Source organism: Gymnodraco acuticeps, unplaced genomic scaffold (genome assembly GCF_902827175.1).
Source record: "Gymnodraco acuticeps unplaced genomic scaffold, fGymAcu1.1, whole genome shotgun sequence".
In the NCBI taxonomy this organism is placed as follows: domain Eukaryota; kingdom Metazoa; phylum Chordata; class Actinopteri; order Perciformes; family Bathydraconidae; genus Gymnodraco; species Gymnodraco acuticeps.
The window spans coordinates 93,925-233,934 of NW_022990094.1; the positions used below are offsets into that span (position 1 = coordinate 93,925).

General features: G+C 41.1%; 11 protein-coding genes across 30 annotated transcripts in view; 5 read left to right on the forward strand and 6 right to left on the reverse strand.

Annotated features, from left to right (window-relative positions):
* Positions 1–8,433, reverse strand: part of tbx5b (T-box transcription factor 5b) — a 15,283-nt gene extending 6,850 nt beyond the window's left edge. The window contains exons 1-5 of one of the 2 annotated variants that reach the window (XM_034216375.1): positions 8,393–8,433; positions 3,479–3,652; positions 3,098–3,192; positions 2,690–2,809; positions 1,089–1,236 (exon numbers count right to left, since the gene is read on the reverse strand). In XM_034216375.1, coding sequence (XP_034072266.1) covers positions 1,089–1,236; positions 2,690–2,809; positions 3,098–3,192; positions 3,479–3,652; positions 8,393–8,422 — 567 coding nt within the window. In that variant the 5' untranslated portion in view covers positions 8,423–8,433. Of the gene's footprint in view, positions 1–1,088; positions 1,237–2,689; positions 2,810–3,097; positions 3,193–3,478; positions 3,653–4,479; positions 4,824–8,392 lie in introns of those variants that run through there. The other variant, XM_034216376.1, reaches the window with a different exon arrangement.
* Positions 8,434–12,384: 3,951 nt separating this feature from the next.
* si:ch211-204d2.4 (uncharacterized protein LOC100003662 homolog) lies at positions 12,385–22,716 on the reverse strand. 3 transcript variants are annotated; one of them, XM_034216387.1, is made up of 12 exons: positions 22,466–22,716; positions 19,188–19,335; positions 19,003–19,059; positions 18,453–18,501; positions 18,224–18,321; positions 17,151–17,282; positions 16,053–16,142; positions 15,887–15,955; positions 15,727–15,797; positions 15,447–15,510; positions 14,547–14,624; positions 12,385–13,861 (listed from the first exon to the last, which is right to left on the reverse strand). In XM_034216387.1, exons 2-12 carry the CDS (start codon positions 19,326–19,328, stop codon positions 13,418–13,420), a joined length of 1,293 nt encoding a protein of 430 aa, XP_034072278.1. In that variant the 5' UTR covers positions 19,329–19,335; positions 22,466–22,716; the 3' UTR covers positions 12,385–13,417. The 3 variants fall into 3 exon arrangements, with proteins under 3 accessions (XP_034072278.1, XP_034072279.1, XP_034072280.1); XM_034216388.1 differs by having other exon boundaries at positions 19,188–19,332; positions 22,466–22,709; XM_034216389.1 differs by lacking the exon at positions 19,003–19,059.
* A 4,453-nt stretch (positions 22,717–27,169) lies between these two features.
* On the reverse strand, positions 27,170–52,933 carry LOC117546221 (transforming acidic coiled-coil-containing protein 1-like). 5 transcript variants are annotated; one of them, XM_034216380.1, is made up of 13 exons: positions 52,896–52,933; positions 42,806–42,897; positions 36,207–36,603; positions 34,605–34,659; positions 34,422–34,506; positions 33,630–33,676; positions 32,604–32,738; positions 32,424–32,500; positions 32,263–32,306; positions 31,790–31,950; positions 29,213–29,319; positions 28,991–29,111; positions 27,170–28,684 (listed from the first exon to the last, which is right to left on the reverse strand). In XM_034216380.1, exons 1-13 carry the CDS (start codon positions 52,916–52,918, stop codon positions 28,616–28,618), a joined length of 1,413 nt encoding a protein of 470 aa, XP_034072271.1. In that variant the 5' UTR covers positions 52,919–52,933; the 3' UTR covers positions 27,170–28,615. The 5 variants fall into 5 exon arrangements, with proteins under 5 accessions (XP_034072271.1, XP_034072272.1, XP_034072270.1 ...); XM_034216381.1 differs by lacking the exon at positions 52,896–52,933 and adding an exon at positions 51,805–52,088 and having other exon boundaries at positions 32,604–32,735; XM_034216379.1 differs by lacking the exon at positions 52,896–52,933 and adding an exon at positions 51,805–52,087.
* Positions 52,934–54,289: 1,356 nt separating this feature from the next.
* ddhd2 (DDHD domain containing 2) lies at positions 54,290–73,954 on the reverse strand. 4 transcript variants are annotated; one of them, XM_034216370.1, is made up of 20 exons: positions 73,850–73,954; positions 72,644–72,829; positions 70,373–70,565; positions 64,995–65,191; positions 64,502–64,591; positions 64,288–64,408; positions 63,733–63,822; positions 63,501–63,642; positions 62,824–63,032; positions 62,675–62,736; positions 62,453–62,572; positions 62,028–62,123; positions 61,386–61,562; positions 61,249–61,275; positions 60,653–60,808; positions 60,009–60,111; positions 59,756–59,917; positions 59,464–59,568; positions 57,159–57,327; positions 54,290–57,073 (listed from the first exon to the last, which is right to left on the reverse strand). In XM_034216370.1, the coding sequence occupies exons 2-20, from the start codon at positions 72,755–72,757 to the stop codon at positions 56,992–56,994; spliced, it is 2,415 nt and encodes an 804-aa protein (XP_034072261.1). In that variant the 5' UTR covers positions 72,758–72,829; positions 73,850–73,954; the 3' UTR covers positions 54,290–56,991. The 4 variants fall into 4 exon arrangements, with proteins under 4 accessions (XP_034072261.1, XP_034072262.1, XP_034072264.1 ...); XM_034216371.1 differs by lacking the exon at positions 61,249–61,275; XM_034216373.1 differs by lacking the exon at positions 59,464–59,568.
* A 256-nt stretch (positions 73,955–74,210) lies between these two features.
* On the forward strand, positions 74,211–89,081 carry si:ch211-166a6.5 (clustered mitochondria protein homolog). 3 transcript variants are annotated; one of them, XM_034216384.1, is made up of 29 exons: positions 74,211–74,323; positions 75,362–75,505; positions 76,865–76,974; positions 77,105–77,276; positions 78,338–78,475; positions 78,919–79,067; positions 79,521–79,675; positions 79,901–80,023; positions 80,156–80,288; positions 80,389–80,481; positions 80,919–81,085; positions 81,545–81,724; positions 82,220–82,657; positions 82,750–82,823; positions 82,918–83,022; positions 83,109–83,209; positions 83,300–83,452; positions 83,551–83,613; positions 83,721–83,959; positions 84,787–84,871; positions 84,977–85,130; positions 85,256–85,395; positions 85,679–85,759; positions 85,903–86,028; positions 86,113–86,222; positions 86,328–86,421; positions 86,706–86,831; positions 86,937–87,010; positions 88,203–88,854. In XM_034216384.1, exons 2-29 carry the CDS (start codon positions 75,460–75,462, stop codon positions 88,852–88,854), a joined length of 4,281 nt encoding a protein of 1,426 aa, XP_034072275.1. In that variant the 5' UTR covers positions 74,211–74,323; positions 75,362–75,459. The 3 variants fall into 3 exon arrangements, with proteins under 3 accessions (XP_034072275.1, XP_034072277.1, XP_034072276.1); XM_034216386.1 differs by lacking the exon at positions 74,211–74,323 and having other exon boundaries at positions 75,200–75,505; positions 83,112–83,209; positions 88,203–89,081; XM_034216385.1 differs by lacking the exon at positions 74,211–74,323 and having other exon boundaries at positions 75,201–75,505; positions 88,203–89,081.
* A 583-nt stretch (positions 89,082–89,664) lies between these two features.
* Positions 89,665–91,362, reverse strand: srrd (SRR1 domain containing). The gene is made up of 6 exons (XM_034216354.1): positions 91,024–91,362; positions 90,894–90,934; positions 90,597–90,790; positions 90,406–90,504; positions 90,098–90,249; positions 89,665–90,011 (listed from the first exon to the last, which is right to left on the reverse strand). The coding sequence occupies exons 1-6, from the start codon at positions 91,170–91,172 to the stop codon at positions 89,747–89,749; spliced, it is 900 nt and encodes a 299-aa protein (XP_034072245.1). The 5' UTR covers positions 91,173–91,362; the 3' UTR covers positions 89,665–89,746.
* A 150-nt stretch (positions 91,363–91,512) lies between these two features.
* Positions 91,513–96,850, forward strand: tfip11 (tuftelin interacting protein 11). Of its 2 annotated transcripts, XM_034216352.1 has the most exons (15): positions 91,513–91,644; positions 92,390–92,595; positions 92,802–92,970; positions 93,067–93,223; positions 93,333–93,460; positions 93,547–93,708; positions 93,927–94,118; positions 94,220–94,402; positions 94,667–94,801; positions 94,896–94,999; positions 95,118–95,286; positions 95,397–95,640; positions 95,759–95,901; positions 96,038–96,203; positions 96,344–96,690. In XM_034216352.1, exons 2-15 carry the CDS (start codon positions 92,390–92,392, stop codon positions 96,688–96,690), a joined length of 2,505 nt encoding a protein of 834 aa, XP_034072243.1. In that variant the 5' UTR covers positions 91,513–91,644. The 2 variants fall into 2 exon arrangements, with proteins under 2 accessions (XP_034072243.1, XP_034072244.1); XM_034216353.1 differs by lacking the exon at positions 91,513–91,644 and having other exon boundaries at positions 96,344–96,850.
* A 447-nt stretch (positions 96,851–97,297) lies between these two features.
* On the forward strand, positions 97,298–107,500 carry thoc5 (THO complex 5). 2 transcript variants are annotated; one of them, XM_034216368.1, is made up of 20 exons: positions 97,298–97,427; positions 97,689–97,790; positions 98,757–98,900; positions 99,567–99,680; positions 100,033–100,130; positions 100,522–100,668; positions 100,767–100,881; positions 101,668–101,800; positions 101,897–101,974; positions 102,087–102,130; positions 103,812–103,911; positions 104,626–104,734; positions 105,861–105,962; positions 106,055–106,151; positions 106,236–106,347; positions 106,437–106,540; positions 106,624–106,711; positions 106,807–106,922; positions 107,023–107,213; positions 107,300–107,500. In XM_034216368.1, exons 1-20 carry the CDS (start codon positions 97,377–97,379, stop codon positions 107,361–107,363), a joined length of 2,109 nt encoding a protein of 702 aa, XP_034072259.1. In that variant the 5' UTR covers positions 97,298–97,376; the 3' UTR covers positions 107,364–107,500. The 2 variants fall into 2 exon arrangements, with proteins under 2 accessions (XP_034072259.1, XP_034072260.1); XM_034216369.1 differs by having other exon boundaries at positions 97,308–97,427; positions 97,693–97,790.
* A 1,355-nt stretch (positions 107,501–108,855) lies between these two features.
* LOC117546217 (neurofilament heavy polypeptide-like) lies at positions 108,856–113,315 on the reverse strand. Its single transcript, XM_034216367.1, has 4 exons — positions 112,463–113,315; positions 111,104–111,303; positions 110,868–110,992; positions 108,856–110,778 (listed from the first exon to the last, which is right to left on the reverse strand). Exons 1-4 carry the CDS (start codon positions 113,211–113,213, stop codon positions 109,485–109,487), a joined length of 2,370 nt encoding a protein of 789 aa, XP_034072258.1. The 5' UTR covers positions 113,214–113,315; the 3' UTR covers positions 108,856–109,484.
* Positions 113,316–117,980: 4,665 nt separating this feature from the next.
* On the forward strand, positions 117,981–128,559 carry fancg (FA complementation group G). 6 transcript variants are annotated; one of them, XM_034216358.1, is made up of 15 exons: positions 117,989–118,229; positions 118,942–119,041; positions 119,234–119,359; positions 119,502–119,686; positions 120,814–120,952; positions 121,167–121,297; positions 121,415–121,561; positions 121,781–121,941; positions 122,048–122,114; positions 124,344–124,660; positions 125,189–125,229; positions 125,330–125,503; positions 126,594–126,708; positions 127,676–127,692; positions 128,046–128,559. In XM_034216358.1, the coding sequence occupies exons 1-14, from the start codon at positions 118,149–118,151 to the stop codon at positions 127,686–127,688; spliced, it is 1,797 nt and encodes a 598-aa protein (XP_034072249.1). In that variant the 5' UTR covers positions 117,989–118,148; the 3' UTR covers positions 127,689–127,692; positions 128,046–128,559. The 6 variants fall into 6 exon arrangements, 4 of the variants coding, with proteins under 4 accessions (XP_034072248.1, XP_034072247.1, XP_034072249.1 ...); XR_004568964.1 differs by lacking the exon at positions 127,676–127,692 and having other exon boundaries at positions 117,981–118,229; positions 124,344–124,715; XR_004568965.1 differs by lacking the exons at positions 127,676–127,692; positions 128,046–128,559 and adding an exon at positions 127,595–127,613 and having other exon boundaries at positions 117,981–118,229; positions 124,344–124,715.
* Positions 128,560–128,832: 273 nt separating this feature from the next.
* Positions 128,833–137,782, forward strand: vcp (valosin containing protein). The gene is made up of 17 exons (XM_034216383.1): positions 128,833–129,007; positions 130,635–130,746; positions 130,902–131,074; positions 131,164–131,306; positions 131,409–131,539; positions 131,624–131,755; positions 132,089–132,191; positions 133,071–133,204; positions 133,376–133,511; positions 134,128–134,240; positions 134,525–134,689; positions 134,772–134,894; positions 134,986–135,198; positions 135,306–135,614; positions 136,340–136,495; positions 136,601–136,755; positions 137,240–137,782. The coding sequence occupies exons 1-17, from the start codon at positions 128,991–128,993 to the stop codon at positions 137,343–137,345; spliced, it is 2,421 nt and encodes an 806-aa protein (XP_034072274.1). The 5' UTR covers positions 128,833–128,990; the 3' UTR covers positions 137,346–137,782.
* The last annotated feature ends 2,228 nt before the right edge of the window (positions 137,783–140,010 follow it).

Genomic DNA, 140,010 nt, shown 5'->3' on the forward strand with positions numbered 1-140,010 from the left:
ATATATATATATATATATATATATATATGTTGAGGCTTTCACTGAACACTAGCTTGATTTCAGTAAGAGTCACTCATTGGATGTTGTATGTTCTTGACAACTTACTAACATTTCCATAATAAAAATGTCTTAACATCTAACATTTGGCTTGGGGAAACCAGCAATGTAAAACCATAACAATCATTTATCTCACATTCTAAACAATTTGCCATGACACAGGAAACTCCTCAAGTGTGTTTTTTTTTAATTGGATCACGGCCCTCTGTCTGAACACACAGGCGCGAGCACGTTTGTTTATCCAGGGGGATAGCAGTGACGTGTCCGCCGGTGACATGCATTAGCTGGGCTTTAGTCATTGAAATCATTACCTCTAATTGAACAAGCCTGAGAAGATTGTTTCTGTTTGTTGCCTATTGTCTTTGCGCTAGTGCAAAAAACAATAGGCCTATGTTTTCAATTGCTCTCACACCGTGAAGCTCAACCGCCTCATGAAATTGTGTGGGTGTGTCTGTGTGTGTGTTTGTGTTTGTGTGTGTCTGTGTGTGTGTTGTGTTGTTTGTGTGTGTGTGTGTGTGTGTGTGTGTGTTGTGTGTGTGTGTGTGGTGTGTGTGTGTGTTGTGTGTGTGTGTGTGTGTGTGTGTGTGTGTGTGTGTGTGTGTGTGTGTGTGTGTGTGTGTGTGTGTGTGTGTGTGTGTGTGTGTGTGTGTGTGTGTGTAACAGTCGGCGGCAATGAGAGCTGCCATGATGGGAATGAGTCTCTCTGTGCATACTCTGAGCTGTTTTGTGTTGTGGTGGCCAGCCTGGAACGGTGACTGTTGTGTGTGTGTAATCAATCTTCTTAATTAAAAAAAATAAGAAATCACTTGATTATTTAAAAAGCATACGATGGGAATCTAATTGGGCGAAAAGACTATTTCCATTTGGGATATAGATTGTATTTTATTTAAAATACATGATATATTGAGGCTATCAAAGCAAACTCTTTCATAAGCCAAACACATGTATTGTATCGACTGCCAAGACGCACCAAGCATATTTTTCTGGTTCTGAAGAAATATAAACTACAAATATTAAGAAAAGAAACTCACGTGTCCAAAGGGGTCCAGGTGGTTGTTGGTGAGTTTGAGCTTCTGGAAAGAGACGAGCTGGCGGCTCCAGTGCGCCCCGGTGGCCGGGGAGTCCGGGTGGACGTTGAGCCTCCCGGGCATCGCGGGCTCTGCCTTTCCCGTTACCGACCTTTGGACAGAGAGGAGGCCGCAGATCAGACACGGTGCATTCAGGGGGTCACGGTGGTCTGTCTGACCGGCTGGAGGCCTTCGCTGCAGAAGGCCTATCTGGTGCTTTAACTGGATAAACTTGTTTTGCTAAAGTTTACACAGATATCTGGACGAGATCTGGACCTAAGCTTTTTCGATCCAAATGTACTCGGACTCCTCTAAAACTGCTGTAGCCTCGGTCCTTTTGTGCCAAAGATGTTAACTTGTGAGCCGCCGAGAGAAAAGCCTGAAACTGTTGACATATTTCCTCAGAAACACTTCAAATCCCCACGAAACTAAAATAGCATCAGTGGCCAACAAAGATCCACTTTTAAACATATAATCTGTGAACAATATTGGACTATTTCCCCCCTTTTACAGCAGCTGAGAAACAAACACTAAAGCTATCGCCAACCTGTTTGAGGGATGCATTATTTACTTTTTAGGGGGACTTTTTAACACAATAAACGGTTTCGTTTCTTGTGTTTGCATTTGCTTTTAACACTTTATAAACACAAATTAGAGCGAAAGAGAAGGATTATAATATTTGAAATGTGCTGCGTAAATAATTTTGTAAAAAACAATGTTTTTCTTAGTGCTGTATGTCTGCATGAAGAATGGCTCCGAGTCAACAATATGCAAATGTCAAATGACGTGAGCCGGTCAAAACGTAAATAATAAAAATAAAATAACATTTATTTTGAGATACATTTGCAGCCAGTTAGCTTATATACGACGCTATCAATCACCCACATAAAGACGTTATCTCTTGATAAATGTCTGACTAATCTCCAGAAACACCGCTGCCACCATTACGCATGCGAGCCGGACTTTATGTCACAGTGTATCCAGACTCCTGTTTACGGCACGTTTCTTTGTAAAACCATTGACGGATCTCTGCAGAGTCAGTGGTCTCTTCGGATTTCCCCCCTCAGCACAGCAAGCATTTGAATGGGAGACTTTAATCCGGTCTGTCCGCCCGGTGAACCCTTCATACTCTGATTTAACCGGCGGGCAGACACGGGGGGAAACACGGGGAACTAGGCCATGCTAGTCTGCAAGAAGGACCCGACCTTTAGAGGCAGGGTGAAGAGGAGGTAAACCCAACAGCACGGATTTATTTTTACAGAGGTTTTACGCGGAGGTTTTAATGCATAATTCAAAGTGGCACACATAACAAAATCACAGGGAAGATAATTAGGAAAATAAAGCAAAGGCTAGGATTGTGTTTTTGTTTCTCCCTGTGGTGGTTTTGTTACCGTTTTACACTCCGTAAACGACGTTTAAAATACATTAATAAACAATGGGGCCTATCATGGCTGACCTGGGCATACATACATATTTGATTATCTTCGCATGCACCATTATTTTTAGGGAAAACCTCAATTTAGATTTCATCAAATTCACACGTATACATTTTGAAATACACCAACCATTTGTTGTCTGAAAATTTGTATCGGTGGTCGTCCTTGGGCACAAGGTCCATCAGGAGTATGTACTTGGTTTTTGGGTTGAGTCCCGTGACTTTCACCTTGTAACTGGGAAACATCCTCCTACACGAGCACATTCAGAAAAAATAAATATATTATTTTACAGACACAGACAGATTATATTATAATACTTGAAGTTAAGATTTAAAAAAAATTGCTATCCTCCTCTGAGAGAAAAAATGTCCCCTGAGGCAACATTCACATACAGTTTGTCCTAGATATATTGTCAGGACAGTCGTGCTGTGACAGTCGTGCTGTTTATTCAACCATGGCTTCATAACAATTATAAATCGAATGTACCCAAATAAAAAAAAACTAACAGATAAATATGTATTCCTCCTAACTTCTTACCTTCCAGCCTTGGTGATGATCATTTCAGTTCCCACTTCATCAAACTTTGTCCAAAGTTCTCTGTCGTGGAGGAAAACTTTGATTCCTTCCATTCCCTAAAACAAAACAAAAACAGTGCTCACTACAACTGAAGAGGAAGTCTCCTGGAAGTTAAATTAAAGCCCCCAAAACGAGAAACAATTAGTTTGAAAAAAATCTAGTAGGCTATAAGAAGTTATTGGACTCTATTATTTTGTAGTTTATCTAAACCTAATACACGACAAATCTCATAGCAACTACTAGAAGGAAATTAACTTTCCCTCTCACTTTGGTCCAGGATGCAAGAAAAATCTGCATAGTCTTCAACATTTAGTAAATTATGAATTAATAATATATATTTACATTCTGCTCCGTAGTAGTAGCCGCTGGCTGCTGTCTGGATGCTGTCTGCGGAGAGGCTGGAGAGTTTAAGGTGTAGCCCGGATTTTCCGGTTTGGTCTCTTTTGGGGAATCCATGCAGTCTGAGTCCGGACTCTCCGCAAGGCCGAACTGGTCCCCTCCGTTTGCCATGTCCCACTGACACACACACGCACGCACGCACGCACGCACACACACATACATATTACAATTATGTGCATTTGGTAAACAGGGTTTATCGTGACTGCCACCCCAACTGTTTGATAGGGTGGGTTGTTCATGTTATATAATGTATATGATATCATTTCATAATAGTTCATGACCTTTAGAGTGAATATAATTTGAAGCATCCATGTTTAGGAACACGTAATGGTAATATTATTCACCTGTTATTTAAATCACAAAATCAATAACCATGACTAAAAACCATGAAAGCAACAGAAACGGTCAGTTGATATCTGTTTTTGTTAAAGATCCACAAAGGGACTGTTAACCATGGCCTCGTTTATTAAGGCTACCTTAGCACTTTGATATTGTGGTGAACACAATAAACAACTTATGGTCCCTTCTTTTCAAAATAGCATCAAAAAACTATACTTACATTAGGATTAACCTAATCCAACGCTTCTCTGTCAAATGAGATTAGACCTACATGAACTTGAACTTCAACATTGTTTTTTGAGATGTTGACAGTTTGCCTTTGTCATGCATATTTATGTAATATAAGTCACCCAGATGTCAGAGTGTATCAGTGGAAACCTAACTTGCATCAATATGCATATTTTGTCCGTTAACCTCAATGCATAATGGGAGCTTGAAGTTCCACAGTGTGTTAACATCTGAATTGTTTTAAACTACAGCCCTATATGATGTTTAAAAATGGAAGCATCTCGTAAAGTGCATATCACTTACATCAAATAAGCTAACCACAGCCTGACCAGTTGGTGTGTGTGTGTATTTTGGATGGTCACCCTGAGGGCCTTTACCTCAAACGCACTGCTCTGCTCTCCCTGCAGAAAACACGCTCATAATCCTACGCGCCCGGCAGCCGGTTTTTTGGAGTTGTTTTTTTTTTTACAGCTTGCTTTGATTTTAAATTAATATTTTCCTTTAAATCCAACCGTCCAAATGTTGCAGTGACGCTTCTTAAAAATCCACTCTGTTCCGATAAAACACCGGGTTGTTTCTCGCTCTGCTGTCCGTCTCCCTGCGCGCACAATTCGGCTCTTCCTCCTCTCCGTCTCCGCGGGCTGCAGATCCGATCAAAGCGGAAGTTATTCCCTCCTCATTTATATCGCTCCTCTGTGTTATTGCCCTCACAGACCCAGCGGCAGCCCTGATCTGAACCCCGCTCATCAGATCGTTTATTACAAATGGAGTCAAGTCCGCCTCAGCCTCTCTGCCCTCCCCCTTCTGACCACCGCGCGCTCCCATAGGTCTGCACGGTGCGTCGGTATCCCCAGACCGAATCACGGCTCTGACACTGGCCAATCAAACACACACACACACACACACACACACACACACACACACACACACACACACACACACACACGCACACACGCACGCACGCGCACACACAAACTCTCTCACACACACACACACACACACACACACACACACACACACACACACACATTTGAGGATGATTTATTTTTCAAAAGCATACTTATTCACTCTAACAGTAGTTGAATCTCAAAACAAATCCTTTATCCTCCACCCTTCTTCTCATTTGGCTTCACATTAAGCACACCCCTTCAAAATGACTCATTTTCTATCTTAAAAAAACATCTGGATTATCCATCCAGATCAACTGTTTATTGTTACAGTGGAAAGTGCACGATTTACTCTTGATAATAAATATGACCTGTGCCACATTGGCATGCAAAAAAAAAGAAGCAAAGTAAACCAATCACACATTCTCGATAACGAATGTGTGAGAGTAAATGTACCAAAGGTCCAGGTCAGGGTGCTGTGCTATACACAACAATTGTAACTATGCCAATTACAGAACGCCCTAATATGATGAGGATGTAGTTCCTGAAGTGATAGAAACACACATGTCTCTTATCTCACATGAAAGACACTCAATACTAGATTGTGGATAGGATGCACGAGGCCTACAGCAGCAGCAGGTTGACGCGAGAGCGCATCACTTTGATTGGATTAGCCATACTGTAGATGCTGATAGCCGGAGGCATTCAGAGTTGAAAGTTGAGGGGGTCACTGCGAGGCCGCCCAGCTGGGAATCTGCCTCGCCATGTCCACCGATTTCTACCAGTTTTTTCCTCGCGTTTCCCCTTCACTGACCAAAGTCTGTTGACAGATCTAACCGCCATGAAACCCTTCTCTGGTTGGACTACATGGTCTGAAACAAACATATACTCTAGCCTGCATTCAATTCAAATAATGGTATATAAAAACCGAACTAATATATAAAAAAATACTGCAAACAATAGCCATAATATTAAATGTCGAAATGACATTTAATATTATGACTGGTTTGGAATTGTCGTGCGTAAATGTGTTGCGTTTTTACGCATCGGCATGAGACGATCTTTTCTTTGAAACGAATGCACCAACAACTACCGTGTAAAGATATCAAATTCCCCGGTGACAGACCTCTGGTGACCGACAGCTCGGTGCAGCCTCTCCTGCATACACGGGTCTGCAGTGAGAGAGAGCTGCCACTGAGAGAGGGAATGTGTGTGTGTGTGTGTGTGTGTGTGTGTGTGTGTGTGTGTGTGTGTGTGTGTGTGTGTGTGTGTGTGTGTGTGTGTGTGTGTGTGTGTGTGTGTGTGTGTGTGTGTGTGTGTGTGTGTGTGTGTGTGTGTGTGTGTGTGTGTGTGTGTGTGTGTGTGTGTGTGTGTGTGTGTGTTTCTGTATCTGTGTGTGTGTGTGTGTGTTTCTGTATCTGTGTGTGTGTGTGTGTGTTTCTCTGTCTGTGTGTGTTTGCGTGTGTGCGCTATGGTATCACTGCTTTGATATCAACTAGCCTATCACATTTTACAAAGACACGCGCAGACACACGCCTTGCGTTTTTGAAATTATGACTTCAAAAACTCTTTTGGATTCAAAATAAACAATGTACTGTTGCTCTACTGAATATTAGACTAATCGCCTATCGCCTTTACTGAACAATTTCCTCAACAAACAACAAATCTAGGATTTACTGAAACGACAACGGTTATTTAATAAGAAAAATAAACAAACAATAGGTGATTCAATTAATATCGATAAGAATATGGCCTGGACATACCAGTGGTTTGCTGCCAGTTTAGAATGATTACCCTGAAAAATGTGTGTCGCATTCATTATATGTGTTGGATTTTTAGACATTTTTAAACTAAAACCTGAATAAACAGACGTGGCATGTCAAAATGCAGACATACTTTGTTTTACAAGAACAAGCGTAAGGCTTCTTCACATAAAAAAAAAAGTGATTGCAGGAAAAAGAAAAGTAAACACATTGATCATTAAATGTCATTAGTTGGTCAGAATAGACTTTTCTTGGAGTAAAATCATGACTACGAATGTTAACTCATATTAATTATTAGACTCTTAATTTGTAATAATTATTTAACATGTTGGCACAGAATTACTGTAGACTGTAAATTAAATTAAAAAAGGAAGGATATTTGATGAGCAAACGTCACGACTTTTAGTCGAAACTAATTATTTGACCAAACTCGCTCGTCTGTTTTTAGAGCATCAAACCGGTATGGTAACTAGGTCAATGCATTACGTTAATTTATTTAGAACATTTCAATAATTGTGTGTATTTCCTAAAACAGCATCAGCCAGATTTTCAAAAGTAGAATCAAAATGAATCTATATTTCCGAGACGTTCTCTAACTTCTCCCGTTGGAAGTTGCAATTACTCAATAAAAAAAATATATACATCAACTAAATGGATTATGCTCTATGGTTTCATTGGTTAATTCCGTCATTGTTTACAAACGATATTGTATTCAATAATAATCAATAACACAACAATAATTAGACTGATATAGGCACACAATAAAATGTATCGAATGTGTCCAAAATCTTTTCTGCTTAATGACAACCAAATGTATCGACAAAAAACACAAATTCAGAATAAAAAACAGTCTTAGTGACCATTCTGACATGAGCCACTGGAAAATACTAAATTAACTTAGTTTGAAAAAAGTACAACTTTAATTTGAGTTAAAATAATTCTCCATCAAACTTTAAAATGATCAATTATGTAGCCATCAGAAACCTGAACCCACAGACGTCATTACATTTGTATCTGATTATCGTAAAATTATACAATAATCCCCTTTACAAAATTTAAATATTAACTATTTGAAAATGATTTGGACTCCAGCACCCTAACACACACTATTAAGGTAACACACTCTTTAAAGCTAAATGTTCACAGGTGTTCCTTCGGGTTAGAGTCACATTAACTTAAGTAAACTGTTACATTTACTCAGCACCATTTGTTGTTATTTAAATCTTTAAAAGCCTGAGTTAATGTTTTACTTTTTGGAATAAATCTCATCATATGGTTGTAAATCCCTCACACTCTAAACCCCAAAAAGTTACCAGAGCTCGAAAAAATTAAAGCAACTAATTGACTATATTCTTTTGAATTGATATAAAAGCTTAAACATTTTCATTACATGCAGACACATGCATCCATAAACAACAGGAATACGTTTAGTTACATTTTATCTTTGAATTGGAGCTGACTTATCCGGCAAGATCAATACAGATTTGTTAAATTAACTCAAAAACTACAAATATTGAAGGTAGAACTTTTTGGGAAATGTAGGTTTATACGACTAAATCTTTTTAATTATTTAGAAAATCTGGGTTTGCAGTGGTTGGTCTATGCAGAAGTAAAGTAAGAGGCGGAGGTTTCAATAATACCTGGAATGAGGTGCTGGTTGGACGGCTCATTATTGTCCCATCCTGGCTGCAGCTGACTGGATCCTCTGTTCTCTGTCTGGAGGAAGTGGTGACGGGGTCCCAGACCTCCTGCACTCAGCGGGTCTGTCTCACACACCTCCAGCCAGAGCAAGTGTGTGCGTGTGTGTGTGGCATTAGAGGGCAAGGTCAACCCATTTCTCTGCAAACAATCACATCACACAGGGCAAAATACATTCCAACCGCCCCCCTCCCCCCCACCTCCAGTTTGTAAGGTGGTCTGATGTGGGAACGGAGGAGGATGGGGGGGTTTGGCAGCGGTCCAGACGGGGCCTCCGAGTCCAGATGAAGGAAAAGCTGTTCCACATTAATATGACTTCATATTACACATGTTAGGGAGAGTCTTACATGTGAGAGGCTTAGTCAAATGTTACGCTCTTGTTTAAAGCCAGTGCCTGTGATCTGAGCTGCTGTAAATGTGCCTTCAGATCACATCACTTAGTGGTTTGGTGGCAAGTGAAGAGGTTAAAATATCGCACATCAGCAATCAAAGTTGCTCAGAGAACTCCAACAACCTAACAAGAAACAAATCCACTTATCTTTAGTCATGAACACTCAGTTTAATCTTAACAAAGCTATAAGTGTGAGTGTTGTGACTTAAAATCATGAGCTGAGCGGCGGTGATATTCTTCTAAACATTTAACAAACTGATTCAATCTGTGTGATTGTGTCAAATAATTGGCTTGCATAAGTGAACTCGGCAAAGAGCTTTAAAAACTCATTAAAAAAGGGACTCAATCACCATTACAGCTCCAGTCCTAACACTTTTATGTTATGTGAAAAAAGCCACTTATAATTCAATTTAAATAGTTATCCCTTAATCTTCATTTTCCACCAAGTGTCATGCGGTAGTATCCACTTAGCTGGCATTATTTAACCCATTTATTTGTCCATGAAACTTGACTAAATCTATTATTTACCTATGTATTTTCTTTTAATATAGTCAACAGTGTGTTTAATTGTCTATATTATCTTAATTCTACACATCCTATCTCATTAGGCTCTCTTTTGAGCTCTCAATTGTTTTATTATTTGGACTTTGATTTTGAAGGGTCCCCACTTGTAGGAGGCTTAGTTTCAGGCACACACACAGGAAATGATTGTACTTTGTCCTTGTTTGGCAGCTTGCATGTCATCCCCCTTCATAAGTCTTGCAATCCTTTTATATTGTGTTTGATATAGAGAGGCATTATGGTTTGATTCAATTATGTTTCAGAGTGAGCAGAACTTCTTTATGAGCTTGTAGCTTCTTCAGCTGCAAACCAGCTGACACACTACCTGAAGGTGTGGTGTCTTGCAGCTCCATCTAGTGGCTTTCTTTCGCAAACAGAGAAATAACAGTGAAACAGTGGAAAGCAAATACATCATGGGTCAAAGTCCAAAAGAAACAAATAAAGTAGTTGTCTTCATCCTTTAATACACATGACCTGCACAGGCTCAAACCATTGAACCATCAACAAAGCATTAGCATAGCTACAGCTACAACATGACATTATATTGCACACATTTGTTACAGAAAAGTATATTTTAGAGCATCATCTGAAACCAGCAGTGTTATGGCATCAGAAAGAAGCAGAGAGAGAGAGAGAGAGAGAGAAATTATTGTGGGAACGTTAACCTTTAGGGGACACTGTGCCCTCAGTGCTGTCTGTCAGTCACAGGCGTCAAACTGAAGTGCAGCGTGACCTTTACGTTATGTGCAAGCTCGAAGGCTTATTGTGCGTTGCCATTTTTCAGACCTTTATCTCTTTATTGTCCAACAACCCGTTTGCACTGGAAGGCTTTGAATTTGAGAGATGAGAAGCTCCACAGAGGAGTAGGTTATAGTGGTGGTGGGGGTCTTAGATCAGAGTGTCAGTCTCACAAGTTAGAGGAGGGTTTTTATATTGTTATAGTTTTACTCCAAGTATTATAAAACAAAACATAAGCATGTTTTCCTTTCCATTTGTGTAGCCCATGATGAAGAAGATCTTATTTTCCTGCCCCTCACTCAAAAAGCGCTCACTCACTCAGAATTTTCAAAGACAGGCTTGGAATAGAGCGAAAATTTGCGAAACGAGGCATGGCTAAAAAATGATCTGTTTGGTATTTTGAAAAATAAAATGTATAAATATACCTTATGGTCATACACTATATCATTTAAATATAGCATGATAGGTCTCCTTTAAATCACAGCTGCTTACAACCAAAACGTACAGTAACATGAAACCAAAAACACAATCAAAAGTCAACACAACAATCTCCCATCAGCGAAACCTGTTACCTGACATCTTCATACTGTCTAATTATTCTGTCTTACATTTTCTTAAAGATGTTCATACAGCCCTTTGAATCATTTGGTAAAGAAGTCTACAGTTTAACGCCAACTACAGAGATACACAGGAAGTAGTCCGTGCAAACTGATGCTTCAAGTTACATTTCTTTCTATGTCGCTCATCTCTGAATTCAAAACAAATAATTTTGGTATATTTTCTGGTAGTATTCTGTTTTTTGCTCTATGCACAACTAATGAGGTCATTGAATTAGTAATTCAATTCAGTCATTAAGTTTAAACAGCCTTGACTCAACAGTGTATTTGTGTTTTCTTGAGGATGTGCATTATGTACAATTCTCACTGCTTTTTTGTTGTGTAAATAAAGGTTTTAAGTTCATATGTGTAACTAAAAGTATGAGGTGTGGAGTTTGTTATACACGAAGTCCACAAGTTCATCCTCCAATCTCTATCATTTGTGTTTCTTCACTACATCTCCTGCCACATGTTTCTGCTTGGAGTTCTCTCAGTACCTAGGGGAGCTCTATCTTTAACAGACTGAAAACTCATTTCAACACAGCTGACATTTCACGGGCACTCAGGGCCTTTTTCTTTTTTTCACCTACAACACAATTTAAACTGTTCGGTGAAGACATTTTAATCTTGCCTGTCCTGCAGCCACGCAGCTGCACTGGGAGGCAGAGGGACGTGGACCGAGGTCAGGACAGAGTTTCAGGCATTTTAGCTAATGGACCTTTGCACTGGACGTGTGAAACACTTCACTTAACACAGCCTCTGGCACTGGAGGGGCATGTGGAAGGCGTGCATGCTTGTGATTGTGTCAGCGTAACGTGAGCATGAGTTTAAGGTGCTAAAGATCAAATACGTCAGTCCTGACCCTTTGCATGCCTGGGAGATGGACATTCTAGCAGCCGGGAGAGAAAACAACAATACAACTTTCAAATACTTCCATCGAAAGCACATTTTGATGTGAATTGACCCAGAAGCAGTGTTGGGAGAAGTACTCAGATCCTTTACTTAAGTACATGTACAAATACTATGGTCTTTAATACTCCACTAGAAGTAAAAGTCCTGATTTAAAAAAGTAATTGCATTAAAATTAACTTAAAGTAAAAGTACTCATCCTGCTCAACAACCTACTTCAGAATAATATAAAGTATAAAACAATTTTCATCTAATCTAAAATTGTACTTGTTGCAGAATGGATCTTTACATAGTATTATATAATTATGGTTATTATACTATCCAGTTTGTATACATGAAGGAGCATTTTAGTATCGGTAGAGTGTCAATTTGGAGCGATTCAAATATGTGACATTGTGTAGATTAGTACTTCAGTACCACATTATACCATAACAGCGTATCATGTGTTATTACATGTACAAAGTAACTAGTCACTATGATGTTAAATAAATGTAGGGGAGCAAAAAGAATGATATTTGCCTCTGAAATGTAGAGGAGTAGAAGTATAAAGTAGCTTTAAAAGGAAATACTTAAGTAAAGTTAAAATATGTCTGTATACTGTAGTACTTAAGTACACTACTTGAGTAAATGTACTTACTTTTCACCACTGCCCAGGAGCCACTAGATGGCAGCATGAAAAGACAAACTAAAACAAACTATTATGTTTTGAGTTAATCAAAAACAACTCAAACAAGACGAATACAAATCATTATTTAATGTACAAGAAAGAAACTTAACATTACAGGCAGACGAGTGCACACATCTTAGCAAACGGAAAAGGCGTGACCACGGTACCACATCAATGACGTCCTGAGGTGAATCTGTTAGGGTTAGTCTACTGCTGTAACAACACTAAGTCTCCACCAGAAGTAGTGGCACATTTTTCCACATAATGCTGGAATAACAAAAATCACATTTACAAAGCTGTCAACCAGCTGATCAGCTGTACTCTAATGTTGGTAGTACCATCTAAAACACTGCTATATTATTACGGTAGGTTCTCTGTTAAAAGCTAAGGAGTCACAGTTTACCAACTTTATCTTTTAGCCAAATATTAAAAGCTAATATAGTGCAAACATATAAAAGCTGCTGCTCAGTTAGCTTGTACCTTTTTAATGAGACCCACACTTATTTCCCCCCATACACCTGATAAGATGTAAGTAAAAAAATGCTAGTTAATTATTAACTAAGGTAAATGGACGTGACTCAGGAAGAAAGAGGCAAACTAACACTGCTGGGCGAAAACAAAAACTATAAAGACCCAAACTATGTGTTTTATGAAAAAAAGCTTGAATATAAAAGGAATGGATACTAGTGTGTCTAAATGCCTTTAAACACTATTCTTGGTAAATACTTCTAAAAGGGGTGAAAACACATTATTGCTGACAGTTAAATCTCCGAGTGGAGGCGAGTGCAACAGATTGATAGCATTTGCCATCATTTGATAATTCGTAGTCTGCTAGAACAATTAACAACAAGATTATTCAAGTTTTCAGAGGAAGTTGAACACTCCATTGTACTTCTTCACAGTCCTGTGAACAACACACACTGCGCCTCTCGGTTTTCTTCCAGCTGTCCTTCGTCTGCAAAACAGCCACTAGACCAGCCTTGATCTCACGTCATGGCGCCAAGTCAGATGCTCACAGTGTCACTTCATTAGCAAGGAACACTATTATTACCAGTCACATTCAGTTTAAAGCAGGTACCAACACAGGAGTCTGAGCAGAGTGAACTCAGACGTCTGTGGTGCGGATGCCGTCGTCGTCCAGGCTGAAGGGGAAGCCGGTGCGAGGCTGCGGCTGCGAGCGGTGCCTCCGACGCCCGATGGCCACGTCTCCGGACGCTTTGAGCATGCCCAGTCCGCTGGAAGCTGCTGGAGGAGCAGTGGGGCAAGGGTTAGGGGCGGAGAGGGAGTTGGAGGAGGAGGATGTGGAGGAGGAAGTGGAGGAGGAGGAGAGAGAAGGCAAGGTTGGTGCAGAGCTGAAAGCACTGTCGTCATCCTCTGCGTCCAGGATGGAGGGCTCGCAGGACGGGACGGGGGTCCAGGGCTGCCAGCCGGGGGCCACGGAGCAGGACTTCATCAGGACCGGTCGGAGGTCTTGCCCCTGCTGACCTCGAGACGCTGAGGAGGCATTGGGATTACGATAGAGAGAGGACGCACGCATAAATGATAAGCCCTGCAAATAGGAAAGAAAGATATAATCATATTAGAGGATTACTTTTCTCACAGTGTAGGAATACTCTGTTACAAGTGAAAGCCCTGCATTCAAAATGTTACTCAAGTAAAAGTACAAAGGTATTGGCATCTAAATATACTAAAAGTACTGCAGATTAGCCCATTTCTCAATCATATACAGTTTATCATATGTTTTGATAGTAGCAAAATATTGAAAGTAAGCCTCAATATTGAACTTAAAGGTGGGGTAGGTAAGTTTGAGAAACCGGCTGGAGATACACTTTTAGTTATATTCCATGGAATGCTCTTAACATCCTGATAACAATGAATATCTTAAGTGCTTTGACAAAAAATCCATAAAAAAACATTATCTGTGGAAGCCGTAGTACTGTAAAAAGCACGACCAATCATTTTAGCCGGCCCGGCTAAAATAACTGGATGGCCTACCTGCCTTTCAGCCTTCCATCTGTGCACAAACTTTTCTCGTGCCCTCATTGGTCATGTGCGCGTTCGTGTGTGTTGGAGGAGGGGCTCAGTAAGGAAGTGACAGATTGTTTCCGGCTGTGTATTTTCAAATTCTAGCGCACTCAAGCTGGTTTCTCCAAAATTACCTACCCCACCTTTAAGTATAGTACTTGAGTACATCTACTTAGTTACTTTACACCACTGGGAGAGTTGACGTTTACCTTGGGGGGGCCCCTGAAGTCCTGGATCTTCATCTCAATGTCCCTGATCCAGCCATGCATCTCCTCTGGAGAGTCCGTCTGCAGGGAGACAGCAGCACATCAAGCCTTGCACTAACTTCACACGGGCTTTTATACTGGTTTGACCTTTTGTGTTTTATCGCTGGTCATATCGTTTATAGTTAATTATATTTTTCTTAAAGTCATCAAATGCCAATCACAAATAAGTGATCCTTAAAACTGCAGCCAAATAAATGTTTGAAGCTATTAGGTTGAGTTTCACCACTGCATAGTAAGTAAAGACAAAGAATAACATTCCAAACAATACTGACAACAAACTGTTCTAGATAATTAAGCAAAAACAGACGTACCACTATTATTAAAAGATGGTTTTTAACTTTGATGTCTGCATTACCAATGTGGTCACAGTGTGTGTTCAATCTATTCTTGGTTATGTGTTTGTGCTTTTGTCTGTTAGCTTAATGTTTGCCATGCTTCCTTTTTCTCTCTCGCATAAACAAAAATAAAAGCGCTCATGCTTGCAGGCTGTCTCTCTCTCTCCAGTACCTCCTATCTGATCCGACCCAACTGTCTCAGTCAGCTGTTCTCCCAGGGGGGGGCGACAGGAAGTTATTGTCCTTATGCTAACAGATGGCTTTGCCCGTTTCACAAAAACAAACTTTTAATTCCCTAAAAGAGGAGCTCCTGCCACACATCAGCAGCAGAGCATTGAGAGAAAACAGCTTCAAAACATCAGGACGGATACAGCTGAGACTATAGACCCTCTACGCTTTACCGTCAAAATAACTTGTTTATTGTCGTCAATGCTTTCATCCAGAGCCAAATAGCATCCAACATATTTTAAAACGTGCATCTCTTGTATATTGGAAGTTGGGATTGTACCTGAATGTAGAAGGTCCTGGAGCTGGTGATGATTTCAAACAGGTTGTCTCTCAGCAGCAGATCCCTGATGGACAGAAATCAGAGGCTTAAGAGAAGGCTAGATAGTAGCTGTGTGCCAAAAATCTACAATCTGTATTTTTCTGGTTTCTGAATTCATATCTGTGTAGGAAGTGGTCGGGCGTACACCATACAGTGTTATATCTGTTCTTAATCAGAGTATTCACTAGTAGAGGACCAAATTGTTAGAAAGTAACATTGAGAATTTGGCTCATTGACTCACCCTGACTTCACGAGACATTCATGGACCTTCTGAATGTCCCTCAGTGGAACGGCCCGTAGAGGCTCCTTATCCTGGGACAAACGAAAGCACAATTCAGACGAGGCTAGACAAAGAGAACACACACATTTTAGGGGAAGATACAAAATGCCTGGCTCCTCACCATCTCAGACTTGTAGTAACTAACTGCATTGTCATCCAGGGTGAAAAACCTCCTCTTCCAGCTCTTCCTCTGAAACACACACAGAACCACATTACAGTTTCCACATGCAGCTTTCTTTTTTTCATTAAAGCAGCGTTTTATCAGTTATAAGTGGCTTGGTACTTACCACATTTCCCTGTTTGACACAGTAACCGCACCTCAGCATGCCTGGCCTGTTGCCCTTCCTCTCTCTCCCTTCTGCCTCCTCACACTCATTCTGAAACATTTCACACATGCCATCTTCAATATCACTTCAACAATTGTGGCCACTGTTACCACCATCTTCAAAATATATCAGATTGCACACAACGTGGTTTTGGAGGCCAAGAGCAAGCTATACAGAACAAAAACTATGCTTAGAAACACTTCTGTCTTCTAACGCCATCCGTGTCACCTTTCATATCTTTATATCCAGGCTTGGGGAGTAACGGTTTACATGTAACGGGATTACGTAAACAGGATACAAGAAAAAAAGGTAACTGTATTCCCTTACAGCAGGGGTGTCAAACTCAAGGCCCGGGGGCCACATTTGGCCCGCGACTTCATTTTATGTGGCCCCGCAAGAGCTTGCAAAGAATGTAATACGTTTATTATACGATTAAATGCCGCTTTACAGAATCAGGTTGCCCATAAACTACATGTCCCACAATGCATCTCGTTTTGTGACATGCGCACTGAAGAGTCTTGCAATTATTTGCTTTCAGACGTAGTTAATTACTAAGTCATTATCCTATCCGATAATAATCCAATTCAGAGGCAATAATGTAATATAACACATTATTTTATATATATTATATATATGTATATTTATATAGTTACAACCGGCCCTTTGAGTGCAACCATAATGCTGATGTGGCCCGCGATGAAATTGAGTTTGACACCCCTGCCTTACAGTGACATTAAAAAATACGTAATCAGATTACTGTTATATTTCTGCTTTGTAAACTGTACTGTTCTGTAGGCCAACAGTTTAAGTGTGAAACTATACGCCTACTTTTTGATACTAAATATCTTGGTTTCTTCTTTGCTGAGGTTACATCGTTCTGGTGTTTACATAATACACTTCAGTAAAACACATCTTATTGATATTTCCTTTCTCTTTTATTTATTTGCATTGCATTTGATATCGAGGTAATCCAAAATTAACGGAGAGTAATCAGATTACATTACTTTTATTAAAATATCCCTCCTAACCCTGGTTGTCTCCTAGCTTCCTCTCCATTACCTGGATGGGGGTGTGCACCACCACGCCCCCGATGATCTCAGTCTTGTAGGCGTGTTGTCTCTTCACTCCCTGAGCGTCACTGATGACTGCGGTCACATCGGACCTCAGGGGGGCGGGGCCAGATCTGGGAACCTGTGAGCAGAGCAGCACGTAGACTTACATATACTAGTGTGGCCTTAACAAGTGGAGCTTAGTTAGTACAGCTTGCTACTCTTTAACAGGGGTCAGAGGTTAAATTCCAACTGGGACTCTCCATGCGGCAAACAATGCAACTGTAAACATCCAACACAGTCTAAAGGGTTGTTTCAATGTAAACATCCTTAACCTGGGAAAGGTTATGGTACAATCAATTAACTTTGTTTGCAAATACAATAGTTTTTAAGCAACCTTGTATATGAGGTCCATTTTGTGGAAAACTGCAGTAATTAAAGAAGGAAGAGGAAGAGGGGTCACATTATACTAAATGTAAAAAAACAGGTTATGATAAGTAACTAAAGGGGCTATTCCTGAAAACGAGACATTAAAATTGATCATGTGAAATTAATTTCTCAGTGCTTTTCTTTCTTTACTGCATTTAAAATGGTGTCCCTCAGCTTTAGGAAGTACTTTATTGGTTCCATTGAGGCCAAGGAAGCTGAACAAAGGCGTTAGAGAAGCCCTGCCATCAAAGAGGAAGTGAAAGAGAGAGTAAGCGTTGCAGCTTCCTATGTCAGTGGGCAGGTGAGAGAAAAAGAGATAGACACTCTGTCATTTGCCATTCAACAAGGACTCTCTCATCTCGCCGAAATATTATGCAAATGTTCAAACCTAATATGCATGGCACTCACACACGTAAAGACAATGGTGTTTTTGACACTTCCACCACAGTGACATGAGTTTTATCGCTTACATTTATGCACATTCACAATTTCCTCATTCAACAAGTGTCACAGGGTTTTTGTGGGCAGCCTGCTGGCATTTTCGCCCACTCAGGCCAAACTGGTTTCAGGCACATCACCACAAACTGCAGCTTCCTGTGCTCAGGTGGAAATAATTCTCTTATCAAAGGGTTAGGGAGTGTGTGTCACACTCACAGTGATCTTGCTGGCTTTATTGAGAGCCGCCACCCAGTCCCTCATGTCGGTTACATCGTTGGCTTGTAGGAAGTACCTTCGAGAAACTGCATTGATAACTGCAGAAATAGACAATAAAGAACTCCATGAATATCCATAATAACTTCATTATATCATATTATCACGTGTCAATACGTTTCATGCGTTACTGCATAAGCAACATTCAGCGTGTCTCCCTGTAAAAACTCACCAAAGCAGAACTCTGTCTTTGGCTTTTGCTTCAATGTAGCTTCGCTCACCTGAGATACAAAGAGAGATGAGGAGACAAAAGGAAAGGAGTGATATCAGAGGAGAGAAGAGGAGACAAAGGAAAAGGAGAGCAGACGAGTGGAGAGGACAAGAGAGGAAGCAGAGGAGAGGACACAAACAGAGAAGAAAAGCCCAAGAACAGACAAAAGAAAAAGCGGAGAGAAGGGAGCGTAGACAAAAAGAGAGGAGAGTTAAGAGGAGAAACACGTCATATCTTTGCAGACTTTTTGACTCAGAGTGTCCAGGGAGGAGCTGTCAGCACTACTCTAGTGCAGCCAGATGTCATTATCTCTGGTTAGCTCATGGAGCGCTCTGACATCTGGAAAACTTCACAAAGTCTACCTCGGCATGTGACCATTAACTATAGATAATGCCAATCTGTGCTCCCTATTTACATGTTTATATTTGTATGAAATTCTGTGTCCAAACGGCTGAGATCTGCTGCACAGGCAGTTCACTACTACAACCCACACTAAAGGGAAATGGTTTACCTTCGAGATGTAGGTTAGTCTCAGGCTGCCAACAGAGCTAGCTCCACTGGGCAGGTTCTGCATGCAAACACAAACACATACACTCGTCATTGGCTCAGAGTCCAAGGTTACACACTCCTATTGGTCAATTTCACTTCCTCTTGCTGTTTGTGCAAGTGTGTGTCATGCATTTTTGAGTGGAGCACCTGAGGGTTGTCCATATACCACAGCAGAGCATTTTCCTGGGTGTCGAGGATGAAGTATCGCCTCTGGAAGCGGCAGCTGTTCTCCTTCTCCTCGACGTCCAGGAAGCCACACACACGGTTCAGCCGGTCCACGTACGGCATGCTGCTGCTATCACATATCACCAGGACACACACATGGACACACACACAGACAGAAACTCAAGTCAGATGAGAAGAATATATAGAGAGGAGCAACAGAAAGAGATGGTATAGGACAGATAGGCAGAGAGGCAGATGTGGAGGATAAACTAACTTTCATTTACTGCTGAAACACACACACACACACACGCACGCACGCACGCACGCACGCACGCACACACACACAGGAAGAAAGAGACCCACTCCTACTCAGCAGTTTTTCATGTGACGTGATTGAGGCCGAGCAGCAAACCCCGAAGCCCGAGGCTGAGCTGAGGCCCTTCACCACAGCCAAAAATTACAGACTGCACTCAAGATCTGCACACACGCATATTTCCACTGGCCAGGGAAGAGAGAGGAGAGGGAGGGAGGAATGGGAAAAGGGGAGAGGGGAGAGAGCTGGTGAGATGTATTCATTAAGACGATGCCGGCATATGAATCACTGAGCTGCTGACCAATTTAAAAAAAGACTCATTCAGCTCGGACACTCAGGTACGCTGATGATAATTTATTTATCTTTGCTTTCCAGGGAAGTACTTTTTTTATTTTTGAACGGGAGTCAGAAGACTTCTGGCCTACAGAAAGCTATATTTTATCATCTCGTCCTTCTTAAGTTGCGGAAGGAATCAGTCTCTACACTGTTGCTCCTTTTTCATCTCTGCAAACGTAACATGAAGTACTCACAGATGCACTGATCAAAAGATGCAAAGCAGATTTTCTTTTTTTCCCCCACAAGTTTCAAATGTTCTGCTTCCCCCCCCACTTAAATGTAACTGGGCTACAAAGGTAATATGATAGCAAACTAGGCCACATCTGTGTCTAATTTTTTCATATATTAAGAACAAAAAATATAACATTACAGTCAAATAAAATATATGGTCCAGACTGAATGACTGAGGCCTCTGCCAATACTTTTACAAGACTGTCATACATTTCCAGGAACCATTCCAATGAGTACAAACACACATGACCCAATGAACAGACAGAGAAATAACAGCAGCCTCTTAAACTCATCTTCCCTGTCCCGGTGAAACTCCGGTAAATAATTTCATTTCTGAAACAGCTTTGAATAATTAGTGGCCTGGGTTTCGGATGTGTTTGTCATGCAGCCTTCATTACATTTGCCATTAAAATAGGTCAAAGATTCAAACCATTTTGCAGAAACTCTGAGTGGAATGGAAAAGAGAAAAGGATGCCGCATAGGTCACACAACCACACACGCTAGGGCCACACACACACACACACACACACACAATTTCATGAGGCGGACACTGGCCAATCACACACACACACACACACACACACACACACACACACACACACACACACACACACACACACACACACACACACACACACACACACACACACACACACACACACACACACACACACACACACACACACACACACACACCACACACACACACACACACACACACACACACACACACACACACACACACACACACACACACACACACACCACACACACACACACACACACACACACACACACACACACACACACACACACACACACACACACACACACACACACACACACACACACACACACACACACACACACCACACACACACCACACACACACACACACACACACACACACACACACACACACACACACACACACACACACACACACACACACACACACACACACACACACACACACACACACACACACACACACACACACACACACACACACACACACACACAGTGTGGCTGGATGCCATGTGCAGATTGCAGCAGTAATATCAGTGTCATGTCATCATGTTTAACCACATTCAGGCCAGTGAAGTGAAACCCACCTACACTCAGTTTACATCTGCTGTCTTTGTGGACAAGGTAAACCTCTTTTCTGAAGCACAAACTGATTGATGTCAGCCATACTCTAGCAGTTTTGTTAGGTTCTTCTATGAAGTTCAAAAGAAAGAAAAAAAACAGGCAAAGATATCTTGACTTTGAGCTTCACACTTGCTCAGTCCTACACCTGAATGAAACTCAGTCTAGAAACTAAACTAAACTAGATACCATATGGATCATTCTCTCAGGTTTAACAATCTCTATAGAGGTTCACAACAGTTCAACTTAAAGCTGAATGGATTGACCGGCAACAAATCCAATAATATAACTCTAGTTAGAAATGTGAGCATTGCTCATGTGTTTGAGGTAAAGCTCATTTGAACAGCTTCATACACTTTATATAAGGCCTCACATTTTAGGGATTGCTCCAAAATGATTTGTTTCTTTCAATTTAGGATGTTGTTTAAAAGTGAAAATGAGGGTCCATTGATTTTATTAATTAGAGCTGGGGAGGGCCTCATCTTATTTAAAGTGACAGCATACATTACAGAATTTAAAACTGCACTTGTAATTTGTAACTTTTAGTAACACAATGTTACTAAACTAGCTTAACTGCTATGCACTGTTGCTTATTGTCGATTTATTTGACGTTGTATTGCTGAGGCTGTGTTGCTGATGAGGGTGACCTTGAGTGCCATGAAAGGCTATTCTTATAATTAAAGTTAAGCTACAAGGTCAAGCCGTCCACAGATCAAAAATAACGCTGTACAAATTACAATATTTAACTCTGAAAAGTGGTGGGTTCAAAATAAGAAGTAGCTAAAAATAACTCAAAATTGAAGATAAATCGTAATATATTTGGGATTGGTTTTGACAAAACAGGCTACATGATGACGTTACCTTGGGCTCTTGGAAGTTGTGGCATATTTCAACACTGTCACTGTTATTTAAGAACAATTCATCTTCTTTAATGCTTTCTAGTGACAGCTGGGTGTTCACATTATTGACCACAGTGGAGGCACGAGTTTCACACCACTGAGTAAACAGCGGATCATGGGCTTGTTGCACACATAACGTGATTTTGAGTATTACAAAAAAAGTTTAAATGTGATCTGGCAGACAGACAGCTCAGATGACCTGCACTGACTCACCAGATCCAACAACGGCCTGCCACACCTACATTATTATGGCCTCATAACACACACTCACGCACACACACTGAGGCGGGAGCACACACACGCACACAGACACAGAGTCCCAAAGCACTTACCCAGTGTGGAGTCAGTGTGCGCCACAGCCAGCGCCCCGCACGGCTCCGAAGCACAGAGGAGAGACCCGAGTCCGGTGAACAACGAGCATGTTAGACAAAGTTTTACTAACTTTTAGACACCGCGTACAGGCACACAGCCGGCGTGCAGCTCTCTGTCTGTTTGTTTGAGTGATCTGCTTAGAGAATAATTGTCTTTTTTCCGGGTTGGACGTTTCGTTATTAGAATAAACCAGCCCCGGATGTGATCTATGCGTCCTCTGAGCCCCGGGTCCTCCTCCTCTGCTCTGATCTCTCAGTAGAGGAACTGCACTGCTCAACACATCTCTGCTTATTTTGTTTTTTGTTTTTACACACGTGTTTAGGGGCTATTATTTAGAAAATACATAAACCGTGCGCATTATCTTTCTTCCTGGAACTGCGGGCGATATGTTATCTCTTCAGGTAGCAACTTGAGAACTGGGTCGAACACACACACACACACACACACACACACACACACACACACACACACACACACACACACACACACACACACACACACACACACACACACACACACACACACTTGTTTCTTATAAATGAGCAGACAGGGAGTGTAAACCTGGATTAACAGGTCTAGATAGTGTAGAATAATAGTTTCATTCATTCACGAATGTATAGCTGTCACTTTGGTGAGGTTCACTTAATTAAAGTGTATTCCAAATATTTTTTAAACAAAATATTAAGAAATAATAGAAAACCCAAATATATAATCTGGTCTTCTCTTTGTGGAAATATGATGCACTTCAATGCAACTTTATGCCTATGGTAAAATATATCTTAAATAAGTTTGTAACATTCAAATAGCTTTTTCTTTAGCTTCAGTTGCTTGTTTGGTTAAAAGCCAGCAGTTTTAGTGTGAACATCATTGTGTTCTTCATATATGAGCTCTGGTCAAAGGGTTGTCAGTGTTAACATACAGAACAAGTGTCAGCCATTATAAATATAGCAAAGCGACACCTCTGAACAAAGCAAACCACTATGAATCATAGAGGCCCATGAGAAACACATATGCAGAAGTGTAGTGTTATAAATGTAGTAGTGTGGCCAAGGGTCATGACTCAAAGCTGTTGGAGGAAGGTAAGATGTGAATTATGAAGCATGTTTTTTTGGTAGTTAAATTCCTGACAGATAAATATGTCTTTGAATGTTGTAGGGGATTCACACAAATACTTGACTACCTCATAGTTTAGCAATAGCAATTGAGTCCTTATGTATATATCTGCTAAAGTAGGAGTAGCATAGTGACGAATGTTGTGGTGTACAGTACTTCAGTATTGCTTCACTGTCATTCCTCCTTAACAAAGGTGATCACAGTGTCTGTGGTGAAACTCCTGAGAGAGACATGACACTAACTGACATGACTCGCAGGTTTCAACACAGGATCTGGGTTTAAAGTTTCCACACATGATCTATCTTCGTCCTGTCCTCCTTACAACTGCTAATATCACAAACATCTGCATTTACAGGAGTAATTTTGCATTCTTTTTTTCTTTCTTCTTTTGGTGAATTTGTGTCCCCTGGAAGTGGTTGCATGTCATATGACCTGCATGAGTTGGAAGACCTCATTGACTTCATATGCTGTGGCGACTGCACATCATACAAGTTACACATTTGCAGAAGGAAGTCCTGAAGTTTCCACAGACCGTCCTATTTCTGCTTTAGATCACAGACTATTTTCTCTTTACCTGGTGCTTTAACTACTTTAGATTAACACACATTTCTATCAAATGTAACACAAAGGTGTTCTTACTCTCACACAAACACAAAAGGGTTGGATTAAATCTTTATTTAAGACAAGTTTGCATGCACACACATTTAATAATGCAAGCACTGAACAAAACTTTATAAAATTATTTACACATTTAAATAAGATTGTATTAAAACTCCCTCCTGTTCTGTTTCCCTGGTGAATAATGTGCTTCTTTGGCATCAAGCGAGCTGCAAACTAGTTACCGACTCAGCACCTACCGAAACCACGACACACACATGTGGAGGTGCACTTCACTTTGTGCACACTTACACACCACAAACACTCTGATATCAGGTTCGCATTTACAGCTTTACATCACCTGAAAGAGAACACACCACCATAGATATAAAAAGATGACAAGCTACTATTTATTTTGTTGATGATAGAAAAAGATAAACAATCAAAGGCGCTGAAGCTTGTTCTAAAATGAAAGCCATCTTCATTTCAACAACTCAGTCATCAGAAATACAATTAAAAAAAATATTGAACCATGTGCCACTGAACAAACTGAACATTGATATTAATTAAATGTATTTTATTATCAAATGTCACTTAACTGTATAAGGTTGGTTGAAAGCAATAATATTAAGTTGAACCAAATTAAAAAACCTAATTTTAAAATGATTGCTTTCAACCAACCTAGTACAGTTATGTGAAATCTGTTGACATAATAAATGTGATTACAGTTTCAGTTTTTTCAGTCCACTTTTTGGAGGATTGAACATTTCCAAGGGGAAAACTGACAACCAGCAGAGAGATGGACCAGCTAGCAAATGAGCAGATGGAAGGACTTATGAATCACTTGAGGAAAATAAGCAGGGCCGGGATCAGCAGGATGGGGCTGGAGGCCGGAGCCCATGCTCTGTTGTAGTTTTGAACCCCTTGGCTGCGCTGGGGCCCGTTACAGTCGTCCCCGAAACAGCACTCCATCTCGGCCCCTGAGCCGGAGCCCTGAGCCTTCTGGCAGAACGACTTATACGTGCACGACTTCATCACAGTATCTTTAAAAAAAGAGAGAGGGACATCAATAAGGCCTAAGGCGACGTTCACGGTTGAATTGCTCTGAAATGATTGAAGACGGCCGACTTCTCACTGCTGCTATGTGATGCTGTGAACCCGATGAACCCCCTCACACACACTCAGCTGCTCTTCACGCACACACACACGATTAGAAACACACATATAGACATACAGAGAGTTTGTGGTTATTGTAAACTGCCGGGAACAGCAACCACAAATGATGAGAGACTGGCTTTATGATCACACACACACACACACACACACACACACACACACACACACACACACACACACACACACACACACACACACACACACACACACACACACACACACAATAATCTATTGGCCATGTAACTTCATTTTGGGTTTTAATAAAGACTTTAAAACCCTTCTTTCTTAATGGATGCAGCTATGTATGGAAAACAAAAGCTGCCAAAAAATGAAATAAAATGGAACAAAAATACATATAAGATAAATAAGTAATTCAATACAATAGAAAGATAAACTGGAAACTGAATAAATAGGAGAATTATTATATCAAATATGTCAAATAGTATCATTAACTTTTAGCCGACATTTACTTTTTATATTAGTTTTGGTACATTTATTATGATATTAAGTCAATTATAAAATATTGTTGCTATTTCTCTGTTTATTATTTGTATACTTAAACTTCTCTCTCACTTCTCTCTCATCTTGCTTGTGCTACATGTTTTCCTGAGGTTGTGTGTCTGCACCTATACAGTCTATGGTCTGCACTCACTGGGTCCTGTGATGGTGGAGCAGGCATCAGCGTACTGAGGGCAGGAGGTGGAGCCCTGCCGGATGCAGGCCTCCTCATTGGACGCCACACATGTGAGACACTTGAGGGCGTGGCCTGTGCAGACAGAGCAGGAGAGAGCACCTGACTTAACACTAGGCACGCATGTTCACAGGGGAGTGTGAGCATGCACACACACACACATGGAAAATGCCCCACATTGTGCAGAAATCAAGCCAAAACTGCTTGGCTACAGCATATTTGACCAAGGTTTGCTTTAGGAAAACAAAGCTCCTGTGACTCAGAAGGAAGTCTGTCTGCTGCTTGTCATCTAATGTCTGAAAACCTCAAAAGGCAGTGTTGGTATGAGTGTTGTAGAAACTCACTGTGGCAGGCCAGAGAGACGAGCAGCAGGGCCAGAGCGGTCTTCATGGCAGCCGGCTGACGGACTCTGTTTCTTCAGTCCAGAGGAAGAGTGGATGAGTGTGATGGAGGGACAGCGTGGGTTGAGGTGCAGATTTAGGCACGGGAAGGTGTCTGAGGGCATTAAGGTCTTAAGTCTGTAATCTCCCTGCATGCTGCACAGCCAGCACTGCAGCCTGTAGTAATGGACTTAACCAAGCGAGCTTTAACAGGAGACACGGTTACAGTTCAGTGTTATAAACAGAGTTTCAAGGTCATTTTTATAACTATTTTTAAAGACTGACTGTGTGTGGGAGCATTATAAAGCCAAAGGTCATTATTATTAACTCACATAACAGCCTCAGGTGGGATGAGTGTGTGTGTGTAAACACTTTGCACCAAGACTTTAGCTGAGGCCCATACACCAAAATAATACACACAGTGAGAATTTACAATATCGGCTTTAAGTCTGTGGTAAAAGCGATCATAAAAACGGCAAAAACTAATGTTAAGTACAAGAGATTTTGGAGAGCGCAAACCTCCGCCAAAGCCGTAGGTGTAAGTACAAAATAATTGGTGTATCCACCCTGTTTCTCAGATCACCTCCAATATTTCATTGGCTGCTTCCTTGGCCTGTCCTACACCAAGTTACATGAACAAAAACGATGACCCATTTTTTCAAACCGAGTTGAAAACATTACCAGAGGTGAAAAAAAACAAGAATAGCTTGTTGTCGAACAAATTATATGTATTTTTATTCAGGCAAATGTACACACATACTGTTAGTCAATGTATCAACACAAGTGTGAGATTCTCTCTTTCCTAATTTACAATTACAAACAATAGTAATTAAAGGAAGAAACTAAAGTGACAAAACAATAATTTTGACAAAACAGCTGAGAAGTAACACAACATAATAATGGCACAAAAATATAAACGGTGGCACATCAGTGGGTTTGTGTCTGGGGTATCAGACATTACAAAGTTTTCGATGGTGACCGACCCCACAGAACTGAGTGTTTGAATCCCATTTACTACTCAGTCATTATTACATAGTTTCACCAGTGATTTGAGGAAACAATTTGCTTTCTGAGAAAAACAGAGCTCTTAAAAAAGTCATGCAAAGAAACAGACTATGCAGAGCTGTAAATACAGGCATGAGCGCTCACATCTTTATCACGCAGAAGCAACTGACTAAACTTCCTATAAAGCTGTCAAACACTTCACGGTAGGAGGTAAAGGTGATAGTGGACGCTCAAGTGCATCACTTGCTAATCGTATAATTGCTTAAAATATCTTTAATCAAAATATAGTCTCCATGTTTTAATATTTTCCAGTTGTTTAGGACTTTTAACACAGGATGGTTAACGTACAGTGGTGGAGTGGATTAAGTGTTTTCATTATAAAGTTCTCTTTACTGTTTATACAATCACGGGTCTGTTACTCTCAGGTTGTTATACTTCTTTGCGACTGAGAAACAGTCGATTTTAATTGTCCAGAATCTAGGTAAAGCTAACGCTGCGAATTATTCTCAGCTTTAGTTTCACTGACTCGTTCTGGATTCAGTATCCGTCCTGAACAAACCAAGGCCTCCGAGGACTTCTGTATTTCCTCAACTAATCGTAAATCCTTTCCTCCAGTTCTTGTGCAGCCTGACTTTGACCCTGACCTCATTTTGCCACACACACCCCTGAGCTTTTCTCTTTCAGAGTTTATAGCATAAAATACATGTCATGGATCGTTGCTTTCATAAAAAAATCAATCCTTGTCAAAGCCTAATCAAATATACTGTATGCAAAAATGTAACTCCTAAACAACCCCGCCTGCATGATGTCATTCAAGGAGTTGCTGGGAATTTAGCTGTTAATCCGTTGGGAATTAAAGTTGAATCACAAGCAGGTTGTTGCTCGCTGGCATGATGGGCAAAGCACAAGATGGCCTCGTAACAGACAAACAAAACAACGTGACCACATACATATAACACAGTTCCTACTAGAACAATTATTGGCATGTACAAAACCGTCTAGGTTCGGGTCAGAAGTAGTGCAATTGTAGTTTACAGGAAGTTACTTTAGACATCTGTACAGGAGCATTCTCTGTGTTGCAGGGCTGGCAGAGGGTATGGAGGTTGCTTCTTCATGCACAGGGCGTCGCTCTGAGGACTCGCAGTCACTCAGTCTATTGTTCCCATTTTGGCAATCAGCTCATCGCAGATCTTGGTCAGTTCCTCCATCTCTTGATTCTATGGCAACACAACAAAGGATGACTATGCAAATATATACATTTTTGTATGACTTAATATGACTTTTAGTTGTAACAGAGTACTACTAAACTCTGGTAGTTCTACTTTTACTTAAGTACAAGATCTGAGAACTTCTCCCACCTCATTTCAAGCGATTTTGAAACTAATGAACTTGCACGATTTTAGCTTTTCTGAATTTGTTACTTAATGGTTGATTGTACTTTTTGTAAGTTGTTTTGGATAAAGCATCAGCTAAATGTGATGTAATCTAGAATAAACATGCAGAAAGATGAGGAATTAAGTTACCTTCTGCTGCAGAGCTTGTTCCAGAGACTCGTTCTTCATCTGCTCCTTCCTCAAACTGGCCGCCATCGCCATGTTCTCTGAGCTCGCCTTTCCACGCACCTGAGCGATCTCCTCATTGGCCCTGAGAGAGGAGTGAAACGAGGGAAATTAACAACATCTCAAAATTGTTTGTTAAAACTGGCCTAACAGGATAATTGGACTTAATTTAAATCCCATATATACTTGTCTAGTTTCTCCTCAGCATGGATTTTGAGCGTCTGGTATCTCTGCTCCTCCTGCTTGACTCGGGCCAGATACTCCTGAGCACATTTCTTCAGCACCTCCTCATTCTGCACGAGGAAACAAAAAACAAGCACTGTGTTATTGCTGCTTTAAACCAGCTGTGATCAAGATTTGTGGCTTTATTAAAGATTTTAATGCTGCACTAGTTGTTGAAGAAGAGAACAATTTCATAGGTTTGAGGCTCAGGTTTATCTAGTGACCTTTAAAGGGGACATGTGCATATTTGTATTTTGTGCCTCTACTGTTACACAGGGGCGGCGGGTACTGTAGGCTAGGGAAGGCTAAGCCTTCCCAAATATTTGTGTCACTGCATGGTAAAAGAAAAATATAATGTATAATGTGTGTGTCTTTGACATTAGCGCTGCTATGCAGCCACCTGTGCCCTGTACTACGAAGCCAGTTCAACATACCCTGGATACGTTTGAGTTATGATATCTTAACTAACCCTAACAAACGCGCTCTCGCTAAGCGGTCCTACGACGCTGGTTATCAACTCGGTAAATCAAGCCAGGGTTTTTCTCTCCAGCTGAGAGCGTGTTCACGTGAAAGGGGCGGGGTTAGCAACATTTGACCAATCACAAACAGGGACAAGTGTAGCCTAGCGCAGCGTCATACTTCATTAATGAAAAGTAAACTAATATTAGACAAATATGAACTTTAAACATCCATGATGACTTAAACATATATTCTAGGATACAAGCCACATAGTTGCACCTGCAAGGTGAATACAACTGGTGAAAGAAAAAGTGTCTGAATGCATACATTAACAATTGGGTCAATTGAGTCATTCTACAGAAAAGGTGGAATCTGGGTGATACAAATCTGCTGAAATATATTCCTTCTAAAAACATCTAAAAACCTGTTAAATAGCAATAACTAACTCTTAACTTGATGAATCCACAACAAGTAGAGCTTACATTTTTTAATTTTTTTTTAATTTATTATTTTTTTATTATTTGTATACTTTATACAAAGCTTATTTGTATAGGAATGTCACTGGTGTTACGTGTTACCAGGAAGAAGAGTAACACCAGTGACAATTTGGAGAAAAACACTACCATTTTAACAAAATGGCTGCAATGTGTCAGACCAAATGTGGCTTCAGTCAATATCAAAATCGTTTAACTCTTCAATACAATACATTTTCCCATTCAAATGTTCACCCCTAGGGCTATGCAATGAGTAACACTAACGACAGACTTGAAAGACGCATGTAAAAGAAAATTTGAAGATAAAATGACACCTTTAACAAACAAAGTAAGAAGTATCTGACTTTCCTTATGTCTTTGTCCACTGCACTGCCTCAAATGATCTCTTACAGGTGGCACTTCAGAGACAGTACATTATTTAAAAAATAAAAGCGTTTTGTGTAGCAGTAACACCAATGACGTAATTTTGGGTGACTGACATTTATTTGATATTATTAATAATAATTTAATTTCAGTGTTATATTTAATGCTTGTAATGTTATGTAAATATTAATTAAATTTATTTATTGAAAAAAAAATCTTTTAAATTAAAACTATAGGCTCCACTTCCATGTATGATCAAAGTGACAAGGCAGTTCCTTGAACTTGACATTTTAAATAAATTGCAATTTACGTATATAACCATTTTTTATTTATTTTTTATTTAGTACCATTGCAAAGACAATCTCTATTTATTCAACATATAATGAATGTGAGTATTAGGTCAACGTCATGTATTTTGGTGTCTGCAAAAGTAAGTGACAGCACTTCCACCTTTTCTGTAGAATGACCCAATTATGATATCACTGCCCCGTCAAAAACACGAGTGGATCTGACTTTAATTACATTTGATTTGAGTGTTTCGTCAAACTTAATGTGTTGCTTAAAATAATACTTCTGCATACAGTATGTGACAATGTAAGTGTTGCACGGCTCGGCTGACTCAGGTAAGGAAATATATGATATATTATGATATTATATGATCGATGATCTGATTGATAATGTGATATGAATGATAAGTGTGACACGTTGGCGTCTCTTCATACGGCAGTTTAAACTGTACACACTGAGCTCTGATCAGGCGGTGCCCGTGCTTTCACTGAGTTGATCTCTTTTCTATAGACGCCGGAGGCAGGCAGCGTCAGGTAAAACAAGTTATTTAGCCTTCCCAAACCTGAGCCACACGCGCCGCCTATGCTGTTACATGTTTTAATGTTCAAAAATATCTTTATTTTTCTCATACTGCCTGTGCTGCAGCACCTCTTTTCCCCCTCTGTCTGAAACCAGAGCCTAGTCTGCTCTGATTGGTTAGCTGGCCGGCTCTGTTGTGATTGGTCAAACTCCCACCGTGGCAGACCATGAATGAAAACCTGTATAACAAACTACAGGAATGGGGAAAAAAACCCAAAAAGGTATAATAGGTCCTCTTGAATGTAAACCTCTGCTACTCAACAACTGCCTCATCCTTATTGTGTTGATAACCCTCTTACAGCCCCCCAATGTGTACCACTATCAGCTGAAACTGACATGGACTAGTTCTATGACTTACTTTCTTAAATCCCTCCAGGGTGCTCTTCAGATTTTCATATCGCCGAAACACGTCAGAGAGAGAGCGCTCCACAGAGTTCAGGTCTGCCATGGTGCTTTCTTTCTCCGCCGTCACAGCCTGCAAAGTCTTCTGGGAAATCTTGGTGTTGTGCTGCTCTTCCTCTGTGAAGAGCAAAGAAGAAGTTGTTATTGTTGACAGCCAAATCACCTACATTTTTGTATTTAGTCTGGTAACAGCAGGAAACATTGCATTCACATCAAAAACAAGGATACATCAAAAATAAAGAGAAAAGGCTTGAAATTAATGTATTGTAATTGCCGATTTGTTTCTTCTGCGTTAAAACAATGTGGAATAATGTGACCGTGTCTGACACTCACAGTACATGATACAAGTACACACTGTGGCACTTGGATCATTACAGTAACCAGTGAAACATACGTTTGCATACGTTTTTTCCTAACATTTCTACTCACCAATCATCTGAGCAATTGTCTTCTCGTATTCTGCAACAATCTTCCTGTAGAAACAAAACACATGAGATCTTAACCTAATATTTTGACAGATTGTAGACAGATCTTTACCGTCAATCAGAAATGGCTGAGTAAAAACATCATGCATCAAAATGTTTTCTCACCTCATCTCGCTGACTTCTTGTTTGCTGTCCTCGTACTTTTTCTTCCAGTCGTTTGCCACTGCCTCTTTAGTGATGATCTGAAACGAGATGTAAGTGTAAAGAAAATACTTAAAAGATTCATTCAGGGAATACCAACAGGCTGACGACACATTTGAAGTTGGATGAGTTAACAGTTTGTACCTCCTCTCTGATGAGGGTGAGAACGGCCTGTTTTTCTGCCTCACTGATGCAGATGGAATCCAGGACCTGACTTCCTGTTTTCTTCATTTCCCCTCCCTCCGCTTTGTTCTTCCGCTCGCATGGGTCCCCGAACTGCTGCAGGTAGAAGGAAATCAGTTTCATTATACATCCAGAAGTCTAAAATGGGCTCTAAATAAATACACAAAAGTATTCAGGACAAATACACAAGTGGCATGGATGCTATTATTCAAACCTTTGTTCTGGCTTTTTTGTTGTTAAAAAAGCTGTCCTATAATATTTATCTTTCACAAGTGGGAAACTAACTGTACAGTAAGTGCTTAGAGAAGCCAATTCAAACCCTTCAGTTGTACCCTTTCACCAATAAGTTACAATGCAACAATTTGTTGTAGTAGAAAACAAATAGCAACATTAATGTATGTAATAAAGTGCAAATTATTAAAATTGCTTTACTGTCATTTTGAAACCCTGAACCCCCTCATTTCAATCCTTTCTTCTCCTCGTCTCCAAATCCCTTCTCCTCTCTTGCTTTGTACCTTCCTGGATTATGAGAGCCATATTCTAGTCTCATAAATGACAATCTTAATCCACCTGTCACTTTAGTAAATCATAATGTTGGCAGACACTTAGTACCTCCTGCTGTCGTACAGCACAGTGCGGCCATCTTATCAAACTTCAGCTTTAGATAATAATGCAGGTGCCTCTAAACAGAAAACCTGAGAGTCTATTACATCTCTCAGTCACACTTCACTTTCACAAACAACTAAACAAAAATTGCCAATATGACTTTTACATTCTCAAATGTACAGACATGCCTGGACTTGTCTCGGTTTCTCGGTAACAGTTTAGCCTAAATAAAAAAAAGAGTGCTTTACTCCCATCTAGTTGCTTTTATTCTTTAGATAAAAAAGATCACATGCATGAGAGCACCACTATGATAATCTATAGCATTTATATGTGCCTGACAGAGGGTAAAAACATGAATTATTGATTGTGGTGTTTAGTTACCACAGAGCAGCAGTCCTCGGGCTTTGATGTCACATGGCAGTCTTGAGCTGGAAGAAAGTAATACGAATTTAGGATCTGGGATAATGCGCCACGTAATATAATATAGTTCATCGTCATGACCAGCAGGTGGGAGTACATGAGAAATATTACAACATTTCTGAATGTTGATTTGACAGGAAGATCACCACATGTTCACATAAGAGCTGCAGCAAATGATTCAAATGATTCAGATTGTTATAATGATCTGTTAGGAGTGGTCTCATTAATGAGACCACTGGCAGTTTGCTTCCACTTTAGTAATGACTCACAAGGAGCCTCGGTGTCTGCTCAAGATATTGTTTCAGAATGTTATCAAACTCGTTTTGAGAACTGCTTGTTCACTCGAAAAAAAAGAACATGATACCTTTAGAAACTATAAAACCACAGGCTACAGCACGTAATATACTGCAACATCTGCAACAGACTTAAGCTGTGTCACATGTGATGTGCATGATCATACAATCCCACAGCAAACACTGTGAACTGTTGCTCTGAACACCTGCACTGATGTTGTGTTTATTACAGGTTTCAGTGCACAAGCTATTGATTAAATGATGTGTGCGTCTGTAACAGATAAGCACAGATGACCTTCTTGCTGTCCGGTATTGATCGAGTGAAGAATGCTGTCTAAACTTTAACTTCCTGTACAGTCGAGTCCGTCACTGATAACTGAGTTTCTCTATATTGTATCAGTGTGCGCTGTAACTGGGGGGCACAACATACAAATCCATGTTCATTGATCCGGTGACTCACCGCTTTGGTCCTTGTCCGGTTTGACACTGATCGCCAGCTTCTCCTCGTCTGTGGCGTGGCCTCCATGGTGGTCATCCTTTAACAGCTGCAAACATAATCAAACCCACTGAATGCATGAAGCGTTCCTGATGGTAATATTACCACGTGAGTCAGATGAGCAGCAGACACATGATCAGTTCTTACCTGTCCACTGAAATCCTTTTGCATTGGCTGGTTCGGCTTTACTTTACAAGAGTTCCTGAGAATGAAAGTCAATAACAACATAAGTGTCAACACTAACCTGATGATACATCTGCCTGTGTGTACATGTGGGCGGGTGTGAGGATGAGAAGAGGAAGCAGGAGACTGAAAGCCTTACAGCCTCATGGCTCTGCTGGGAGTGTGCGCTGAGCTCGCATGCTCTGCTTAAAGTGCTGAATTACGCAGAATTAAAAGCAGATCAATGAAAGAGATTGTTGCCAAATTGAAATAAGAGCAAGGACCTTTGTTCAGAGAGTTAGAGGGAATTACAGGATTTCCGCTAACACTCTCTCTACTTTCTAATTCTACTCCTGCCTTTTTTTCAACTTCTTTGTGAATGAAGGAACATTTAGGTCAGGTTGTTTCCACATCAGCTCTTGGAGCAAGCCTGGCACTGGACTTATTAAGAACAGCAAGAACTGACGTTCAAACACACACACGTCTGCACACAGTACTTACAACAGAACACAGAGGAAATGGACTTGCTCAGAAGTCCTGATGCCACACAGAGCGAAGGGGAACAGAATGAAAGTTTGGAAGGAAAGGGAAGGAAAGACAAAGGAAAGGACGGGATAGGGGTTAGGTTAAACATAAGGTGAGTGCAGGGTTATTATAGTTCAGTAAATAAAAGACTAGAATATTTAAATTGAAAATGTAAATCTTCTATTACCACTTAACTAACTAAAATGTAATAAGCAAGTATTTCCCGGGCTTTCATATTTTAAAGTATCAATCAAGAGACGTGACGCGAATGGCCTCAGTAAGAAATGGGTGCAGGCAAACCCTCCAAATAAGGATGACCTGACTGTATATAATGTCAATAAATACATTATGTCCCCCTGTTCCTATAAAAGTATTGTGTCTCATTTCAAATCAGCCATTTTAACAAAGAAATATATGATACAAATATTGTGGAATCTCAAAGCAAATGTATTTGATATAAGTACTGAGGTCAAATCTGATTATCTCTCTGCACAACGCTGAACTTGAAGAAAGACATAAACAATTTAATAGAAATGTGATCAGGATTCATCATTTGCAGGAACATGAAAACACCACCAGAGGGCGTCGTGAGACACTCCTCGTTACAACTCAGAGAATATCTCAGAAAACACAAAATATGTGTTAAAAATACACTAAACATTAAAAACGGCTTTAAACCTTCTTTTGTGGAATAGTAAAAGAAAATCCTACTGAAAAAATTCAAGTGAACTGAAATCCTAAAATAAAATCATAACTAGAAGCAATAAAAAAAACTATAATAACGGTGGTGAGGGATGAAAGGATGTGCAGGAGAGACACAGATGCTGAGATAACTTTAGAAGATGCACAACAGGCAAACATAGTTGGTTAAAATGGGAACACTTCCATCCCTCCAGGTTCATCGTGAACAATAGAGAGCATTCATTACCGTTCCCTACTACGGCCATAAAAGAGAGAGCACTGTTTGTTCAGCCTGAAAATCAGTGAGTCATATCAGTTCAGTTTCAGCCACACACTCACTGAAGAGACCTTTGTGTATTTTTTAACGAGTCTTTTACTCACGTGATTACTGTGCCGTTGGTCTCACAGGTCAGTTTTGAGTTGGAGTTCTTGTTGCCGTTAAGCAAATCAGGGTCCACACAAATGTCATGACTGGGGGTGGAGTTGGAGTCCGTGCTGGAGTCAGACACCGCCGGGGCCACGTCGTCCACCTCCGAGGGGTCGGGTTTGTTCAGAGAGGAGAGGACGGACAGTGATGGGGGCCGGAGGGCTGGAGGCTGGGGCTGATGGACCCCTCCAGGGCTGGGTTTGTTGCTGAGGGTCAGGTTGAGGTTCTGGTCCAAACCGAAGCTGCGGTTGTTGGTTCTGGAGTTGCTGACGTTGTTCAGCGAATCAACATCTGGGGATGAATCTGGGCCGACCTCCTGGTTGGAGTTGTTGTCCAAAAAGTGGTTTGTACCTATAAAAAGAGAAGAAAAAGTAGGTCAGTATGTTACTAGTTAACATAAGGTTTATAGAGGTGCCTCTCAAAATGAATACAAGATAAGATTAGATAAGATGGACCTGTGTTGATCCCTGTAGGAAAATGCAGGTGTCAAAGCAGCAACAGAATGAGACAGAAACACGTGTCAATATACACAGGGATAAAAGGAATACATGTAAAATCATAAAAAATAGAATCAAATAAGAATAAACATGTATTATCATTATGAATATAAATAACAAGAAACTAAACTCTGGCATTATAATAATAACATTTATAATTGAATATGGCAACAGACATATAATAGAGACTTGAGAGGAATAAAACAAGTCAAAAACAACATACAGAATCAGTGAAAAATGTATTCAAACAGATGGGTCTTTAAGTTTTTTTTAAGTTGTTCGCAGATGTCAACGCCAAAGGTCAAAAGAGAGTTATAAAGTTGAGGTAAATGTTGGGCAACACCAAACTAAAGAGTTATAGGAGGAACCATGAAAACCAATTGCTACTGAGAGAGAAACTATTGTCAGAAAGGTAGAGGGATAAAAGCAGATTGGTATCCTTCGTCTAACCTACTTTCTCCATCCTGTGGCGACCTAATGATAGTATCTTTCATTTCGGGATTTACTTGAAATGATGGCCTTTCGTTCTCCTGTTAGAACATTTAAGATGGCTGCTGACTTCCTCTCAGAGCACTTCACATCCTGTTAACAGCTAGCTAACGACCACAGCAGCAGGCTCTGTTGAGTCACACTGCTGCTGAAACACAGGACTCTCTGTTACTGAAAAATACACCCACTGTAAAAACTCTCACAACTACCCACGATAATACAACGGAAATAACTCTAATATATTCTCCTGTGTTTCTTCTCAAGTGGCTCACAACTTGAATGAACTTATTGTGTCCACCTTTGACGGATAACAGCTTCTCACATCGTTTGTCATGACTTGAGGCGTCATGACTGTGGCCTATTACATCATACATTCAATATTGCAAGTTTATGTAAGCTTCTGCTCAAAATCTGGGTACTTTCAGACACACACACACCCTTCAGAGAGGGTAATATATGAGGGGGAACCACACCCAGTTCTGCAGAGTACACCCCACCAAGTGGCCTAGCAACAAAGACAACATCAGGCTTTAGTGCAGTTACACAACTCTGTGAAAAAGAGGAAAAGGAGGGAGAGAAGGAAGTAAGAGAGGAACAGTATAAGTAGTCAAATGGCTGTCTAGAGTTTCAGCTACACCCTGGAGCTACAGTACATACAGTTTGATTGTAGCCTGTGGTCATAGGCGGATTTTGCGGGGGGGCAGGGGGGGCATTGCCCCCCCTAGTGGCTGAAATATGTTACAGCATTACTACTTCTAAAACTGTTACAATACAAATATTTTGTATATCAATATTTTAATAGATGTAATATAATGATTGTTACAATACAAATCTGAATAATATCATATTTTGTTTGAAATAATTTCATTTTGGAGCAGTCGCATGTTGTGACGTGTGTGATGTGTGTGTGTGTGTGTGTGTGTGTGTGTGTGTGTGTGTGTGTGTGTGTGTGTGTGTGTGTGTGTGTGTGTGTGTGTGTGTGTGTGTGTGACGTATGAGGTTAAGGACACAAGTTCCCTTGCTTTTTTTTTTTTACATACAAGCAGGGTTCGTACGGTCATTGAAAACCTGGAAAAGTCATGGAAATTCAAAATGCAAATTCCAGGCCCTGAAAAAGTTATGGAAAACAATATTTTTCTCAAAGTTTTGGAAAAGTCATGGAAATGTAACTAAAGTTGCGTCAAATATAATTTACATTTTATCTAATCGCCGAAATAATCTGCGGTCTCAAACTGTGATGTGCCATCATGACGCACATGGTGTTATTTTTTAATATATGAAGCGCGAGCTGTGTGCTCGAGTCTTCCTGCCTGTCGGGCCGGCTGAACTCTGCTGCTCCGGGTCAGCTACATTATCTACGGTGAGTTCGTTAACTGTGCGGAGTCACTGTGGCACAGACTGCAAGCTGGTGAACAGCTGTTAGAACGGGCCGTTCAGGTGTTCAGAGCAGAGCGGCAGAGCGTGATGTGAACTGAAACGTTTTTCTGTCGCAACATCATTTAAGGAATCGTTGAGCTAGCTAGCTAGCATACATTGTCACTATCTGCTAACGTTAGCTTTAGCCTTCGTTTTCTAATAGTTTTGTTCATAGGCTATAAACAGAGGTGGTATAAGTATAGATATTGTGCTAGAGTAAAAGTAGAAGTACTCAGATCTTGTACTTTAGTAGAAGTACTCAGATCTTGTACTTAATTAAAGTATAGTACTCAGATCTTGTACTTTAGTAGAAGTACTCAGATATTGTACTTAATTAAAGTATAGTACTCAGATCTTGTACTTGAGTAAAAGTAGAAGTACCATAGTGTCTGTTACAGTAAAAGTCCTGCATTCAAAATGTTCCTCAAGTAAAAGTAGAAAAGTATTCTCATCAAAATATAGTGAAAGTAGCGACAGTAAAAGTAGTCATTGTGCAGATTGGTCCATTTCAGAATAATATATATGATATGTTTTATAATGATTGATCATTAAAGTGTTCTCAAAGCTGGTGAAGGTGCAGCTAGTTTGAATGACTTTGTATACTGCAGGGTAGCTGGTGGATTTACTCCAGGTGGAACTAAAGTCTGATTTAACACTTGATTAGATTTCACATCATTCATCCAGATCTGTGAAGTAACTAAAGGTATTAAATACATGTAGTGGAGTCAAAGTACACCATTTACCTCTGAACTGTAGTGGAGTACACAGTAGCAAAACATTGAAATACTTAAATAAAGTACAAGTATCTCAAAATTGTACCCACGTATAGTACTTGTTGAGTTTATGAACTTAGTTACTTTACACCAGTGGCTATATAGATAGAAAGACTAAGCCTTGCACAGAGGCATGAAAATACATTTTCAAAATGCTCAACAGTGCTGCCAAAATTATAAACTGACTGCTACACAATTAAAATAAATGCTTTTATATATTTCTATTAGATGTGACTCTTTAGCGTTTCTGTTATTATTAACACTGCTGCTTTAGTTGTTCTGACTGCTAACATCCTCTGTTATTCCTCATTTAAAGCCGATATTCCGTGGGGTCGGGGGGCTCGGATGCTTGTCACCTTTTTCATACCTGATGAGTTTGCCTCCCTGACTTGCTTCAGCGTGTAGAAGCTAGTAAGCCTACTATTTGATTTGTTTTAGATAGGCACTACATGTTTCATATGCAGACCTTATTTTCCTGTTCCATGTTCAAATAAAGCATTTTCAGTGGTAATTTTTTTTTGGTCATGGAAAATTAGGTAAAGGTCATTGAGAAGTCTTGGAAAAGTCATTGAAAATCATTGGTGAAAAAGTGTATGAACCCTGTACAAGTGATTCAGCTATTGTATTACAATAAGATATGCGGTGATTTTTAAAACGTCCAATTTCTGGGACGTTTAAGGCGTCTACTTCTGCACTAAGTAGGACACTGGTTAATAATATTGTAGCGTGTTCAAGTAACCAAGGGATATAGTAGTTATCAAATAAGTATAAGATGTGCACAGTTATGATAAGTTTTACAGATGTAATGCACTGTTGTTGGGGGGAGAGACCGCCCCTTCCATATGAGTGTGTGTGTACGGCGGGCATGAGGCCTGCATGACGAGACGAGTTGTGTTCGTATGTGGAAAAGTCATACTCAGTGCGGTGAACGCTGGTTTTATTGCTACTGTATCCGTAGCACCCCACGCAATAGTTGGGACTGTGTACTGACGTCAGTAAAAAAGGTTTGCCCCCCCAAGCGCAAATGTCAAACTCCGCCTATGCCTGTGGTCGTTCATGAATAGACGATTAAAGTGAGCTGTTAAAGTCCAATTATAGTCAACAAGAATATCACTTTCTCAAGTCAATCTTTTATTCATGAATCCAACCCCAGACTTTGTTCAGAGCATGTGACTGTTTTAGCATGAAAAGGAGACTGTTATTGTCTGCGAACTAGACTTAATAATAAACACTTTAATCTCTGTTATTATCTGGCACAGTGTCCCATATGCCGAGTCAAATCGTGTCTAATATCAACCGGTTGATCCATCCAAAACATGAAGACTAATTTAATTCTGATACATGTACACTTCATGTTAAAATCACTATAATGATAACTGATGGAGTATAAACTTTAGGGATATAGCTTTTTGCACAGAAGATGCACTCCAGATATCTATTACCATGGTGATGTGTGCTACTTGAGTGGGTGAAAGCAGGGCAGCGGGAGGGGATGGGTGAGGAGGGGGATGTTGATTAGAAAGCAGTGGGCTTCTGTTGCAGCTTCAAACAAACTGGATTCATCTACTACCCATTTATCAGACGACGTATCAGTCTGTGAAACCAGGTGAGGGCTCATTTACCTTTATTTTCATAAACCATATCTGCTGATAGCAGGTCTTTCTGATCAGCAAAAGCAGGCATAGCAACAACGTGGCCAACATAAACAAGGAACAACATAGTGACAAAAAGGAAGAGTGCACATTGCGTAAACAACATGACTTAAATCTCAAGACATGTTTGCAATTTTTGCAGTTTACACAAAATACCTTACCCGAATAACTCAAAACAAGTTACACTATCTACATCAGGGGTCGGCAACCCCTGGCACGCGGCACCGTAACCAGTGGCACACTAGGAATAAGTGGAATAAGTGTGCAAAATATTGAAATTGTATTTTCGGATCCTGAACGAGACCGCCGCCAGAGCGCGTCTCCCCGTTACCTGCAGAAGGAAGCCATGCACGCAACGCAGCCCCGCTCTCTTTATCTCCAGGCGTCTTTCTGCCGCTTTCCTCCGTGGTGCTGATTGTTTCACCACGGAGGAAAACACTTCACAAATTGCAGTACCCATAAGGAGCTGTACAAATGCCGCAGTTTTTGCGTGGCTGTGTATTTAGTTGAAAGCCCAGTGGCGATCTGCTCATCTCTCATCGAAATAATATGCTACAAAGGGGCGGACTGGCCATCTGTGTGTTGAACTTTCCTGTCGGCTCCCAGACCGTAGTCGAGGAGGGCAGAAGCAACAAGCTTCAGGTTCAATAACCCACTTTAGCTTAAATGACTGGAGAGAGGCGAGCTCTTCTTGGGAGGCCGTGCATTTATTTAGCTGTTCTTCTGTCTCACAAAATACATCACAGACCTCTGTTTTTCTGCTTCCTCGTTTCACTTCCAGAAACATACACACACTGCCTCACTGTCGCTCTACCATCCATCCATCCACACACACACACACACACAAGCCACACCCCTCTCTCTCTCAAAGGGACAGCGATCTCATCTCACTCGGCATGACCCTAATATCATAACATGTGTGTTCTGGAGAATCACAGAACTGGCGATCGTCCTTATTATTATGCCGTTTAAACCAATTATTTAAATTATTTAAATTCGGCATCATGTAGGCTAAGTTGCGCTGACAGGTCCACACACTGCTTCCACGCAGCGAGGCTCCCCCGCCCTCCTGCTGATAGTTCACGAGCGTCAAGCTACTCAACTTCATATCAAAAAGGTTGCCGACCCCTGATCTACATCATCAGGTTTGAGTGTAGGAGAACATTTGTGTTTGTCATTTGTACAAAAAGGCTTTCTTGCCATGACAGAACGACATAAAGGTTAATGCAAAAAATCACTTCAAACCTGCTGATGATTTTAGCATTTGTAAATGTGCAAAAAAGTTATTGAAGAACTAAAAACTAATGAATACGACTAGTGTTACATTTAGGAGGTATTTTCACAGTGGACATTGCACCTAATCTACCAAAGTATCAGGCTGGAGACCGTCCTTAAGGCCACATCAAAATTGGGAAAAGGGCATTTGTGTATTTTTGGGCAGAAAATATGTTACAGAAAATCTTGAAATAAAAATGAATTGATCGTGTGAAATTTAGGCTGATTAATTTCAATGTTACTGTTTTATCTGATAATGAAAAGGACTTTTAAAATGTCTCTCTATAAATCTGAGTCCCCTTTGCTGGATTTGTGGTTTCTTTTAATGCTGACATCTTCTGTGTTATCTGTCTTGTGTTTTTCCTAAAAGCTTGCTAGCGACCAGAGAATATCTAAAATAATTGTCCAGGTGTCAGAGTTTGACCTGTATGAGAGCCCTGGGTCGTCTCACCTGTGTGGTTGGAGTTGTCCAGTTGGCTAAGGTGCTTCGCAACACCAGGAGACTCTGCCTCTGGCGTCTCAAAAGTCCCCTCTGAGTCTGAACTGTAGAGAGAAAAAGAAAACTTAAAAAACATCTGTCACAATAAAAGGAAAGCTATGAGAGACAGGAATACAGCAGGAGAGAGGTCACAACTACGACTGGGTGCTGGGAAATCATCTGGAACTATATAGGAAATCTCCAGTTGAAATTGTTCTGAGACAAATATGATCCATAAAACCAAATGAACTACGTCATGAAGTTACTTAGAGCATGTGATAACAGCAGTCCACTGTCTTTGAGGACAATGAGCCATTGACGATGATGGTAGGTCTAAATAAGAAAATGCTTCAAACAGCTGTTTAATTAATTTCTCCCATTTTTCCCTTTTAAACTGGGTTTTCTCTGGAAGTTTTTCCTTGTACGATGTGAGGGTCTAAGGACAGAGGGTGTCGTATTGTCATACTGATATTCTGTACACACTGTGAAGTCCACTGAGACTAATGTAACATTTGTGATTGGGCTATATAAATAAACATTGATTGATTGATTAATTATGTAAATACAATAAGAAAAGCGCTTATTGTTTGTAGCAGTGTGAACTTATTTCTAACAAGAAAACATTGCCATCTAATGTCAATCTCCTGTTTTCCTTGAGTGATGTAAAAATAATAGATTTCAGGGTTCAAAGAAGCTCGAAATAAACAAGGCATTAATTTTAAAGGAAGTCGGAGGAAGAAGTGAAGCCCTGGAAGGCCACCTGCATCCTTTCTCCCTCAATAGGACACACTGTGTCCCAACACACACACACACACACACACTCTCTTTTGGTTTGCTATGTCAGCTGCCTAGCCAACCAGCCCAAATGTATTTCCAAACTGTGTAAAGACAAAAAGGAAAGGAGAGACAGGGATTATGTGTGTGTGTGTGTGTGTGTGTGTGTGTGTGTGTGTGTGTGTGTGTACGGTGTATACCCATTCCCAGCTACTTGAACACACATCAAAACATTGGCCCTTTAATGAAAAACAGCCCCAGAAGGAACAAAGCTCTCACTGCCAAAACCCAGACACACTCCATCTTTCTGATATCAGTTCACACATTCACACACTGTGGAGCCAGAGTTAATCCTAATATACATACACCCCCCCACACACACACACACACACTGAATTACGTCCCAGAGATGGCCCCATTGATGGCCCCATCGGCTGCAATCTTGGATGGTTACTTAGAAACTAGAAATGGAGAGAAACCGAATCAAAAGCTTTGGAAACTGGCTTTTTCTCTCCCCTTCCCCCAACTTTCAGCAACTGTTCCCAGACTGCCACACACACAAACTAACACACATACACACACAAAAACCAGCCTACATAGTCATATCCTTAGCATTTGGTGCCTCATAAAGAAACCGGATGGAGCAGACAGAGCAGAGACTCGTAAGAGTGTATTTTAGTCGTCTGTTTTTAGCCAATGACAGTGTGACCATGCCACAGCATAGGAAGGAATCAAGAGTATACCACCACAACTCTCTGTGTGTGTGTGTGTGTGTGTGTGTGTGTGTGTGTGTGTTGCTCTCTTCGTGTGTATTATCCACCACCTGTCAGTATGACTCAGGGGTATCTGCAGTCATCACACAAACAACCACTAGATCTATTGCTTTTTAATCCGAGGCAAGTACAAAGAATGACTCTTTCCTTTCAAGATACTCTCTTTGTTATTTCTTTAGCTGAAACCTAATTATACACCAACTATATCTCCCTCCTTCTCTGTTTCTCTTTCTCTCTCTCTCTCACACACACACACACACATTTTGGCCTAGCCCTCTTACTTGTACTCTCCTCCACCCTTGGATAGGGGTTGCCCCTCTTCTCCAGCTACTCCAGTCACTGCTGACCATGTCCATTTGGCCCATTGGACCGGAGACAACCAGGACATCGCTGCGGCACGTCAGGTCCAAAACCTGCTGCCACCTCCGAGACTTAACTGTAAACTTCCTCTTCCTCTGGAGAGATTGTCACTGCTGTCAACCAGTCTCAGTGATCTTCCACAGTCCTCTTTATTCCCCTCGTATTGTGAGCTGCTGTTGCTCTGTTGTTCTCTAAGGCTCGCGCACTTCCTCCTATGCTTAGCGGCTGAGCTTTCCCATCCTGCTCTTCTGTGTTGTTGACGATCGCGAGAGTCTCACGCTGCTGCTGCTGCTGTTTCTGTTTTGCTCTCCACAGCACTGACTCACACAGTGCAGATCACTGGAGCATCAGTAGTCACTCCTCTCTCTCTCCCCCCCCCCCTCCCCTCTCTGTCTGGGTGGACGATCAGCTGGTTAACAGACATCGGCTCGCCCCGCTTCTGTGTGTTTGCTATAACTCGCTCTCAGGAGTTTGCCTCCCCCTCTGCTCCTTTCTTTCAGGGTTTGCCAATTGTTGGGGGAAGAGAGGGGGGAGAGGAGAGGCAATGCTTCCTGTTTTAAGAGGCAAAGCAGCGTCTGGTTACTCTAGGACAAACACACTGCCAGACGTTTATGTCTTTAAGGAAGAGGAGATTAAACGTATAGCAATCAAGTTTTTCCTTTGACAGAAAAAGAATGAACAACTTTTGTTGGTAATATAGGTATTTTTTGTAATGCTAAAATAGTGTTTGTGTCCTCTTAAACACGGAGATGTCCTGCTTTTCATCATATTCAACTGAATACATGTTGGTGTTGGACTGACAACACAATACATGTTGAGACATTACCTTGGAAAACTAAGATTTTTCACAATTCCTTCCATCTTATCGATCAAAATAGAAGATTTAGAAAGTAATTAGCAAAATATGCGGTTAACAGTATGTTTGAAAAGATGCAAATAGATGAGTTTCGATTGAATATAAACTCATAGTGTATCAGGAACTCATAACCTTGTAATATCCAACCTCTCAAACAAAGCCCACCTCACAGAAATGACATAGTCCCTAATTCCCTTAAACAATATAAACCCAAACTAAGCTTGCTGACGTAAAAGACCACAAAGAGTTTGAAAGGTTAGTGGTTTGTTTACTCGGCAGCTCTCAGCAGAGACCATGCATCATTGTTGCAGAAAAACAGCACTAATGACTATTTTCTCTGGATGAACAAAGGGGGATAACAGCTACAGAGATGCAAAGATACTTGGACGAAGGACTGAGAATGTGCTTTGCATAAATACTTCACACATAAAGCTACAACTGTGACCGAACCTACAGAGGATCTATTGTCCACATCCAGGTCAGACAGCAAAGGAATCAATGCAGCAAACCTAGATTCAACAGCAATGCGAGTGACACACAAGTCATTTGGATTAAAGCTCTCATCTCTGCTCACACACTTTCACCCACACATGTGCTTCTGAGGCTGTTCATGGATGGCTTACATAACCAAGGCTTTCACATGTATACCTCTCTCTCTCTCTCTCTTTCACACACACACCCCCCACACACATACACACACATCTAGGCCAGATGAGAGGAGTTCTTTCGTAAAACATGGACCATGACTAATCTAATAAAGGAGGGTGATTCAGCCACTGTGAAAAAGGTGAACAGGGAAAGAAAGGAAAGCAGCAAGCAAAAACCGAAGGGAGTAAAACAGGCAGAAGCTCTGTCACAGATGACACTGAGCATAATTAATACGTGCCCACTCGAAGAAAAAAAGTCACGGACTGGTGAACACAGATAAAGATGCTCTGTTCAGTGTGTGATAGCTGCACTGACAAGAGGAGCAAATTAGAGGCAAGCCAGATGGAAAACAGCGTTCATTAAAAGTGAGGAGTGAGAGACGGAGAGAGAAAAGAGATAATAATTTGAAGGGAGCTTTTGGGCAGGGCCGCAACCTGAAACGCGCTCTTGTTTTTTCGTAAACATTCCTGGTATTGTCTCCTTTCTCTTCTTTGTCACCTTATCTGTCAGAAAGTACAGCCAAGAGGACAAACCTGTCTGTCTTGCATTGGACGGTGAAAGCTAAGTTGTCAACCTGCCTCTGGACTTGCAATGTCACACAGATAACACACGTTTGTCTTCAGTACATACAGAGAGACATCAAGCAGAATTAGACAGCGGGTAAATCTTTGACTCTTTCCCTTGCAGAGATGCGACACGGACAGAGAAGAGGGAAAAGAGAGAGGGAAGAATGGGCGCTTATGTAATACCTTGAAACCACAAATAGCACACAGTGAGAGAGTGGCAAACCCACACATACAACCATATGCAATGTAGAGCTGCCATTTTAGCCCACAGTGTTAGACATATAACACCACACGCACACACGACAAACCCCCATCAGTTAGTCCAACAAGAATGCCCATCCTTAATCATCAATTAGGTTTTGACTGATTGCAGCATGTGTGGTTATGAGCTAAGAATATATCAGCCATGATAAACATGTCTGTGAGCCACAACAGAGGTGATGTGAGATAACTGTGTGTGTGTGTGCAGTACACACTGAGGGGGAATTAGAGAAGCTTCTCAACTTTCACACACTGTTTATCTCTGCTCTCAATCCCCTCGATGTTGATGGAAGAGCATATATCTTACATTTTGTACAGCTCCACCGTCAGGTCAACATTTCCCAGACAAACAATGTGGTTCCCAGCAGGGTATCTTAAAAATACATTACATTTGCTGTGATTATTTTTGAGACATGCTAGTAAATCCCTGGTCTTTCCTCTAGCACCACCATGAGGAAAATGTGTTTATAATGAAATACTGACCTCTTTGGGTGGATTCCTGGGGATTACCAAGCATGGTTAAGCTCTCGATATAATGAGCCATTTTGATTTTTTACATCCCTACATAACGAAATGCTGACGATAAATGTTCACAATTGATTTGACCAGTACTGCTAAGGATAAGAGAGTCGTCAGTATGTTGTCTGTCCAACATTTCTTAATGCGGCGTGTAATTGTAGCTTTCATTCTTTTAATTTTAGACTTGGGCACTAACCCCATTTCAATTACAAGTTACATTAAAAGGAATGCAGAAAGCATGGCCGTTAAATATTTCTACTTTGATCAACATTTACACAGCACACATGGCAAACAGCACTTGCAGTGTAATAAACATGTCAGCGTCAGTGTTTATATAGCCTAAGTGCTCCTGGGCATGTGTCTTAACCCCAACAGCTGGTAAGTTAGCATAAATATCCCAATAACACAGGTTGTTGAAGATGTTGTCAAAACAAACAACAGTTCTCTTCTCTCTCTATATTCTATGTTTCTTCAGGTATTGTTGTTTGTGTGGAATATGTGTTTGAGCTTTTAAAGCACCAAACTATGAATTCAACCTTTACAAAACAGATTTGAAAAGCTGTGTATGAGTGAAAACATTTCTTTCCTCATGCTAACCTGCAAAAATAGTTGTTTTTTTGTCAAATTGGTAACATAGTTGGGTCTTAATTTGTATCCCTTAGATTTGAGGAATAAACACACTAGCAGTAAAGTACTTGATAGTGACTTCTGTCATTTTTCATTCAGGTACTTCAAACACACGTATTCAACGTGATGTCTTCTTTGCAGCAGAGTACAAGCTCAAAAACATCTACAGAAGATTTGAGGTTCAATCAACTGAGTCAGTATTGTTTGGTTCCAGTGGCACAAAGATTACTTATAGTAAAAATAAGTCCTGGTGGATAACTTTCATGCTCTGCTGAGACTACACAGTCCGCCATGTATAAATATGTGGCCCTCTGTACATCTGTGCCTGTAGGGGATACAAGTAAGGGCATGAATATATATCTGTGAGCACATGTGAACTGTATGTAATGCGTTCATAAGTATGTCCCTCCTGGGATAGACTAACTTGCTGACAGTCTATCTGTTTGTCTGTTAGGGCTGCTCGATTATGGCAAAAATCATAATCTCGATTATTTGGGTCAATAATTGTAATTGCGATTATTAAATGTGATTATTCATTGACTTTGAAAACATCCATTTATTGGAGAAAAAAAATGTGAACAGTATGTTTTTAGCAGTTGATTACCCTGAACTTTAAGTATAATTCAACTGAAAAAAATAAATAATAATTTAATTTAAAAAAAAAAGTAATAATAATAATAAAAGAATAATCGTTTTATTTTGATTACATTGTTTTCGTAATCGTTGCAAGCCATAATCGTAATCCCGATTAAAATACGATTAATTGAGCAGCCCTAATGTCTGTCATTCTGTCTATTAGTCTGTGTAATAATGACTCACAGCGACTCTACAATAATACTGCTGGGTCACACTTGATGGCTTGTTTAGTGATACGGCTCCATCTAGCGGTCATAAGTGGACTATCATCCAGATTGATTACATAAATACCACAAAAGAACAAAAGAACAGCAGCATTGAAATCAGCCAGGGACTCAATGTCAGGATGAAAGAGCATAGAAGACACAAGGAAATGAAGGAAGAATAGCTGTGAGTGGGAGAACAAGAGAGACAAAAAACAGGTCTGACGTCACCTATGGGAGTTGACAGGATCTCTGGTTTCATCATTGCAACGTTTGGGAAATGGTCATTAGTGTATTGCACTCGGGAAACATGCACATCACAGAGAGAGAAGGAGAGAGAGAAAGTAGCACACTGCTGATGATATTTCCTTTATATCTTTTGTTATTTTTTATAATTTAATTCAGAAATCTCAGAGGGATACAATGTAAAGAGAGATGCTTTAAAGTATCTAATACTCAGCAACCTGTTCCTGTTTTGTTTTGTTTTCTTCAGCCTATGTATCTGTATGATTATTATTACTTTTTGTTTTGTTTTGTTACTTCCCATTGTAAAGCGTCCTTGGGTTTCGTGAAAGGCGCTATATAAATTGAAATTATTATTATTATTAATGTTTTTACATTCTTGACATCTAAGCATTTCTAATAAGGAACCTCCAATTAGCTGCAATCAGAGCCGAAAACTAGCATGGGGTGAACAGAGTCAGACTGAATGAGGTCGATGCACTCACCGTGCTACATTACACAGGAATATCTAAACTGATGGAGGCATGATAAAACAAAAGGGGGGAAAGAATGAAGGAACAAGGGAAAAGAGAGAGGGGGGGTTTACCCCCAGAAGAGTCACGTACAGGCCCCAGCTGAGCTATTGTTCCTGACTACAACAGAGACACAAGAGCACACAATTACCAGACAGAAGTGCATGAACATTGTACACACATGCACGCACAGAGCCGGGAGGTAACACGCCCCTTACTGTTTTACTTTATAATGTTTCCATTCCCGACAAATCCCTTTAAACCGTATAATATTTAAGGGGGTTGTATTAGCAGAAATGGTAGCTAATAATAAGAACAATGTTTTCCTCGGTGTGTAATTACATAGTGTTGTCTGTACAGTGTTTTGTCCTTTTAAAATGCCATATATGTTTTGTTTCATTGCAGTGATATATCTACCATTTTGTTCAACTGAGGGTATTTATTTATTGACTTCGACATAGTTCTGCCTTGAGTTACACTTTCATTCTTGCACGCCAAGTCAGCAAAGGCTTATGCATAATTAAAGATTACATCTTCACATTTTGCGTATTCATGTATTCACAATGTCTTTGTCTCGCAAATGATTATCCCAGTTGTTCGGCCTACACTGGCCTGAATTCATAACATTGCAGCATTAAATGAGCTCCAAATGAAAGTCAGCTCTTCCCAAATGAGGGACTGTCTGGGTTTTGGAGAACAGGAAGTCTACTGCACATCAAAGACTGCTCCAGTTAGGCCATACAACGGATGATGAAGGCAACTAAAATTAGAAAACTGAGATCCCACGGCACTGGTTAGCTTTTTCCCACAGGGAAGACCCCAGCCCCCATCTGCCCTAACAATAACACAGATCCAGAAGACTACAGTATGCTTTTGTGATCAGGGAGATTTCAAATAAACACAAAAATAACAATGATAATTTCTTTGACATGGCCTCGTCGTCTCAGTCTTCTGATCTCTGACATCCTTGCCTTACTGGTCGTGATTTCCTGCCTCATCCAAAACAAAAACATCTGTTTCAGTCCGGCAGCACTACTGCTGATGATGTTTACAACCGCTGTTCTCACGACTTGGATCACTGAGTGAACACAGCGACATTTAGGAATAGGCTGGCTGAAATATGCCTGTGCATTTACATCTGTCGAGGGAAAGTGTTCCGCTACAAGGGCATAGAGAAGCTTAAACAATATAAAGCCTCACTGGGATCAGGGGACAAGTGAAAGGGCTCGCTCTCTGTTACAAAAGATTAAAGGAAAAGAAGAGGGAGCATGCTTTTAAGCTCTGACAAATGCCTCAGCAACAGCATCTTCATTTCCCTTCATTTTGACAAGATGGAAGGCTCCAGTCAGCCGCAGGTCATACGGCACTTTCAGGATTCCTAACACTGCGTGATCAGAACAGGACGATGTGTCCTACTATGTCTGCCCAGACCCAAAGAACCGCTTGTATGATTAAAACACCACTTTAGAATTAAGGTCACAGCTGCAAAATGAATAACCAGAGGCAGCATTATCTCTTCTACAGTTGTAACTACAAAAGCTGCTGCTAAAATATTAGAACCAATGACACTTAGACTTGAATTCTAGGAGCATGATGCTCATTACATTAGCCTCTCTCATAATGTCACCAGCTGTAACACTCTGCCTCTTCCCTCTATTTCCTTAGATTTGAATACCAAAGTAGCACGACAGGACAGGTTGTTTGCAGAGCAGTCTGATGATGGGATCCTTTGCTTTCATTCCAGCAGGGAAAGCCCTGGCTCTGAAGGAAGCATCAAGGTGTCAGCACTGCCCTTCAACCCCTTATCTCACACTTCCTCTTCCACTATCCGATACAAAAGTGCTTAGTTCATACATTATATAAACAGTCTATGGTCCATACACACAAGTAGCAAAGGGCACTATTGATCTACTGTCAAGTGCACCCACTCACCCACAAGTTTCCTGTTCTCACTAAAAGCTTGTCCACACAAACAATGAAGCATCACATCTTACATGCTGCTCTTCTTCCGAGTAGAGCTGAAGGAGCCCTTCCTGTTTTGGCTGAAGGATCCCCCCATGGCAACAGCCGCCGAGTCTGTGTTTGTTTCAGGTTTCCCAAAGATGCTGCGTACGTCCCTTTATTGCCCTCCAAAGGTTCACCTCTGCCTCTCCTCTGGACAGCCTGGCATTATTTAGCCTCTCCTCCTCTCTGTGTCCCTTCTCTGCTGATGTTGTACAGTCAAAACACTCAGGAGTACCACTGATCACACATGAATAGCTGACAGTCCCGCCTCCTCGCTCTGCTTCTCCACACCCTCCAATTTATCACTCTCTCTCTCTCACACACACACACACACACCAAAGTCAGAATGCATTCCCTTGTCAGGCAGTAGCCTATAGAAGGAGAAAGGCAGAGAGGTGGTGTGTGTGACGGGGGTTGTTTAAAGCACAAAGTCCAAGGAGTTGGAGGGGGTGTGTGTGTGTGTGTGTGTGTGTGTGTGTGTGTGTGTGTGTGTGTGTGTGTGTGTGTGTGTGTGTGTGGTGTGGTGTGTGTGTGTGTGTGTGTGTGTGTGTGTGTGTGTGTGTGTGTGTGTGTGTGTGTGTGTGTGTGTGTGTGTGTGTGTGTGTGTGTGTGTGTGTGTGTGTGGTTCAAGCGTGAAAGAGTATCTTCTATTGTTAGTCCGCTGAATACCAGATCTCAGATCCAGGGGGAGGGATGGAAGATGATGGAGGGAGAGAAGGCGGCATAAAACACAGCCCCACATTGTTGTGCCACATTCCCGCTACCTGCTGTGACCCCAAACCCACCACTGTAGCCCCCTTGAGTTTTAGCATGACAATACACACACGCACGCTCAGTACTCAAAGCTAGGCTTATTTGCATTCATTTAATAAGACAATGAATCAGTCCAATTTGACCTCTTACCCCCTTACAAAAATGTACACAATTCAAAATTAGGGTTAGAGTTAGCTAAATGCTTCCAGTGTTTCTGAAAAACTAAAGTAGCTTAATGTAAAAAATGGACAAGGCTAGTGAGACATGTCTTAACCAACATTGAGTGTCAACACAACAGAGCCTCTTAATGATTAAAATAAAATCATACCTCCTGATTCCAGATTGTCCCATCCTGATAGTCTGTTAGGAGGATCAAATATAAATGGCTAAAACCCCTCTGCTGGCTCAGGCAGTGTTGCATAGGACAGGCCCGCCTTCGAGAATAACTGAGAGGCTTTAGTGCATAACTTTCTCCCACTGAGATAAATCACATGAGGCTAACTATGGAGGTCCTACCTCTTGAATGGCTTGTATCACAAAGCATTCACAAACAACGCACACATGAGCATTAAGCACATTTAGCGTGGTATTTACAATGATTTATGGTATGAATACGTTTCTCTTGTTGTAAACCAGATACTTACAGAGACTTGAGCATTGCTCTGACAACTTGACAGCTTAAAGTTATTAGCGCTGCAAAGTACAAATAAATAATAGACTAGGCAGATAAAAGAACATGAATGAGGACACAATGTAGCCAATAGCTCTGAGGAATATAGATAAAACATACGTATACAACAACAATAAGAGTTTAACTTGCCTTTGATTGTTGTTGTCCAGGGTTGCTAGTCAATTCTACCGCTGAACGTGATGCTGTGTTTTCCTCACGACTGCGCATGCTCCAGTAGCTTGCCACAGTAACGGTTGTCAATTTAAGAAAACTTGGTTTTATGAAAGAAAAATATTTAAAGTTATGACAAAGTCCTACGAGCCACATTTCGCAGCTCAAATCGAACAAATAACGAAAATAATCAAATTGTTGTAAGATTTCAGGGAAATGTACAATTACATTACACACAAAAACTAAAACTGGCACATGTTGTTTGGTAATGGTCTGGATAAGGCTATACCCTTTACAATTCAGTGTTTCAAACAAGATCAGGTACATTCACTTTTAGACACTTTTATCCAATACTGTGGGCAATCCCCAGAGGAGCATTTCGGGGTGAAGTGTCTAGCCCAGGGACACAACGACATGCTGCTGACTGCAGTGGAGATGGAACCAGTGCTCCCCTGATCCAAAGATTAACACACTATCTCACTGAGCCACAGACACCACTTTAGAGTCTTATATAACATTTAATCGTGAACAGAATAATTTCCAAATGTATTTACAAACAAGTTGAATTCGCTTTTGAACACAACACTGGAAGCGTTTATTGTTTGAAAATGTATTTTACATGCCAGTCACAATGATCAATAAATAAAGTTCTTAATGTGGAACCATCTCCCTGTTTGCTTATGATATACTTTAACTGTATTATTATGTGCATTAATAATTTCACACTAGCTCAATATGTGGAAATGATGTAAGTGAGTTTGGGCATTCATTGATGTCCTGGGTAAATATGATACACATAGGGCCTACTAAAAAAAGGCTGAAAGTGTTGTGTTTCCAATCCAATGAAAGCATGCTTGTATGAATTCTAAAGAACAACAAGAGACTTGTAAAGTTTTATTATGGCACACACAACATGTTATCATAGGGTGTGTATTTAGAAATGAGAACATTTGTTTTTTGGTTATTTAAACATTTAAGTATCAAGTGCAAAAACAGTACTCGTGTCAAGGAAGAGGAGTTAGTGACTTTAAGTCCTGTTTTACTGAAACGGACATGACAGAGACACAGGTGATGTTCAATGATCATTCATATTCAGTGCAACTTATTGGAAGAAAATGAACAACCTTGTGAGGTTTCTTCATGTTTTGTGCGGAGCTCTAGTGCTTGGGCTGTGTTGCCCTGACAGTGCTTATCGTATGGGTTGTTTTGTAAAGTGTAAACACTAAAACACCCTGCTTCTCAACGTTGTAGTCTGGACCCCATGTTGCTTGATGGTGCAGATGTGTGATAACACTGACACATTGATATTTGTTGTGTATATCTTTAGACAAAAATAAATTGATATGCATTGCAACATAATTTCTATATAATCAATGTAACATACTCAATTTAATCAAATTAAAAGTGATAACTCTCTTTATTGCTGGGTTTTTGAAAATGATTTCTATTCCTTAGATTAAGGTCAGGATCAGAAAATGTTGAGAAACCCTTCTGTTACATTATGAAAAGTGCATGCAGTACAGAATATGACTTTACAATTCCTTGATACAAAGGAACAGTTGAGAGAAACATGTAGCATTTGGCCCTTAGATAATACAAAAGTTAGAATTATTTATCTGAGATGCCACTCTGTATTGGGATTAACCATGTTTTAGGATAAAGAATACACTCTTATTGGGAGACACAGAAAGAAACGTTTAGGGTTTAAAGTGGAAGAGAAGGAATGAATGGCACAGACCTCAGAGAGATAGAGCTGGCCTTTCTGAACATACATACACACAAGCTTGTCCTTTTAATTCCCCTGCATCCCTTGATCATTTCTGACACAAATATTCATCAGGATCCCTTATTTTAGAATATAGATTGGTTTAAACTAAAAACAAACAACAATAAACTGAAATTGTTGCAATACACGTTGCAAGTAAACATTATTATTAGAAGACAAGTTGAAGTAGAATTGTGGACCACGTCTGTGAAATGAAAAATAAGTCACATCTACATTGTTGTAATATTGCACAAATGTATGTAGGCGTAACATTGGGTTTAAATTGGGCCTTACTTTTGACAGAAAGGAAATATAGCTGCCAGTAGACACATTATCAATATTAATTTCCCTTCAAAACCTAAACAATTTTATTGTCATCAAAATAAAACCAGCAGATCTGCTTATTTATAAAGGTAAGGTCGAATGTTAGGCTAAAGGAGAGCTTCCTTGTTCAAGTTTAAACACTTAAAGTGGCAAATAGACAACTTTCCAACCCCCCCTCATTGTTTAAAAGTTGAATTATTGTTTGTGCAGCTGTTCTGAATTTGTGTTTTAAAGGTTGATTGCACTTATTCAATAAAGAGACAACTAGATTTTGATTCCCTTTATAGAGCCTACTAATAACAACAGTTATTCTGCCAACAACATACGATTGCTCACTCTCCTCTTGCACTTTGTGCAGGTGAAAACATGCAAATGATTCCACAATGATTTTACCAATATACAAATGAGTGTAGGATGTCATCTGGCAACTTTCAGTGACTTTTTAACGTTACACTCAGAAAGAGTGGGCAATACTTCACAGGACGCACTGGATTTAGTTTTGAACGTCTTGCTGTAAATCAAGCCTTCATTTGGCCAGGAGATCTAATCAGTCAGTTTTGCATAGTTAAAACGAAACCAATGTAAATGCAGATAGTGAAACTATACATTTTACATGGTGCAATCAATATACATTTTATAATAATCAGTTAAAGCAAAAAAAGTGTCTATTGCCACTTAAATTATATTCATAGTTCTACATTTCTGACTTTTCAAGGATGTACATAGGGCTGGGAAATAAATAAACATTTAAAATGTTATAATCTATTTCATTTATACATACACTGTATATATTCGGGTGATTTTTAAGGATCTTTTTTGTCGTCAAATACATTCATATTCTGTTTTTCCAACTGTGTGTATCTTCTGGTTATCATGATGATTATTTTACTTTTCAGCTGCAGCTGTACTCATGATATGCCAACAACTGTTGGAAAATAAAAGTGCAAAGGTATGTAAAAAAAAAAAATGACTTGGTGTAGACAGAAAAGTGCGATCAGGAACAAGTGTAAATGAAATGCTCATTGAAACTATGGGTATTTGTAAATGTTGATAAGTATGTAAATGTAGCTTGTAAATATGTTGTATGATGTCCTCTATTGTTTTATGTTGTTTTATGTTTCATGTGGAACCTATTTGCTGCAGGTATCCCTTGAAAAAGAGATCTATGATCTCAAAGGACCAATCTGGTTGAATAAAGGTTTGAAATGAAATGAAAATGACAGAGATGCTCAGGTGGATTTAAAACAACTATCAGACATTAGTCCTGCAGCACTGAGAAGACCCGGCTACCTCAAATGAAGGTTGACTGACACCCTGCCTGACTGCAGTTAAACAGTCTCTATTGTCAGGGAGGGCGGGGCAGTCTGGTGACACCCGGACAATAAGGCATTCTGGGAGAGGATTGTGCAGCCTCAGGCTCTGACAGCTGTCCTTCACTGTATCCCTTTCAGGTAGCTGTCATGTTAAAATCAAGTCTAAATTCCAAAAACTTTATTACTGTTGTGGCTGTTCAAAGGCCACACCTAGCTTGTCGTAGATCTCCTTTAGCAGCAGGAGAGCAGTGTCCTCCGATTCCCTAACAGACAGAGAGGGGAAATGTCATTTATTTGAGACATTTTCGAAAAATAAAATAGCACCCTCCACAAGTATGCAGGACTCACCAGTAACACAGATGAGACTGGATAGCAAACAGGTACTCGTTGAAGCTCTCAATGGGTTTTTCTTGAAGTACGTAGTCGATCCTTCTTCCTTCGTTCAACATCCCCACTTTAATCTCAGGCTGCTCCCTCTGCTCTGCTGATTCTGAGGACTCTGCCTCCTCACATGTTCCTGCAGAGACATAACATGGCTGTAAAGGCAGGAAACAGACAACAAAAAACAAAGACAAAAGCCAGTAGCAGCTTTTTGGTCAAACTACACCACATCAGGAAATGGACAGCTTGTTTGCAGGTGAATAAAACTCACAGTAATCTACAAGAGAAAGGTTTTCACAGCTTATTAAATGCGTAATTCAAGCACTTTAAAGCTACCTAAGCCAAAAATGGGAGACTCTCAAAGCCCTGCAAAACTTCACAGACCTCCTGTTAGAAAGCATTTACAATTTGGGCAAGAAACCAGAATATATGACATCTACTTGGCTGCGAGTACTCACACGTCTTTTAGCAGTTGAACGTTTTGGTATAACGATGCTTGGATTAGTACTGAATGGATGTCTATAATTAATCATAGAGGTTGCCTTTTACCTGAGGCTGTGTTCATGCATTGACTCAGCCATAGGGGCAGGTATGGTGCTAAGTCAATTTCAGTTGGGTGGGTGAGTTTTGCGAGGAGTGAATGGTGTATTTGTTGCAATGTTAAGAATGCATTGTTGTATTAAGATGTATCTCCACAAACACCCAATGCACTGACAATGATGCACTCTTAACTACTGCATGTTTACAGCATTTACTAGCTTGTTATTCGGACATTAAAAGAATGAAAATCTTACCCTCAAATGACCTTTTAGTAATAATTATTTCAGATCTTACAAACCTACACAACAGATAAAACAGGTGAAGGTTGTAGGGGTTGTCAGAAAGTGCTTAATCCTCTTAAATATAAGAGAGTTCCAAGTTTTAAAAAAGGGATTGCGTTTAATTCTCTGTTTGTCTAGTGGCAGCGGTTTTCCCCTTGACCTATGCAATGAACTAACAGGCTGAGTAATTACAAAAAAGGGCAGGACGTGTATCTGCATGTAGCGAATGTAGGTGACTCAATATTGACTATACCTACTGTTTGAATTACTTTTGCTGAAAACACAACTGTAATCACTACAATATAACTCGTCCTGATTGTTCAGCACTTTCAGGATTACGCCATGGGAAGATTACTCAAGTAGCATCTGATGCTGACAATGACGTCGATCAATGAATCAACTGAACATACATGACAACAGAAGGGGTTAGGGGGGAAAGGCCTCAGGGGGATCTCAGAATGTTGCAAGATTAGTATCAGCAGTAGTACACTCAGAAACGAAGGTTAGTGAGAGCCTGCGGGAAAAATGCAATACAGTACATTATATAACATTTGCTCTTTGTGAGGGAGATGAGGTGCCAAAGTAAAATACAGTTATGGAGTCCTTCCAAGTTTATGAAATTCTGCAGGTACTACAGCATGCAAACAGGTGCCTCTTTTGTGCATGTTATTTTTTTCCAGATTGAAGCCAGGGAAGTTAAACGGAAAATATAGAATGAATGACAAGTTTATATAGGCTTGCAGGTTGACACTTTGCAGAGAAAACAAGATTGCAAAACTAGAAGTAAGCTGGCTTTACTGGTTTTCTCTTACGGCCCGTCTACACGACAGGCATCAAAAAATCTTAAAGCTGGGCGTGTCTGAAAGCTTGGCGATTTTTTGCGAGCAACGCGACCAACAACCAATCACATGAATCTCCCGTCCCCGACATACAAAGCAATAGCAATGTTAAAACGAAGTAAACTGGATATAAAATCCCCAAACAGGCGAAAACCTACCAGTTTCACCCACTGTCTCTGCCACCTCTCTCCATGCCTGGTTCCTCCGGTTTGTATCCCGGTAAATAGTTCTGGTCGGAAAGAACCGGGTGATTTGCTACCGTAATTTCTCGTTTGGAATATGAGGAAATGAACTGCGGTCTGGCTCTCCCAGCTTGCACGCGGTTTGATTGGCTCGCTTGTACTGGCGGGAATTGCAAAAACGGGATTTGATTGGCTGATGCCAGCTTTGAGCAAGCATCGAGCCTCAAAAGTTGAACATTGTTCAACTTTTGACGCCGATAGACGCTCGCGATGCTTGCAACGCCTTGCCATGCTACCCACAATGCAGTTCGGCGAAGTTTGAAAATATCCTACGTCACCCCATTCAAATGAATGGGCGAAGCGTTGAAAGCATTTTTTTACGCCTGTGTAGACGGGCCGTTACTGTAGCCAAGTGACTAACCTGGCTTACCTTGTAAGTTATGCTTATGAAGGGCCCTGGGCCATTCCAGTACTTTAGTCCAAAAATCAGCCCTTTGCTCTTCCCTCTTAGCAGAAGCAGAGACTGCCGCTGAGGCTGAGGTTCACGGTAAAGTGGTAAAGGATGATGGATCCAGACCAACCACCAGATAGAGCAATAAAAGGTAGGGTGGAAAAGGGTGGCAACATGCAGAGAGGGGTGAGAGAGTAAAAGGAGACTGGGTCAGAGAAACTCTTGTGCACACACAGAAATCACACAGTCAAATAAAAAGTAATGTTTCTACCCTGTGACTCTTGGAGGTCATTCTCTATTGTAGTGTTTGCTTCGTCCAATGGGGGAAGTGCAGCCACTGGGATCCTGGCGAAGGACTGCCACGCCGTCCGTAATGATCCAAAAACATTGTTCTTCAAATCCATGCTCATACGGGTCAAGCTGTCCTTCAGTTCTATGAGACAAACAGAAACAGAGTTCATCATTGAACAAAAGACCACACCCCAATATTGCTCCACAAAGACAAGAGGAACAGACAGCCTCACCCAGGTGCATTCTCTTGCGGCCTTTATGATGAGGGATCAGCATGGGCTCCAGATCCACCTCTGTCACAATCATGGGCTCTATCCGATAGGCTACAGGGTCAAACTACACAGCCATAAAGGGGAACAGATTCATGTCACTTTTAATAATCGACCCACTATGAGATTATTTTAATTTTTATATTGGTTGTTTTTACTTTTTAATGCAAGTTTTTCGATCTCATGTGCATGTTTACAATGCAAAACATTTTGTTTTTCTTAATTGTCTGATTATTAAATAATGGGGAAACTAAGTAGTATTCTTCTAATTATGTTGATTTAATGATGTGGTTAAATATGTTATCATCGCTCCACAATGCAAAACATGTTTAAACCTTAAGAGATGCTTCCTTAATGCCTTTTAGATTGAAGCGGGCATGAAAAATGTCAATCTAAGGTTGTGGCATTTCAAACCAGATAAGCTGCGTTTTCCTTGTAGAGAGAGGGGCAGGAGTCAAAATCCTCACGAGACAGACGTTTACTTTCACTCTGCTGGGCTCTCTCAATCAATGTCAATCTAAGGTTGTGGCATTTCAAACCAGGTGTTTTCCCTTTGTGGGAGTGAGTGTGCTTGAAAGGGCAGATGCAGTTAATATGTGATTACTCACCGGGTGGTAGATGTTGTAAAAGCTCTTGCAGGTTGGGAAGCTGTATTTGGGATCAATGTGTTTCAGCCCACGCACAGTCAGGAACATCCCAATCGGAGAGCCAAAAGCAAAAAATGTTTGCGGATGGAAAGCCAGCTGTGGGTAGTTGATGGATACCTGTGAAGAGATGATTGGGTTGGAAAAATATGTTATTAAATGTTTTTTTTGTTTTACAACACAGCTATTGAGACAGATGAAACACTCACTTGGGTGCAGTATGGTGCTTACATTCAACATTCAAACTACCATTCATGACTAGAAGACAACAACCGGGCAGTATGATAGTAGGAAAGTGGAGACCACGGAGCTGAGCATTCATGCAGGACTGGATGAGCACAGACACAGAGTGTGGTGTTGAACGACTGGGACGAAATGGTAGCTTCAGTCAGGAAACAATGTGACTTAGCCATGGAAACCCTATTGCTCATAGAAAATCCACTATAATTCAAGTTCCTTTAATTTTTCCCTGACCAGATGCAGGTGAAAATAACCCCCAGGCACAGTGAGATCATAACAGGACAAAGCCTGAGAGCATGGGAACGCCCTGTGAGACACACCTGTCCCTTGGCTATGCCTCCATTGGTCTGTCCGGGCAAGCGGCGGAGGAGAGAAGCAGGAAGGTGATGCATCAAAGCTTTTATCTAGCGGTACTCCTAATAACATATTTATTTATGTCTGTGTCCATGTGTGGTACCTGTCCAATGCCGACGTCGAAGTATTCGTACTCTACAGCACTGGTGACGGACTGCGCCCTGTGGAAGTGAGCCCTCCTCTTAGACGCTGCTGAAGATTGGTTACCATCTTGATCGCTGCTACTTTCAGGCTGAACTTGTATTCCTGGGGGCAGACGTCCAGCACGGTTCTTACTATCCTATTGAAATAATACACCAAAAGTTAATACTTTTTTGCACAGGATGTTTTAATCATATTAAATGTAATAAATCACAGATGCACTATACCCCGCCCCATGTTTCTGCTCTTACAGAGCCCTATTATCGTTTACTGTACAGTTTAAAGATCAAACCTAATTGATTTCATAAACATTACGATGTACATAAAGAACAATTATAATATTAGATGTAGCAGAAATCGAGTGAAGTGAGGAAAAAAGTGTTAATAAAGACAGATGTAAAAAGTTATTTCAAAGAAATCTGAACTGGAGAAACTTTATATAGTTGCCAATAATTAGAAAGAGAGCCCTCAAGCAAAGGGGGAACTGGCCATAAAAGAAATTAGCCCAATAAAACAATGTTGTTTTCACAGTTTCCCCAACATAACAAGGTCGTAATGGTCATATTTTCCAAAACAAGAAAACCCTGTAGACGTTCAAGCTGACCTCTGAAAGCCATTTCTTTCTGACGTAGTTCAGGAGCTTCTTCCGAGGTCCAAGAGGAATTCCTAAATCTTTGAGATCACAGTCTTGGCAAAGAGCCTAAAAGAGAAGATCCATAAGTTTCTAACTTTGGATTACACTTACATGTGTGTGTGTGTGTGTGTGTGTGTGTGTGTGTGTGTGTGTGTGTGTGTGTGTGTGTGTGTGTGTGTGTGTGTGTGTGTGTGTGTGTGTGTGTGTGTGTGTGTGTGTGTGTGTGTGTGTGTGTGTGTGTGTGTGTGTGTGTGTAGTGTAGTGTAGTGTAGTGTAGTGTAGTGTAGTGTAGTGTAGTGTAGTGTAGTGTAGTGTAGTGTAGTGTAGTGTAGTGTAGTGTAGTGTAGTGTAGTGTAGTGTAGTGTAGTGTAGTGTAGTGTAGTGTAGTGTATTACCAACGATTCCAGGTCTAGGTTCTCTGCCTGCAGTGTGTCCAGGTACTGCTGCAGGCCCAGTCTGGTCAGAGTGTCCTGCAGCGTGTCGTGGTGCATATGAAAGGATTCACCAGAGAGAACCTAAAGCAAAGGAAGGGAGAGAAAGTGGAGAGGATTTTATTATTCACATTCCTTTTTGATCTGTTTACTGGTGGTATATCTTAGACATGAATGTTATCGTACCCCCTGTCTGGCATTTGATCCATTCCTTTGATTGGTTAGCAGGTCAAACAGGATCAGAGAACCTGAGGAGATAAAAGGAAAGAGTGGAACTTCAGCATTTGAATGACTTGTTGTGACTGTGTGTGTGTTTGACTTTGTACATGTCCTACCCAGGCTATGGCCCACCACTGAAATGGCCCCATTGAAGCCTGAGTGTCTCTGTTTAAAGAGGGTGTGGAGCTTGTTGATCTCTGAGGCCACTGTGTCCACGATGGTCTGGCAGTAGGTGGGGCTGTTATAGAAAAACAGGTCCAGCAGAGTGTCGTTGGTGAAATGTCTCAGCCTGCTGATGCTCGGCAGCGTGATCCTCTGGATGTCCCTGGGAAGTGGGGGAAGTGGGGGAACACAGAGTTTGAACGTTTTCTGCAAATATTCTTCAGTAGGAAAAATGTGGCTCTGTTGTTATTTATAGCCTCAGAGACTGGTGCCAATTGGTAGAGAGTTCACTGAAGGCAGACTACTTTCAGAGTCAAATCTACCCCACCAATGCAGAAAATATGTTGCTTCATTTTTTTTTAATGTTTATGTGTAAACTGCAAATATGGCTACTAATTGGATCATTTTTAAATGTATTTATTATTCAGCGAGTTTTATTTTGTATCTTATTTTATGCACTATATGTATTCTATGTTATCTCATCTATCTTATCATTTGGCATTTTGCAGGTTTGGACATAAAAGGAATTAGCTTTGGTGTATAATAATGCAATAATAAAATCAGTAAACAACATTGTAAAAACGATTTGAATACAAACAAAATGTAGATGTGTATTTGTCTGTATACTTACTCATCCACACCAGTGGCATCTCCGTGTAAAGCGCTGTGCCAGTTGACTGGGAGGAACTCCACCCTCCCTACCTGTCCGTCCTGCTGGGCGCGCTTATAGTGAGAGCCCAGGAGGGACAGGGAAGCACTCCTGAAGTCATTTACTGGAGAGATATTTAAAACAATAAAGTCCTACATACACATAAATATATGCATATAAACAACAATACACACACAGACCAGCTCACACTTACCGCACTGTATGATGGATCTGAAGCGCAGGTCACATGCCGGGCCGATGCCATGGACCATAAAGACTAGATGGTCAACCTTTTCTGGTTCACCTGGGAACACACACATAAATAAGTGTAAACTGTAGGTATACCTTATGATGTAATGAGCCCCTGGTAGACCCCCACACAATACAGACTGATGCAAACCTGCAATGTGCAATATAGACACTTTTATTTGCTATTGTATTGTGCAATAATCACTTTTATGTGAAGAACATACATTATTTATAAATGTCCCAATATTTGTATATAGATTTTTTATAAGGTCTGAACACCATAATATGTTACTTATGTCACTTTGGGTTTTTTGTATTACTACTACTCATTTTTTAAGCCATGGTTGTACTGTCTTTATTTTTTATTGTATTACTAATTTTCTACCTGCTATGCCACTTTTGCTGTAACACTGCACATTTCCAGGCTGCGGGACTAATAAAGGAATTCTGAATATGATTATTTTGTAGTTAATTTTGTACTGATACACATACACACACACACACACACACACACACATACCTTCAGGTATTTCTACAGTGATATTGCACACTCCCCTTTTGACTGTGCGAGGCCGGGTCTGCTCCGAGGGGGACGACTGCCACTCATCCTGCAATCCTATTGGCTGATACTGCATTATCAGCTGGAGCAGGGAAATTAAGGAGAAGAGGCTTACAAGGAGAAAACAATGTACCTAACTAAATATATTTATATAAAAGCCCTGGTGTGGCCTTACTTTGGGATTGTGTAAGATGACAGTTTCTCCAGAGGGAAACTCCAGCTTCGTCTTCCATTCATTCAAGGTGACTGCAACCATATAGGCCTCCTGAAAAATTGGAGGAAGGGAGAGGAAGGAACCAAAGACAAACAGAAATTAAAAAAGTAAATAGGAACAGGCAAAGTAGGAAGAGAATACAATCAGAAGATCTAGGAGTGAGCAGTGTTAGAGCAAGCATATTGTCACCTAATCGTGACCTCTGTAGTCAAGGAAGTATAAAAGACTACATTTCCCACGGTGCCAGCCTCTTAAAAGACACAGAGATGGGCAACCTTTGTAAGACACAGTTTTAACCATGAAGTTATATTAGCCAACACAAAGTAAAAGAAAGAAATACGATATACTTTTTTTATTTGAGTTTTGTTTCTTTTGTTTTGATTTGTTTGACTATTGTAAAGCCCTATGTTCTTTGTTGAATGTGTGTGATGAGTTTTATTTCAGTGTGAAATACCTCCAGGCGCTTGCAGAAGTCCTCGGGGTAAGGCATGAACTTGGTGTCTTTGTCTCCTTTGTAGAACCAGGAGCAGCGGCGTACTTCAGTGGGATCCTGCTCCCAGTACACAGCGTAGCGCTTCCTCTCCCTGACATGTACGTCATACCGCTCTCCATCCACAGCTATCACCACCTCATCCCCCTCCTTGTCTCCAACTGCACACACACATACACAAGCCAAAACAAGGGGTTTATAAGACACTCTCCAAATACTGTGTCTTAATCACATTTTTTAAATGTCTTCTGCAGCAGCATCACCAGGATGATACAGTGAGTAAACTCTCCTGGAATAATATGGACATATCATCTTTAGGATTGTGAGCAAAAGAACACTTATATTGTCAAAGGCAATAACTTAGTATGCCTGTTAAGCCCCAAGCCTGTTTTTCAGGTCTCAGGCTCGAAAATGACATTCCCAGAACAAATGACAATAACTTCACTTCTAAAAGGGGCAAATTAATAATATTTTTTCTCAAAGTAATGATAAACCTGTGAGTTGGATGCAGAAAAATCAGAATCAATATAGATGTTTTTTATTTTAAAGAAAATTCAGATTGAACATAGTAAAAAAATGTAAATGATAGTGTCCGCCCAAAGAAAAAACATTACTTATAGTGAAAACCACCCTTGGATGATGGGATAGTAGACTAAAAGCTTTAGGAATCCAAAGTACAACATATAATAAGTACCCTGTATCAAGATGGATGCAAAACAAGTGACATTTGACCTTTTTAGAGAGATTTAGCAAAAAAAACTCCACCTCTGGGGTCATTTGGGTGGAAATGGGTGTATTTGCCGTTTCTCTGGAACCCATTGGTCGATTTTGATGATTGACATCTCTTTTGAACCGTTAGAGCCAATATAATTGAAGGCGAATTTCCACATACACGTTACCATTGAGAAATGAGAGCTATGCGTACCTATACCTATTTTACGCTCTGAAATCTGAAAATGTAAAACTAGGTTTATTGCTGATGGATTATCAGAAATCATTTCAAAGTGACACATTGGATTAATCTATGGATTAACCTTCAGCAGCGTTTTTATCGTTGTAATGCCATTGAAGACAACTTTTTATCAGAATAACAGCTAAAGTAAGAAATGTGCCGTTTTTGCTACCTAATGCTACGTGTTGTGATGTCTGTTTTTGTTTCTCATGTCGCGAGTTTTGATCATAGAGTGACCTATCGAATCTGTGTAATCTCACGATGCTAATCGATGGGTTGGATGTGCAGTTACGATAAGTAATAAGGGTGTTTATACCGTGAGTTCTGTGCTAACGGCGTTAGCATTTGTTCGCTCAGGGCTAATTCAGAGGCTCAGCGTTAGTCTTGTGTTTTTTTTTGCTAAAAATGGTTCATATCATCAGTTAACTGAGTTTCTTCCCGTTACATGGATATTAAACATCACAACAATCCCCGCCGGTACCGGAGGCAGATTACTTTGGAATACTTTCTTTTTTCATAACAGATGGGTATGTTTTGGTGAACAGGAGACACGTATTGTACTGTTTTAATGGCTTATCAAGAACTCAAACACAACATCTTGGTGTCATTCTGGACAGCTCATCTGCACCACACATAAAACACATCACCCGGACTGCATTCTTTGTACTGTCTTAAAACCTTTCCTTAGAATATGTTATGAATTATAAGGTGTCATTGGGTGCTTTGAAAGGCGCCCCTAAATAGAATTAATCATCATTATTAGGGCCCGAGCACGGAGCGCTAGGACCCAACGGCGTCCTAGCACGAAGTGCGAGGCACCTATTGTTATTGGTGGAATTATTATTTTTCTGCTGGCGTTTCCTGTTTTTGATGCCTTTAGGACGCTGACAAAGTTGTATAATTTTGCACGGACGCGAGGACTGGTGAAAAATACAATATTCTGGAGTCAATCGGTTAAATATTCCAACGTGCTCGCTAGCGCCACCTATGAAAAACCCATTTCGGAATAAATGTACAAAGTCGCACCGTAACTCCAAATGACCTGAAATGTTGCACACATATCCGGGTGGACCTGCTCTACAAATAATCCTCTTAAAATCCTAAGCTCCGCCTACATTTTTTTTAATTTAAATTAGCATAATGTTCAAAACAGTTAAAATTTTCACTTAAATTTCAATTTTCAGTTTTTCAACACCAAACTTCGTATACAGCATCGGTGGAGGGTCAGACACATTACCCTAGGAGATGAGCATGTTCAAACGATAATTATTTCCGCCATGAATTAAAACGTACTCGCAAAAAGGCGGGGCTTATAAAGAAATGCTCATAACTCATCAACAATGTATCCATTCACCACATATTTTGGTGGAAAGGTTAAGTCTGTCTTGGGAAATAGGCACACCAAATAATTTTCATTTAGGGCTATAGGGGGCGCCAAAAACACTATCAATTTATAACTCAAGAGCGGATGGACGAATTATTATTTATGTTTTTTACACATACTCTGGGGGTGACTACGAACTCAAATTTAAAGTGTTGCAAAAAATTCAGAATGTGGGCGTGGCCTATACATTTTTTTTAAATTGCGATAGCATAAAATGAGCTTCGGACGCAAAACTTGGGACACACGTCAGAGCCCACGACCTTTTCGAGAATGTAAAAAAAAAACGTACATTTTCAAAAACAATGCTCACTAGCACACGCACACACACACGCACGCACACACACACACACACACACACACACACACACACACACACACACACACACACACACACACACACACACACACACACACACACACACACACACTGTTAGTCCAACAACGCCCTTTGCTGGCGGCATATTCCTTACAAAAGACACCTATACACACCCTAACCCTAACCCTACTGTTTATTTGTAGATATCTCCTAAAGCCTACAAATAAAGTGTGAAATGTAGGCCTGTTACATTTGTTATTGAGCGATATATATTATACACACTGTTCTGCTTTCTGCACTGACCTCAGCAGCTGTTCTCACTGTAAACATCGCGTCACAATGAAAGCAGTTGGGTTGAGAAAAAAAATAGCCTAACATCCAGGGGACATGTGATTAGTGAGTAAACAAACGGTAAAGGGCAGAAAGTCTGATGCACATTTGATCATCTCAAATAACTTATAATCACAACGGGAACAGTTTACAGAGCTGTACTTCGTTGACAGAAGTCCAGCCATGCGTCACACCTCTTTTAAACATCACTGTTGGCTGAAATCGTCTCAGGAGAACTCATCAGTGTACCCTCGGTTATAGCTCCTCCAGAGAGACTCCTCTCTCCTCTACATCTTTGTACCCTTGGTTATAGCTCCTCCAGAGACACTCCTCTCTCCACTGCATCAGTGTACCCTCGGTTATAGCTCCTCCAGAGAGACTCCTCTCTCCTTTCTCCTCTAAATCAGTGTATCCTCGGTTACGGCTCCTCCAGACAGCCTCCTCCATAATCGATCCTCGACGAGCCTTGAGAGAAATTAGTTTTCCTTCCAGACGGCGCGCCGACATCCGTTTCCGGGTCGCTGCCGGAGGACCTGGGAGTCTGGGACGCGAAAATTATAGAAATGAGAAACGGCTCATTTCCCAGGACTCGCGCGCGTCTGCTTGACGCCGGGACGACCGGCCGCCCTCCCCGACAGGCGCACGGACGCGAGGGCCCGCTCATCACTGCGCGCACAAGTGCGACCGCAGTTTTAATGTATTATTATTATCTGAAACGATGTAATAACTTTTTTTTTAAATCCAGTCACTTGCCCCATGCATTCAGCAGCAGCAGGCCATTCTCTTTGATTTTAACCCGTTATAAATGTCATCATTTAGACAATAAAGAAATGCTACATAAACGTTATCTTGCACATTTTATCCAACCATCTCCGTTTCTAACTTTCAATATATTTTAAAAGAGATCTCTCTTTCTCTCTCATTTGCGTGCGGGGGCGGGGCCTCACAGACACGCTGCATCTCTCTCTCGCTCACATACATGCTGCAGCGCCGTGCAGTGTGCACACAGTTCTGCCGGTAATGAATATTACATTTTGTGAGGAAACTTTTCCACCAATAATTCCAATAAGTATTCCAAAATGTATTCACTTCAGGTTTACGAAAGTAACTGTAATCAGATTACTCGTTTTTCAAATGTAACGCGAGCTGAATACACTTGATTTTTGTATTCTGATTACGTAACGCTGTTACATGTATTCCGTTATAACCCAACCCTGTGTGTATATCTCTCCGGACTGTCCACCAGCAGATGAAAAACACCCACCTCTCCCCCTCTTCCAAGGGACGAGGGAACCGTGCGGCAGAGTTTCAGTTAACATTTCTTTTTCTTCTGACAGCCCCAGAGAGGTGGGGAGATGGAGACGTGGGGAGAGGGAGGCGGGGCTATTTCATCGTTATCAGAAAATGATGCTAGATGAGGGCAGTGGGGGCTCTTCTTGGAGTCTGGCTTTTAAAAAAAAAACAAAGTTCATTATTGAACTTTGAGCCATCATTTATTTTGCAGGCAGCTCTCTGCCTCTCTCACGTTATTATTGCGTGCGCCGGAACCAACAATCAGTTTTTACCGTACATGAGTACGGTTCAGAGGATACAACACATACAACATTAATTAAACTCGATATTTGTTCACTTGAATTTCACTTTGAATTATTGGATATTCTCAATGGGTGAATACATTTTTTTATAATAATAATAAAATAATTGAAAAAAAATAAAAATAATTAAATGACACCGAAGCTTTCTCAGGGTGGGCCAATGAGTAAACTGGGTGGGCCTGGGCCCACCCTGGCCCTATGGTGGCTACGCCACTGCCTCAGACACTGTTGCTTGCAGATGTTGTGGTTTCGGGCCCCTTCGGCGGGTCCGTGGGGCTTAACAGGTTGAGTCCCTATAGAATATTTGGGAAATCATGTTTTCCAATTATTTGGAAATTAATCACTACTGTTTTTTGTTGTTGTAAATGTTCCCTTTAGGTAATGGCTGTGTATGATTATCACTGGACAGTAGAAGCTCAATATGTTGAAAGGAAGATCTCACACAAAGACAACAATGGTTATTGTCTGATTAATACCACAATGTGTTGTTTTTATAAAAAAGGATCCCTGAGACTTTTAATATGAATATCACAGACGTCAAATCTGAAATGATCTAAATATCAATCATAAAGAGGCTGACCTTGAAACTTCGTGAAACAGAAGCACCTTAAACGTCCTACTGGGTACCAGGCCGGTGTTAACAACAGTAATGTGTTGATATTTTATCTTTGAGCAGCAAACTCCCTATTTTCTTACTTTTCACATACCAAATTAGACATGTACGATATATTTTGTACATGTAAAGTATATACACAAGCTGCTCACCAGTGTTGAGGGCGTTCTCTAGTTTGTCGGAGTCGTCTCTGCTGAAAGGAAGCCACGTTGTGTTGTCATCGCCCCGTGGACAGAAGAACCAGTGAGGCTGCACTTCTCGATAAGGAGCTGGGGCCGAATCCATGTCCAGCAGCTCAAATGAAGATGTGGAAGAAGGAGAGGCCTCATCCACCACATGCGGCACCTGAGGAAAAATTATGCTTAATCAATATTTCTTCTTCCTATCAGCAATATTGCTCTGTTCCTAAGTAAAAAGCAAATGCCTGCTATATACACCTGTATCTACACCTGTCCACTGCTCAACTCTGCATCTTCCAGGATAAGTAAATAAAGAAATGTAAGCTTATTCTGAGCCCTTCCATTAAGTTCCTACTGAGGAACCTGAGACCATGAGAGAAAGCAAAGGAGAGTCGGACAGAAAAGGATCAGGCCTCCCCTTGGGCGCACAAAGCCCTGTTTTATTCTTTCCTCTTCTATAAGCCGCCTCTTCTTCTTTCCACAACTGATAGAGCTACAGCTTGTAAACAACCTTTTGCCACTGAATATCTAACAATCACAAACAATGCTGCAAGTAACCCATTTGGTCCTTCACTGCCGCTTCTGTTTCAGTGTGTTGAAAGAGAGCCTACCACTGCTTGACACAACAACATACACCCACATTCACACACTGCCAAATCAGCTGCCAAATCAATTGTACGATGTGCACACACAACAGGTGTACAGATTTAAAAAGATTGAGAAGTATGACACCCTCTCTCAGAAATTAAACTGGTTTATCTCCTTGCAAACATTCCTTTCTGCATGCATGACATGCAACATTCAAAGTCCATTTGGTATTTAACTTTTAGGAAAATTATACAATGCTAATAATGTATTATTTACATATATATCCACATTATCGTGTTGAGAGACAGACACAAGTTGACACCAGCCCTAGACACCATGCTGATTTTCTCGCCTGGACTAGGTTCTGTGTGCAAACATTTACAACGTGTGCATAACTACAGAGGGACAGTATGTGACTTGCATCCATAGCACCTTCATTTCTACTTTGCCCTACTATCGTTCAGTAGGTGCAAAGTGCAGCTGCTATTTTTGCCTGAGAGGACACAAGGACATGCTTTTTTTAAGACTCATTACAATATGTCATGTGACAACTGGATTTGGTTACTACTTGCATTGGTTAACAAATCTACACACTTTTTCATTTGAGAGGAATAAATAATTTTTCTATCACTACTTTTGCGACAGAGAATTTTAATACTAACATGACCTTGAAACTTTAGAGGGTTTCAAGGTCGATGTTGTTGTTTATTAAAAGGTACACTGTTTCTTCTATACAATTGTCAACAGTAGCTTAAACCTCTCAGTGCTTCTCAAAGTGTGGTCCGCGGACCACTGGTGGTCCGTGAGCGCCCCCTAGTGGTCCATGAGTATATTGGTAAAATTTCACATTTTAAATACATTTATTTATTTAAGTTTTCCGCACTCTCGCAGGAATATCTCCGCAATGGAGCGAGCTTAAGTTTCACTTTCGATTGCATGATATAGCCCAGATAAACACCTTCATCACACATGTTGCCACTTGTTTGTACCATTTTCAGGCGATTTGTAAAAAACGATGTGTTTTGGGATATTTGTGGAGTTAGGTGGTCCGCGAGTGTTTTTTTATTGGTTAAGTGGTCCTTGGTATGAAAAAGTTTGAGAAACACTGCTCTAAGGGTTTCCCTGATCACAGATCAGCCTAGTCCAGAGCTGAGATTATGACCTTATTGGAGAGAACAGGGTGTTCTTTTATCCATAACTACAGCTGATCAATGAGGAATGAGGATAGGACTAAAGAAAATCTTAGATAAACCATTTAGATTTGACTTGACTTGAGGCTCATAAAACTGAAAAGTTAGACTGGGTCTTCGTTCTCTCTAGCATTATGGATTTCAAAATTATTCTTGAGATAAAAGATGTCGATGACTAATTCTCAATTACCGCAATAGAGGCTTTTTTTCAAAATAAAGTCAAATGTTTCTGTTTCAACTTGTATTTCTGTTATGAAATTGGTCATATCACTCTATGTAAAGTATGCACAAGGTCTGTATGCCTGTGTTAAAGTGTTTTACACATTAATGGGTTTCCCTTTACCTCAATTTAATCCAGCCAGTCATATCTGAAATGCCTAATCATAATTGAACCCTAACCCAATTATAAAGCCACAGGAAACAACTGTGTTACACCCACTGGCAAAAATCACACACGCTCCCTCACCTGATCCTCAGGTGCGTTCCCTGTTTTCTGAGCAAGTTTATCTAGCAGGTCTTGGTTGTTGACTTCTGGGGCAGCCTCAGATAGACCCCCCTCTTCACCGGGAATGTGCAACATTAGCCAAGGAGCTGACCCCAACCCTCAGCTCTGACCTGAGAGGGGAAGGGGGGGGGCGCAAAAGCACAGGACCTGTAATAACAGAAAGGAGCTGTTGTTACTATTACATAAAATATGATGTAGCCTGACAAGCTTTCAAGGGATTGACTAGTGATACCTGCAGCAAACGGAGCGGTTTAACCTTAACATGTATCTAATCTCAGCAGGTCTCAGAATAAACTGACAGCTCATTAGCTGAGAAACCTTTAAGTCAATGAAGAATATAAACAGGTTACAGTTATATATATCGTTAAATCACACAAGGGATGCTTTATAAGTTAGGTTTATGTATGTACAGTTAGTCAGCACCAGAGGTGGAAGAAGCACTCAGATAGAAGTAGAAAGTAGAAGTACCAGAGAGTGTAGGAATGCTCTGTTAAAAGTAAAGTCCTGCATTCAAAAATGTTACTCAAGTAAAGGTACAACAGAAGTACCATCAAAATGTACTTAAAGTAACAAAAGTAAAAAGTACTTATTATGCAGATTGGCCCATTTCAGAATAATATCATGTTTCAAATTATAATTATTGATGCTTTAGAGTGTAATCAAATCTGGTAAAGGTAGAGGTAACTTTATTACTGTATGCTGCAGGGGAGCTTGTGAATTTACTCCAGGTGTAACTAAAGTCTTATTTAAGTGCTGTTTATATTTCACATCATTAATCATGTGTGGAGGAAAAGTATAAAAATGTACCTCTGAATTGTAGTGGAGTCGAAGTAACAACAAATGGAAATACTCAAGTGAAGTACAAGTCTCTCAGAATTGTACTTGAGTACAGTATTTGAATATTTCTACTTAGTTAATTTTAGCCTAAAAGTTAGCCTAACTTTCTTACATAATCTTAAACAGAATGACCTAATGTTTACATTTTACAGCGGTTTATTTTGTATTTAAAGGGATGCAACAACACATCACCAAGGGATGTTGCTAGCTAATTCGCGTTAGCTAAATGACGATGGCTAGAAGGGACTCTAGTTATGCTTTCCGTCTCAGGTTTTGGTGTTTTTTGGATCATATAGCATTAATCACAATCAGTCGTTAACATAAACTTACCGATAACTTCGCAGTTAATGCAGAGGGTGTGAAATGCTGGTTAGCTCGTCCATGCTAGCTCGGATAGTAAAGGACAGCCTCCTGTCAAACGATGCCGTGTTTCGGTGCGCTCGGAATTATCAGTACTACTAGACGGACGTTAACTAACAACCAAGCTAACGGAAGAAATAAAGGGTATAAACATCATGTTTGTATAAAGAATATTCTTAATATATTAATATATTTATTATTCAATAGTCCTTAATCAAGAAGTCTCCAAAAACTACCTTTAAACATGTATCACACAAGAACCCAACCATCCTGGGTAAAAGGTACATTTCCGAGGAACACGTAAAGGCAACATGAAACCACACAACATCACCAGGCCGCCGCCCCCTAACTATTAAGCTGACGTTTGCTATGAGTTTCATTACTGTTTTTCTGCAGTGATCACGAGAGGCGTACAAAGTTCAGATTTCAACAATGTAGTTGAAGGTAAACTTAACTTGTAACATTTCTACATCAATGCAGTCATTGTGAATTGAATGATTGTTGTGTGGTAGCTGCGTTACATTGTTATGAACCAAAATATAGGCTTATGCCTGTGGTTGTCTAAAGGAGAATTGTATACAATCGTTTTTTCAACTGTAATATCCATGTTATGTCGAGCACTTGCAGGAATAAGTAGGTATGTGTTTCGAACTGATGCATGCTAGACTTTCCTGTCTTTTATCTGATAGGTAACTAATACCAGGGATTAACATGCTGTAGATGTAGATGTTAGGAGGAATGTAAATCAATACAGCATGGCATTTTAGCAATACCAAAGAAGTGATTTGCTCCGCCATACCCAGTAATCTCTCTATGTTTGGTTTGCACTGAGATATGCCCAGGTATGTGTGCAATGTGAATGTAGAAGGTGTAGGCCTCTCAACAACTACAGAGCCACCAAATTATGAGACAGGCACACCCAATTGTGGCAGGTTAACTGTCTCAGGACAGCCTTCACTATCATGAGTGTAACAAACAGTATTCACCCGAATGAACCACTTTGATCTTAGATTAGAGGAATTATAGTGGTTATAGTTAGATAGCGGTCCCTCTGTTATCATAAAATCATGTGATAAATAACATTTGTAGTATGAAGTACTTCAAGTCAAGAGTTGTGTGTGTGTGTGTGTGTGTGTGTGTGTGTGTGTGTGTGTGTGTGTGTGTGTGTGTGTGTGTGTGTGTGTGTGTGTGTGTGTGTGTGTGTGTGTGTGTGTGTGTGTGTGTGTGTGTGTGTGTGTGTGTGTGTGTGTGTGTGTGGACACACCCAGTCCAACAAAGTTTGAGAGTAATGACTCTGTGTGGAGCAATACGAGGGTGTGGCTTTTTCACTCAGGGAGAACAGATAAGCTGCGTTTTCCTTGTAGAGAGAGGGGCAGGAGTCAAAATCCTCACGAGACAGACGTTTACTTTCACTCTGCTGGGCTCTCTCAACAATCCAGCGGCACTTCTCTTCTCACTCTCACTCTGTGTGCCTTCCCCCAGTAGTTTGAAGCAAGACTTTTTTTAAAGGAGAAGCATCTGCTAGCACAAAGAAGTCAAAACACAAGAGGACAGCTCAAGAAAAACTAAAACACGCAGCCATGAAGGACAAAGTGAGGAGAGGAGGAAGAAATCATGCCAAGACTGGTGAGAAATCCCTGCAATGTTTTCTCTTTTCTGCTTCTCTTTCTCTCTTTGTGTCTCTTGTTGTTGCATTTTCCTCTTCCTTCTTTTTTTCGCCTGCTGCCTCTCTCGCTGGAGAATGTGAGGAGGGTGGGAGATTTAGCACTGCACTGCTGCCCTGAACATGGCTGGTGCTGTTGTCTGCTTTCACCAACTTTTTAACCACTGGAAGATCTGGTCCAATCTGGTCTGCTTTTCTAACTTTTTATGACGAATGTATGCATAGAGACAAATGCTGAACCAACCTGAAAACCAAACTGTACATTCTAAGATTGTTAATGGAGAGAAGACAAATAAAAGCTTTTATTGAAATCTCTGTATGATATTTCTCCAAAACTAAAAATGTCAACAACCTAAACTACCTATGATTTGCTATAATTTCAAGTGAGTCTTTCACCTTGTTTGAACCTTTGTAACCCTTTACGAGACAGAATGATTGAATTTAGGAAGAGTGTGATAACCATTCTTCAGGTGAGATCAGACCTCTTACATGATGATGTTAAATTCTACCACTTTTATGGTACAAACTAACCACAGAAATCATTGACAAAATAAACTCTACAGGCCTGAAAACAATGCTACTTTCTGTAGTAGTAAGGCTTCAGTAGAAAAGAGGCTGATGGCTCCTTGCCCGCAGAGAGGAGTGAACTTATTCCAACCAATCGTGAACAGAGAAACCCTTTTTGGGTGCTTTTCCAGTTTTAAACTAGTGCCAGACTGATCAAATCTAGCATCAGGCTTATGTTCATGCATCCATGACTCTAAGCACGCTCGCTATACTGTCAAGCTCTAGGTTTGTATATGTTAGGTGTTTTGGCATCCTGCTGTCTCCACATGCCTGCGCTGGGTGTGGTTGTCCCTTCACGCTGAGATGACATAAAGACCAATAGGAAAATTCAACAGGTTTAGTCACACTGCAGGTTAAGGAACAAGCTACAACCTGCTCCCCCTCTGGTTCGGCGTGAGTGTTATGAAGCGGGCACACCCCACTTTCTCTCTTGGGAAGTTTCTTGCATACATTTGCCCTAACCCTCCGGCACTCTCACACACACAGACTCTGCAGTTAAGCTCATGATAATTTAAGAGGAGATCAGCACACTTGTCTCTGCGGCAACAGATGATCTGAACATAATTCATTCATTCTTTCATTCATTCTTTCATTCATTCTTTCATTCATTCCGATACTCATGTATTTTCTAGGGCAGGTTTTCAGGATGAATAGTGAGCTGGAAGCAATCCAAGCATGTCATGAGTTGAAGCCAGCCTCAACTATTTTCTTGCCGAGTGCAATTCCTAACTTGGTTGCTTTTCTCCTTTAAATAGATGCAGTGAGCCCGACTGGTGAAAAAGATGCTGTTGGTATTAAGCAACTTGAGGACACTTCATTCCCTGTGAAGATCCAAGGAGCAGGAGTAGAGCCATTTGACTTGCAGGTACACAACTAGACTGCAATTTCCTCCTATTCACTGCTTTGTTATAATAATTTGACACAACTATACATATACATAACAGTTTTATATTCGGTATTTTCTTCTTTCTGAGTGTAATTATGTGTCTTTGTAGGTCCATGGCTTTTGGCTTGTTCAGGATGCCGTAATGACTCTGCTTTTGAAGGACGAGGTGTGTCCCCGTTCCAACTTGTCTTTAGCGCTCGCTGGTACGACTCTGGACCCGCTTGCAGAACTGCAAAGCCTAAAGGGGCTTAAACCAGGAGCCATCATTCGCCTGGTGGAAGGTATTATACTCGGTTTTTCTGAGATAATTCTCTTTTCATTCTGCTTTATGTCCAATCTATATTTTTGTATTATTTTCCTTAATAACTGTAATGTCAGTATTTCATGTTTTTCTTTTTTTAAATTTGCCTGGCAGCATTATTGCATACTCAAGCTGTATTAAATGACTTACTAATACATTTTGAAATAGGGCTGCCCAATATATCATTTTTCATCTTACTGTCTCGATGATATGTAACTATAATTAATGCTGCTTTTTGTGTCCAGTTCAATGTTCAAAAATGAATGTTTTATTCAGTTTAACAAGCATTTTGTTGTATTTTTGCACTATAATAAAAGTAGCAGAAAGGCAGATCTAAGTACACTTTATAAATTATTTATTATAATTTACAATCTTATCACGATATTCATCAATGAGTGCCCTTATTTTAAGCAGTTTTAGCTTTTGAACACTAACAATGAATGTATTTAGTTTTTCTTTGTACTTTTACCAATACGGTGTATGCTCTCCTGCACGTCCCCATGTGTCCTAGTCTGCATAAGCTGAATGTAGGATAATGGTGTAATGATTAATTATAGAATCAGAATATACAACAAGATTACTCTAGTCCTTATATTCATCACACCCATCGTCCTCTCCCTTTCACACCCAATAACAACTCATCTCATTGTAAATAGCTGACTCGCCTTTTCTGAGTCATCTTAACGAGGTTTAACGTTGCAGAGATTTCAAATTTGTGCCAACAAATTATTCTGCTTCTCGCCAGATAGCTGTTGAAACAATAAAAACCAACTACCTTGTCATCTTTTATTAGATACAGTATATTGACTCAGACTTGTGTCTGTGAGAATACACACCATTGACTACATGGTACTTAATATTACTTCAATTTAAATAGTCTTGAACTCATGTAAGGAGATCATGACATCCAATGGTAATTCTCTTCTGAATGATCTTGAATCAAATCTCTCCTGTGCATTCTTGCTGTAGAAAAACAAAGAGGGTCCACAGTTTCATTAGGGAGAGGGTCACATTTATAACACCACCTTGTGACTTTTTCAGAGCCCTACACCGCCCGCTCAGCCAGGCACCATCTGGCCCGAGTGGTGGAGCTGCTGAGAGCGCCTGGACCTCAGGATGCACTCAGAGAGGGACGCTCCCCCAGCATACTGGAGACACTCACACACACACCAACACCAGGTACACACACACACAATGCATTGAGACAACCAAAAAGAGATACAAAATTAACAAAATGCTCTACTTTGAAAAACTGCTCTTCATATTAGTACACCTCACAACAAAATACAGCCCCTCCTTAAAATCGTTTCTCTTATACCTTTTGAACATTTGAATATCAACCCTAAATGCAACATTTTAGGGGCTTTTTACATAACTGTATTTTATTTTACATCTTAATTATCCTAATTTGGCTATAAATCATCTTCCGTTATCCCTACGTTTGAATGGAATTTATTATTTTGAGAAGGCTCTTTTTCTCTCTGTATATCTCTTTGTTGTTGTTTTCCTTTTCTTTTGTAATTGACTTACTCTCTCAAGTGTAAATAAAGTTTGAATGAATGTCTTTCTTTACTATTGTGATGATGATGAACTTTGATAATCTCCTTTCATTACTGCTGAAGACTCACCAAATGGAAAGAGCCTGAAACGCTCTCTAAGCAACTCAAAGACAGAAACCAGCAGCCAGGATGGAGCTCCGCCTGAGTTCCTCCTCCCTGGATCCTTGGACAGACCCCTCATGGGTCTGCTGCCACACAGCTCCCAACACAACGTACGTAACCACCGGAGCCTCGTTTCACACTGTGCCAGACACACACACACACACACACACACACACACACACACACACACACACACACACACACACACACACACACACACACACACACACACACACACACACACACACACACACACACACACACACACACACACACACAGGGGCGCCGCCAGGGATTTTGGGCCCCATGAAAAGATATCACATTGGTTACTTAAAAATGTTTTTCTTAATGTTTTAGAATTGTTTGGGCCCCTGTCAGTCACAGGCCCTTAGAATCGTCCTAACTTTTCACCCCCTTACGGCGCCCCTGCACACACACACACACACACACACACACACACACACACACACACACACACACACACACACACACACACACACAAACACAAACACAAACACACACACACACATTGACTCTCTTTATCTGAATTTCTTTCTCATCAGGCCCCCAGCTACCTGAAGGACTTGTCTCTCAGCTGCTGGAACCCGATTCCAGGACACAGGAAGCTGCAGGGAGACTTCCTGTACATCACCGTGGTGACAATGGAGGGACGGCGGTGTGACATCACTTCCTGTCCTAAAGGTTTCTTCATCAATAGGTAAAGAAACAATATTAGATGAAATGTTTAATTACAATCTCCCTTCTATAGGTACAGTTCATAATAATAATGATTATATATGTGACAACATTTATTAATTCTAAAAGAGTGATGTACCCTTCTGAGTAAATGAAGGAATAAATGGCAACACAATAATTAGACTTTAAGAAGATACATTTTTTATTTAATCTTTTATAATGCTCTCTTCCCCCTTCTTCATCTCAGGTCTACTGAGGAACTGTTTGACCCTCGTCCCTCACAGTCCTCCCCAGTTTGTCACTGTTTAACTGATCTGCTCTGTCAAATCAGCACTGCCTTCAAACAAGCTTTGACTACACTCAAAAACAGGTGACATTACTATATATACATATTTTCAGAATCCAGAAACAGTTAGGACTTTGGAGTGTTGTATGGTATTATATGATTCACTTGAGATTTATGATTATATGATCATATTATCTATTGCATTTCTTCCTTTAGATCTCAGTTGCCTTCGGTGGAGGTGATGCCCACTCCCTACCACACCCTGAGCTGGCTCGGGCCTCCCTGCGCCTCTCGCACCCACAAGAACGCCTTCAGCAGACTGGGAATGGATGATCAGCTGGAAACACAGGTTATTTCTAACAAGTTGTAAAGCAAAGTTGTGGCTTTGTATTGTGTATCAAGCTGCTGGCAGTGATATTAAATGTAACTATGTGTGGTATTATCTGTAGGCTCCTGACTGGAATGAGGAGTTGCAAGCTGCCAGAGATCTTCCACAAGGCAGTCTGGAGGAGAGGCTGCGGAGAGACAAAACGCTGCTCCAGGTAACCAAGAAAGAAGGAATGAATGCTAATGTGTCAAACATGCTAAGAAATAAGAACAATAGGAATCCATGAGCGGGATCTGGTTGAAAGGGAAAGTAAAGTAGCTCTTAAACTGCTGTGACAATGTACCCTTTTTAGGATAATGTTGCTACTGCCCAATTGTTTTGGTTTTTATTTTTATTTTATTTCATATAACGTATTTTTTATTATATATTTCAATTGTATTTATTTCAAATGATGTCCTGTCTTGTCTTTGCCTCTGTTTTTCACATTTTTGATAAAAGAATGAAAAATTAATAAACATATTGTTAAAAAAAAGAAGAAAGAATGCCAAACCACAGCAGGACAGTTCAGGACACGTTTTGGCCTTTCAACATCCTCTGTAAACTCCTCCACGCCCCTTCATTGGTACCTGTGTTTGTGTTGTTGTTTTCCAGGTCAACAGCGCATTTGCCAGGGCTGTGGCGCAGGGGGCAGAAACAGTTGTAGATGGCTTTGTGGAGCCAGCGAATGGAAACCCTGAAGACCCAGCTTTCCTGTGGGGAGGCCTGTTCATCAGCCAGGGGGCAGCAAGCACAATGTTCGGTGGGGAGAGGGGTCGCAGGTGAGAGTAGATCACAAGTTCAGTTACAAGATTGTACAGACATTTGCTCTTAAAGCTACGCTAGGCAATTTATTTAAGAAGCGTATTTAGTCCGATTTGTTGAAATGCCTTTTACATCGCGAAGCAGTCAATGAATCAAAGGTTCTGCAAAAAAAAGTCTGGCATCTGTGGCTGTTGCAGAAATCCCATTCAATCATTTAATGGCCTCCATGCCGTTTGGCCCTTTGCCAGACTTGTACGCATCGTGCGTCACCGCAGTCTTCAACAAGACTTGGCAGACCTAATGTTCCAACCATTTAATGTTAACTTGACAGCTGTGAGTTGTATCCATGTTGGTTGTCTTAGCCCAATATAATATTATGTCTCTGATTTTCTGATATTGAAACGTGTTTGTTTCGCTCTGTGAATGAAATTGATTTGGACCTGATTATCTAAATGTTTCCTCATTTCTACTTGCAGGGCTGCTCAGAGGCTGGAGCTTCAGGGCGTGCAGGCCTACAGTGAGCTGGAGGGTCTGCAGGGTCTTCACACTCTGCCTACAGCCATCGTCGACTACAGGGGGGTTCGTCTGTCTGCTCAGGGTCTGGCCCCCGGGCTGGAGGGCTCAGACCGGGACCAGGCAGCTGCTCCTGCCGAAAGGTATAGGACTCATTATTCAACAGTCTAATGTGGTACTTAGCGCTGTCACAAACACACTTAAAATATATTTTGGGATCTCCATAGACATTTTGAGAATAAATCAACTACACAATCCTTAAGATTCCTCTTTAAAGTTGTCTTTCTTTTTGGAAAATGATTCCAACTCTTTTTACTGAAAATTGGGAAATATTTTCATCATAGCGACATGTTAAAACAAGGCATTTCACATCATTTCAAAAATTAAAAGAGTAGAAAAATAAACAAACATGAAATATAAACATCACAAAATAGAAAAATTAAAGTAAAATTAAAATAGTGTATTTAGATGCAGAGACAGCCTGTAACCATTCATATACCAAAGCATACAAATACGTTATTTGATTGATGATTTAAGAGCTGCTGGATTATTTAAAAGATTGCATCACATGTGTTATATTAACATCATGTCTATATTTCTTTTTTTTTCTGCTTATTCGTTCTTATTTTGCTCTACAGAGGCTTGCTGTATGGGGTGAATGCAGGACCTCAAGAGTCTCCCCAGCGCATGCGACTGCTGGAGCTCTTGGCTGTGTCGGCCAAACATCTCTCTCTGCAGAGATATGTTGTTGTGACGTCCAACAATTACAAGGTACCACTGTTCACCTCTGTGGACGCACAGGGCCTGCTGGGGGCTGATGGGAGGTTCTACATACTGGACGTGTTCAGGACCTTCCCAGCTGATGCCAACTTCTGCCCAGATGTTGAGAGAGAAGGCCAGGCAGTCACTGAAGACGAGGAGAGTAACAAAAAGTCTGAAGAGGGCGAGGAGGAGAAGGGTTGTGTCAAAAAAGGGTGGCCAGAGAATTATCACTCAGACTCTGGGCTTCCCAAGAGCTTCCCTCACGGACTCTGCAGACTGAGGCCAGAGCTGGTGCAGGCCTTCAAAGAGCACAAGTGAGTTCCATATGAAAAACAAATACTTTCAATTCAGTTTTCAAAAAACGTCTTTTCTGTATGGCTGACGTTTTTTTTTATTCTTCTTTTAGACATTGCCAGTTCACTCAGCATGTCAGGGAGCTGTTGGAGGAGAATGGAGGCTTTGAAGAATGTGCAATAGCTAGTAAGAAGTGATTTAGTAGATGTAACTGATACCAAAATCACAGCTATTACGGATCTTTTGGCCATTATATTGAAATATTTCTGTATAATTGCAGGTGATTCTCGGTCCACTAATGCAGTACGAGCTGCTTGTAAAGAAGTGGGCTCAGTCAGCAACATCATCTTTGAGATGCGCTTTAATCCAAGTGTCTTCTCTCCAGGTAGAACAACTAAACACACACACTCAAACACATATACATCTTTTACCATAACACAACATAACAGGGTTCTTGTGCTTTATGTTTAGAAGTATCCTTCCCTCCTGGTGATAGTAAGTCAACAAAGCTGCAGGAGAGGTTACTGAGGGAAGCCGCCGCTTTCATCGTCACACATCAGATACCAGCCTTTGTAAATAGATCCATTGTTTACATTCTATAATGGGCACAGCTTTTGCAAGCATGAAACCTGCTCATCATACGTGTGTGTTTGTGTGTGCAGGTGGAGTATTGCCTACACAGCAATGAGGCACCAATGGATGGAGCTTCTCTAAAACAGGCACTACATCAGAGGGGCATCAGCCTCCGCTATCTGGGCCATGTGATGACCGCCATCAGCCAATCCGAACACAAGGAGCGCCTGAGGCATATAATGGTGTGTTTAATTACGAATGAGTTCAAACTAAAACTAGTGTTTCTGATGTTATCACCCTCTTAACGGTGCTTTCTAACACCCTCTTTCCATCTAAACAGAGAGCGGTCATAGGGGACATTTTCACCCGCTCAACAAGGAGAGTGTTCAACAACTTCCTCCAGGTACTTGACAGTATTCTGCACAGAGCATGTTTGCATACCTCAAGTTGCTCTGCAGGTGTGGGTCCTCACACAAAAATGAACTGTGGCCTCTGGTTATGTCTTTGCAGGGTGTGGACGTGCCTAGCCTCTCTGCAGCTGTCAGTCACTTCCTCTGCTGCCTATTGGTTCCCCACTTCACACCTACTCCTGTGGGGGAGGAGACCAAGAAGAAGTCTAGGCGGCGCGGCAGAGGGCCCGGGGCGGGGGCCGCTGAGAGCTCACCCTGGAGCACGCTCACTGGGGCAGAGCTGTGGACCCTGCTCTGCCAGGAGGCTGCTGAGACATACAACATCTCTGACAGCCTTGGGTGAGCAAACAGCCTTTGTTTGTTGTCCCCTCAGGTTTGTTTGTTTGTTACACAAAGGCTCAGTCCATTTTAGAACAAGTTTGAGATTTTTATCGTCCTTGTTTTCCTCATGTCTCAACTAGTGCTCAAGACGTGAGGACCCCACAAAGTCAATAGCAAAAACAATACATAATAGGACCAGAAATAGTCATATTTATAGTACATATTTGATAACAGTGAGACTGAGACAGAATAAAAAAGAGTCCATTTACTTCAAATTAAAGGTGGGGTCGGTCATTTTGGAGAAACCAGCTCGAGATCGCTCGAATTTGAAAATACACAACCCGGAAAAATCTGCCACTTCCTTACAGAGCCCCTCCTCCAACACACACGAACGCGCACATGACCAATGAGGGCATGAGATAAGTTTGTGCACAGATGGAAGGCTGACAGGCAGGTAGGCCATCCAGTTATTTTAGCCGGGCCGGCTCAGATGATTGGTCGTGCTTTTTACAGCGCTACGGCTTCCAGAGATGACATTTTTGTATGGATTCGTTGTCAAAGCACTTAAGATATTCATTGCTATCGGGATGTTAAGAGCATTCCATGGAATATAACAACAAGTGTATCTCGAGCCGGTTTCTCAAACTTACCTACCCCACGTTTAATATTAAAATACAAGCGAGTTCCTTCCTACTTGTTTAGAAGAGGATGGATACTGTGTTCTAAAATGTTTTGCTGTTTATAGGATGAATTGCTGTACAGGCTAGTGGCTTATTCTTGGTCAATGCTTATGACTTTTCTTGCTTTACAATTTAAGAAACACGTGTCATTTTTCTCTGTGACAGCTCTGGGCCAAACCACCTGGTGGAGCACTACGGTCTTCAGAAGCTCTCTTTGCTCAGAGAGTTCTGTTTAAAGACTGGAGTACAGGTAAGAGCAAACAAATAGAGTGAGGTTTTTATAAACATTGACTCAAAATTGAAAAGATTTATACTAAAAGGGAAAGTATGTTTCTTATTTCTCTGTCTACACTAGTTGAGACTGAGAGACTACATCCTCGACAACCAAAATAAAGCTCCCATTGGTCCAGACGACGTCCTCAACATCTTCCCCGTTGTCAAGCACAATGAAATGCCAACTGTGGATGCTTCAAAAGCACACCGTGCTGCAGAGAGCTTCATTAAGAAGGGTAGGTCAATAAAGACGAGTCCTTGAGCTCCAGATTCTTGTATCTGTAATCCTTGTGCTACATGGGCCTTTTGAACAACATGTAAATGAAATGTAAATTCACAACGGTATGTTTCTCAACTGCAGGTCTGCTGGATCAGGCCCATGAAAAGCTCAAAGAAGCCACCTACTTGTTTGGTAGAGTGTGTGATGACCTGAACCCAGAGTCCTGTTTCTGCCACACCCTGTTGGCCAAGGTGGCCTTTATGCAGGGCAAAGCAGCTGAGGTAGGCTAACTGTGCTAAGTATTAGCTGCTACATTAGGCAAGTTATTGACTTGTTTTGAAATGAACACATTTTACAAACATTTGAGACAGAAATATTGTACTTTTTACTCTACAACATATATCTGACAGTATAGTTAAAATCACTTCAGAAGATTTTACAAAGTGAAAGAGTGTACCATGACACTATGGAAAATGTTGTAAATCTGAATGAATTTCACTTATTGTCTATACATTAAGCTGGCCATTAATTATTGTCATCACCGTGGCTTCCTTTGTTCTAAAGGCTCGCAGTGTCCAGCTGAAAGCAGTGGTCATCAGTGAGAGAGTGCTTGGCTTCGACCATCCAAACACTATCCAGCAATACGTGAGTACAGTATACCTACATATTGTTCTTGATGCTACAAACCCCTGGTCACTCTGAGATAGATATGAACTGTATATTTCTAGAGACTTTTAATGCACTTTAAATGTGTTTAGAGTGTGATTATTCTCATTTGTTCTATGCAGGCCCTCTTGGCGGTGTATGTGTTTGCTGGAGGGGAAACAGCCCTAGCCCAGAAGTGTCTCCTCAGAGCTCGTCTGCTTATACTAACGGTCCACGGAGAGGACCATCCCTACATCGCAACAGTGGATGTAAGTTACAACACCTATAGCGCACAAAAAAAGATTTTAACAATATAATTTTTGACAATGATAATCCTCATTGTTTTCTTGCAGAGCTGTCTTGGGTTGGTTCTGACTGGGGATCAGAGAGGTCAGTTCTTAAAGAACGCTCTGAGACTCAACACCTCCTTCTTCGGCTCCTCACATCTGCACACTGCTCTCAGGTAAGCTTGCATTCATACTTTGCAATAAAAGTAATAAAGTTGAGCTACTTTGTCCCGTTTTCTAACATCACACAATTCCTTGACGTGTTTTTCGTGTCTGTACAGCGAGCACCTGGTGGCCCACTGGATGTGTAGCAAGGGTGACTACAGGAGTGCCATGACCCATGAGAAAGAGGCCCTCGCTGCTTTCACCTCCATAGTGAGTACATCTATTGAAATGATATGAAAAAGAATGTTGTGGTAAAGGAAAAAAATCCTCCCAAACTAATTCTCCAACTAACACAGACAAACAATACAACACAAATGATGCACACAACATACTTGTTTAAACAAATCTGTTATTTTCATGGTTCTACTGCTAAAGGTGTGAAAAAAGTGTTCCTGTTTTTCAGGGAATAGTTTTGATGGGTATCCTCTTAAATCATACAAACCTCTGTGTCGTTTGCGCATTAGAGTAATCTTATGACATATGTCTTTTCTCAGTTTGGAGAGGATCACGCTCAGACACGCATCAGCAAAGAGCTTCTGTGCACAATAACCAAGCAAGCAGTGAAGGTGGAGCGCTCCCTCCGGCAGGCAGGAGCCGACTGCACGGAGCAGGCGGTGGAGGTAAGCTCAGGAGCTCAGTCTGTCTCTGAAAGCATTGACATGTTTGAATATTACAAAGTCAAAGGGAAGTTTGTTTATTAATCTCCCTGTCCTCTCGGTCCTCAGTATCTATCCTCCAAATCTGACACTGTGCTGGAGCAAATGGTTCTGGTGACAGGGATCAGGAGCATCACACACAGGTAAATAATCATTGTGATGTATATGATATGCTTAAACTTGTTGAAGCAATGTGACCCACACTCTTGACCCACAATTCTGGCATCAATTGGTTGTTGATCGATAGTGATTTTTGTATCATTGTAAGAAATTACCCAAAAATCCCTTAAATTAATTTATTTGAAGAATTATGAACAAGATATGTTCTTATTGCAAATGTGTGTACTATCTATACTGAAGTAAGTAATGGTGATACTGTCTCAGACCTATTTTAGCATATCTTTCTTACTTATAGTCCAACGAATGCACACATATTGCTACATCTGTGATGTGACTGTATAATTTCCCCCAAGATTTATGATACTTAGAAATGGGCCATTCTGCACTAAAAAGTATTTGTAATACTCTTTTTTTGTTCTCCTGGACTTTTGTTGCAATTCTACAAATCAAAAAAAAAGTTGAATCACTATTTTAATAATACTAGTGATTACACTTTATAACTTTCAAACACTAAGTCATGCATTCACTTTTTCAAAGATACCATCTGCACGGTGTACCGATACTTGAAAGGTACCGCGATACCCTGCCGTTAAAAACGTTACGATTCCTCCGTTTCATTAGTATCGGTACTTTAAGAATGACGGGGAAAAGTACTCCGGTGAGAAAGCGCCGTTTTAATAAGAACCGTGTGTGTTCAGCGCTCTGCTTCCACTCCCTGCACTGCAGCCGTGCCTGCAGTCCCTCCCCTCTCAAGCACGCTCTAAGTCCCTCCCCTCTCTCGTGCACGCGCTAGCTGCCAGAGCATGTGAGAAAGCGAGAAGCATGGCTGCAAGTGGGAGTGCAACTGCAGCTGCGCCTCGGCTTGTTGACAAAAAAGACGCAAGAAGCGAAAAACAAAAAAGTTGTTTATAGATGATGCTTAATTGTATTTAATACACATTCTAGTCATTTATTTAATTTATTGTTCTCATTGTTTAAAAGTTTGTGTTATCGTTCTGGTGTGAAATAAAGCACAATAATTACATTTAAGACTGTTTCCCTTTTTTTAAGAAAAGTATCGAAAAATAATCGGAATCGCAATTCTTGACTTGGTATCGAAACCAAAATGTTGGTATTGTGACAACACTAAGCTACCAGCCTTTATTGCTATTACAAAAATGTAAGAAAAAGTGTTTAAATGTTTTGGAAGCCACTTATTAACTTGTGCTTTCACAGGGATGGGCTCCAGGAGTATTGGAAGAAACACAAAGAACTAAAGGCAGCAGTGGCAAAGGAACTTGGATTCATTGTAACCAACGGGGTCGTCACCCTGATTGTTAACGAAGAAGAGAAAAGCTCAGATCCAAACACAGGAAGCGGGAAGGAAGCTGAGGATGGAGGAAGCCCAGCGGTGGAGAATGCCAGCGACAGCCAACAGGAGCAGCCAGAGGAAGAAAGCTCAGAGAAAAGTGATGCCATGACTAATGGTCATGTAGTGGAGCCCGCTGTAGAGAGCCAGCAAGGGGAGAAAGCAGATGTAGAGGGAGGAGAGAGTGACAGAGCTTCAGATGCTGAGGTCAATATTGTGAATGGGGGGTCAGAGGTCAGTGATGCAGGACAGGAAACTGAGTCCAGTGCACCAAATGAAGTAAACAGCAACATAGTCAATGGGGAGGTACAATCTAATGCAACAGCTGATGAGATTAAATCCGAGTCAAATGGGGTTAATGGTGAGATCAATGCAGCCTGTGACATCACTGTAAAGCATTCAGTCGTTAAGAGCAATGGAACCTGGGCAGATGTTGTTTCCAAAGCCAATGGAGCAGCAGACACAGCAGTCAATGGAACAGCAGGCAGTGTTACTGCTAACAGAGAAGCTGAAAAGTGAAAACATGTCAAACAGGAACACAGTGTTGTAGTCAAGTTTTTCTTAGTCACTGCTGTAAGATGACACTCTCCCAGGATCCCAGATGTATTATGATCCGATAAACTAAAGCAGGCAACAGAATGAGATGATGAATATTACTTTTTGCTGAAGGTGTTTTTTCCTGATTCTGGGAGAGGGCTGTACTGTTGAGTGTTATTCTTTTTTAACAATAAACTTTTTACTGGTTACTCTGGTTATGATGTTGTTGTTTTTTTAAATACCTGGGTGTAGACCGGATGTGTTTTACAAACAATCACATTACAAAACATACCTGAAAGCATGGGACTCCAAAATGGGGTTTATGACCCCTAGGGGCTGCTTAGAGTTACTGCAGTGTGTGCCCGAGTAGATATTTTGAAAGCCCTTTACAAACATTAAAATATATCTGAAAATGCACATCAAAGTACAACTATACAAACATATAATTAGCATAAATAAATTGGCCTTTGTGTGTAAAAGAACCTTAACATTTTCCCATTGATGACAACAATGACAACTGATTTTGATCATTGTAAAACCGTTGGCAGCAACACCCTGGATATAAACTGTAGCCTGCTGCAGAGTAATGCTCTGGAAAGTTAAGTCCCCACGGTGTTGGATATCCAGTGATGTCCCACCTGCTGAACCAGTGGGAGCCACACCCAGCTTCACCCTGAACAGGTGTGGCTGGGTGTGCTCACAAACAAATGGAACGCCATACATGTGCAAAAACCGTAGTGTGTTGAGAAAATTCAGATTGCATTTATCCAATATTTTACAAAAAAAAACACCTTGAGGCAAACTATGATTTTATTGAAAGAGTCTCCAATTAGAGGACTCTCTTGCTTAAAAAAAAAATGGCAACAATATAAAGTCAGTTTATGGTTCCTCCCCTTTCTCCCACATGTGTTTCCCTCTGAATTATCTCTAAATCAGGACAGTGTTGGTACTGTGGCTCAGGCGGCTCTGCCCAGGTGGATTGTGGGAGACGGTTAAGGCTGCTGGTTGGAAAGGTGATGACTGCAGTGTCACTGAAGACGTCAATCAGACGGGATGGACAAGGCAGCAGTCTGTCCTCACACACAGACACAGCCTGAGTAAGGTAGATGTAGTCCCGCTTGAATTCTCTCTCGATAGTTCTGTTGGGATGACAGACAGGAAATGTAACCTCACCTCAGCTGCCATTTCTTTAACATCATCTCCCTCATTTATGTCTTGTACTAACCTGTCCAAAATGCCATTGAAGCTGTTTCCAATGATTATCATCCGAGGAAGACATTGAGTACTCCAATTCTTCCACAGAAGGTTGTTGTACAGAGCTTTCCCACAATGCATTAGGTAAAAGAGTGTGGGCTTAGTCGCCAGACGCTTTCCTTCCTGCAAAATATAGGGAGACGTTCATCGTATTGTTAGAGTTTCAACATCTTCAACAACACTGGCAGATTAATTATAATTGTTTGTATTTGATCGATTGTATGTGTAGGGAACTTGCCGTTTTTGTACATGTATAACAGGTAAAAAAGAAGAACTGACCTCATTTTCTGTGAGTACAGTCAAACCCAGCTGCATTAACACATCCCTCTCTCCAGATGAAAAGGCGGGGTCATAAATAAAGCAGTCCTTCAGAGGAATCTAAAACAGAAGGTGAAGTCAGACACAGAACTCAATGAACAGGGTTTCATGAAGACTGTTAGTTATCTCATTAGATCAACACATCCTCTAACCTGTCCTGCGTCCAATAGCAGCAGCAACATGGCGAGCTGGAAGCGAGCTGAGACACACGAGGAAAAGGAGCCAAGGCCATAACACACACAGTCCAGATGTTGAAACAGCTGGCCATCTTCTGTGGAGCCTTCAGGGTCCCTGTCCTCTTGAGGTTTTGAGAGCTCTACTGATCCTAGTGCCACCAGAAGCTGCTCTGAAGACAAGAGTCCCCAAAAGGGTCACTGAGCTGCATGATAAATGACTCCATAGTCAAACTAATATATTTGTTGATACTGACACCACTTCAGAATACTCACCTTTCCACTGAGGCCAAAACTCCTCGCATCTAAGCTCAGACCTGCAAAAGGAGGGGATTAGCAATGTTACTGGTTACAACATGAACAATTAATGATATCCCTAAGGTTTCTGCTTAACTGGACTTCTTACACTGTGTCTCTGATTCTTTTTACAGTTTTCCCGATGTCCAGCGGCTCCTGGCAGCATCTTGAGTTTGAGGACACCTGAAGTGGTTTTGATTTCCGCGCTGCACCTTTTCGTCGCCGGGCAACTTGCCACTGCTCCCCGGTGTCCGACATCTGTTTTAATTCACCGGTGACCCATGTAAAAACGTATAAATATTTCTTTACAATATATTTTCCATTAACAAAGTTCTTATGTGAGTGCTTCCATGGGCTGGCGAGTCTAAAGCCATACGGATTATTTTGAGTGCAACACAATCATTTTTCTCTTCCGATGTCATGCCAAATAATACATCGTGTTTGTAAAATTACTTGTTTAATAAACGAACTATAGACGTGTAGGTTAAATATATTAAAAGAAACGGTAATACGCTTTATATTATAATAATGATATAAATTAGCGATAGACAATTTATGGGTACAAAGTTCGGTGTAACACCGGCAGCTACGGTGACAACCGGAAGTACTTGTGTTTTCGTTTGGAGAAAACGAGTTGCTGCCTGGTTTTGGCTGCATTACTTTTTTATAACTGCCGCGGATTAATTCATCTGTTACTTATTTCCAGAAAGAAGGATAACTAACGTTTCAGGTGAGTTATAGAAAACTATAATTTGTTTTATATGTGCCATTACGCAAGTTTCTGGGCAAAGCGAGCAGTTATCATAAGCTAACGCTAGCTGTTGCTAGTAAATATTAGCTTTCTTCACGTTGTATGTATCAAATCTAATTTAGTTATGTTTACAAAACAGCAATTGAGTTGCATAATTTGCTAACTATTAAAGTACAAATACACCTTAATTGTTATTAACCTCACTGCATAACCACATGATCACAACTATAAAGCATTCAAAATAGTCTAAACCTGCAGGAAGAATTCTAATTTTCTTGAAAATAAGTTACATTCCTGGACATTTGACTAGATTCAGAATCTAATTTTAATGTTTTTTCCAATTTAATTGCCAAAGTCGTATCGTGTAAACATGTTAAAAATGCTCTTTTAGTGATCTACCAATGCAAACAATTTAAATTGATCATAACTCTCATAACTTTACTTGGCAAAATATTGATGTCATTTTTATTTATTTACTAATTCTCAAAATATAATATATATTTGTATTAGTATTTTTTGGTGTTGAAGCTGCTTCTCTTGTAAAATAAACTACTATATGAAAAGTGTTTTTTTATTATTTTTTTATCGATTGTTACTAATCATAATACAAGCTTTCAACCACCTCTTTTGGCTTTCATCAGCAGATAAAGATTGTGCGCCTTATTACTACAAGAGTTACACCACTTGAACTGTCTTCATCCTTTATTTTTTGTGCCATGCAAAGATGTCGATGTCCCATCTATATGGGAGGCGGGAGGAGGAGGAGGACGGTGTGGAGGTGGAGAGCTTTGAGGTGACAGACTGGGACCTCGCCAACGAGTTTAACCCAGGGCGTCAGAGACATAGGCCGACCAAGGATCAGGCCACCTACGGGATCTGGGCTGACAGAGACTCAGACGAGGATGAAAGGCCTAGCTTTGGTGGCAAGAAGTAAGACATTGCTTTCTCTTTGTTCTTCTACTCCTAACAATTGAAAATCTAACAGGAAGGAAACACTATACAAAGGGGAATAGACTTCAAAACAAGACCCCATTGTAGTCGGCCCAACATAAATACTACACATAAACACCAACTAGTGCTTAGTGACTTTTCAACTAATGTTAACAAAATGTATCAATTGTTTGTGTTTTGTCCAGCTCCAAAGACTACACTGCTCCAGTAAACTTTGTGAGTGCTGGACTGCGTAAGTCTGCAGCAGAGGAGAAACCGCAAAAAGCAGAAGGAGGCTCTGATGACTCAGAAGATGAAGGTCCTTCAGCACCGCCACCCCCCCCTCGCAGCACTGCACCCAAAAAACTCCAAATGGTAGATTTGTGTTGCGTGTTTGTTCATGCCCATTGAAGTGTTTTCTGCTACAGTGTTTTGTGAAGAAGGATTTCCTTTTTTTTTCTTTTTTGTTAGGGTAATTTCCGGGGGAACCAGCCCCAGAGGTTTGCAGGTGGCATTCAGTCTGGGAAGGGCCTTGGTACCTGGGAGAAGCATACGAGGGGAATTGGACAGAAACTTCTGCAGAAAATGGGATACCAACCAGGCAAAGGACTGGGCAAGAATGCTCAAGGTGGGTAGCCCTGAGTATGCTATGTTATTTAGATATTTGGTCATATTGTGTGCTTTGTTGGAGCAACAGAGTAGAGTTGATATAACCTGACACCCTTTTATTTCTACAGGTATCATAAACCCAATTGAGGCAAAACTTCGTAAAGGTAAGGGAGCAGTGGGTGCCTATGGCAATGAACGAACCAAGCAGAGTCTTCAGGACTTTCCTACCGTTGACTCAGAGGAAGAGGAGGAAAAGGTAGTTAGAATAACATAATAACTATGAGATTATATAGGAGTATCATTCAATATCGATTTTTAATGTTATTTTAAACATCTGTGTAGGAGTTTCAGAAGGAGCTTGGCCAGTGGCGTAAGGATCCGGCAGGCTCTGTAGGAAAAAAGAAACCAAAGTACTCCTACAGGACTGTGGACGAGCTAAAATCTAAAGGCAAGCTGGCAGGACGCACTACAGCCGTATCCGCTGGGGAGCTGGCACAGGTCAAGGTACGTTTGAAAAGACTGGCATTTACACTTGCGTCTTCTCACAGGAATTCTATTAAATCATTATTGAATTAGGCTGCAATGCTGTAAGAACAATCTGGAACTTAAGTCAATTCTACTTTTATACTGGTACAATCCCATTTGGATGACATTATATTGTGGATATAGGCTGCCATTTTATCTCTGAATCTCATTTACCCCATATCTGTTCCCATTTCTAGGTCATAGATATGACTGGAAGAGAAAAAAAGGTATATTATAGTTATAGTCAGATGACCAACAAGCACAGTGTTCCAGATGAAGGTCCACCAAGCCTCTCCACTCAGGATCAGAAGGGATCTGGCTTTGCTCTCCCTGAACTCGAACATAACCTGCAGCTTCTGATAGACCTCACAGAACAAGACATATTACAGGTAAGAGGGAACCAAAAGTATCATTACTTTCTATGTACCACTCTGCTACTTCTTATACCACATGCTGACATATGTAACACCGTATTTCCCCCCTCCTGTAGTCCGCCAGACGTCTGCAGCATGAAAAAGATGTAGTTGTGTCTCTGAGCCATGAGTCACGGGCACTGCAGAGCAGACTGGAGGCAGAGCAAGATTCCATCCAGAGAATAGAGGCTGTTCTGGAATTGGTGGGGCGTTTTCCTTCTGGAGAGATGGCACCTGGGGAGGAGGGACCCAGCCTGCAGGTACAAATCTTAATGTATACAGTGAACCCAAAAAGACCACACCCACTGTAATCAGACTGTTTCCGTTTTGTAGTCATTGCTCTGTTATCACATGCTTAACCATTGATGCATTCATTGTTTTATACTTGAAAGGTCTTGAGGAGCGATTCTCATTTAGTAAATTATATAAACAAAGAAAACAAAACAACAAGAAATAAATATACATCCATGGAAAGTGTCAGCTGCAGTTTATATATGTAACTGTTTTGCCTTCTCTTCCTTCAGGAGTGTGCCCGAATCTTTGAGACTTTACAAACAGACTATTATGAAGAATACAAGACAATGGGATTAGCCGACCTGGCTGTAGCGGTTGTACAGCCATTACTCAAGGACAAACTTCGGTCCTGGGACCCTTTGAAGGTAGGTTCTTGCAACTGTCTTTTCTGATGCAACTACAACATTTATCATTAATAATGATGCTACCACTTCTCAAACTGAATTCTTCACATTTCAGGACAGCTCCTATTGTCTGGAAGACATCGGTCAGTGGAGAGCAATCCTTGAATCTAGAGACTTCCACAGTAGTGCCCCAGATTCAAACATGGACCCTTACCACAGGTCACTGTTTTAAACATCATATAAAAGCTTTGCTCACATGTTTATGTTAATTAGGTATACTGGCTAGGCATTACAGCCTGTTTTAAACAACATGTGTGTCCTGTGTTTGTTGGTCCAGACTGTTGTGGGAGGTGTGGATCTCAGTGATGCGGCCCTGTGTGACGGCCTGGCAGCCTCGTAACGTGGGGCCAATGGTGGACTGCGTGGAGTTGTGGGCTCCTATACTCCCTCTGTGGATCCTGGATCACCTGATGGAGCAGCTGATCCTCCCCCGGCTACAGCGAGAGGCAAGATACACCTCTTTAAGACACTCTTACTTTGATGTACAGAAACATAATTCACCTGTGGATAATTACGAGTACATTTCTAAAACACATTTCTGTGTCTTGTTTGATAGGTGGATACCTGGAACCCTTTAACTGACACAGTGCCCATCCACTCCTGGATCCATCCTTGGTTGCCTCTTCTACAAGCACGTCTAGAGCCTCTTTACCCACCAATCAGGAGCAAACTATCCAATGCCTTGCAGCGATGGCATCCCAGCGACACTTCAGCCCGCCTCATCCTGCTGCCTTGGAAAGATGTTTTTACTCCAGGTGCATGGGAGGCCTTCATGGTGAAGAACATCATCCCTAAACTAGGTATGTATTTATAAGTGACACCTTTTAACTATTCCAAAGCAGGGGAAGAACATCCCTACATTGTTATCCTTCCCTGTCCCTCCCTGGTTTCTTATTTTTATGTGATGTTCCTACTTAGCTCTGTGTCTGGAGGAGCTGGTTATCAACCCTCACCAGCAGCAGATGGAGCCATTTCACTGGGTGATGGACTGGGAGGGCATGTTGTCCCCCTCCAGCCTGGTGTCGCTGCTGGACAAAAACTTCTTCACAAAGTGGTTGCAGGTCAGGAAAGATACGTGCACATATCAGAAACTATGGGAATGCACTTAACTGCAATGGGTTATTGTGTATACTTAATTTAACTGATTAAATGTTTTTGTTGACTTTGTTATGTCTGTGTGGGCTTTGTTGTTTTTAGGTCTTGTGCTCATGGTTGAGCAACAGTCCTAACTACGAGGAAATCACAAAATGGTACCTGGGTTGGAAAACCATGTTTAGTGACGCCTTGTTAACACAGCCCCTCATTAAAGACAAATTCAACGAAGCTTTGGACATCATGAACCGCGCAGTGTCTTCAGGCATGGGTTCGTATGGCAGCGTCTCAGAAAATAAACATGGAAACTATAGAACACCATCCTTGTATAAGATATATGACAATTCATCTCTTTTTTTCTCTCAGTTTCAACAAAAAATAAGACTTAACTCATGATTCTCTTATCCACAGGTGGATACATGCAACCTGGTGCAAGAGAGAACATTGCATACCTCACACAGACGGAGAGGCGAAAAGACTTCCAGTATGAAGCGATGCAGGAGCGTAGAGATGCAGAGAGTGTGGCTCACAGAGGAATCAGCTCGGGTGTGCCAACTAACTTCAAAGATCTTATCCAGGCAAAGGCAGAGGAGAACAACATTGTCTTTATGCCCTTAGTGGCTAAACGGCACGAGGGCAAACAGCTGTACACCTTTGGGCGTATTGTCATCTACATCGACAGAGGGGTTGTGTTTGTGCAAGGAGAGAAAACTTGGGTCCCCACGTCTTTGCAGAGTCTGATCGATATGGCCAAGTGAGGGACGACTGACAGATTCCTTGTTCTGCTTATTGTGAAAGAGAATAAATAAATCGAAACTTTTGCATTCTAGATAACTTCAGTATGCTGATCATTGTCAAATGTGTTTTGTACATTTTTATAGTGTCACCAGTACTGTGAATAAATAACTTTTCAATGTATTTGGTGTGTATTGTTGCTTTTTTAGATACATGTTTAATGTAAATAAGTAACTATCTTGAAACAAAGTATGCATTATAATACATACACTGTATGTATGTATATGAAATACGTCTTTTTTCAGAAGGGTTAGCCTTAAAAGCTCAGGTAAATCTTTATATTGTATATTTCTAACTAAAGTGAATTTGGTAAGTGAGAAAATACGGGTTTATGGAGTTGTCTTTTTAAATGTAAAACAATATGTACAAAAAACGATTGAAATGTATGTACAATGACTATGATGTTGCTACTTTTACTGTAGCTTATTATTGTTTTCACCATTTTGTCCTTTTCTTAACTTGGGATCAAACAATAGAGATATAAATCAGAGAGGCCTAGTGCAGTTTACCGAATTACTCACAATACTAGGTTCTTTCTCTAGGGGGCAGTGTTCCGGTCGATATCCGGATTGTGTTTTTGGCACGACAGGGCTTCCGTCAATCTTCAGCTCTTTGCTTAGCGGCTAAACAAAGTATCCTGTAACGTTACATGCCCATTTTCGCACGATTTAAGGATATCAGGGTTTTTTGCATATTGGAGGTATGTTCCTATTGATAAATATCCCGTCAAACTAGCAGTTTATTCACTTTTCTTAACCCGTTACTGGCAACATGCCTTTATGAGCCAACAAGCTAACATTGTTAGCAAATAAGCTAGTAAGAACCACTGAGCTAACATGCTAACATTTGCTAGGCTGCTAATAGAGAAGTATAGTTGGCGCTTACTATAACCAATTTAAGTTATTTTGGTTTATCTCTATTATATTGTTTTTTGTCAATATGTTTTCCCCTCTTTGACCAGTCAGTCATGTCGTCGGACGCCCTGAAGAAGCGAAAGTCAAAGGTGGTCCGCAGTGAAGGAGGAACCCCAGAGATGAAGCGAGGTCGAGAAGCGGAGCAGCAGGTAGGTCCATGGATGTATAATAGGGTAGGTCACACCGGGAGGAGGGGCCGCAGTGTGTACGGAGGGCCACAAGCAGGAAGACTGGGGTCAAAGTCCTCTGTTGTCAGAATAAATACACCTCCTGGCTGGCAGAGAACTCGCTGTCCATAGTTAAAGTTTCTCCCTCTCTATAACCATGAACAATTTGCACAACAGCTACCTTGCACATCTGTCATTTATATACTATCCTATGTGTTTCTGCTACCGTAGTATACGTCTATACTTCTGTTGCTGCAGTTTTTTGGTCCAGTTTAATGTATCAAGAATATTTTATATTTTGTTTTGATATATGTCTACAGTAGATATCTTTACATTTGCTGTTAATTGTTTTTATTTTTATAATGATTATACTTTATTCCACCTTTTTAAATATGTTATTGCCACACTGCTGCTGTAACACAACTAATTTCCCAATGTGGGAACTATAAAGTATGATAAGTAAGATATAATAGTATCTATTTATAAGGTATCATTTAGAAATGTAGCCAAGATATCACATTCAAAACAGTCGAGCATTAGTTTGGTTTGAAATTCAACATGGACAACATTCAACTGTTTTCACAACCATTAACAGAAATATGGCTGTGTTTTAGAAATGCCTAGACGTAATATGATCTGCTTTTATGATTAATACAAAGGAACTCTTTATCCCATGAAATATGGGAGCACATATTAGATTGGGTGTGCATCCATTTGCTCTTCGTCATTATGTTGTAACCAACCAGAAAACCAGGTGATTCATTTATGAGAGTGACCTTTTAAGTTATCAATATTTGAGTCAAGTTCAGCGACCTAAGAATCCCAGCTTTTGTAAATGGACCCAGTACTCTGACTTCTTACAGCACCAAAACAAAGGTGGGCTCAGGTTGAAGCGTTACTGATAGTGGTTTGATAAACTGTATATATTGATGTTTGTTTTTCCCCCAGGATGTGCGTGTGTACAATGAGGAGGTGGAGCTGGACAGCAGGGACCCTGAGCAGGACTTCCTGCAGTACAAAGAGTCATGTGAGGGTTTGGCCACAATGATGAGTGAGATCCAGGAGCTCAAGGCTAATGGAGCAAAGGAAGGGGTAAGAATCACATTTTTAAGATTCACACATTTAATCGCCTCTGTCATTACTCTGTATTTTTCAGTAATATTGTAGAGATGTCCGATTACACAATAGTTGAACTCTTCAAGGTGATATCAGTCCTCTACAGCAGAAACGTTATACATACAGTTTGTAGAATTGGTGAACCGATTACATCACCTCTTAGGTTTAGCTTAGCTAAAATAAGGGGATTAAAGCAAAGACATAACAATAACTAAATAGATTATGCAGGAGAGGTGAGAAACACCTAATCTAGAATTTACAATTTTCTTTGGATAGTTGTTTACTTAACAGAATGAGGTAATGATTTTTAAAACAGGTACATGGTTATAATAATAATAGTAATAATAAACAAAACAATTGTAAAAGAATCCTTGGTCGTATTAATTACGGCACTGGTGTTTTTTTAGTAACATGTAATATAAATACTGACAGTGATAAATATGTTTTAAAAATAATGGGACTGTTATTCCTAAGCGAAGATCTTTTTATACGTTATGGGATATTGGCCAAGAGTTAGGGGAAGTTAAAGCACATGAATATCATGATTATTCTCATAGCATTGTATATATGATCCAAGCCAATGTTGATTTTGTTTGTTCACCTCTTTAATAATGAAGTCTAACTGGTTGTGTCTGTCCTCAGAGTGCTGAGGTCGAGCAGAGACGTATGCAGGGATGCATCCACTTCATGAATCTGAAAAAACTCAACCGCCTGGCTCATATGCGACTAAAGAGAGGCAGAGACCAAACACACGATGTAAATATACACAGCCCTCAAATCCTTTCCAACAATGAGATATTCAAATATATTCCAGCTTATATTAAGTTTACTGGATTTCATTTATTTGCTGAAAAAAGTGCTGCCTCAACACCTTTTTGTGCTGATCAGGAAGTTGAACACCAAGTACTTTTTCTACTTGAAATACCAAACCGCAGTGTCTGCCACTGAGCCGAAAACACTTTATCACCTGTTTTTGTTTAGAATATTTAGATCCAGTTCAGATCATGTATATTGATGATTGTTTTTATTAAATCTTCTTGGCATATTGTTTGACCTGGCACTTGAAGAGTGTTTACAAACCAACCGTAACCATCTCTTCTTCCCTCAGGCAAAGCAGAAAGTGGATGTGCTGCACCTTCAGTTACAGAACCTGCTCTATGAAGTCATGCATCTTCAGAAGGAGATCAGCAAGTGTCTGGAGTTCAAGTACGTTCAAAATAAATAATTCAATAAGAACAGCTTAAAACCACGCACAATGAAAATCTACTCTGCTATCAATCATTCTATAAAAGAAGTAACAAAGAAAGCAGCCTTATTCAGCACTTTGAATCAAGATTAGAACAAAATGTCTTCTAATAACATACACATCAACCCATACAAATAAAGTCACCCCCTTTCTGTCAAATGTGCGTTTATGATCAGTCAGAATGTAAGTCAAATGAATTACTCACCTGTGGAGTCAAATATAACTTGTGAATACTTTATACAGTTGACGCTGATATTTAAAAAAGTCACAGAGACTTCTACATTGGTAATAATGATACACTTTTTTATATTGCTGTCGTACCTTTCCCTAACATCCCTTTCTGTGATCCAGGTCAAAGCATGAAGAGATCGACTTGGTGTCTGAGTCAGAGTTTTACCAGGAAGCGCCAGACGAGATTTCCAGGCCTCACCTCACAAAAAACGATCCCCACCAACTCACACTGGCCCGACTGGACTGGGAGCTTGAACAGAGGAAGAGGTATGCATACCTGTCCCTGTGCCGCATGCTGTGGTGTAAATGAAACCTGATGCAGGGGGGGCACAGAGCAGCTAGTGAAGGATTGTGCTTTTATACAGGTTGGCAGAAAAATACAAGGAGTGCCAGTCCACGAAGGAGAAGATCCAGAAGAGCATCGAGGTGAAGAAGGAACATCTGACGAGCCTGCAGCCTGGACTCAATGCCATCATGCAGGTATTACATCTGTTTAGTTGCTATAATATAAATGTTTCAACACACTACTGCTACGTTCACACTGCAAGCCTTATTGCTCAAATCTGCCCTTTTTTTTATTGGTCACATGACTTTGAAATGTAGCCAATATCAGTTTTCTGTTTGAACGAGTCAGGCAGCTGATTCGACCCACATGTACAAAAACCAAAGAAGTCATGCTATACAATGTTGTAAAAATAGATGCCAGCGTGGTCAGCTTTTACGGTTTCATTTCTAAGTCGATTTGCAGTCGAAGCCAGCAGATGATAACGAGGATGAGGAAAAAGAAAGAAAAGTGTTTACATTATGGCTTCAGTGGCCTCCCTGATACAGAATTATTTCAAAATGTTAGGGTGTCAAGTTTTTTTATATTAATTCAGCATACGCGGAATTGTGAAAAATGCCAATCTTCGAGTTAAATAAAAGCCTCATGAATATCCATGTATTGCTTATTCTTTGGTTGCATTGTAAACAATGAGAGCTTTGTCTGACCACATGGTATCAAGACGATTTGAAAAGATCAGATTGCATTTGTACTGTTACCATGGATTTGTAAACAAAAAACAGATCTGATTTCACTTTTCCTTGCAGTCTGGAAGTAACTGGTTTTGTTTCAGTAAGAATGGCTTGGAGCATTATTTTGAACATGTGTTGTTCATATCATTATGATATTGACTGACCTCTTTGTTGAGGTGACAATCCTATCTGCTGTACCATGAACTGATCCTCTGGATGATAACACAATGTATGTTCTCCCTCCTTGCCCAGGCCTCTCTCCCCGTGCAGGAGTACCTTGCCATGCCGTTTGAACAGGCTCAGATACAGACAGAGGTCGCCCGCCACCTGCCTCCAGCCCTCTATGTGCTGTTTGTTCAGGCCAACGCCTATGGCCAAGCCTGTGGTAAGTAGTCCGTAGAAAATGTTTAAGAATGTAATGTAACATTTTCTATATAAATGAAGGCCTACTTTTCACTGATGTATTTTGTTTCCATGACAGACAAGAACCTGAGTGTCTCCATCAGTGGTGATGTGGATGAGGCCAAGGCCCTGTCCAAACCGCCAGAAGATTCCCAGGGTACAAACACGGCTTTACCAAAATTAGACATACCGCACATATCAAACAAATCATTGTGGCATCTCCAACAAAAACAAAACCCCATTTAAAGATGTGTTCTGGTTTCACACAGATGACGAGAGTGACTCAGATGCAGAGGAGGAGCAAGAAAAGACGGTACGTTTTACCCTCTGCTTTACTCCCAAAACACACACACTGGGACCCTCAGGTCCGAGGATTAAACTATTTGTTAATGCACTCGTCTTTGCAACAGACACAAACTGTCCCTGAAGCCTAAGCTGCTACACGATGCGTTCAGGGGGGTCGGGTAGCGGCAGCTATCGATTGCCTCCTGCATCCCTACAAGTGTCAGCTAGGGGGTTCTGGGAAATATTTACCAAGAATGGCTAGATGACTGTAACCTGAGCCCACCCCGCACAAGCGCATTCGCTTAAGGCGAGACACGGCAGGCAAAAACATCGTTTTTCAAGTACTGGTCAATTTTGAGATTTTGTGCTATTTTGATTCCATAACATGTTTTCTTTCAGGCTTTTGGAAGGAAAACGTACAAAATACACATTTAAGTGTTTATTTTACTATAGTTTGTCTATTTGCGTCTGTAGATTTCTCCTAAATTCACCAAAAGTTAGCATTCTAACGTAACATAAAGTACCGCGACCGCTGTGTGCACCATGTCAACAGAGGTATCGCTGGAAAGCTGAGTCTCTCCTGCACAATCTCATCGGATCCAAATATGGTCATTTCCTTTGTATCAGCAACCAATCGTGAAAGCACAAAGGGGTCTTAAACCAAGAAACAAAATCTCATTGGCTGGTGTCAATTTCTGACAACGTGATTCGTTCAGATGCGTCACGTGGTGTGCTAAAACACTTCCTGGTTAGCTTTCCGCTAGAAATTGAAATCTCAAAATGCCAAAAGAACGGCGAAAAAAACGTTCACAGAGAAGACGACAACAATTGTCACTTGCACGAAGCAAGGTTATAAAAAAAAATTGACCCTGAACATGAAATACCTTCACGGAGTGCGTCGAGGCGCAAGCTGTCATCCAAAGAACAGGAGGGTTTAGCTAGCGCCTCACTGCAATCTTTAAAGGTCGTTTTCTCAAAATGAGTTTTTTCTCCTACTCTGAGTTCGAAATTTCAACTTCAGTTGCACGTAGATACACCAAACCTTCCAGTTATATTCCTATCAATATTATGAAGGCTTTTACAGAAGGGTTTGCTCATATATCATTCATAGCCTGAATTATACAACATTGTATACCTAAAAACATGGCGAAAATGGATATTTTAGGGCCGTTGACAGTATTTTCTGATTTATGGAGTGATAAAAAGAGATATCCAATATCCCTTCTGTAAAAGCCTTAGATACTAATATGACTACAAAATGAAACAAGAATTTTGAATCTGGCTATATCCAAAGTTCAGATTTCGATTCCTGAAATGTGTTAAAATATGTGCATATTTAATGGTATAATGGGTAATTTGCATATTTAAACATGCTATTTCAGAAAACTTGTAATACAAAAGACAATTGCCTTATTGTAAGTAATTAACTGGAGAAATGTCTAGCTGACACCTTAAAGTTAAAAAAATTACCCTATTCACCTGGGGTGTCTCGCCTTAAATTCTGCTCATTTTGTTGTCAGTTGGTCTGATGGAATGTCTAGTAAAGTGAATACATCTTTTCTTAAAGACCTATTTAAATGTCTGTCAGAGATAAGTACAAGGACACGTCTGCAACTCCTGCTTCCTTTTCAATCTTTACTTGTCGAACATGCAATGTTTTTTTTATTTGTTTCGCTTCATCTCTTGTTTCCTTTGTTTCTTATCGACAGAAGAGAAGAAGGCCAACTACAGGGGGCCAGCTGGATGACAAAAGAAAGGAGATGCTGAAAAGGCACCCTCTGTCGCTCTGCTTAGACCTCAAGTGTAAAGGTAACTCATTCTACATTCATGTTGACTTCAATTATTAAAGTCTGCACCAGCTAGGTCTGTGCATTCCAGCCAGATGGAACTCTAAACCTAACGAATAGTAAGTGAAAGAAAGTAAGCTGACCTGGTCTGCCAGCATGATGTTATGACACCACTTGACCCTTGTGTTCCCTCTGCTGGCAATAAGAGGAATAGTGACAGATTACAGGGAGATCTGCATTGCAGGCGTAACTCTACCTAAAGGAGGGGAGAGAGGGGAGAGAGATGCTTGCAGCATTTTGAGTCTGCAGCACCTACAACATGCTGTAAGCATATTTTCTCATCACCGGTCGTTCTCTAACCTCTGCTTGTGTTTCTAGTGTCTTCCCCCTGCCCCTTTTTCTTCACTGGTGCCAGCTGCAGCAGTCAATTTGCTGCAGTAAAGGCGAAAAGAGAGCAGCGCAGGTTTCAGTGAATGACAGAGTGCCTCAGAGTTCACAGTGACTGCAGGGAGGGGGAGTGTGAAGGTTGACCATCAGCATTGTATATGTATCCCCCGAGTGCTGCTAGCTGCCGTCGTGACCACACCCTGTTATTGCTCCGATGCGCTGCAGTGTGAAGTAAACCCTGGGGGACGTTCACTGGGAGGAGTAATGAAAAGAGGAGGGGGGGGGGCAGCAGCAATGAGCTAGTAATGGATTAGTTCCTCACCATGTGTTATCTATTATGTCTCCACAGATGGCAGCATCCTCCATCTCCACTTCTACTACCTGATGAATCTGAACATTACGACTGTCAAGGCCAAGGTCTCCACCTCAACAGACCTCAACTCGGCCATCAGCGCAGGGTCTGTGTGTCTGTGTTGTGTGTGTGTGTGTGTGTAGCCTTAAAGAGATAGTTTCAGATCGTTTAAAGTGAGGTTATATGAAGTACTTGGCCATAGTCTATTACCTACAGTAGATGGCAATCAGCACAGCCCCAGTTTGGAGAAACATAATGGAGTTCTGGCACAGGAGTAAAGCAATGCACTGCCGTGGATGATGCAGCAGCAAAATGTACATCGATAAACATCAGCGTCTTGCTATTTTTGGAATATCTTCAACGCTTTACCTTGACATCAAAGACCTTAGAAGCCTTAAGCCGTTATCTATGCTCTCTTATAAAAGCCACCAGACTCCATTAACCAAAACAGCAGCACAAAGGTTTATGGTCTACTGCTGTCTTGATTGGCAAAAAACACGTCCCGGGCCGTAACTCCTGCCTGTTTCTCCATACTGTATCATCTTCTGTAGGTTATACACTGACTATACTTGTATCTAATAAAACCCCACTTTAGCCGCTTTCACACCAAGTAATTTGCCGTACTTAGTTCCCCCATGGAACTAAGAGCAGATTGCGTTCACACCGGAATAAGTTCCCTGAGGGAAGATAACGCAAATGAAGCCGCTGACGTCACTTCTTCTTCTGCTTTGGGTTTACTGGCAGGCCACAAACACTGCCACCCGAAGTCCCCGGCCGGAAGTCCCCGGAGTTGGGGACTGGCTTCCGAGTAAATCGCCAGAACGCCGACACCTCCTCATCACTCCACCGCTCCCATGTTTTTTTTTGTGTTGCCATAAGTTATTCTCTCTCCGTTGGTGCGCGGGACTAATGCTAATAATGCTAATTCCAGCAAATACAAAAGTTTTCCGAATTTTATGGGCCGTGGTTTGCAATTCGCCCAGCCAATCAGAAATTGGAACTTTTTTCTCCCCAGGAAAGTCCCTGCTGTCTAGCAGGAACTGAAAAGTGCGGAAAAGTTCTCATGAACTAAATTCTCTTTTTGGTGTGAACGCAAAATCCCAGGAACTATCGGAACTAAAAGGGAAAAGTACTCCGGTGTGAAAGTACTTTTGAAACACCTGAAATACCGCTCAAAGCACCCTGCCTACCTATCTGTGTCACTGAATGTCTAATGATGTCTTCCTCTACAGGGACCTGCTGAAATCAGACACTCTACTCAGCTGTCTCTACAGCAGCGACCAGGGCAAAGAAACACCCAATCCAGCGAATCGCTACCAGTTTGATAAAGTCGGGTGAGGATGTGAAGTTATTAAAGGAAATTAGAAGATGTATGGAGAATCCTACCTTTTTGAATTTAAGAAAATAACTCAACATTTCCTTTCAGGATTGTTACCTTTGCTGATTATGTGGAGGAGCTGGGCCATCCCTACATGTGGGTTCAGAGTCTGGGAGGACTACATTTCCCTAAAGACTCCTCAGAGGTGTGTGTTGAAATGATCCCTGTTGTGCAGCAGTTTCCGTGGGTTACAGCCTCGTCATATTCCTCTATGCTCATGTCTCTCCAGGGTGTGAGTGTGGGCAGTTCTCTGAGTGCCAGCCACATGGAGAACACCATGAAGCTGCTGAGGGGACGGCTGCAGGCTCGCTTGGCTTTGCACAAACAGTTTGGCTCTTTAGGTACAATTCATGTTAACCATCAAAGAACAAATAGTGCTGAAGAGGAGATATGACATTTTGACTGAGTTTATTTGTGCACCTGCCCTCAGAGCACAGCATCATCCCGGTCTCCAGTGAGTGTCAGCACCTCTTTCCTGCCAAGATCATCTCCCGTTTATCCCGCTGGACCACCATCACTCAGCAGGAGTACATGGTATACACACATCACCACATATGCATTGATATTTTAAATTACCGGTCACCTTGTCTTACTGTGATATTTCTCTTGGTCGGTAGGAGCTGCCATATACTCGTCATGTGTCTGATGCTGGGCTGGCAAAGGAGTCAGATCTGTACTTTATGTCTGTGGTGGAAAGAGGCACAGGTAACTTTAACACTAATGCTAGAATTGGCCATTTCAATAACTATATTTTTTATTTGTTTCTTATAACAATCCTGCCCTTATCTTTCTCCTCTCAGCTCGTCTCCAGGCCGCCTTGGTGCTGAGTCCCCGTTACCCAGAAATCTCCCCCCTCTTCTCCCTCTCCCTCAGCTGGAAGGGAGAGCGCACCGGACGCACAGATGACAACCTTCGAGTATGAGCATTTGTCAATATTGATCACTTAGGTTGTTCTCTGTTGTTGCGCCATCTCACTTTACGTCCAGATATTTCAGTCTCATCTTTGCTTTTTTCAGGCCATGGAGAGCGAGATCAATGTGTTCAAAAATGAACTGCAGGGGCCCCGCCCGGGACACCAGCTCCTGACCAATCAGATTTCACGCCTCTGTGTCTGCCTGGATGTTTATTTGGAGACTGAAGGTCAAGATGACAGTGTGGAGGGACCACTAGAGTTTCCCAGAGAAAAGATGTGCCTGCGCACCGTCAGGTACACGGTCACAAGAAGCCATCAGCTCACAAAATGTATCTGTATGTGAATAAACTGTATCGCTGACATGTCACTCTCTTCCTCAGGGGTCCAAATCGTCTGAAGCCGTTCAAGTACAACCACCCTCAGGGCTTCTTCAGTCACCGCTAGATTTGTCCATATGATTCTCAGTGCTGTACTTTACAAATGTAACTCCTGTATGCTTACCTTTTTGTGGCTCCAGAAAGTATACATTTTTAAAAGTCATTTTACATGTTTGGAAATAAAATCTGTGTTATTTTCTTGAATGAGTGTGTATCTGGTCTATTTAAAACAGTGCTTTGCTGTGTAATCTAAATTCTCTTTTCCATCCCTCTTCCTTCCTCTCCTACTCACCTCTCCGTGCGGCTCTATTTATAGGCGACGTCTGCACTCCGATTATTATGCCGTTGTGGTTCCTTCGCTGCTTCATTTCCCCAGAGATTTAAATCCAAGGAATATGATATTTGGTATATTTTGCAGTCAGCAAAGTATAAATGAAATGTCCAAAGTTAGCTTTGGACCTTTCATTTATAATCCTGCATTATTTAACTGAGAAAAAACAGGTTATTCTGGATACTGGAGCCATTTCAATCAAGGAATACTCACATGTTATGATTAGCTAGCAGCAGTCTAGAGGAGCTAAAATATCCATCCAATTCCATTGGGATGCATCCAAATCCAGACAGTAATCCCTCAGATATGTGGGTGTATGTAGAAGAAGACAAAGCCGCTGTTTTCATTCATGAGCATCTTCAATGGTGTAGAAGGTGGTGCAATCTGGTACTCCTCCTTATATGGGAACCATGGGAACAAAAGAAATAAACGATGTTGGCTCATGTACTTCTATTAAGGCACACATTGTTGCATGGGAACATTTCCATTTCAATATTTAAGGGTAAAATAACTCTTATATTTGGATATACTCAAAATGATTAGTGTGTCATTACGTGATACAAACATTGGAGGTGAAGAAAACACTAAAGCCCTGCCAGGTTGAACAAATCTTCCTGAGTTAGCCGTGTGACCAATGTCAATAAATGTATCTATAAAAAAAGATGGGTGGGTTTTTGAAGCTGCTGCTCTACTCATCCTAATGGATAGGCAGCTACAGACAATATCAACGTTTAAAATCTATGAATAGCTCAAATACTACTTTAATGCATAACCGGATAATGACAAATGTTGTATTGTTTTCAAATTCAAAAAGGCCTGATCCTTATTAATCTTAACCGTACTCGTGATATTAAAGATATTGACTTGTGTTTATGGTTATTTTGAACCACAGCTTCAGTGTGTGGACTTTCCTCTTTGCAGTGAGGAGGCAGGAGTGGAAGTAAGAGGCTAAATTGAATGTGTTTCGTGCAGGCAAGCATCACCGCTCCTGATTTATACATGAGCGTGGTCTATGGGATGTGAGAAAGGGTGCGGTGTCTGCTTTGGTGGGGTACAGCTCCCCCTCTCATTGTCCGCAATGCAGTGCAGTCACTGGCAGCATTTACCCTTTAAAGCCTCACACCTTGATTACTCTTGACACTTCTCCTTCACGAATCCTCACTTGAGGGTCAGCGTGCAATTGACTCTGTTTTGCATGCAATGTAAAGACAATCTCCCAAACGCCTTCTGTGTTTGATATTATTCTTTATTTATCTGTTTCATATTGCATATTCTCAGCAGTTCATACATAACACATAGTCATCATTGTCCTAGCATTGCAGACCAGAGAAGTGAGACGCTGCAGTTCACCTGTCAGGAGAAGCAGCAGCAGCAAGGTGCACATCAAGCATAAATTCAAGTTTTTCTTACTGAAGTATGTGTAAATATAATATAGACATTTGTATCTCTTTAAATATACTTGTTTATATATATATATATAATATCTGTCACAATCTCTCACTTGAATTTTTTTTTATATCTCAGCAAGTTCCCCTCAGCGGGATTCATTTTAAATGCACTTGTTATTTAGTTGTCACATTCAGATAAAGAGTTTAGAGCATTCACTACAGTCATACATCAGAAGCTCAGGGGAGGGGGTAATGGCCATACTCAGGGTGCTGGGGGTTATTTGCTACAGAACTCACTATTGCTTATACCATAACCTGCTTTACTTTGGACATTAAGGCGTCCATCTGAACAGCTGGGAGCATCAAGCTTCTTACTCCTGCTCTTTACCCTGCCTTCCTTCACTTCTCATAGTTCTTTGGCATCTCCACTTCCTCCTCCCTTTGTGCCTTCAATCACAGCTTATCAGTTTTACTTCTTCACTTTCTCCTCCTTGTCCTTTACCTCGGTGCCAGAGGATTTCTCCTGCTTCCCTTCATCCTTCACTTCCTTGCTCTCATCTTTACCAGCCTCCTTTTTAGCCTCGGGCTTCTTCTCGTCTTTCTTGCTGTCTGTTTTCTCGGGTTCGGCTTTAGGTGCAGGCTTTGTCTCGGGCTCGGTCTTCTCAGATTTAGGAGCAGCGGGTTTCTCCTCCTTGGTGGGGGGAGCGCTCTCTTTAGGCTCAGACGTGGGCTTGTCCTCTGAGGGCTTGCTGGCATCTGCAGGTTTTGAAGCGTCCTCTGCCTTGCTCTCTTTCTTAGCATCAGGTTTATCGGCCTTCTCGGGCTCTTTCTCCTTGGGCTCTTCCTTCTTGGGCTCTTCCTTCTTGGGCTCTTCCTTCTTGGGCTCTTCCTTCTTGGGCTCTTCCTTCTTGGGCTCTTCCTTCTTGGGCTCTTCCTTCTTGGGCTCTTGCTTCTTCTCTTCCTTCTCGGGCTCTTTCTCCTTGGGCTCTTCCTTCTTCTCTTCCTTCTCGGGCTCTTTCTCCTTGGGCTCTTTCTCCTTGGGCTCTTGCTTCTTCTCTTCCTTCTCGGGCTCTTTCTCCTTGGGCTCTTGCTTCTTCTCTTCCTTCTTCTCTTCCTTCACGGGCTCTTCTTTCTCCTTCTTTTCCTCCTTGACAGGCTGAGGCTTCTCCTCTTTCTTCCCCTCTTCTGGGGTTTCTTTAGTGGCGGCGGGCTCGGCCTTCTCTTTTTCTGGGGACTTCAGTTCAGGGGTTGAGGGACGAGGAGACTTGGATTCAGGGGATTTGGACTCAGGTGACTTTGACTCTGCTCCTGCGGGGGATTTCACTGCAGGGGACTTAGCCGGGGATTTGGGTGCTGGTGATTTGGATACTGGTGATTTAGGCTGAGGAGATCCCTTCTTTTCTGGAGATGTTGACTTATCTTCTTCCTCATCTGCCTCGTCTTCCTCTCCCTTCCCTTCTTCTTCCTTATCTTCCTCCTTGTCTTCTTCTCCCTCTCCTTCCTCGTCCTTATCTTCTCCCTCTCCTTCTTCCTCATCTTCTTTGGTTTCCTCGTCTTTTTCTTCCTCTTCTCCCTCCTCTTCATCCTCATCTGCCTCCTCTGTGACCTCTGTCACCTGGGTCTCATCGGTCTGCTCCTCCACGATGACTGTATCTGAGATTTCCTCTGCTTTCATCTTCAAGTGGGAAGAGATTCTGCTCTCGATGTAAGAGTAGGGACCTGCTCCTGAAACAAAGCGATTCTCCTCTCCCTCCAGTAACTTCCTGTTTAAAAGACAACAACACGTAGTCAGGGAAAAGGTAAATAACTAAAGAATCAATTTAATTATGTGTGGTTTGAAATCGTGACCAACCTATAAGCAGCAATCTCAACATCTAGAGCCATCTTCACATTCAGCAGCTCCTGGTAGTCCTTCAGCTGGCTGGCCATCTCCCATTTAGTGGTTTTCAGCTCATTGTCCAGGTGATTAATGGTTTCCTGCAAAAAGAAAACAAATCAAATATGATGCAGATGTTATAAAAGGAAATGTGCAATGCATGTGTGTTTCCCTTTTTGGGGATAAATGAGATGTGTGTGTGGATGTCATGCCTGTAGGGAGTTGAGGTCATCGTGGTGTCTGTCTTCACACTCCATACGCTGCCTCTCCAGGGAGTCCTTGGTTCCCCGAAGAGTCTCCAGCTCGATGGTGCGGCTCTGGAGCTGACGGCGGTACTCTCCAATCTCTTCCTGGCTTCCACGAATTGCATCATGGTTGGTGCGAGCAGCGTCAGACAGACGGTTCATGCGCACTGCAGAGATTGAACACAATTCAGAAATCACATTTGCTGTGTCCTTCCATTGGTGCAAACACAGTATAAAGTGATCTGCTGGAGTTTAGAGAAATTCTGAATTATTCATAGTTTTGTCTTTTTTTGTTAATCTTGGTCCTGAGACATTTAACCCGTCCTCAGGGAGTTTCTACTGAGTAACCTTGGCAGTTTCCATCTGACTCAGCTCCCTCCCTCCTCCAAGCATGAAAGAACCACAGTGCTGCAGTCAGCCGGACCTCACAGGGAAGGTCATTCTGTTTACACCTTTCACTTGTTCTATCACGTCAGCATGTAGATGTGCAGCAAGGGTGGATCTATAAATCATTCTGTGACATGCAGTTAAGAGAAAACCTGCATGGCCTGTAAAGCTGTCGACTGTCTATTTGCACAGTATACCACAAAAGGTCAGAAGTGCTGTGTGGACCTGATGCTGCATTTCCTTGCATGTGTCTTCATCTATCATCTCTCCATCATATCTAAATACTAGCTTACTTCCATGTCTTTGGAGAGCTCCAGTCACGACATCATAAAGGATGACTAGAGTGATGGAGCAGTATTATTCGTGTTCTCCTACCACAAACAGTGACCTTGAAGTGGCTATTCTATTTGTAGAGGTTCAGGGTGAGAGAAACACATAGTGCAGATTGGGGGAAGCAGCAGCACACCCACTGTTACCCACTGTGAGAGAGCAAATGAATCATAGTCTCCTCTCTTTGTGCCATCTCTCTCCTGCAGTGCCTGCCTTAAGTAGAAATCACTCTGCGGCAGCGATGCACCCATAGAGGATAACCATTCAAACTGCAAGTCATATTATTACCGGGGTTACATTTCTGCATTTTATATTCAGGATATCTGACTTGATTCTCTTATTAAACCTCTCCATTTAGTAGAAAATGGATTTGCAATCTGGGAATTTGGTTTGGTCTAACGCTTATCAAGGACCCGTTTGCTTCATAGTTGTATTGTTGATATGTTAATATTTAAAACAAAATAGTAATCCTTGCAAACCTGATGTCTGCACTATACTGCAAGCTCCTGAAAAGAGAAAAACACTATGATTCGCATTTAAAGCTCACGTAATAGTTTTCTCTTCTTTAACTAAACTAACACTTTGACTTTCCGTTTTCACTCTACTCACCTTTAAACCATTCTTCGGCTTGTGTTGAGTTCTTGGATGCATGGACGTCCAGCTGCGCGCGGATCTCTCGCAGTGCGCCGGTCACGTCACTCTTCATCGTGTCCCGCATGTCAAAGCTCACCTGCGCACCGTGAATCTGCTCGAGAAGCTCCGCCACTTCTTCCTCGTGGTTCTTTTTCAGGAAAACGCCCTCCTCCTCCAGGGCGCGAAGCTTCTTGTCCAGCTCCGTACGCGTCAAGCGGCACTCTTCCCCATACTTTTTCATGGTGCGCGCGGCAGCATCCATCTCCTCCCGGGTTCGCGCCTCTTCCTCGAGCCGGGCCTGCAGGTGCTGGATGTCTTCATCCAGGTGGTCGTGCTCCAGGGCAGCGCGGGCTTTCTCCCCCGTCAGCTGCTGCAGGAGACCCCTAAGGTCGCCCAGCTCTCGCTCGTAGTGCTCTCCAACCGAGCTGCGCCCGGCCTGGTTCTGCCGCAGAGCTTCGGCTTCTGCCTCCAAGTTGCGGTTGTGCATTTCCAGGTTGCGCACCTTGTCGATGTAGCCGGCGAACCTGTCATTGAGAGTCTGCAGGATCTCCTTCTCGTTCCTGTGAGTCATGTCTCCGCCGAAGTTGTCCTGGCTGTCTGCGGCGGGCGGCTGGTTGTAGGTGAGGCGGCGGCGCTGGGAGTGGAAGCCGCTGGAGGACCCTGAGGAGGGCCGAGCCTTGCGGTACGAGGACGGGCCGTAGAGGTGGTGCTCTGCTGTGAAACTCATCTTGGCTGGATGAGATGTGACTGCAGAGGAGCGAGAGCGCTGCGCTTTTATAGGAGGGAGGGAAAACTCTCAAGTCAGCACCAGGACACACACTCTGTTTAAAGAGATATCTGTTCCCCAGAAAAGTATGGCTGCGCAGGAAAATATTCGCCCGCATCAGTGTAGCACCTTGTTGATGAGTTTTATTATTTAAGGTGTTAACGAGGTGTAATTTATCAAAGCAACACATCTAAATACTGATTTAAAGGGATATAAAATGTGTTCAAGCTTCTCTCATTATTGTACACCCTAAAGCTTGAGTGCGTGAAAATACATGGGGGGGAAATGAATCATTTGTGGTAAATATTAACTAATATATTTGGATTTGGGTGATTTTTATATCTATATTCAAGTCTACTTTTGCAAGCTTTTTATACATTTTAATACATTTATATTCCTGGGCTGAAGTATGTGTGAACTGATAGTGTGAGTGTGCAGTGTGTTCTGCTGATGCTCCAGCTGTAGTGCTGCAGTGTGAGTTTGCAGATCCACGCCACCCCCCTGGGACTGCTGGGCCATTGACAGAATCTCTTTTTTCTTTTCCCCTCTTAACTCACACGCACACACACATACACAGGTTTATTCCCCCTTTTAGTTTAAATATTACTTTTGTTGCTGCTTCTTTCTGTTTCTAAAAATGAAATCATCTCCAGTTGTGCAGATGTGTTTGCAGACCAAACATGGCAGCCTTGTATAAGAATCCAAGCATTGTAGTTCATGCACACCACACACTGAGCTACAGTGATTCAGCACTAACACACACACACACACACACACACATTTTGCTGAAGGGATGTCTGCTCTCAGAAAAGGACCAGTTCTGAGGAGCACGTATAGAACGTATTGATTACTCAAACTGAGGGTGAGTGAGTTTAGACTGCATGCATTTAAGAAGCAGGGATAACTGTGAGCGTTTCCCTTGAGACGGTTCAGCACACACTAATTTCTCTCTATCAGCATTTTCTTCATCCCGGAACATGTGTGTTTGTCAGCCCAATGACACCCAGGGGACTGTGTGACACAAAAGGCGTGTCCTCCAGCAACCTTGTCTGTTTAAGGTCCTGTAATCTTATCAAAGTTGAACACCAGTTGATCAGCCTTTTTCTTAAACGTATTCAAATGCGTTATATAAAACGTGTGGTTTTCTTATATGTGAAACACACAGTCAGAGTGTTTTGCATAAAATGTCACATGTTTACGGTGGCTGAGGGTCATGCAGGACAGAAATAACATGCAGCCCCTCCCTAGCTTCATGTTTTAAAGATGAGGATAATGGAACAGAGTAGGCAGAATTCAGTTGTGGTGTTATAAGGATCTCTTCTCCACGATGGCTCATGTTGCCCCTTATTCAGTATTATTTAACTGTTAGTAGCTAAATTCTACATTTTTTGTAATCATTCTGTGTTAGAACATTTCGGCTTTAATTGGATGTTTTAGTATCAGTGATGGTCAGTGGTATAACTCATTATAATGACCAAGGTGTTTGGGCGCTGTTAAATCCAGCAGAACAGGCAGATTTTGGCTTCCTCACAAATGAAACACAATCTGCACTTCACTGCTGCCCAGGGGCGGATCTAGACAAATATTCATGGGGTGGCAAGAGGGTGGCAGGAGATTTTGAGGGGTGGCATCCCCTGACAGAAGTATATGCTGATTTAAATCGCAATCATATCAATCAATTGGGGTGTAACGGTACACGTACCCGTACTGAAATTATTCGGTACGGGCCCTTCGGTTCGGTACACGTGTGTACCGAACGAATATAGCGTTAAACGTAAAAAATTGAGAACATGAACAACTTTCTGGAAGTAATCTATATCATAGAGCGACCAAGTCATTTCATTAGACGAGAGGCATACTATGAGAGCTGGTCACAGGGATGCGTTCAAATGTAGTCAGTAATTTGAGGAACTGTCTAAATGGCGAACGCAGATAAAGTTGAGCTCGAAAATCCTCCAGCATCATTGAAGTCTCCGGTTTGGGAACATTTTGATTTCGCAGTTACGTACAAGGATGACGGACAAAGACAGGTGGACCGAACCAAAGCTGTTTGTCGGCATTGTTCAACTAACATTGGTTACGCGGCTGGCAATACATCACACTCATTTGAAAAGGCATCACCCGAATGTGAATATCACCGGTACCAAAAGAAAAAAGACTGAAGTGCAAACCCAACTCCCACTAGCATGTAAGCCTCCACCACTCGTAAAAAGTTCAGACCAAGCCAAAGCTATTACAAACGCCAAATATCCTTATGTTGCCATGTTAGCAAAGCGCTACCTGGCTGTATCTGCTACCTCTGTCCCTAGAGAGGGTGTTCTCCACAGCAGGAGACATTGTTAGTGCCAGCAGATCTGCCCTTTCAGCAAGCAATGTGGACAAGTTCATCTTTCTTTAAAACAACATGAAAATACAATGACAAGCAAGTCCTAATGTCAAGCTGGCTGCTTAGGTGCAGTACAGTTCAAATACAGATTATTTCAGTTCATCGAAATGCTGCACATTAATGTTTATTTTACTATATTTTGTATTTATTTGAATACATTAGTCACAGTTTAATAATAATAAAAAAAATGTTTTTAATGTTTTGTGATAATTTTTTCTGCTGTACCGAAAACGTACCGAACCGAACCGTGACCTAAAAACTGAGGTACACCGAACCGAAATGTTTGTGAACCGTTACACCCCTACAATCAATGTTAACTTGGAAAGCGACAATATTAATATTTTAACTCAATCACATAGGTGATATTATTGTGGCACATCAGTAAAGCCTTACAAGGTGGCAGACGTAATTTAATGAATTTTAACTGAACAATAACTGAATGAGTTTGTTTCACTCTTAGACCAGCAGGGGAACCAAATCTATGCAGACTGCTGCAATAAGTACATTAATGAACTGTCTCATCGATGTTTGTCTGAATGACTATGATACTATTAACAATCATATTATTCCTATCAGCTGTCAATCACTGTTAATAAATAATAATAATAATAATAATAGATTTAATTTGTTAGCGTTTTTACAGGTGCTCAAAGACGCTTTACAGATATAGTGAAGAACTGTTATGATTCACATATTCATTTATTATTGAATAAACTATATTTTTTGGAGGAGTTAATGATGCTTGCTCACCCTCCTTCAAATTTGAAAAACAAGTAATTATATCATTATTGATATACAGTTACAACCTTGACTTTACATCAGAAAGAACAAACATTAAAGAAGTGACTAACTGCATCAGTTAGGGTTAAAAAACGTGTATTCAGCTAAAACATCGCTGCAGTTATTATCCAGTGGAAGGTCCTTACCTACTGGCCTAGTTAAATCAAAGTGGTTACTTTCTGTTGGCTGGGCAGTGTAGTTTTACACACCGTCTTATTTGACTTTCTCAGGACTTAAAACTGTTTTTTGGGGGCAGACCCCCTCAAAGAAAAAAATATATACACGCATACAAGGTCATCATCTTAACAGTTTGTTATTCTCATCGAGTCATCCGTGAGCAGAGCATCAAGTTGGCATGTCTATTACAGCTGAATGCGGCGATTAGTATTTTGTTCAGCAAAACGCCTCACAAACTTATTAAGATCAACAGCTGTAGTGCGTTTTGATTCAATGCTGAGTACAGCCAAACTTGACATTCTCTTCTCTGTCATTGGAGACCGCAACTACCTCATTCCTTCAGTGCTTGGGTCCGAAAGGCTTCTCGTTTTGCGCCGTCCCCCCGTTCAAGTGAATTAGCCATCATATTTCCACTCTCGCGCCAGGACCGGGGGAGGGGTTACATGACGTGCATCTTGTGCTGCATTCATTTGCACTCGGACATTAGAGATTTTCTCTCATAAATGTCCGATGAGCCACAACTTTTCTTTCAAAACAAAGATGCCAACTGGGGTGGCAGCTGGGGTGGCAAGGCTATTGTTTAGGGTGGCAGTTGCCACCCCATGCCACCCCGGTAGATCCGCCCCTGCTGCTGCCAGGGGTGGATTTGTCGCAGTTACATTATTTGTCAAACCTTTCTTGTGAAAGTTTGAATTCCTGCCATGTGAATGACATTGTCAGAGGGACAGCATCCAATGAGATGGGAGGCTTCAGCCATTTGATGACCTTGCACTTTAATGCATGGAAAGAAATGGAAAAATGCCACAAGAGAAGTGAAACCCTAGGAGGAAAAATATGTGTCGAATCAGACATAAAGTCATCTTTTGTGTTTGTGTGTGCATGCCTGTGCATCTGCAAGTCTTTGAGAGTGAAGCAGTGGATGTTTTTCCATGATGATATATTTAGAGTTTTCTGTGATTTAAGACAATGAAAGAAGGGAATAGCTGGAAGATTGTAATGAAGCTATGGAGGTTGCAGACAACAGGGAACAAGACGATGCATTGATGGAGGGATGATAGATGGGTGAGGGGAGTGGAAATGGGTGAGAAAAGAGGGAGTCACCTTGGTAAGGACAACTAGAAAAATGGCCATCCTGGCAGGCTCAAGGATGACACAGCACCAATACAATTACGGCCTTGGCTTATGTTCACTTGCTTTAAACCTGAATATATAAAAGATGTGCAATCATGTCTATATCTGTTTGCTTATTTTGTTGATTATAGAGCTAATAAACACACATAAACAGCAGAAACACTTCAGGTTGATGGCTGTAAAAAAACAAATCCTAAAATTGAAGTTTCTAGAACACAAGTGTTGTTGGCGCTGCAGCAGCACCACCTGCTGGACAGTTAGCAGACTGCAGGTGTAGTTTCCTGCTTTGTCCACAGGGGGCAGCACAGCCCCAATGTTAAAAACAACCTCACTAATGTTTACTTCCTGTTTCAGCTCCCTTTCCACAAACGAGGGAAAGTTTAAACAAAACACGTCTAACTTTTACACAAAACAGCGATGTAATGTCTATTAAAACGTTTCAACCTCTTCATTTGTTAGAGAGATGGGTCCAGGAAAACAACGAGTTAGTAAACAAATGGAAGGTAGGAAGTTTAAGTGTCTCGTCTCAACGCTAGCATCAACAACTCTGTTAAATACTGTAACCTTAATTTAGCGTTATATTAGTATACTCTCTATACTTGAGAATAGAATAAAGAGCATTAAAACCGTATTTTAGTTTGACTAACATTAAACATAAAGATATGATATGATAGTTGAAATATGAAAGTTTCATTGCATGTGTTTTGTATTGATGATTAAAACCAGAGGCACAATAAGGATTTTAGTCGATTAATGTAGTAAATATGGCAGTACAATAATAATGTCCCGCATTTAAAATTGAACTCAAAGTCTGTAGTATTGACAAAAAAATATACTTCTTATTTCAAAGGGAAATTAGTCATTATCCAGAATGGCTTTTCGTTAATTTTATATTGCTATTTTAATGCTTTACATAATATTATTATAATTACATAATGTTAACATCTTACAAGGTAATTGTATTGCTGTAGCTGGATGAGTTGAACCGATGCAAATACTGTTGGGTTTTGCAATAATTATAAACTAATAATGTGTTTTGTATAGAGTCTTTTTGGAGCGATCATTTAAAACTAGACCTAATATATGTTGTGATACATTCCCTTAAATATGCCCATATTAATGTGTAGTACAGTAGCAATCTACAGTAGCATAACATCTTAATACTCTCAGTATGATAGTAAAGTTACAACGTTTTCTTTCAATGTATTATTTCAGCAGCAAGTAGGAGGAGGAGATACCCTCGGACGAGACCAGAGCCAGACCCATCTGAGATGCTGTTCCTCTGAGTTTCACAAACTTTTAATGAAAATCCAAGGTGATCCAAGTCCTTCATTATGGTGACATGCATGTTTGAATGTATCTAAAATCCATTGTAGGGTAGTGGGAATCACCACCTCTTAGGTCAGAAACCCATCTGGGTCTCATTTGTTGATGCAGAGAGCTCAGCTGTTACCTTTTAAGCTTCCTCTGTCTCACTCTTTGTATGTCCCTGTGTCCCATCCTGCAGGTATCCCTCCTCTTGCAGATCACACACAGTTGGAGCTGACAGTGGTGTACAATGCTTGTGTTTGCTTCACTGCTCAGTCTCAGTTCTCAGAAGCTGAGCTGCTCCTCACACAATCCACAGAGAGAGGTAGGTTCAACTGTTAAATGACAAAACGAGACATGAAGACGAAACTGGAACTCGTGCCATACACAAGGGCCATTCAGTTGTATTATTGTTTTGAAAAATAGCTCAGCTCTGACTTTTAACAGCCTGCTATTGTTTTTCGCAGTTCTACAAGTACACAGTACTTCTACAGAAGATGACCCTGCTGCCTCGGACCCTCATTTGTTTTGGAGAACAGTTCTTAAATCAGTGGGAAACACCGCTTTGGCTCCCTGTGTACTGCGCCTTCTCTGTCTGCAGTGGGCAATATGGCTGTCTACCTGTCAGCTGAAAACTATACAGGAATTTCAGGTAAGATCCTGTTCTTAGGCTGTGTTCCTCCTCACATGTTTATTGTGGTTAAAGGGACTCTGCGTGACCTCCGTTCAGTACAGTACAGGATAGTGTAGACCAGTGGTTCTCAACTGGTCAGGCCTCGGGACCCACTTTTTCCTTTGTCAATAAATCGCGACCTGAAATTTGAACAACTGAAATCTATTCAACAAAAATGTTTGCTGTAATATATACGCTTTTCAGCATACAAGATTAATGAAAGTGAAGTACAGTGCATATAACCCTTCACAGAACTAAAGTATGCTTTTAAATAAGGTTTAATGAGATGATGGAATCAAAGCTGAACTGTATAACATAAAAAGGCACACATGCTGAAAACCCAACCCCAGCAGGGGGTCTGGGGGGATTCTCCCCCATAGGAGATTTTTTGAAATACTAACATATAAACTACGCATTCTGGTACACTCCTGATTCTGATTGGCCAGAAGACACGAAAAAACATCAGCAAAGATGTTTTATTGAGAAAATGATCACTACATGACAGAAGTTTTCAAAACCGTTTATGGTCTCCGGATCTTCCAGTCCAACGCCTACTGCACGCACAGTGTTAGAAAATCGGGCCTTCAAAATAAAAGTTTGACTTTTTTCCACACAAAAAAAAGAAGATATATATTTTTTCAACTTTGTTTTTTCTTCACTCACACATCTGCGACCCACTCGAAACGGGTCCGCGACCCACCAGTTAAGAACCACTGGTGTAGACCAAACCACTCCACCAAAGTCCTCATATCCTCATAAAACAACACCTCCAAGTAATTTCCAAGTAAACCCCACCATGTTTTAATAGGTTTACTCGACCATGATAGCAAACCAATCAGCTTTTTCAATTCACTCCTGAAATGATACTCATGAATATTCCGATCATGTAAATTCTCCAAGATCAACTTATTGTGAGTGTTTTTTATTGTGATATGCCATAACACGCGCCACAACCCAACTATGTACACACACACAAAAACAGACACAGAAATCAAGTATATGACAATTATATTCTTCATAATATATATTTGCTGGCATGCTTACGTGTCCAGTCCCCGACTTTGTGGCATCCAGTTAAACTATACTGTATTTTTCCTGTTATACAGAATGAGTTGATGTCTGTGTTTGAAAGACTGTCTACTGAAGTTTGGGATAAGGGGAGGAAGTCCTCTGACGATCCTCTACTGGTGATGGACCCAAGGAAGCTGGTTGAATTATTGCAGATCTGCACTTACATTGCCCAAGGTCAGCAACATTCTTATTTTTAGTTAATGCATATTTGAAGAGAAGATACAATTGGCTAAATATTGTGTGTAGCATATAGGTAATACTTTTGCATGGAGGCCAATGAAAGACAACATGATTATAATTCAGTAGTAGTATAGGGAAGATCTGTCTCCCTCTCTTGGAGGAATTGAGTAACTAATCATATGTTTTGCTGTCCTCTGTATGTCTTAAGGTGCAGAAAGCTTGAGTGAAGGTCAGAGTTCAGAAGCGCTGTCTGCTCTCCACACAGCTTCCTCTCTGCCTGCTCCCAGGACTCTAATAGCATACACACACCTCCTCTCAGGATCCTGCCTCGCCCATATGGTACACATGCAAACGTTGACTACTCAAACAGTACTAAAAAAATAAAATGAGCATATATTTTACAGTTTTTAGATGTGCATGCAGTGAGAGTGTGAGTGTGTTTGCATTTGTCTGCAGGGCCGCCCTCAGATGGCCTTGCAGTGTTACAGGAAAGCTCTGGAAACAGATCGCCGGTGTTTGTGTGCTCTGTACCGGAGCATGCTCATTTACAGGCAGCTTGGCAACACACAGGCTGAGATACAAGCTCTGCGTTTGCTGCACTCAGTGAGTAGCACACATCATCAGTACATACAAAGCAACAAATAAATAAGTGTCAAATGCCTGTGAAATAAGTCTAAGTGTTTGCCTTGTAGTTGTAGAGACACTAATGTTGTTAAAAACATAGTATCTGCCTAGTTAACTAAATGTACTTTGGCTCACTGACATATATTCATGTAAATGTAGGCCTGCATAGTGAAACATGAAGCCTCTCTTGTCCCACAGACTCTGATGTTGCCCTCCGCCACAGAGCCCCCTCTGGCCGGTACCCCTCTCCTCTCCCCGTCCTTACTGCTGTGCAGCCAATCCCTGAGCAGCATGCTCTCAGTCCCCTCTGCTCTCTCTATCCTTCACAATCTGGCCCTGAAGTGTGTGCTCCATGGGAGGTATGAAGACAGGCGCTGTCTTTTGTTGGCATCTTACTTAAAAACAGAAAGATGGAGATGAGAGCAGTGCACATTATGATTTTTGATATGGGTGTTTTTTCCACAGGGTGTCAGAGGGTGTTGAATATTATTTAGATCTGCTGGCTGCTCTTCAATCAGAAGATCAACATGGAGTAAGTATGAACGACACATAGCATACTTGTTGAGCAGTACAGTGTTTCCCACAGAATTTGATTCTATTTGTGGGGGCACCGCACCCCCCCTCCCCCGGCAAGAAAAGCCAAAGGCCCCTTAGCCTATTCGGGTGGTCCACGCATCCACCCCCCCCTCAAATAAGATAATACATGCGAGTTCATGGCTACTGTAGACAACGTTGTTGTTGCTCTGTGTTGCGTTGTTAATGAGTGAGACACACCGGAGTTGAGGATCTGTGGGGTTTATTCTCCCAAAAATATAATTTACAATTTAGGCATTTAGCAGACGCCTTATTCCAAAGCGACTTACAATGACCAATTACAGGGACATTCTCCCCGGAGTAACCGAGGGCCAAGTGCCTTAGTGAAGGGCAAGTGGTGTTCCAGGCAGGATTTGAACTCGCAACCTTCCGATCATCAGCCCACCTCACTATCCAGGGGTTCCCAACCTTTATTGTGCCAAGGACCGGCAGATACATGAAAAAAAAATCGCGGACCGGTTGTCAATTTTAACTAATTTTAATATTTACTCACCACCAGCAGGTAGCATCAGAGGCTAATTGTATGTAACAGCCTGAACAAATACTAGAACAATATGCATCCAAAACATATTAACAACGTTTAAAAAAGAACCGGTGTCGTTTTTTGGTTTTTTCGGAAAACCAAAACGGGGAAAACAGATAAATCAACGTTTTGGTTTTGTTTGTATGATTTACGGATAATCCAGTGATGGGAAAACGAGGAGAAGGCGCATTATGAAGTGTGTGTGTGTGTGTGTGTGTGTGTGTGTGTGTGTGTGTGTGTGTGTGTGTGTGTGTGTGTGTGTGTGTGTGTGTGTGTGTGTGTGTGTGTGTGTGTGTGTGTGTGTGTGTGTGTGTGTGTGTGTGTGTGTGTGTGTGTGTGTGTGTGTGTGTGACGTTCGTTCCGGTGCACGTCCGACAGCATTTAGCACTACATCGAGATTAAGATTAAACTAATTTATTTTGGGAACACCCGCATATAGGCTACCTATGGAGTTAGCCAGATGTGTGTAAATTACTGTTCATGGTCATTTGAAAACAAATGCCGGTGTCGGACAGACACAAACACAGAGCTGAGCTGAGCAGAGCACACACACACACACACACACACACACACACACACACACACACACACACACACACACACACACACACACACACACACGCACATCATGCGCCTTGGTGACTGGACATCTCCTTCATAAAACTAATAAAAGGGGGAGTAATCGGGCAGTTCGATGTGTGTAGAGGTGTGTGTAGAGATGTGTGTAGAGGTGTGTGTGGTTAACACGTAGCAGCCTGCAGTCACTCTTAAGCTGTTCTGATGAAGGTAAACACAGCGAAGGCAGTGCGTAAAAAGGCACAGCTCTCAGCGCGCTGGTGCTGCACTTCTCAGAAGCGGAGTTACACGTCCCGCTGCCTCCTGATGCTGCAGCCATTTCATGAAGGAAGTTTTCCTTCTATAAAACAGCTGCGGGCAGCAGATAGCGTGAGAGTCCCGGACATGAATTCATAGATCAAGGCAGACTGGTTTACTCTCCTGTTTTGCCAATCCGGTACTTAAACAAATAGCTCTACACCCCTGGCCGACATGTTCTTAAAATGAAGTCCGAGTTTGAAATATATCTCAAAAAATGTATGCACTGCCATTTCCCCACATAAACATAACAGTCTGCAATTAAACGGTTGTCTCCTGTACGCTCCTCTTCCTACTTGGCGCACCGGTAACTTTCTCGTGCGCTCGAGAGGCTGAGCCGCCGAATCCCTCGGAACATCATAAAAGCCATTTTCAATGGTTTTTTGGTGAAAGATTAACTAGGCTACTGGATGAAATAATATGACTGGTATAGGTGCAAAAATTAAACACTTTTTGAAAAAAATATTATGATAAAATATTTTTATATATTTATAATTCTGCAAATATTACGATAAACTCACAGCTATTTCGCGGCCCGGCAGTAACACCGGGGGTTGGGAACCAAAAAAAAAAAAAGGATAATAATAAAAAAAAATTTTTTTATGAGATCCATTTGTGGCGGACGATATTTAATTGTGGCGGCCCGCCACAAATAAATCAATGTATGGGAAACACTGACAGTAGATATATTTAAAAAAGCACAGAGCACATTACCTATATACTTTCCTATCTCATTAATACCCATCTGTTGGCTGTATGTCTCTTCCTCAGATGCATGCTGGGAGCCCTCCCCTCCCCAGGTTGCCTGAGCTCTACCTGCAGGCCGGCGCTGCCTTGCTCATGGCCCAACGCCCCGCTGATTGTGTTGCGCTGTGCGATGAAGTCATCACTACAACACTGGAGCTGCTGCCTGAGAGAGTGGTGTTGGAAGAGCCGGATGAGGAGTGTGAGGCTGGGAGCAGGGCTCTGAGCGGGGGGGGTGAAGATAGGGTGGGAATGCTTCTCTGGACGGCAGCTGCCTACCTCCTCCATGGTCACTGCAACACTCACCTGAAGGATTGGAAACAAGCTGTGACTCACTACGCAAGGCCCGTACAATTGCCTTTATTTCTGCCTACAGTTTTCGAGATTAAAAACAAAAATGTAAGATTGTAAATCATTGCAAGGCAAGTTTATTTGTATTGCACCTTTCAACACAAGGCAATCAAACTGCTTTACAAAAATGAAAAACATTAAGAGCATTAATAAATAGTGCAGCGGAAACACATTCTCATTCAAAAGCAAAGAGAATAAAATAAACGTAAAACAAGCTAATATAGAATTACACAGGAATATGTGAATACAAGTTACAGTGCAGTGTAAGATATGAATAGTTCAGTTAAAAGCAGCGGCAAAAAGAAAAGTCTTCAGCCTGGATTTAAAACTAGTAAGAGTTGCAGCGGACCTGCAGGTTTCTGATAGTTTGTTCCAGATATTTGGATAACTGAACGCGGCTTCTCCGTTTAGTTCTGACTCTGGGGACAGAAAGCAGACCCGTCCCAGGACACCTGAGAGTTTTGAATGTAGCAGGAGATCAGAGATGTATTACTGATGTGAAATGTACTCTGCATTTACAGGTGTTTCAACCTGCTGGTGAAGGTGCGCTTGAAGAAAAGAGGTGAGAATGATTTGTGTTATTTTTTGACAGTTTGGAGAGTAATTGCCTTGCTTTCACACCTTACTGCATTTAATTCTGTCGCTTTGTTGTTCAATTATAGGCTTCCAACCGCAGATTCCCAGTGCAGATATGGTTGGAAAGCAGGGAACAGACCTGTGTATCCTCCAGAGGTTGAAGGGGCTTTCACTGGCGGGTAGAGGCATCAGCTTCACCCAAACAGACCAACTGAGAGAGGCACTGAGGGACCTACAGCTCAGCCTGCAGGCATTCCCAGGTACACTTACCGCAGCTGTAACTTAATGATATAGACCGCAGAGCTTGGAGCTATGTTGGACACAAGATGTATGCCTTTGCACGGGTGAAAGGCAATTCAAGGTCAGCCATATGATTCAAACTGTATTTGTCTGTAAGATATCTAAACAACATGATACAAGGATCATTTATTGTAATAAGCAATGCAATTGTAGTCCCACTTTTTACATAAGAACACCAAGAAAACAGAACTCTATTTTTGTGTTGGATTGTGTTGAGGATGAGGACAGGAGTCAATTCATGGTGCTAGACAAAAAACATCAAAAGCATCCAGTAATGAGTGCAAAAGACACACATTATAAAATGACATTCAAATACAATTATAACAGTTTTTGAAGCGGCAAGAGATTAGAAATAAGAGAATAGATATTAAAAACAGGCTATACATGAGCCTTAATCTGTTCACCTGCTCTACCAAAGCTCCAGGGATGTAGCCAGGCATGTGCACCTCTTTTTTTTTTTTTTTTAAATCAACGATCAGTTTCTTGATTTTTTTTAATTGAGATTCAAGTTGTTTTCTGAGCACCATTCTACCTGGGTGGTGGTCCAATATACCTTATTAGGGTTACCCTACTACTACTCAAGCCCAGGGTGCTAAATCTGTTTCAAGGGGAATATTGTTTTTAATGCACACAATATGTAACAATATTTTTTGAGTTTTCTTCTTTTTTTTGCTACTGCCGATTTTATCCCATATTGTATTCCTTTTTATTCCATTCCATTGCAATGTAAATACTGTTATATATTTTACTATCTTTTTTATTATTTTAAATATTTTTCTAGTTCTCTACCTGTGTTTTTAATTCTTGTTTTACTTTTATGTATGCACCACGACACCAAGTCAAATTCCTCGTACGTGTAAACCTACCTGGTAATAAACCTGTTTCTGATTCTGATTCTGATGCTAAAATCAACGAACAGCATTCTGATTGAGTATTGTTTTTTCCCAGATGTTTGAAGTCTTAGTAGAGGGCAATACAATCACAGTTCTGCATTTGGTCTGTGTGGTCTTTTACTATAAACTCTAATGTGTGTCTGATGTGCTGCCTCAGAGTGTGCCACTGCAGGCCTCTGGTGTGGAGAGGTGCTGTGGAGGCTGGGCAGGAGACGGGAGGCAGCGGCTTGTTGGGAAAACACTTGGAGCTTCACCCCACAGTCCTCAGAAGAGTAAGACACTGTCATATTATATATTGCACACTTAAAGGTGGGGTAGGTAATTTTGGAGAAACCAGCTCGAGTGCGCTAGAATTTGAAAGCACGCAGCCGAAAAAATTCAGACTTCCTTACAGAGCCCCTCCTCCAACACACACGAACGCGCACATGACCAATGAGGGCACGAGATAAGTTTGTGCACAGATGGAAGGCTGACAGGCAGGTAGGCCATCCAGTTATTTTAGCCGGGCCGGCTAAAATGATTGGTCGTGCTTTTTACAGAGCTACGGCTTCCACAGATGACTTTTTTTATGGATTTGTTGTCAAAGCATTTAATGTATTCATTGCTATCGGGATGTTAAGAGCATTCCATGGAATATAACAAAAAGTGTTTCTGAAATAAATGACATACCCCACCTTTAATTTAAACAATATCCTACTTTTACATTTTCTTAGCTTTAATCTGGCCCTTTATAGTGTTTATTTGATAGATAGTCTACAGATTTGTATCTTTCACTGTCGTCATTTATATATTTTACTTTTTAGTTCTGTTTTATTTTCTATTTTAAGATGTTTATATGTTTTGTTTGTTTATTTTCTACTAAATATGTGCAATGCCTTGTTTTTAACATGCTGTTGTGATGAAAACATTTCCCAAATTAGGTTCAATAAAGTAAATCTTATCATCTCTTGGGTGACCTGGTTACACGTGTACAGCTCGTGTATGCTTTACATGAGTAAAGGTGCCTGAAAGTAGTAGTAGGATTTGAGGGTAGCCACACCCAGAAGTAGTAACGACCCCATGTGACCTTGCACCGTGTGTAAGGTAAACCAAGATTACTTTATCTTTAAGTTTATATACCAGGACAAATGGTAATTTGGCTTTTTCTTAACATTTCAGACTGGAGTTTGACATTTTAATTACAGCAAAATGATAAAGCAGTAATGCCTGTTGTTTCCTGTCATTGTTGTTGGTATGCAGGCAGTTGTCATGATCAGGTAATATCACTCAAACATACAATTTCACAAAGTAATACAGTTAGACCACATTTAATCAGACCGATGAACCCAAAATATACACATGGAGGTTAAAATCTGATTACAACTGGTTACTCAATGCATTTTAAATGTATTCTGATTCCACATATGAAGTGGAGTCTATCACGTTTGGATTTAGATGCTGAATATTTGCTGCTAACTTGAGATACTTGTTCTGATCAGGATGTTCTTCAAAGAAAACACAATTAAAGCCCCTATTAGTATAATTGTTCTGTTGCTGCTTCAAGCTAAGCACATTTACTCTGCAGTTATGTTACCTTCATTCTTAATGGTGTATGCCTACTGTGTTGCAGGAGTCTATCAGTGTACCTACACGAACCCCAGTCTGGTCCTCAATTGGACTCCATGGAGCTGCGCCGCAGAATACAGGAACTTGGTCCTTTATTGTGAGCGAGACAAAAGAAGAATACCCTATCACTTACTGAACAGGATCAACTTTCTGTTTCCTGTAAACTGAAACCCATACCCACAACAAACACGTGTCTACTTGGACAGTAAAAATAAACAAGTATTGAAAGTGCATGGTGTGGTAAATTTGGCAGATGTTTTATTCCTGAAATTAAGATGACTTGATATGCTGTTGTTTGGTCACAGAGGGTCTCAACTGGCTTGTTAGAAACAAAATGTGTATTTTGCCAGGCATGAGTAAGGGAATGTTACTTTAAAATTGATTGTGGGTTACATAAGATAACACAATACGTACTACTTAAGAAGACACACACAATAAACTGTGTTACTCTAAAATGTCTATTTATACCTGTTTTTGTATGGATTGCCATTACAAATAAAACTCACAAATGACTTGCACTGTTCTTTACATGTATGCCGTTAATGTCCAGAGTAAAAAAGACATTTCATATGTATACGATTTCACAGCAACAACGCGGTGCAAATGTATTGGATGACAGAAGTTTGCTTGACGGGCTTAAATGGCCAATAAGAGTTGAGTTGAGGAAAATAGAAACCCCCCCTTATCTGTAACTGGACACATTTTCTCAATATTCTCGATGACGTCAGACTGCAGACTCTTTCATTGGCCACCAAATCTGATGTACAGCTACCAGCCAATCAGAATGCAGGATTCTTTCAGCTCACGGTATAATTGTAAAGAAGAGCACGGAAACTGCTGCTGTTTCGTGTGAAATCACAGAGAACGTTGTGTATCTTGAACCGGTTAAGCCTATTAAACATTTAGCTATAATTTCTTTATTTATTAACAGTAAACCAGGCGGACGACCATGTCCTCGGCAGCGGAGTAAGTACCAACATCTTTCTGTCGTATTAAAATGCAGGTTTCTGAACAATGTCTGCCAGCAAATGTCTTTTAAACGGCTAACGTTGGTTTATTTAAGTTAGCTTGGTTGCTAACGGGGTCAGTTACTTCAGCCTCCGCACTTGTGTCCCTTCGTTGAATAACCTATTGTTGCAGATCTATTGACAGTTGGGTATTAATATGGGGGTATTATCCCAATGTATTGTTGACAGTTTCCATCCACACGTTGGCCAGTTAACAGTCTCAAATTAGCCATCGCTGTGACAGCGACTTGACAAAGCGCAGTCATCGCTGTCGTGTTTGAATGCTAACGCTAGCTTAGCAACTGTGTCAAGGCCAACGCCATTACACCGACAAGTTAGCTTATACACCGGCTAACGGCCTGTCTTATAAACGCGTTTCATTATGTAAATGGGCACATAACGTTATAAGTATGAAGGGCAAGTGGCAAAGACGTGGGTAACAGACTAACGGCCCCACGAGCCGTTTACGCTAGTCATCCAGGTGGCTAACAGCTAGCATGCTAACGGGCTATTCATTCCAAACGATTGACATTTTACTTGGGTTCTGATTTGCTATGAGCCTAACGGTCGTGAAATAACATACGTAGTCTAAGCTTAGGTCGGCAGTTATTGTATTTGAAGTACCGATAACGTGTTAACGTTAGTCTTTATGTTGAGGATCCAAGCTAGCTACAAAGTTTTTTCTAATTATTTTGCTGTGTCATCTGGGCTCGCTTGCTCGCCAGTCAGTTAGCTTCAAGGCTAGTATTAGCATGCTAACAACATGAAAGAGAAACTTCAAAACAGATCCTGGATCTTTCTGGAAACCTGTGGACAGTACAGCTTTCCGTTGACTACTGGTTCGACGGTATTTTTTAACAGATTGTACATATAATCAGAAAGAAACGTTTGGTCACGGGGGTTAAGAGCCTTGTTGTTTAGCCTGTTTACACTTATTGTTACATAAATGACGTTAAATAATTATTTATTCTTAGAGTTTCTGTTAATAAGAAAACATGGATATATATACTCACAATAAATTACCAGTTTACTAGAATTCACGAATAGTTCATATCATTTATATATATTTATATTTAAATGTATGTACAATTCATATTCTTAAAAAAAATAATCAGATTTTATATTTCTTAAATAAACCCACAACCACTAATACAACAGACAAACAATCAATGCTAAGATGCAGTAATGCCTGAGTACTAAGTAGAGTAATCTCTCTTCAGACACTGTTTGTTTTTGGGAGCAATATGACACCAGTCATGATCTGTGTAGAACTCCTAGGGTAAGGAGTTCATTGTATTTACCCCCTGAACACAGTAAGCTCTCCTCCAAGTTAACATTTAAAGCATTTTTTTTGTTATGCCCCAAGACTTTACAAAGAAACTGAGAAGTTTCACAGAACACCTTTAGGGGCACTGGTTTAACACAAACATATATAATTAAGTAACCCTTTAGTGTGTAACATTAATGGTTTCCTGTACAATGTCTGTTATACAGTTACTAACTTGCTTATTGCAGGATGTGGGTAATGCCTTAAAGGTGCACCACGTTTATTTGATTATTAATCTACAACTTGTTTATTTTCATAGCAAGATACAAGATGATCTGGCCACTGCTATTCTGAAACAGAAGAGCAGACCCAACAGACTGATCGTTGATGAATCCATCAATGAAGACAACAGTGTGGTCTCTCTCTCTCAGGTAAACATTCAGAAGGCTTAATGCAAGGCTAATGTCTCTACCATTTCTAAACCCTGTTAAATAGTGTAATGGATCAATTCAATTATCTTTTGACTTGACATTCAAAATGTATAAACATTGAAAGCTCCAAATAACTTTGGTTAATGTCTCTTAAGACCAAGATGGACGAGCTGCAGCTCTTCCGTGGAGACACGGTGCTGATGAAGGGTAAGAAGAGGCGGGAGACTGTCTGCATTGTGCTGTCTGACGACACCTGTTCCGATGAAAAGGTTCGCATGAACAGGGTGGTCCGCAACAATCTGAGGGTCAGACTGGGTGATGTCATCAGGTAAGAAAAAGCACACATTTGGACTTTTCTTTACACAGCCCGTTTAAAAAAAGAAAAAGTGGTGTATTTAAATATAATATCTCCTACAGCATTCAGCCATGTCCCGATGTGAAGTATGGAAAGAGGATCCACGTTCTGCCAATAGATGACACAGTAGAAGGGATTACTGGCAACCTGTTTGAGGTCTACCTGAAGCCATACTTTCTGGAGGCATACAGGCCAATCCGTAAAGGTGAGTGCACATTTTCATTTTCAGAACAAAACATTTACAATGTATTACATGCAACCTTGTTGGATTGTTAATATGAACAATGTTTTCTATTGCCTTGTGAAGGGGATATTTTCCTGGTCAGAGGAGGCATGCGTGCTGTGGAGTTCAAGGTGGTAGAGACCGACCCCTCTCCCTACTGCATCGTTGCGCCTGACACCGTCATCCACTGTGAGGGAGAGCCAATCAGAAGAGAGGTGGGTAGCAGACACACATGGGGTAACATTTACCAAGAAATAAATGTGCATTTTCATTTGAACTTGTTGCGTTTGAAAATACAGGATGAGGAAGAGTCCCTGAATGAGGTGGGCTATGATGACATCGGAGGAGTGAGGAAGCAGTTGGCTCAGATCAAGGAGATGGTGGAGCTGCCTCTTAGACACCCTGCTCTGTTCAAGGCCATCGGAGTCAAGGTAAGGTCCCCTCATTAATATGCATGGAGAGACACATTGGCACGTTGGCCTTCATTGAGTTTGAACTGAGCGTGTGTAACTAAAGAATTACAAATTGTGAAGTTGAAACTGTATGAAAAACATACACCCATCCACAATTTCAACACGCAATATATTGAGCTTTGCCAATCTAGTGATGTGAGATTTAAATTTGATTCCCTTTAGTAGTATCATCTAATCGAAACAAGTAGATGCACTAACTCACTATATATATTTTGTACTGGTTTTGTTTGCCATTCTTTGTTTGTGCTATAAAGTTTTGATTTAAGATATTCAACTGCTCCCCCTTTTCAGCCCCCACGTGGAATTATGCTTTATGGACCCCCTGGAACTGGAAAGACCCTGATTGCCAGAGCTGTGGCCAATGAAACTGGAGCTTTCTTCTTCCTGATTAATGGTGAGAACATCCACCTACATGCTTATATGTAGCATTTTCTGATGTGTGGTTTGTCCCAGACAGCATTGCCTTGTACTTGCTGTTGGTTAGGACAAAACCAAAGTCTTATTCTATCCAATCCCAAAACTCAAGTAGATACTTTTTTTTAAAACTTGAACTCTTTTAAGAAACATAATGACTCAAATAGAACATCTTCCATAATAAGTTTTACTAAGGAAAATGGTATTGTTTGATAATACTTTATTCCACTTGTTTGTCCATGCAAGTGTCTCAGACGAGTATTTATTTATTTATTGTTGCTGGGTTAGGGTTTATCATGTGATCCATACATATTATGATTCTTATTGAATATAGCATGTACTCTTAGGTCAGCTTTCTCTGAAGCTGAACAGGGTTCCTACGGTCATTACAAACCTGGAAAAGTCATGGAAATTGAAAATGCTAATTCCAGGCCCTGGAAAAGTCATGGAAAACAATATTTTTCCCAAAGTTTTGGAAAAGTCATGGAAATGTAACTAAAGTTGCATCAAATATAATTTATATTTTATCTAATCGCCAAAATAGTAATACTATAATGATGATAAATACTGTATAGTAATGAAATGTAAAATGGCATTTACATGTCGAGGTATTTTGCTGGTGAGAGATGTTGCTTTAGCGTGTAGGAGCTAGTAAGCCTATTTGATTTGTTTTAGATAGGCACAACATGTTTCATATGCAGAGCTTGTTTTCCTGTTCCATGTTAAAATAAACCATTTTCAGTGGTACCGCTGAGAAAGAGTAATGTTTTTGTTCATGGAAAATGAGGTAAAGGTCATGGAGAATCATTGGTGAAAAAGTGTATGAACCCTGACTGAAGTATTTTGGGTTCCATTTTAGGTCCTGAGATCATGAGTAAGCTGGCAGGAGAGAGCGAGAGTAACCTGAGGAAGGCCTTCGAGGAAGCAGAGAAGAATGCTCCTGCCATCATCTTTATTGATGAGCTTGATGCGATCGCCCCTAAGAGAGAGAAGGTGAGTGAGCAGACGGGAAAACTAAATCAATAGCTGCAAACATATGCTGTGTCTGTTCATGATTGAAATGCATCCCAGTGCAGGTCGTTATCTAGACCTTGGTAAGAAATGAAACTTGAATAACTGAATTGAGACAATAAGGTTTTAAATGTATGTTTTGTTTTTTTGTAGACTCACGGAGAAGTGGAGAGGCGCATTGTGTCCCAGCTGCTGACTCTCATGGACGGCCTGAAACAAAGGGCTCATGTCATCGTCATGGCAGCCACCAACAGACCCAACAGCATCGACCCAGCTCTCAGGAGATTCGGTAAATGACCGGTTACTGCAGTAGAGGAAGCATCCAATGCATGAAGTTCAGCATATCATTTCATTTCTATAACCTAAAATTGGAAATGCAAGTTTGCGTCCAAATGGTTGGAAGATAAGGGGGGAGGACAATCAATACTGTATATAGTAAATGTGAGGGTAAAGTGTGTCGCCAATGTAACCGGTTAGAACTCCAAGTGGCGATGAGGTCTTAAAATGTATGGAAAAGGTCTTAAAAGGTATTCCATTTGACTCCAGGATTCCTGCATGTACCCTGAACCTGGATGCTTTTGTTTTGGCAGCATTCCTGCTGGTTATGTTTAACTCATCGATTATTGGTTATGTATTTATCACATGTTTCCTGCTGATTAGTCAAACTCTATTAATAGCTAGTCAAAATATTGTATGTATTTGCGCAGTACACAGATTTTGAATTGCTGAACAGCTCTTCATAAAAGAATAGTCTGATTTCCTAGATTGTTTTCTGTCCTGGTGTTAAGCATTATATTCAGACAGTTATACAATGTGCCCCTTTCATAGTGTAACTCTAATGGACCCAAGTGTTGCTCACTGAAGCATGTTGTCATAGTGAGTGTTTGATCTTCCACCATCCGCAGGGCGTTTCGATAGGGAAGTGGATATTGGCATCCCTGACGCCACCGGCAGATTGGAGATTCTCCAGATTCACACCAAAAACATGAAACTGTCTGACGATGTTGACTTGGAACAGGTTTGTACACCATTTTATTCTGTGCCATCGGGTGACACCACGAAACACACTGCTTCCCTGAAGAGAGCAGTCACATGGTTATTATCACTGCCTCTTAAGTGAAAGGGAAATGTCTTAAACTGTCAAAAGGTTTACTTCATATCTTGTATAAAGGACTGACGTCATTTTAAGGCAGTGGCATCCTCCAGTGTGCCTTTTTATATTTGAAATGTTCAGTACAATGTCAATCTTTAAATCTGAGTGCACAACGGTCGTATACAGGCAGTAATATTGTTCTTCTTTAGGTTGCCAATGAGACCCATGGACATGTTGGTGCCGATCTGGCTGCTCTGTGCTCTGAGGCCGCCCTGCAGGCCATCAGGAAGAAGATGGACCTGATCGACCTTGAGGATGAGACCATTGATGCTGAGGTCATGAACTCCCTTGCTGTCACTATGGACGACTTCAAGGTAAGAGCTGTTGTAGAGTTTATAGTGAGAGCACATGTGTTCCTTCAGAGCCCTCACTAACATGCTCAACGTTGTCCTGCAGTGGGCCCTGAGCCAGAGCAACCCATCAGCTCTGAGGGAGACGGTTGTCGAGGTTCCCAACGTCACCTGGGAAGACATCGGCGGTCTGGAGGACGTCAAGCGGGAGCTGCAGGAGTTGGTGCAGGTATGGAGATCTTTTAAAATGTCAAATGTATCAAAAACGGTCTTTAAATGCGTTTCCCTTACTATGTTTTTCTCCCCGTCTTTAAATTCAGTACCCAGTGGAGCACCCGGACAAGTTCCTCAAGTTTGGCATGACCCCATCCAAGGGCGTGCTGTTCTATGGTCCTCCTGGTTGTGGTAAGACTCTCCTAGCTAAAGCCATCGCCAACGAGTGCCAGGCTAACTTCATCTCCATCAAAGGACCCGAGCTGCTCACCATGTGGTTCGGAGAGTCTGAGGCCAACGTCAGAGAGATCTTCGACAAGGTGAGGATGTGCTCGGCGTGTCTGCCATAAAACCTGCTGAGAAAATTGAAATGTGTTGTCCCCCCATGCTCCCATCTAACTAAGATCGTTCTGTGTGATGTTCCCAGGCTCGTCAAGCAGCCCCGTGCGTTCTCTTCTTTGATGAGCTGGACTCCATAGCCAAGGCTCGTGGAGGCAACGTGGGAGACGGAGGCGGAGCAGCCGACCGCGTCATCAACCAGATCCTCACCGAGATGGACGGTATGTCCAGCAAGAAGAACGTCTTCATCATCGGAGCCACAAACAGACCAGACATCATCGACCCCGCCATCCTGAGACCCGGCCGTCTGGATCAGCTCATCTACATCCCCCTGCCCGACGAGAAGAGCCGGATGAACATCCTGAAGGCCAACCTCCGCAAGAGCCCCATCGCCAAGGTGACAGTGCTGCCACTCAGGGTTCTTACGTTCATTGAAAACCTGGAAAAGTCATGGAAATTGAAAATGCTAATTCCAGGCCCTGGAAAAGTTATGGAAAACAATATTTTCCCCAACGTTTTGGAAAAGTCATGGAAATGTAACTAAAGTTGCATCAAATATAATTTAGATTTTATCTAATCGCCAAAATAGTAATACTATAATGATGATAAATACTGTATCGTAATGAAACGTAAAATGGCATTTAACTGACGAGGTATTTTGCTGGTGAGAGATTTGAGTTGCTTTAGTCTGTAGGAGCTAGTAAGCCTATTTGATTTAGATAGGCACAACATGTTTCATATGCAGAGCTTATTTTCCTGTTCCATGTTAAAATAAACTATTTTCAGTGGTACTGCTGAGAAAGAGTAATGTTTTGTTCATGGAAAATTAGGTAACGGTCATTGAAAGTCATTGGTGAAAAAGTGTATGAACCCTGGCTGCCACTCAGAGATGCAGCTTGACCTTTAAACTGTTGGTGTGAAGCCTTGTTCATGTTGGATGCTTCTCTCTCGTGTACACGAGAGAGACGCATCCAACATGAACAAGGCTTCACACCAACAGTCATTAAGTCGTGTGCTATTTCTGTCTAACCATGCTGCTTCGTTGGAGCATTGCTAAGAGAGAGAAATGCTGTCACGTTTCTTTACTTATCCTGTTTGTAATTTCTTTAAATGTGTCAATAGGATGTGGACCTGGAGTTCCTGGCAAAGATGACCAATGGCTTCTCTGGAGCCGATCTGACCGAGATCTGCCAGCGGGCGTGTAAGCTGGCCATCAGAGAGAGCATCGAGAACGAGATCCGCAGAGAGAGGGAGAGGCAGACCAACCCGTCAGCCATGGTCAGCTCCTGTTCTGCCGCTCATCGCTTCATACCTGCTCTACTGCCGTGTTACTGATCAGAGGTCTCTGCAGTGTAATAACTTCTTCTTCTCTTTGTTCCGTAGGAGGTGGAAGAGGACGATCCTGTGCCCGAAATCAGGAAGGACCACTTTGAGGAGGCGATGCGATTTGCTCGTCGCTCCGTCAGTGACAACGACATTCGCAAATATGAGATGTTTGCTCAGACACTGCAGCAGAGCCGTGGCTTCGGCAGCTTCAGGTACGTTTCTGACATGTCGTACGGATTTGAGTGTGTAGCCTCGGGCTGCTCAATTAATCGTATTTTAATCGTAATTACGATTTTGGCTTGCAACGATTATGAAAACAACATCATCGAAATAAGACGATTATTTTATTGGTTTTTCAGTTGAATTATACTTAAAGTTCACGGTAATCAACTGTTAAAAACATACTGTTCAAATAATTTTTCATTAAATGGACGTTTTCAAAGTAAATGGATAATCGTTTTTAATAATCGTGATCTCAATTTTCGACCCAAATAATCGTGATTATGATTTTTGCCATAATCGCACAGCCCTAACATGCATTAGAAATAATCAATATGTTTTCCCTGAAACACTGACTACAGCAAATGATTGTTACTTCACACTTAAAATGCTAAAACGTTCCTAAATATTTGATGATGCCGTATCAAAGATAATTTCCCCAGTACACATGCTAAGTGACTCTTCATCCTCCTCCAGGTTTCCCACCGGCACTGCAGGCGGCAGCGGGCCAACCCAAGGCTCAGGAGGAACTGGCACCGGCCCAGTGTTCAATGAAGACAACGACGATGACCTTTACGGATAAATGTCCACTGCCCATCAGTGGTCAGTACCGGGATCACACCTGTACAAATTCTCACCAGATTCCACATTTTTAGGACTTTGTGCTTCTTTCATGTGTTCCTTTTTTTTGTATGACTACCCTTGGAGAAAGCATGTAGCCGCTTGATTTGCCCTGGCTTTGATGTGGGTGGGGGGTTAGGGGATGTTGGATCTGGAAGGTGAGTGACTGAGGCAGATTTAGGAGGGAATTTAGGGGGGGGCGGGGGGTCAGTATATCACAACCAACATGAATGGCTTTAGTGGCGGGGTTCTATGCTAGTCTATAAGAAAGAAAAGAAAAAAAAACATTGCTTATGACTTACTCTTTTTTTTTTTTTAAATAAACAGTAGCATATAATGTATTACAAATTTGTCAAAGTTATGTTGTTGAAAATAAAATCTCACAAAATGGAAGTGTTATCGGCGTCTAAAACTTCTTTATTGATACATGTGCATCGTCACTGATTTAGCATATTTACGTTTTCAATCTTAAGGTTGTTCAAGTCCTTTATTTAAAGTGGACCTATCGTGCTATATTTGAATAATATATTGTAGGGCCATACCTATACAAAACATGTCTGTGGAGTTTTCTTTTCAAAATACCAGATCATGCATTTTAGTCATGCCTCATTTTGCTCTATTCCAGCCCTGTCTACACAAGGGCTGATTCTGTGGCAAATGAGCTGCAGCTGACCACGCCCCCCTGCAAAGGAGGGGGGAGAGGCACGAGCGTCATGTTACCATGCTGTTACCATGCCACGCAACTCATTCCCCTGATAGGTGGAGAGTTGCCCATATAGGCGGAGCGCCCCGTTTCTGAAGTCGGAACAATTTCAAATCTGTATCAGATCCGTTGCAGCCCCATTTTTAGAGATTTGGGTATGGAGGAAAAGAGAGGGTTGTTTTCTGACACACCGGGGACACATTCATGTATAAAAGACGTACAAAAGTGCATTTTGCATGATAGGTCCCCTTTAAAGAAATGAAATATCAGGTTTTAAAAACACGTGTATAATTCAGTGCTTCTCATATCATTTTGAATTGATTTGATTCTTGCTTTGTTTCCATCCTCAGCGCCCCACATGAATACAAATGGTTTTATTGTACATATTACATTACATTTAGCTGACGCTTTTATCCAAAGCGACTTACAATACGTGCATTCGACCAAGAAGATACAAACTTGAAGAAAACAGAATCATATAAGAACATCAGGTTTCATAGAGCCAAAACATTTCAAGTGCTACTCAACAGGCTTTAGATAAGCCAGTCCTTTATTAGTATATAAGTGCTTTGTTAATATATAAGTGCTTGTTAGTCATTTTATCGCTCGAAGTGGAGTCGAAAGAGATGAGTTTTCAGTCTGCGCTGGAAGATGTGTAAGCTATCTGCTGTCCTGATGTCAATGGGGAGCTCATTCCTCCATTTTGGAGCCAGGATAGCAAACCCACGTGTTTTTGCTAATTGTACATTTAGTCTCTTTGGCAAAGTTTAACATTAATTGGACTGAATTATCTTGTGAATTAATGTTGGCCACCATAATGAATCGGTTTTTAAAGTGTGCACACGCATAGTAATGGTTTGATTTGAGTTTATTATGTAGTTTTCACAATAGTACATGTATGTCATAGTTACAGCAGTTACATAAAGGAAACGTGTAGAGCAGGGGTGTCATACTAAAATACACAGTGGGCCAAAATTAAAAAATCCGTACTAGTCGAGGGCCGGACTGGTTCAATGTTTATTGCAAAACTTATTGAAATGAACTTATTGCACATATTAAACCTGGAACTAACAAAGCTTAAATTATTGCCTATAAAAACAATAATCAATAATAAGAGATTTAAGATATATTTAATAATTATTAAATAATCAGTTGCATTCATTTCTTATGGCTCTATCTGCAGTCATTTCTTATGATTACATTTTTCCACAGGTCAACAACAGTCCTGTTGTCGCAAGAAAGAAAGTGCAGAAGGAAACATCCATGTAAACTCAGTGTGCTGCTCTGCGATGCTAGTTCAAGCCAGATACTTGGCGTCTAATCTCGGGTGCAAGTTCATCAATGTTTGGGGTCCGGCTCCTTCAGTGATGATTTACTTTGAAAGAGTCTTCACTCTGAAGCAGGAAGCAGGCGATCAGCGCTCGTCCCTGCACAGAGGCAGTTCTGCCACTGGCCACACAGTGTCACTCTGCCAGTGGAAGTCACTTGCTCTTAACTAGTTGAATTGGTTATAGAACACTAAGCTTAAATTGTTATAATTCATCCCAGAAAAACTAGACAAAATAGATTTGTTTTCATATTTTATTGTGACAATCATGTTAAAAACACTATTGCATCTATCTAGTGTCGCCTCAGTAAGGATCATTGAAGGGGAAATGAGGATGTTCTGCATCTCTCCACACTCTCTTGCCATCCCTCTGTAAAAAAGAAAAACAGTTGGTTAGTTCAGCTCAAAGCTATATATGTTTACAAAATAATAAACTATAGCAGACAAGGAGTTAGAACAAGAATAATGAAGTTTAGCTTTGCAAGCAAGAGTCTCCCCTGAGTATATCTGAGATGCAAGACGATCTAAAACAGGCAGGTGTGTCACCCAAGCCGAGTCATCTGTGAGTCCAAGCTTTAAGTTAATTTTGGACTGAGA

Coding starts and splice junctions, on each gene's coding strand:
- vcp (XM_034216383.1), top strand. Junction 131,307..131,408: donor ATACAGGCCAATCCGTAAAG/GTGAGTGCACAT, acceptor TGCCTTGTGAAG/GGGATATTTTCCTGGTCAGA. Junction 131,756..132,088: donor TCAAGGCCATCGGAGTCAAG/GTAAGGTCCCCT, acceptor CCCCCTTTTCAG/CCCCCACGTGGAATTATGCT.
- thoc5 (XM_034216368.1), top strand. CDS start 97,377: ATGCCCATTTTCGCACGATTTAAGGATATCAGGGTTTTTTGCATATTG. Junction 102,131..103,811: donor AGGAGGAGCAAGAAAAGACG/GTACGTTTTACC, acceptor TCTTATCGACAG/AAGAGAAGAAGGCCAACTAC. Junction 103,912..104,625: donor CTTAGACCTCAAGTGTAAAG/GTAACTCATTCT, acceptor ATGTCTCCACAG/ATGGCAGCATCCTCCATCTC.
- si:ch211-166a6.5 (XM_034216384.1), top strand. CDS start 75,460: ATGAAGGACAAAGTGAGGAGAGGAGGAAGAAATCATGCCAAGACTG. Junction 80,482..80,918: donor GAGACAAAACGCTGCTCCAG/GTAACCAAGAAA, acceptor GTTGTTTTCCAG/GTCAACAGCGCATTTGCCAG. Junction 83,614..83,720: donor TGTTCAACAACTTCCTCCAG/GTACTTGACAGT, acceptor ATGTCTTTGCAG/GGTGTGGACGTGCCTAGCCT.
- ddhd2 (XM_034216370.1), bottom strand. CDS start 72,757: ATGTTGCACATTCCCGGTGAAGAGGGGGGTCTATCTGAGGCTGCCCCA. Junction 62,737..62,823: donor AGTGGTGGGCCATAGCCTGG/GTAGGACATGTA, acceptor TTATCTCCTCAG/GTTCTCTGATCCTGTTTGAC. Junction 60,809..61,248: donor GAGGCATAGCCAAGGGACAG/GTGTGTCTCACA, acceptor ATCTCTTCACAG/GTATCCATCAACTACCCACA.
- tfip11 (XM_034216352.1), top strand. CDS start 92,390: ATGTCGATGTCCCATCTATATGGGAGGCGGGAGGAGGAGGAGGACGGT. Junction 92,596..92,801: donor CCTAGCTTTGGTGGCAAGAA/GTAAGACATTGC, acceptor TGTTTTGTCCAG/CTCCAAAGACTACACTGCTC. Junction 93,224..93,332: donor ACTGGGCAAGAATGCTCAAG/GTGGGTAGCCCT, acceptor TTATTTCTACAG/GTATCATAAACCCAATTGAG.
- srrd (XM_034216354.1), bottom strand. CDS start 91,172: ATGTCGGACACCGGGGAGCAGTGGCAAGTTGCCCGGCGACGAAAAGGT. Junction 90,505..90,596: donor TGCTATTGGACGCAGGACAG/GTTAGAGGATGT, acceptor CTTCTGTTTTAG/ATTCCTCTGAAGGACTGCTT. Junction 90,012..90,097: donor TTCAATGGCATTTTGGACAG/GTTAGTACAAGA, acceptor TCATCCCAACAG/AACTATCGAGAGAGAATTCA.
- si:ch211-204d2.4 (XM_034216387.1), bottom strand. CDS start 19,328: ATGCCGTACGTGGACCGGCTGAACCGTGTGTGTGGCTTCCTGGACGTC. Junction 18,322..18,452: donor AAAGACAGAGTTCTGCTTTG/GTGAGTTTTTAC, acceptor CTATTTCTGCAG/TTATCAATGCAGTTTCTCGA. Junction 17,283..18,223: donor ATAAAGCCAGCAAGATCACT/GTGAGTGTGACA, acceptor CTCTGCTCACAG/GTTCCCAGATCTGGCCCCGC.
- LOC117546217 (XM_034216367.1), bottom strand. CDS start 113,213: ATGAGTTTCACAGCAGAGCACCACCTCTACGGCCCGTCCTCGTACCGC. Junction 111,304..112,462: donor AGCCGAAGAATGGTTTAAAG/GTGAGTAGAGTG, acceptor CAATCTCTGCAG/TGCGCATGAACCGTCTGTCT. Junction 110,779..110,867: donor GTTGAGATTGCTGCTTATAG/GTTGGTCACGAT, acceptor TCTTTTAAACAG/GAAGTTACTGGAGGGAGAGG.
- LOC117546221 (XM_034216377.1), bottom strand. CDS start 44,767: ATGTCCTGGTTGTCTCCGGTCCAATGGGCCAAATGGACATGGTCAGCA. Junction 34,507..34,604: donor AAAAGGATTTCAGTGGACAG/GTAAGAACTGAT, acceptor TTATGTTTGCAG/CTGTTAAAGGATGACCACCA. Junction 32,501..32,603: donor TCACCCTCATCAGAGAGGAG/GTACAAACTGTT, acceptor ATCTCGTTTCAG/ATCATCACTAAAGAGGCAGT.
- fancg (XM_034216355.1), top strand. CDS start 118,149: ATGTCTATTAAAACGTTTCAACCTCTTCATTTGTTAGAGAGATGGGTC. Junction 119,042..119,233: donor ACTTTTAATGAAAATCCAAG/GTGATCCAAGTC, acceptor CCCATCCTGCAG/GTATCCCTCCTCTTGCAGAT. Junction 126,709..128,045: donor ACCCCACAGTCCTCAGAAGA/GTAAGACACTGT, acceptor ACTGTGTTGCAG/GAGTCTATCAGTGTACCTAC.